Consider the following 144,179-nt stretch of genomic DNA (forward strand, 5'->3'; position numbering starts at 1 on the left):
GGTCTTGGATTATCTAGGTAGGCAAAGTATAATCACATGAGACCTTCAGAGCAGAAGAGGAAGTCAGAGGGATGCAGATAAAGGATAAATCAGGGAGATTTGAAGCATAGAAGGCCTGCATCTGCTGTTGCTGGCTTGAATATGGAGGGGACCATGTGGAAAGCATAAGGAAATGAAGTCTGCCAATAGCTAGTCATCTTGGAAAAGGACCCGAAGCCTTAGATTGAATTGCAGACCTGCTGACACTCTAATTTCAGCCTCATGATATACTGAACAGAGAACCCACCTATGGCATGCCCGACTTTTGGCCTACCAACACTGTCAAGTAACAAATGAATGTAGCCATAAGCCGCTATATTTCTAATTTGTTGTGCAGTGATAGAACTCTAACACACTGAGTCAATGTTCATTACTATTGTGGTTTTAGTTACTAAAACTACACTTCAATGTTAAGAGATTTGCCGACATAGAAAAATGATACATTTAATTAAATAAATTTAACTGTATGCTTAATTTAAAGAATTATAATAATGACACTGTATTTATGATTAGTGGAAACATAATCAATATAAGGGTGGTATGCAATTTGCATCAGTTTCTAAAGAGGTTTTGTGTTATAATAGAGAAAGCATGGGAACAGCAACCAAAGCAGCTGACTTCAAGTCCAATGTTAGCCATGTGACTGCGAGCAAATCTGTTCTGTTGTTTCCTCTGCATGTTATGCTTCTCTTATTTCGAAGGGGTGTCATACTGGCTCTTGTCTCCTCTCAAAGGGCTGTGAAATTCTAAGGAGATAACAGGTATAAATGCACTTTATAAACTATAAAACATAATGTAAATGTGATACAATTATTATTAGATTGCTCCTAAATGAAATATTAATGTTTATATTTTCTCAGTTAATTCTGAATAGTTTCCATAATTCCATAGTAATTAGGTTTCATAAGTGATGTAGCTTCCTCAAAAAGGAGAATAATGGATTGATGGATGTGTAGGTGGTTAGGTAGTTAAAGAGCTAAGTATTCAGATTTTTTTAAAAAATGGTTGTTCTAAGGAAGATTTAAAATGTATTTAGAAGGGGCTGCCTGGGTGGCTCAGTGGGTTAAGCCTCTGCCTTCAGCTCAGGTCATGATCTCAGGGTCCTGGGATTGAGTCCCACATCAGGCTCTCTGCTAGGCAGGGAGCCTGCTTCCTCCTCTCTCTCTCTCTCTCTACTTGTGATCTCTCTCTCTGTCAAATAAATAAAATCTTTTAAAAGAAAAAAAAATGTATTTATAAAATCCCTTTTTCCAAATAAATGTTTTTTGAGGGTTGATATCATTGTTCAACTCATTAAATACCACTGTGTAATTTATATACTTTTTAAAAGCAAAATTGCTCGAGCAGCAAATTCAAAGTGACAAGACTCCTTATATCATATACGTGGCATTATTAATTTTGCTGCATCTCCAGAAGATGCTAAAAATAATATGTCATTAAATTACAGATGTACACAGAGTTCTCTAAGGTCTAGGTACTCACAAGTAAAAGATGAAGGTATTAAAAAGCTCATTAATATAGATAATAGTGTGAGCAAAACAGATACTGCCTTAAGCAGTATAATTACTGGTCAATAACTCCTTATCAGTTGTCTGCTATCATCTCTTTATTTTTAGTACTTCACTTCTTATCCTTTGATCTGGTAATTCTTGTTTTACACCTCGGGCCCTTTTGTTATTTTCTGGCAAGCAAACTGACCTAGTAAAGATTCAACATAATCAATCTACATTTAAGAGTTTTCACTAAATCTTTATTAATACTGAATATGGAAGGTTCAAGATGATTTGTTTTTTTCTTTTTCAGTGATTGTCAAGATCTGACTGTGATGTGCATTGGTATATATTCTGGTTGGACTTATTGAACTTTTATCTGTGGGTTCAGAGTTTTCATCAAAGTAGGATATTCCTTGGCTATTCTGCCTTCAAACATTTTTTCTTCCCCTTTCAAACCACACGCTCTTTGTGCTTCATTCTGTTACCATGTCTTCAAGCACACTGATCTTTTCTTTTGCAGTATCTAACCTGCTGTTAATACCATCCACTGTATGGTTTGTTTGAAATATTGCTTTATACCTCTAAAAGTTCTATGGTTTAATTTTTTTTTTACAAGTTTTTGTCTCATTGCTATTTTCTAGTCCATTCCTCATTATATTCGTATTACTGTTTATAGTCCTAGGTATTTGGGGCATATATATTGCAGCTATTTTAAGATACTTGTCTGGTAATTCCCTTATTTCTGTCATTTCTGTATCCCTTTCATTTGATTCATTTTTCTGCTGCTAATAGACCATATTCTTGCATACCTAATAATTTTGTACTGGACCTGGACCCCATACCTTTTACATTGTTGTGTGATGCATTTTGTCTTATTTCACTCAAGAGGTTTGGACTTCTATGTGGCATACAGTTACTGGTCGTCAATTTGATCCTTTGAGGGTAGCGGTTATGCATGACAAAGGTGGGTTCAAAGAAGTAATCTACAGCTAATACGGCTCAACTTCTAAAGTGATACCCATACGTAAACTATTCCCAAGGCCCCATAAATTTACATGTATTTCTACTTCTGACATTGTTTTGAACTCAAGGATTTGTTTATATTGGTGTTACTCTGCCCGCACGGAATTTCACCCTTTTCACTCACAGACGGATAATAAGATAAATATTTCAGGAGACCCCTCTGAGCTGTTGACTCCTCTCCAGTATCCTTCCCAGCACAGCTGAGCCTTCTTCGTCTCCTTTAACTCTGACTTCTGGCTCTTCATCTTATTGCATTTGCTGGGCTTTCTTTGGTTTCTCTTTCCCTGGATGACAGCCGGGAAACTGCTTTCAGAAAATAACCTCCTTTAATCATCATGTTGGTTTATTTGTTTCCTTTCTCTCACGGATGACAGTCCTTTGTTGGCTGTTGTCTAATGTATGAAACTTGTTGTTGTTATATATATATGTATAGATATACCCAGGGTCATTCTCAAGGCAGTGCATTATTGGTAGAAGTGGAAATGCCCTTGAAGCTACGGGAAAAAAAAAAAAATCCTATCTCTTTTCACTGAAAGTTTCCAGAAATAATGATATATCATAGACATAAGGATATCTGGTACCTAGATCTTTATTTAAAAATACGATTAATCATCAAAATGAACCAGAATTTTAATTTTATTTTAAATATGGGACAAAGTGGGGCACCTGGGTGGCTCAGTGGGTTAAGCCTCTGCCTTTGGCTCAGGGCATGGTCACAATGTCCTGGGATTGAGCCTACTTTCCCCTCTCTCTCTGCCTGCCTCTCTGCCTTCTTGTGGTATCTCTCTCTCTCTGTCAAATGAATAAATAAAATCTTTAAAAAAATATGGGACAAAGAAAGTAAAAGGATGACCCTGGAATTTCTTGTTACATGAGAAGTAAAAAAATTGCTACAGAACTGGTAAAGGTATGTCAAATTTGTATAGGCTCCTCGACAGCTCATATGGACATTTGGTGACCACTTCAGGAGTTCTAATGAAGCACAGATGGGCCAATGTTTTAGGAGAAAGGGTCTTCCTAAAAATAAAGAGCTACGTTATAGGAATAATAGAATAAATACAGATACATCCCAACAAAAACCAAAATAATTCTTTCAGGATAAAGGATTCTTTCAGGATAAAGACAATTCACCAACAATTTAACTGTCATGTAGAAAAATTCAACACTCTTAATGAAGATAACAAAATCAAGATTCCCTACAACTCTTCATTTATAGTGTTTCATGTATAATTAAAACTTAATAGACATGTGAAGAAGCAGGAAAATGTGATCCATAATCAAAAGAGGAAACAAGTGAAGTAAAAGAATATTCAGATAGTGGATTTGTGGGATTTGGCAGACAAGGACTTCAAGATAACTACTAGACATATGTTAAATAATTTACAGCAAATGATTAATAGAATGGTGAAAAGATAGGGGATTTTAGAGAGATTGGAAATCTCTTTAAAGCATACATAAAAGTTTGGCAGATAGAACACTGCAGAGGAAAGAATCATTATATGTGAAGACCAGCAAATAGAAACTAATCTGAAGCACAAATTATCTAATATGAAACACAGACAGAAAAAAGGTTGAAAGAAATAAGCAGAGCCACAATGACCTAGGGTATAATAACAGGCAGTCTAAAATATATGCAATTGGTATCCTAGAAGGAGGAGGGAAAGTGGTGGTGGGGGGATATTAGTGCCGTCCGCAAAAAACTGTTTAAAACATCAACTCACACAGCCAAGAAGAATGAAAACCCCAAGGTGGATAAACACAGTGAAAACCATCCCAGATCACAACATAGCCCAACTACTTAATCTAAGATCTAAAGAAATATCTTAAAAGCAACAAGCTTGAAAAAAAAAAAAAAAAAAGAAGTAAAGAAAAGAAAAGAAAGAGAGAGAGCAACATGTACAATGGAGACACAATAAACAGGACAATTAATTTATCAGCAGGAATAATGGAGGACGGAAGGCAATAAAATGACATCTTAAAAGTGCTTTAAAAAACATATATTTACCTAGAATTTTACAGATAATGAAAGTGTCCTTCAAAAAGGAAGGTAAAGTAAAGACATGTTCAGATGAACAAAACTCAGAATAGTTTGCTAACTGAGCATCACTGTAACAGCCACTGTGGGAAGTAAATCATCCTGAGGAGAATTGAGTGGAAATAATTCTTGGATTATATGTAAAGAAGTATGATATTAATTCAAGGTGGATGAAAAGTTAAGGAAGCATATTGTACTCCTTAAAATAAGCACCATGAAACTAATTAAAAGAATTAATAATAAAATTCCATATAGGAGATAAAATAGGATACTAAAAACAGTGATTTTAAAGGAAAGCAGCAGGGGGGTGGAAACTGGAGATTTGCGGGCTCCCAGCTCAGTGTTTTGTTTTTTTAAGGTGAACTGGATTCTGCCAACCCCACAGCAGAAAATAGGTGAAAAGGAAGAAATAGGTGGCTTTTTACAAAAATTGAGGAAGAAGATGAAAATTGGAATGCTGGGCAGGTAGGACTTAGAGAAAGTGCAAGAACAACTGTGAAATGATAGGGTTAAAGAATAGGATTATTATTTTTTTTCATTTTCCAGAAAAAGGCTTTGTAGCATATAAAGATGGGAACCTCTGTTTAAACAGAATATTCAAGATCAGCTAGGTGAGGCAATCAACTACTGTCTTAGTTACATTGCAGAAATTGAACTTCCTAAGAGGGGGTACTTTCATTGCAATTCTAAATGGGATATTAAATGCAATTCTAATTGGGATGTCTCCTTTGGAGACACTAACCTGGGATGCCAAATTTCACTCAAATACCCTTTTTTTGTATTAGACATGGTTGAGCTTCCCAAAGGCATTATTCACCTCAGTTTCTCAGGGATCAGGTAAGAGCCTGGAAAATTAATAAGAAATGGAGCTGCAATTTATTTCTCTGAAAATCTTTTAATAAAGGTGTCCACCCAGGCCCTCACCCAGACTTTGACTTAAGGGGATGGGAGCAACTGTCGCATGACCTTCCACATTTGGCAAGTTCTTTGTGAAACTGGAAGGAACCTCGAGGCCCTCATCCAGAATATATTTAAAGAGAGCTTTTCCACTAAAAGGTTCATGGGTCACTTTTCAGGAGATGGAAATATTGGGACCCACAAACTTTCCACAGATTGGTGCTGGGGCTGGTTCAGTCCACAGGCTGCCTCTCCTGGGGGTTCACCTTCCTGAATCCCCAGTCCAGAGGAGACCCATGTTCTGTATCCCGGACCTCCCATCCCTAACCAGATGTTTTCATCACAGATAAACCTGGTTCATTCCAAACCTTCAATCCACTCAGGCTTCTCTGTCTCAGGATTGTGTTGCAGGTAAGCAAGAAGAAATGCTGGCTTGTGAAGTCTGTCCCCTCACACACTCCCATTTAACATCCATAGGATGGCTATTATCTCAGGGATTCCCAGCACATGGCATTTAGTGGCCCTTTTCCTTGTCGAATTTTGCAAATGACACTGAGCTGAAATTTCAAAATGAAAAGTAACAAAATGATTTCCTAAAAAATAAAAAGAAAATTAAAAGAAGTCAGTAGGAATAATGGAACAAAGAATACATGATGAAAAATAGAAGACAAATAGCCAGAACACAAATAGATCAAAAATTATGTCAAATATATGTGGACCAAATGTTCCAATGAAGAGTTGGAGATTGTCAAACTAGACAAATAAGCAAGACTCATGTCTATGCAGTTTCCAAGAGATTAATTTTAAACACAGGAAAATTGAAAGTAAACATAACAGAAAAGATATGCTATGTGAACACAGAGCATAAAACAGCTGGTATGACTATATTAATACCAGATAAAGGAGATTTCTGGACATGGGATATTATCAGGAATAAGAAATATTCATGATGGTAAAAGGGTCAATTTAACAAAAGGATTTAAAATATTAAACTCATACGTACCTGCTAACAGATCTCCACAAAATATGAGGTACTAACTGTCCGGAAAAAAGGGAAAGCTAGAGAAATCCATCATTATTGTTGGACATGTTGCATGATCTTATTTACATACAGTTCAAGAACATGAAATACTAAACTAATCAGAGAAAATTATCAATAATGTTTGCTTTTCATGGGGGTTTGACTGTAAAGAGCAAGAGATATTTTCTCAAAATGATAAAAATACTTATTTTCTTAACTGGGATGGTAGTTTTACAGAAGTACACATTTGCTAAACTCCTCTAGCTATATACTTAAATCTGTGTACTTTATTGTTTTTAAATTCTACCTCAACAAGACCTCAAAACAGTGCCTGGTATTCTACCTAATGCCCTTTTGCCACTCACCACATTTAATATTGGATATTCCATATATTTATATGTATTATTTTCCCTATTAGAATTAGAGTCCTGCATGAGTTATTTGTAGACTTTTGCAATTTTGCAATACTTTGCCCAATTTAGATAATCAATCAGTATCAATAGAACAAATAAAAATGAACTACAGATATCAAATCCAACATTTTCCATAGGATTAACTTGATTGTGTGTTGTCGAGAAAGGGTTGACAAAGAACTCCCCATAGGTTACATTTGGGTCACCACTTGTTTTGTATGGTCCACAAGCTGAGAATGGTTTTTACATGGTCAATGATAGGGAAAACATAAAAATAAGAAAATTTGTGTGACGAGCGAAAAATTACATAAAAATCGAACTTCAGAAACCATAAAGTTTTATTATAACACAGCAAAGTAAAAGGATCAGAAAAGATACATCATGCATGGTAAAGCTGATAGGGTTTTTCTATTATCTGAGAAAGTAGGGTTTGCAGTGAGGGTTTTTGCTGGATATGAACAAGGAGAATTCAAAAAGGTAAAAGCTGAAAGTATTGCAGGCACTGCTGAGCAAGAGCCCAGGAATCTGGAGGACAGTGAGCCTGCAGACCTTCCATAACAAAACCTACTGTAGAGTAATTGCAATAACACATATTTCTTAATCATGAGCCATGCAAATAATGAGCTGTTTCACAAGATACAAAGTGACAGATGGGGTCATGCAACAGATTTAGTAAGAGGAGTATAAATGATTATGTAGGCTATAGGAGTGGATACAATTTGGAGGCTGTGAGATAAGGAGATAACTGGTTTCTGCCTACACAGTTTCAGCAGCTTTGCAAAGATGAAATTTATAAATACTTTATAAATTAAAGAAATTAACTACAGCATCACTAACTGAAAGTACCACCTACACCACTAGCACAGTTTTCTATTAATAGTGAGTGAAGCATTAGCTGCCAAGGCCTTGGAATAAATTATTATGGAATTAGACCTTGCAGAGATGAGTTATTGCCTCTCATATGCACATTACTTGTAGCAAGAAAATACCATATTTGGAGTCAATCTCTTGTAGAGTCCAAAAGCTACACAGAGTTACAATGACATAAGAGCTAAGACTTACAACCTTATTAATGTTTTATAGAAATGAGGTGGAGAAGATAAAATGGATAATAATTTAAATGAAGATGAGATGGGTCTTTAAGACTTTTTGGTCCTTTTCTGGTCTCTCAGCTATTTCTTTCTTTCTTTCTTTCTTTTTAAATTAATATATATTGTATTATTTGCTTCAGGGCTGCAGGTCTGTGAATCATTAGTCTTACACAATTCACAGCACTCACCATAGCACATACCCTCCCCAATGTCCATAACCCAGCCACCCTATCCCTACCTCCCCACCCCCCAGTAACTCTCAGTTTGTTTTGTGAGATTGAGTTTCTTATGGTTTGTCTCCCTCCATGGTCCCATCTTGTTTCATTTTTTTCCTCCCAATCCCCCATGACCCCCTGCCCTGCCTCTCAAATTCCTCATATCAGAGAGATCATATGATAATTGTCTTTCTCTGATTGACTTATTTCTGATTAGCATAATACCCTCTATTTCTATCCATATCATTACAAATGGCAAGATTTCAGTTTTTGGATGGCTGCATAGTATTCCATTGTGTGTGTGTGTGTGTGTGTGTGTGTACCATATCTTCTTTATCCATTCATCTAGGATGGACATTTAGATTCTTTCCATGATTTGGCTACTGTGGACATTGTTGCTATAAACATTTGGGTGCATGTGCCCCTTCAGATCAGTACATTTGCATCTTTAGGGCAAATACCCAGTAGTATGATTTCAGCTATTTCTAAGTACAAGCAGGCATTCCTTGTTTTAAGAAAAACTAACTATTCTATGGTACTACTCATTAAGGAGAGAATAAATTCAGTATTCATGACATGGAAGATTGAACTTAGAAAATGCTGAGGCCCACGTTTAATTGTGGTACATCTCTGCAACATGGGTGAAAGGAAGTTTCAGATCAGGATCATCAGCCTATAATTAACATAATGATTATAACTCTTACGACAAATAACAAACCTAATGAGAATTGCTTATCAAAAAGGAGAATGTTTCAGTGGGATGGAATATCAGGGTAATTCACAGTTCATAAGGGCCTCATGTGGCCAAGCCTTATGAAAGAAACTGGAACTACCAAATGATTACTGTTAGGGCTCTCTCTCAGTTTTCATTTTGGGCTGTTTCCTTGTTCAGTTGTGCTACCGACCAACCTTCTCTTGTAGCTGAAAATGGCTGCCATTAGCTCTTAAGTTTAGAATCTTCTTTTGAAGAAGGGTGCCATAATAGAGAGTAAATGTCTACATTTCTTGCTAAGGAACTTTTTGGCCCAGTTGGTGTTAGTAAGATACCACTCCTAGTCTGAGTACAGCAGGTCCTGTGGCCCTATGACTGCATTCAGAGAAAGAGGTCTTTGTTCTAGTCTGACCAGTACTCACTAGTCAAACCAGAAAATATAGTAATAAGGCAGAAATAAATAATGTATCAGTTGTCTAAAGAATGGTCTCACCCTTAAAACAAAGATGCTTTCCTTGCCCTGGTTAAGACTTTATAGAATTGTTGAGGAGAAAAATGAAATTATGTATGTTAGTAATATTTGCAATTTGGGGGCCATCAATCCCATGAGCTTCTTCACTATATTTAAAGAATTGCTTTCTTTGTGGCTCTTGTTGGAAACTAAGCTCCTACACACACTATAGAAGCTAAATGTGCTGGATTCTCATATCCTGAGTCTCCTTAACATCTCAGGCATGAACATGGGATCCACGTGAGCTACACAGGGGCATTCACCAGGGACTGCACATGGTGCGATGTATGGTTGCCATGAGTAGGATTTTGTGTTGGGCCATGGCAGAACACCGGCAGGGTTTGATGATCCTACTTGTTACTTTGACTCACGTTTCCTTTAGTTTCAAAGCCTGGCTCTTCCAGCCTGCTAGTACTTTTTTCTCTGCTCTTAATTGAAATATATAAAAACAATAGATTTTCAATAAATTTCTTTTCTACTTAAACACAAAAGATCTAGATCTACCTGAGTTGCTTTCTCTTGCTTGCAACTTAAAACTCTCATCAATCGAGAAAGTACTCATAAAATACATCTCATTAATGCTGAATGCTTGATTTCCATGTTATTGAGAAAATAATAACAAGAAGATGAGCTTACCATGAGTCCATGTCCTTTTAAAATTGACATCTAGATGTACTTTTCAGATTTCATTGAAAAAGCACTAAGGATTTATGCATTTAATCATAAATCAGTTTCACCTCAAAAACAACAAGAACAAAAAAGCACTAAAACCAAATATTGAACTCTAATTAATTATATACATGTTGAAGTTTTTGTAGGAATATACTGATTCTGTAACTTTGAAATGCATTAAGAAATTAGATGAATCAATGGTCATGAGAGTGTGTATATGAATATGGATGAATAGATGTGATAAAACAAATATAGTACAATGCTAATTTCAACACTGATATCATGTATATATGAATTTTTACTGTGAAATTCTTTCAACTTTTCTGTATTTTTAAAGTTTTCCTAATGAAATGTTTGAAAAAATCAACAGTGAATTGACAGCTCATAATATAAAAAATTCATTCTCAATTAATATTTTGATGCATTTGAGAATCTAGGAGAATCTCTATTCCTACTATTTCCATGATAGTATTTTACATTTCTTTAAACTCACTTACCTCTGAAGTTTCTAAGTTCAATGTTTAGCAGGCTTACTGTTTATAATGGGTCATCTTAATTATTCCTTCCAAGTTTTTTACTGCCACAATGAATAATTATATGTTTGAGAAATACATATGAGCAAAATCTGAAAACGTAAATTGTCTGTGTACTCACCACTCAGAGATATTTGGTGTACATTCTTCTAGAATTTGCTTTAATAAATGCCCTTTAAAAAGTTGGAGACATTAAAGCAAATATATGGGAAGCATGTATTATCTTTGTCATATAATAGATCTGGCCAGAAACCTAGCTTCTTAAAATCCAAATTTATCATTTCCCACCTGTACCTTATCATGACAAATTTTGTTTTTATCCTTCAGATTTCTCATTGACCTATTCCATGGGTATTTTATGTTCTATTGATTTTCTCAGCTAGTACAATATTGTACATGTACTTCATAATACAATATTATTGGATTGTACTATCTCAATAGCTTAGGGACTGAGATGTTTATCAAGTACAGCCTAATAGGCACCACCATGAATGCCACAAAAATAGCATTAAAGAAATAAAACTCATTTTAAGAAATATTAAACAGATCATTTTGTCGAATGCTCAGGATAGGTAACTTCTCTGAGCCTTACTTCTTGAACCCTAACAGCTGTAAAAGAAGTCATATAACATGCTTGTACACCTCATCTAGTACATGTCAGGAGCTCAGTAAGGGTAAGCAATAATTTCTATCAGTATATTACTTTTGATCTGTATACTGTCAGCATATTGATAAGAGTAAAATATACAAAAATCATTTATACTCAAAAGAAGTTTCAATATTTTCCCACAAATATTTTTCACATTATAGACACTTTTGTTATGCTTTATTCATTGATAATGCCATCCTATCATTAACTTAAACAAGTTCTGACACTGCAAAGTCTACATTTTTTGAGCTTTGGTAAGTGAGATTTTCTTATTTAAGAATCTAAGATAATGAACCTCACCTGGTGTTTTATAGTCTTTCTTTTACTGCTATTCTGGACTAGTGACTCTGGTACTCCATTTGTGTGTAATGAGTCATTACAGAGAGAAAAGGCTTTATTCCTAAAATTATGTAATTTTTTTTTTCTTTTTGAATTAAGGGTCTTTCCCATTTGTCATGTAATAGCCATTACTAATCTGTTCAAATCATTTATAAAACTCTCACTTTACATCAGTGCTTGCTATATTTTTTCATTCACAAAGAACAAACGGTATATTAATTTTGCTGCCTTCCTTATCTAATGGAATTTCTCTTCCAACCCACCTTATGTGAGTCAACTGACATGTGGCAAGTACTAGTCTCACAGATGGATCAGTAATGACAATCACATAATTGCTGCATTTTGTAACACAGGTGCTTGGATTGGCTTTGCCTGCTGGCCAGCAATTCACAAATTTTTGGCAGACCCCCACGGTTGTAAAAAGAAGCAAAGAGAGAACACATACTCATTCGGCTGGCTCTCATCCTTCTCTGCAATGGACCCTAGAGTTGAGCCAGACTCACGGCTATCATTGCTTCTTCATCTCTGAATCACTGTCAGATTCTTAACCCCTCTCTGCAACTTGCAAAGAAACCATTTTGATTTAATTACAAATGTACAAATTAAGTAGTGAAATAATGTGTTCCTTCAGGCAATCTTTGCTACCAAAAAAAGTAGAAACTATGACACTTGAAGACAGTATATTTTCTTCCCAATCCAAAATGAAACTTTTTTTTTATAAAGATTTTATTTATTTATTTGACAAAGATCACAAGTAGGCAGAGATGCAGGCAGAGAGAGAGGAGGAAGCAAGCTCCCTGCTGAGCAGAGAGCCCAATGTGGGGCTTGATCCCAGGACCCTGAGATCATGACCTGAGCTGAAGGCAGAGGCTCAACCCACTGAGCCACTCAGGTGCCCCAAAATGAAACATTTTTACAACAAACTTAAAAAATACACTTAAAATAGATTTTCTTTAATAAAAGCCATGTATTTGCTATTAATTTTCAAGTTTAACCTTTGAGTTTCCAATCATACCTTTGACCTTCAAACTTGAAGATGTATCTAGAGAGAGTGACTATTTATATGTATGTGGGTGAGTATGAAAATAGTGTTCACTGTAAGCCATTTTTCAGCATGAGTGCATATGAAAATTTGTCTTTAGTGAGAATTTATGCTCTGGGCTGGTTTCCAGGAATCTTAATATGAGTTGGAGATAGACTCACCCTTGAGGAACTCATGGTGGAGTTGATGAGAACGTCCATGTGACACCTTTTGCTAAAACGTATGAATAAAGTGAAGTAATATTGCTGGGGGAGAGGCAGTTGGGCCTGAATGGGCCAAGGAAAGTAATAGAAAGATACTGACATACACTTAGGGCTTATAGGGTATGCAGCATTTCCTTAGGAAAGTTTGCAGATGTAGGTAGTTCGAACAAGGGAAATGGAGGAGCAGATTTGTTTTGGAAAATGGATTTCTGTATGTTGGAAATAACTTAAGATGTAGTTGGACAGAGAGTCTTAGATCAGGCATGATCTAGTGGTTTATCCTAAGGAGAATGGGGTTTACTTAAACACGGGCCATGCAAATTATAAGCATGTCCAGAATAGAACACTTGAATTACACATTCTGCTAATAAACTTGTTCCATTTCATGAGCTGTCCCATCTCACTGCACCACTGTACATTGAGTGAATCTAGCCAAAATCTTAGAGTCATTCTGAAGTCTTTCTATTCCTTCACACCCTATGTATCAAAACATTAAAAAGTTTTGATTTCACTTTCAAAGCATGTTCCATCTTCTTATCTGAACCTTCACCCTTATTTTTCACTTTCAAGCCACAGTCATCTCCTGTCAGGACTATTATAATAGCCTCCATATTGGTCTTCCTGCTTCTGTATGCTCTACCTTTCCTGGAAATCCATTTGTCACACAACAGAATGATCTTTTAAAATCTGAATCAGATCACATCATTCTTCTTATTACTCCCCTAATAGCTCCCCATGATAGAATTTAGAATAAAATGCAAAGTCCTAATGCTCTTAGGAAACCCTACATGGTTCAATTTGATCTCCTGTGACTCGTGCTCTCTTCTTAAAACTCACTATCTTTTCATCAAACACAATAAGCTTCTTTTTGCCTTGGGGTTTTAGCACTAGCCTAGAATGTTCTTTCTTAGGTATTTCTCAGCTATGTTCATTTCAGATTTAGGTATCACTGACTCAGGGGACCATTCTGACCATGCAACCTAAGTCAACCTCCAGATGTTCCTAATCAGTGCTCTTCTATGTAAAACCTTCTGAGTGTTTGGGAATGAGAATAAAGAAATTGCAACAGGATGTAAAACAATGTACTTCTTTCTTTATCAAGAAAGTTGTGTAACAAAAAAATGTCAATTAGATTTTTTTGACTAATTCCACATTCACACATAAAAGTTACCCCTCCTTTATATTTTGTGTGTAAGAGTATTACTTGCTTTGGTTCAGCAACTACAGCCAGTATGGTAGAAATTCTAAGAAGAAGTAGCTTTATCTTGATCAGAAAACAGACCCCATGGGGGTGTGCCTGGGTGGCTCAGTTGGTTAAGGAATGGACTCTTAATTTAATCGCAGGTCATGATTTCAGGGTTGTAAGATCAGATTCTGTGCTGGATGTGAAGCCTGCTTAAGATTCTCTCCTTCTGCTCTCTCTCTTTCTTAAAAAAAAAAAAAAAAAAAAAAAAAAAAAATTAATGGGCTGAAAAAGAACCTGTCTGGGCATGTATTCTGACTTTTTCCCTTTGCTACCTTCTTATTTCTTATCAGCAGAAAACAGGAGGAAGGGAGTGTATACGCATAACGCGAGTATCAAAGAAGTTCTTTCTGGGTGAGCTTATGATACCAAAATGTTGGTGCTACTTTTTCTTTATCTTGTGAGAGAAACAGGAAACTGCTTGGGGCAGACAGGTCTTCCCAACCATTTTATCTATTCTAACAGCATAGGATATAGATACATTCTGATATTGATTGAAGGAAACTGTAAGTGCCCATTTAAACATTCAATTATGGAAATTAAAAACTATAAATTGTATTTTTATTTAAGAAGTTTATTGGCTTTTTCTTTTTTCCCCTGTAAAGGAATCAGTACCTTGGTTGAGATTCTAGTGTTCTGTGCCACAGATCATGGAAGAGACATTCTGGCATGGAAATGTTAAAGTTAGTTGTTACTGGGTATTCATAGATATTGAGGAACTTTAGTAAATCTCTTGCCAAATGCAGATTTTTTTTTTTAATGACCCTATTTATTTATTTGACAGAGAGAGACACAGCGAGAGAGGGAATAGAAGCAGGGGGAGTAGGAGAGGGAGAAGCAGGCTTCCTGCCAAGCGGGGAGCCCAACGTGGACCTCAGTCCCAGGACCCTGGGATCATGACTTCAGCCTAAGGCAGCCGCTTAATGACTGAGCCACCCAGGTGCCCCCAAATGTAGAATTTTGAATAACACTACTTTCAAGGGTCCTCCAGATTAGTCTGCAGCAAAACAACGCTCTAAGTAGTTGAAGGTATTAACAGATCGGATGGGATTATTTAACATCTTCTGTTATATTGCTGAACAATGCCTGCCAAAAGCAACAGTATGGGTATTTAATTGTGATTGCATTTTCTTCCCTGACAATAATTAAAGACAGGCTAGGCTATCTTTTTAAAAGTACATGTTATTATTTGCTTTGAGTAGATAATATATGCACATGCTGCAAGGTATAAAAGGCATTCATAGGTAGAACATACAAACTAATTCTCAGTCCCACATTTTTATCACAGCCAGCTAGTTCTTTCCTCAGAGGCATTCACTGTAACATTGCCTAGATGTGTTTGCAGAGATAACCTAATGTACATACAGGCAGACATCCCATGCATATTGGCCTTAAACAGAAATCATAATTCATCTATAATATTGTGCACCTTGATTTCTTTCAATTAAAAAAATCTTGGAGGGGCACGGTGTGGCTCAGTCATTTGGATGTCTGCCTTTGGTTTGGGTAGTGATTCAGAAATCCTGGGATTGAGCCCTGCCTTGGGCTCCCTGCTCAGCAGGGAGTCTGCTTCTCTCTCTCCCTCTGCCCCTCACCCCTACTTGTGCTCTCTCTCTCAAAAAAACAAATAAAATCCTAAAAAAAAATGGAGATTTTTCCATATTCACCACATTTTCCATATTCAGTCATACACCTCTGACTGCTTCATGGTATTCCACCTTATGGATAAACCAAATTAGCTTCGATACTTTCTTGTTATTGGGTATTTAAGTTGTGTTCTTATCCATCTAATAAGAAATAATTTTTTTTAAATCTTGTAGAATTCCTAGCATATGTGTACTACTCTTCTTCTTCTCCTGAGAAATAGTGTCATTTCTCAGTTTACACACAAAGGTTGTATTTAACAAACTTCTTGAATTACATTAATTTTCTTCTTTCTTCTACTTTAGCTCTCAAGCTTAGCAAGATGATTGTGTTAGATCTCCTTTATAAATTTTTCCTACCAACCTTTGTCTTTTTTTTAAAACTCTTACTTACTTTTATTTCACTTACTTTTCAATCCTATCATGTTTTCTTTGTGTTTTCAGCTGGGATAATTCTTTTCTGTGTTGCTTCTAATACAGGCTTTATACCTGAGATTTTATTTTTTCCTCTTCTTTCCTCTGCTTTGCTAACTTATATGCTATCTTTTTCTATTATCTACACATCTGTCCTGGATTCTTGTATTGCTGCTTTGAACTATAGATCATGTCATTTTTTGCTTCATTATTAAGATTTTTTTTTAATTTAACAACAATATATTTGATCACAATTTTTATCTGCTCCATTAAATCTTTTTATTCCCTAGTGGGGTTTTTGTTGTTGTTGTTCATTTTCCCACTTTCTTCCCTCTTATTCTAACATTTTTCTGTAAATGCTGTGCTGGTTTCTTCAGTGAGTTCAATTCTGGGACCAACAATTTACAGAAATTTTATCTGAGGCAGGAGTTCTTCTTAGGACATTATATTAGAACAACATTTCCTTAATCACTGAAATAAATTACTATATTCCAAATAAATTTTGATATTTAATGATGACATTTAAAATCTCTTGGTTTAATGGGCCTCCCATGTCCATCTTGGCTTTTATCAACAAATATTTTCATAAAATATTGAAAAGCAGCAGCACTGGATGAATTTAATATGTTCGGCCAACAAGAGTTGATTTATTCTAACTCTAGGTTAGCAGCATCAAGCTTCTTGACTCTTAATTGAAAAAGACACCTCAATGAAAAATACTGGGGAGTCTTTAAATGCTACTGAACACATAAGCATATTATGTATTGTATTCTGAGAGCTATGGAGCCTATCACAAAGAAATAAAATCTTTAGTAGAAGTGCTACTCAAACTGAAAACTACAGTGTTGTGATTCAGTAAAAATAATTTTATATTCTGATCTGATGGTGTTGATATTCATTTTTTAGTAGAACAATTAATAAATATTTTGATCACCAGCTGATAATCACTATATGCACATTACTTAACTTTTCTCGATCTAAATGTCTCCTTGAGATTGTGATGAAAGGTTTTGACACACTCATCTCCCTATAGTTTTTGAGGATATATCTTTTCTATTCTTCTTCCAGCATAGGAAATTCTGCACTGGTGTCACACAGAATTCCAACATAAACCTTTACACTTTCAGGATTTTAAAAATCTTTACCACTCTAGGTCAGCACCATTTGGATTCTATCATTTAAACTAATCATGTTTCAAATACTGAAAATTGAACCAGTCAAAGAATTAACAGACCTCTGAAGGAAAATCTTGGCAGATCCCAAGCCATGGAAGGCTAAAATAATGCAAACAAAACAAACAAGTAAAATGAAAAATAAATTGGAATGGGAGATTACTAAAGCAATTTTCTGTCTATCATACCTGTTTTGGAGAATAAACTCTCTGGAATCCAGATAAATATCCCTTTTGCAGTAGGGCTCTCCACTGGAATTTCTTGGGCCCTATCAGATGTCAGATTTCCATTCTGGTAAGTTAAAGTTATATTAAATATAATATGACTCTTCTTACTTTGTCTGTGTCTGAAGGGTTAAACCAGGAATACCTACCTTTTTCTGCCAAAATTTATCTCAGCATTTATATCACATAATACTGTGTTGGCATAAACTTACGGTAAAATAATTCATCGAAAGATGTCTACATCTAAAAATAACCTGCTTTTGAAATCCTGTTAGTAAGGAAATAAGAAATTTTAGAATATTTATGAATATAAAAAAATCTGTTTTTAAAAGACTAAAGGGATTTTTTGCATTTATTAAATTATAAAAATAAATCATGAAGAAATAAAAACTATATGGGATGCAAAACAAAAGTTATAAAATTTAATGAAAATAATGGTGGTAATAAAAATAATGGATAGCTACAGAACCAAATCTGGGAGAAGGAACAAACACTGGATGAAAATGTCCTGAATCAGAGTTTATTTCTGAAGAGAGGAATCAAGAAAATGAACGTGAGTCCACAGTGGGACAAATCAGATAATCAGATTCATGTATAACATACTATGGAGGAGAGGCCAGAGTGCACAGAGTACAAATCACAAGGACATGTATCTGGTACCCAATAAAGATAGATTTCAACTAGCAGATTGAAATGCCTTTGAAAACCTAGATAAATAGTATTTAGATATACCATGGTGAAATTTTATGTGTATATATTTTTTTCCTATGGCTGCTGTAACCTGTTAACACTGATCTGATGGTTTAAACGATGGAAATGTATTCTCTTGTAGTTCAAGAAATAGAAAATTTGAGATCAGTTTGATTGTGTTGAAACCAAGGTGACAGCAAGGCCACCTTCCCTCCATAAGCTCCAGGGAAGAACTCATTCTTTGTCTCTTCTAGCTGGTGAGTGTTGGCATTTTTTGGTTTGTGGCTGAATCACTCCAGTCTCTGCCTCTGTGGCCACACTGCCTTCTCCTCTTTTTCTTTCTTTCTTTTCCTTTCTTTTCTTTTTTTTTTCTTAAGATTTTATTTATTTATTAGAGGGAGAGAGAGAGCATGCAGGGAGAGAGTGAGAGGGAAAAGCAGACTCCCTACTGAGTAGAGAGCCTGAGATCATGACCTGAGCTGAAGGCAGAGGCTTAACTGACTGAACCATCCAGGTGCCCCCCTTCTCCTTCTTTGTGTCAACTTTCCCTCTACCTCTCTCTTACAAGGATACATGTGATTGCATTTAGTGCCTTCCTGGATTGCCCATTCTCTATCCCCCTCCAGATCTTCAACTTGATTATTTTTGCAAAATTCATGCAACATAAGGCAACATTTATAAATTCCAGGGGTTATGAAGGGGATGTATTTTGGGGGGATATTACTCAGCCTGTGATTTATATGTATGTATGCATGTATGCATGTATATATAAATCTTGCAAGCATCCATGCACAAGATACAGATTACATGCATGGAAACAAAATTCTAATTGTCCTTAGACTATTATTCTGTAAAGAATGCTATGGAGTTGAGAAAAAAATTATTTGAATGGTCCTATTACAAATTCAACCAAATATTCATTTATTTGCAAAGGCAACCAAAAGATTTTCTCAGTTATAGAAAGTCTCGGTTTAGTTTTCTTGAAGAACATTTTTGTTGAATTACAGATGGATGGGAGATGACTCAAGGTTAGAAAGTTAAAAAGAGGGAAGTTTTTTATAAAAGTCTGGCAGTAAGCACTATAGCTTAACAGAGACATAAACATCAAATTATAGTCTCCATGCTGGAGTGCTGCTTGCTCGGGCCAAATTTACACGCCGTCTCTGGGTAGCCTCCTTCAGCCCTGTGACTTTGCATACCATCTGCATAGTGGAGACCACCTGATTTATATTTCTAATCTAGGCACCTCCCCTCAAGTCTCCTCTCACTTAACAATGTTTTCTCTCTTTCTTAGATACCTGATAGGCAGCTGAAAGTTAACACACCCTGAAGCAAACTCTTTTTTTTCTGTTTAGATCTGCTGAGCCTATAGCTTTCCTTGTCTCAGAGTATGAAATCCATTAAACCAATTATTTAGCCAGAAAATCTTGTATTTGTTGCTTATTCCTCCCTGTCTTCCGGCAAATCCTTTTGGCTATTGCGTAGAGCTCTAAGAACTGCGACACCTCTCATTCCTCTACAGTTCGGACAAAGCCGGAGCTATTCTCCTCTCGTGCCTCGAGTATATCAACAGTCTGGTCTGTACCCACTCTTGCCTTCTCAGAGTCTAGCCTCCAAGGAACCAGAGTGATCTTCTAAATGGAAGTATGATCATGACTATATTATTTATCTGCTCAGAGCTCTGAAAGGGCTTCCAATCTGCCCCTCTCATTACCTGACTTATTTCCTACCACCCTCTCCTTTCCTCCAGCAGCTTAGGCTTCCTGGCAGCCGTCTCAACACAGAATTTAGGAAGTCCACCCAGAGCCTTGTCATTATCCCCTCTGAATTGTTCTTCCCCCCATATTTGCGTGGCTGTGTGTCTCACCTCCTTCAGGTCTGCCTCACACATCCCCTGTTGTCCTGGCCCCACCATCAATCTCTATTTCCTTACCCAGCCGTATTTTATTCCTGGTTCTGAAATTATGCAGTTGCTATTTATTTATTGCTTCACTGTGTATTTCACACCACTTAATGTGGGCTTCATGAAAGCAGAGGGTTTTTCTGTTTTGATCATTGCTTTATCCCTCAGGCCTGAAAGTATACCTGACAGGTAATAATAATAGCTGTTAATAGTTTTGAATAAACAAATTAAATGAATAAATAGTGAGTAAAAATTTATCCCGGTATATCCTGAGACACCTTTAAAAAATATGTGTGTCATGTAATCATATATATGTTTTTTATATATGTAATATATAAATATTCATGAATATGTGCATATGAAGTTATACCAAAAGAAAAAAAGATTATCTTTGGTCAGTATGATTATAGCTTTTCTTTTTTACTCTTTCATATGTTCTAATACTTTTTTTCAATAACATACATTTTTAAAATTAGGACTTATACGATTAACATTTTTTTTTACAGATGAGTAAGATAGAAAAAGAGAGGATAATTGAGGTATGAATATGCAATCATTAAACTGTTCTGAAGATGAAAATACCTGCCTTTTTATATGGCAAAGAGTCCTCCTCTGAAGCTACCTTTAAAATTTGTTCAGTAGGAGTACCTTAAAGGGGAAAATGTCCCAAAACATTCCTCCATGGAATTTCTTTACTTGAATCCAAGCCAGACTCACTTAAATTGGGGATGATGATGGTAATGTGATAAATCAAATACTTTGCATGAGGACATTAATATATAATAATTAAAACTTTGTTCTTTCAAGAGATAGTGTAAAGGGGTTAAAGATGATTAAAAGACATCAGAGAAAAATAATATTTTTCAAGTAATTAAAAATGTATATAGAATAGTGGAATTTCATATAGCAGTACCAACCAATGATTGAGAAGCTTTGGTGTTCTGGAATTTGATGCATTCCTTGGTAGCCTTCAATCTACTCTAAAGTAAATAAATTTTTGCCTCTGCAACTGACTGCAATACCAGGTAAACACAGAGAAGACATGATATCCATTCTCTGCCTTTGAAAGCTTCAGAAATCTTGAAGAGGGAATGGTGTCCTATTTGAATTCTAACTTAATATTTTGCACATGACTTCAAAGGGACAACTCCAAGGGAGATTATTAAAATTTTATCTTTCATGGTTATGTGAAAATGTTAATTCACTTAACCAAAGAGAATATTATACACACATTTAGTTTAAAATTGAAATGCCACAGCAGATGTTAGCATTTGAGTTTTTCACTCACTTATTACCTTGCACAAAGATAGTAACTTCAAAATTAGCATATTACAATATTGTAAAACAAAGATAACACATTTCAGCTAAAGAAAACCAAGGAAATTTCTTTAAGAACAGTGGGAGAAGAAGACTGCTTTTGGACTAAAAATGGTGCTTTGTGCCTGGGACAATAGACTGAAGGCTCATTTCTGTTGATGGTAAAAAACAAAAGCTAAACTAAATTTTGTTCCTCTCAAAACTCGTATCTTTCTGGCAACACTTTAAAAAAAATAATATGAGATTACAATACAAAATTACATGTAGTGCCTTTAAAGGAGTCCTTGTAAGGGAAGATTCCTGAAGTTTATGTTATATTAGCTTCATGATATGTCTTTCTTATGAAAATGTTGTTTGTTATCTGTTTCCAAAAGCCTATGAGTGTAATGGAAATTTGCATTACAGATGTGAATGTAATCTTTATATCACTAGTGACTTCTAAACCACAGCACAAAGATCTTTAGTTATTCTTTTACTTTCATGAAGGAAAAGAAAAGAGGAAAGGAGAGAAGAAAAAAAAAAGGAAAAGAAAAGAAATCCTATATGCAAAATAGGAGAATCCATTTGTTCATGGCCATCCTAAGAGAAAAACAGTATGACCATGAAAACTTAAATTTGATGTAAAAGGAAAGAAAAATAACAGAAAATTAAGAAATATGCCAAAAACTTGACATTAACACAGGAATGCAAATTATTATCTGCCTAAGGTCTAGAGGAGAAAATCACCAAAAAGTAGGTGTTCAACACCTCATGAAATCAAGTTTTGTTACCCTCTTCATTAGGTTGTCAGGGGTATCAGTCTTTCTGAAGGATATCAGCTATAAGAAAATATTTGCATTTTCCTGATGTGGTCATAGAAAATTAGTAGAAATGTGAGTGTGCCCCAGGCACTTAAAAAAAAAAAAGTGTTGGATTTTGGTTTAGACTATTAAAGAAAAAAAGGTACTGGACAAAATATAACAGGCAAGCAAGACCTTATTCAAGACTACTGCAATAGTGGAGAGAGATTAAACTCTGTTGAAACAAATGGAAAAGGATTGTTAAGTGCTGAGGTGAGCTGGCAGAAAAGTACCGGGGGACATTTGAGGAGGGTGGACCCATGGGAGGCATTAAGCACACTGAATTATTCTTGAGTTTGCAAATGTTTTTATCTGTGGTTGGGGCATCTGTGTTTGGCACTTGGCTCTCACTGAAGTTGGAGAGACTGGGAAATGGAGGCACTATGTCTTTTACTGCTGAATTTTAAAGTACTAATTTCCCGGTCCTTCAAAAAGGCATTTCCTAAGAAGCAAAACTGGCAAGAGGCAGGGCAATTTGCATTATTTCAAAAGGGCAGAGAATGAATTTACAACTGTAAGATTTTTCATGTAAATGCTCTAAGAAACAGGAGGTCAGAGGCCTGCAGTCAGGAAGAAATTTGTCTAGAGTTTAGTCAAGGCAAGGGGAACATTAAGTACATCTTGCTCCAAACAGTGACTTTGAATTTATATTTCAAGTTAGATGAGATATAGAAGTCACATTCCTCTGGTCACCACTACCCACATTTGCTAAAATTGGGAGTGGTGATTTTAGATGGGGATGATATACCGATGATGATAGATAGACAGACGATAGAGATCATTTTCTTGGCATATTTATTTTCAAGGATTTTAGAATGCTTAACATTATTAAATACATTTTCATAGTTTATTCTCCAGAGATATTGTTAATAAGTTTTTTTTTTTCTTCTTCTTCTCCCTAACCTGTTAAAAGAAATCAAAATAATTAGAATGGGAGGTCTCATTTCAGAAAAACAAGGTAATACAGTAATTGCCTCCAGCAAAAAGCTTCTGCTGATTCTTCTGAGATGAAAAACAACTCTTAGTACTCACCTGCTTAGTTTAATAATCATTAAGTAATCAATCCTGACAACATTTCTTTATGAGTCTGGCAAGAACGAAAACTTACTTGCATTTTTGAGAGTTCAGAAGACCATCAAAACACTTCTTACATGAGAAGTACACTAGAAAATGAGAATCAAAGTTTTGATTCCTTATCTTGAATCTAAATTACTGTCATTAGTTATTGTTAAATGAGCCAATTTGGGTTACCTCAGTGCAAACAATTATCTTCTATAATAACCACTATTATACATACCACTATAAAATATTATAAGTATTTTATTTACTCATGTTATTTTTCAAACATAGCTCTCCCCACATCCTACATTTTTTTTTGGTAAAATTGATATCTGGTGCAGAGGAAGAAAATATGCACCCCAAATGTTTTCCATACATTCAGTAATCTCTGTTACAGTTCCTTGTTTAGAGAAAAACTATTCGTTTCTCAGATATCAGTAAGAGGTACATTTCTTTGTCACATAAAATTGCAAGCTTTATAGTTATCTGTTTCTCAGTACTAAAAGAATATGAATATCTTCCCTGTTCTTTAAATTAACCATCTGGAATGGGCCATTGGTTCCCAGCTATTGCTGTATATTGCGACTGGTCAGGAATCATTACCAGGGACACCTGGCTGGTATAGTCCATTGGAAGTCCAACTCCTGGTTTTAGCTCAGGTCTTGATCTCAGGGTCATGAGATTGAGGCTCTATACTCAGCTCAGTCTGCTTGGGTTTCTCTCTCCCTCTCCTTCTTACCCTTGCCATGTGTGCTCTCTCTCCCTCTCTAAAATAAATAAGTAATTCTTGAAAGAAGGAAGGAAGGAAGGAAAGAAAGAAAGAAAAAGAAAGAAAGAAAGAGAAAGAAAGAGAGAGAGGGAAAGGGAACGAATCTGTGGGGGGAAAAAAAAAGAGAGAGAGAAAAGAAAAGAAAAAGAAATACTGGTGCCTAGCTCCCACCCTCATATTGTGATTTGATTGGTATTGGGTGGGACATGGATATCATGGATATTGGGATTTTTTTTTTTAATAACTTCTGAGGTGAATCTAATACATAATGGAATTTGAGAATTACTGACCTAGGACCTATGATTGTTCTTTTTCTCTGGAGAAAGCATTGTCTTTAAATCTGTCAAGACAAACAGTGCTACCATAGAAAAATAAATCAGTGTATTTCAACCCAATAAAATCAGGATCACCTGAGAAACTAAAAAATATTGATGTCTAGACTCTACTCTCACATTCTAGTCCACCTGGTCTGGTGTGTGCAGGTCATAGTTATTGCCAGGGATTCTAATGTGTAGCTGAGGATGAAGGTTGAAAATCACTGAATTAAGTATGCTATATATCAGTATAAAATTATTTAATAAATTCTATCTATCTATCTATCCATCTATCTATCTGCAATTTCTTTTCTCATGATTTCTTCTGCCTTAAAACTCTCAAGTACCCAGATAGATCACTTGGATAAATTCAGTTCTAGGTGGAGGCTTTCTCCTTCTCCTGCTGCTCCATCTTGTCATCCATTTTTCTTTTTTCATGCTTCCTCAGGGCTCCCTCGAGATTCTCACTTCAATTTTGCTCCTATGTAATGGAACTCAACCGTGCTGTATCTTCTCATTTATCCACTCAATCAACAAGCACCAGATAGAATACGGTGTCATTGTGCATACAGTTCATAGCTGGGAATCCACACACAGATGAATCTCATAATTATCAAGACATTGGCAGTTAATTGCCTTGGAAATTCAGATTTTTTTCACCTTTCAGGATAATCATAAAGGATTAAACTAAGCTATGAAAATGAGCTAAGCCTAGAGAAAAACCAGACTTTTTTGGTGAGATGAATGAATTTTGTGTTGTGTGTGTATGGCTACCTGTGTTACAATTCACCTCTAAAATCACTATGCCACTTCTTAATGTCTTATTGTCTCATCAACTGGTAGCTCTAATAGTGAGATTTTAGACTGAGGATAACACAGAACGAGGTAAGCTGAACTCATGGAAGCTAGGGCCTAAGGAAGGAATTTACGTCTTTCTTTCCCTTTCTTTCTCACTCTCTTTCTTTCTTTCCCTCTCTTTCTTTCTTTCCTTCCTTCTTTCCTCCCTCCCTCCCTTCCTTCATTTTCTTTTCTTTTTTTCAGGAAAATTGAAATTTTAGATGTTCTTCACATTTGGATATAGTATTAGACTTCCAGCTTGACTATATAAAGCGTTTACCTTTTCTGTCCCCTATAACCTGTAATGCCTTTCCTGCATTTTGACTGACAACATACCTCACTCAATAGTTGGTCTGTTATGTGCCTTTTCAATCAATTTATAAGTAAAACATTTTCTAGTTACAGCAGGTTTTGTCAATGACATGGCAAAGTGACTGTTGTGTTTTATCAAAATTGGGCTTAATACAATCTATATTATGTTATATGATTTAGTAATATTTTAATAATTATATATTGATACCTAATAATATATACTTATAAAATATAGATTATATTTCACTTCAATGTCTCATGCATGATTAGATGACCATCATATGACCATCATGCACTTTCCTTTTCTAATACTGATCTTCCATGACTTGCCATGAGTGGGGTTACACCCCAGTAAACCCATTGTAAGTTGAAAATATTATAGGTCAAAAATGCATTTAATTAAAGCACTTAGTTTACTGAACTTCATTGTCTAGCCTAGCCTATCTGAAATGTGCTCAGAACACTTACATTAGCTTACAGTTGGGTATAATTGTCGAACAGAAAGTCCACTTTATAATAAAGTATTAGATGTCTCATGTAATTTATTGAATATGGTACTGAAAGTGAAAGAATGGCTGTAAGGGTACACAATGGCTATAAATGGGTAGGTTGTTTATCCTCATGATTGCAGAGCTGATTGGGAGCTGTGGGTCACTGTCACTGCCCAGCATCATAAGAGCATCATACCACATAGCACTAGCCTGGGAAAAGATCAAAATTTAAAACCTGAGGTATGGTTTCTACTAAATTCCTATTGCTTTCACGTTATTGTAAAGTCGAAAAAATCCTAAATCGAACCATTGTAAGTCAGGGATTGTCTATACTCCAAATCCCTATTATTCCCCTGTCTTGGGCCTATTTAATGAATTCTTCAATATGAACATCTGCTGGACATGAATAGAGTAGTCCTGTATGTATAAGTGTATGTATTTATGCATGTACCTGAGTGTGTATATTTTCAAATCTGGTGTTTACTTTATTCTTCAATAATCTGAAGTTTCCACCAAGATTGAATTGATAAATCGCACTGCAGGTTTACACTGACATTAAGTACATTTAGTTAAAAAATATATATGTCTTATTTTCCTTACCATCTTAATTTTAAAACAAACAATTTGTAAAGAGAACACCTTTGTTGCAATCAGTAAGGTTACAGACACAACAGGAAATTTTACTAGCTGTTGAGTTTGTCATCCTTCTTCAGCAATGTCAGAGAGGCTCCATTTATTTGGATATTCTGCTAAAAATGACACAGCTGTAATTATGTTAAGATTTACCCATGAAAATTAAATTCCGATTGGCCAGAAATTACTTACCTTGCCTTCATGCTGATAATATTTAGCAGCTAATTTATTTGAAAAATAAAACAAGTTATAATGGTATTTTTTTTGAAGGTATGTGACTTGTTACCTTAATCCTTCTGCATAGTACATGGATACCAAACCGCAAATGATAATCAATTTTCAATAAACCCTATAATGCAAAGTTTTATGGAGAGTGCCACATTGATAGAAATAATGCTTTCGCTTAAATAATTGATCAAGCTAAGTGTTGTGATACTGGTTGGACTAATTCCATTTGTTCTATTGCAATTTTAGACATAATTTTCCCTCATACTTTCAAGAGACGTCCCTTAAATTTTTACCAGAATTAGGTGATGGCCTCTGTGGCTTTGTGTATGTATGCTAATATCTCCCTATACTCTGCTTTCTGGGAAGGGTTTTATGCCATTTTAGGTGTTAATGCTTCTGTAGTGCTAGTATCTCAGACAACTAAAAGTTTTTTCATCAATGAGCCTGCTGAAAGGCAAATCTCCAAGTGTTTTGAGATACTTATTTCCATCACTTTATGCACAGATTTCTCCCTTGGCTTGGGGTCCCTGAATTAAAATCCTGCACTGAAACTGCCTTTTAAATGGAAATCATAGTAAGAGAATCTGTATAGACTCTGTTATACAGTGTTTCCTTGAAAAGACTTAACCTATCTTCATGCAATGGTGCTAGACACAGTGGATTCATAGTAATTTACTTACAGAACAAACGCAGAGGGTTTTATGTGCTGGCTGACAGTTCTTGTTGCATTTGGATATGAGCTTCAGAGGAAGTCAAGTGTTGTCACAGTAAAATTTAAGTACAAACCAACTGGTTGTCCAAGGTGGGACAAAGTGATCCATGGGATCTTTTCCAAGGACGAGAACCTGTCATTTAAGTCAGGTTACAGGTGTTCTATAAACATAATTATGTTTTCCTAATTGTTGGTCTCATCAAGAGTGTCTTTAAAGGGTCTTTAATGCTGTTGAAGAGGCATCATCCTGTTGTTTTATATTTCAGAGGGTTATACATCAAACAGAGGCTCAAATGAATTGAGAAAACACAATGGATCTTGGAAGAATGGCACTGAAACAAAGATGGTGGTATAGAATGGAATGTCTGCTCATTTGCCTATCATTTGGTTTTTGTTTGTTTGTTTGTTTTTGTTTTTGTTTGTTTTTCCATTCATCATAGGCTGAGGGAAGAACTCTAAAGCAAAGATTTCCATTTACACAGCACTGAAGTGGATTGGTTTGTATAATAAATTCTCTCTCTAATCAGCCAAAGCTGATAAAATGGCCTGAAACTTTGAGTGAGCACGACAGACCATCCTGGATCTAACTATGAACATCCTTATGACCAATGAACAATGGGACATGCTTTAACCAATGGTGTACAGACCTATATATTAAATACTTTGTCCTATCTTTAGTGCTGGATTTCAATACTTAATTAACATAATCAACATTCATTGCCCTTTTCTGAAACTTAAAATCTCTGACTTCTTCCTGTTAATGAACTACCTGTTTAATTTATTCAACAGATGTGTTTGGCTACCATGCCTATTAGTAAATGCAGCTTTGTAATTTTTTTAAATTATAAAAATAATATCATTTATCTGAAGAAAGTATAAAATTTCTTCCCTGGAATTAAATAATTTCTCTATTATAATCCTAATATTTCTGTGTCTAAGGCAAGAATTCCCCACCCCAGATCGTATATGAGTTCTGACTTTAGACTTCTGCTCATCTGCATGTTTTATTTTTCAGTTACAGGAAGAGTAATTTATAGATGTATACCTTTGGGAGAGACTTTGGGAGTGGGGAGGTGAGGAAGGGCCAGAGTTGAAAGAATGAAGAATAGAATAGAATTTGAGGACTCAGAGCATACATATTTAAAAAAATAAAAACAGAAATAATTATATTCATTTATGTTTTGTCTCTTGGGAGCAACATTTTGTTTTAGTCATTAGGTGTTTCAAAGTGACCAAGCCTTTTACTTTAAGGTTCTCTCTTGCCTTCAAATAAAAAAAAAAAGGGAACCAATTATTTTCTATGCTTGTTTTAATATCCCATGTTGACATTAAATTCATAAATTCTTAAGGGAAATAGTATTGTAAATTAATCTCCAATGTTTCAAGACCTAGAGCCTTTTAAAAAGATACCTTTTTATGAGTGGTAATGAAAATATACAACTAAGAATAGAATACAGGTATTTTCAAGGAAAAAAAATCTATAAAGTTACTCAGGAAAGAGAGTTTGAAGATGCAAATCATTTTAATGTGCATATAATTAATTGTCAAACTTTATATTGTAAAATTTAATTAAACGTGTTCTAGGCATTTGGGTTTTGAAATGCTAGGTACAATACTAAGTGAAAGATGAGAAGAATCGATATTATCCTTCTGGCATTTTTGTTTCAGCTGTTTAATAGCTTTCTTACTAGGTATGTAAGAGAGCTACTGATATTTTTAACTTGATCTACAGGAAAACGAACATTCTATAAAGGGTAAATCTATTAATTAGAGACCTGCACAGCTTTCTTTCTTGCTAGTATAATCGTTAAATTGATTTTTCCAGTCCATCATGTAATTGTTCCAGCGATAGAATCCTGCTCTCCATTCTCGTTCTGCTTCATCAATGTTTCCTGTAAAACATGGAATAAGTTGTATTAATCTAAATTTAAATCTGTTTACATTAATTGAAAATAATTTTGATAATATGCCATTTTCTCCAAGTACACTGCACAATAATTTTTAATATTTCATTATTTATTATCAGCTTCTTTTGCTACCTAGAAAGCTTTTAATAAAATTTTATACATTATATGAAAATGCAAATTATATGTATGTATAAATTGCATATAGCATAAAAATATGAAAATGAATTGATATATCACATCTAATTATATTATATAACATATATTTACTTTCATTTCTAAGAAGATATATCGATATTATTATCTTGAACTCCAATGCATAACAGAAATCCCATTAAATGCATCTCATTTACATATATAATTATATAGCAGACTTATTTCTGATGAAAATATTTGTATATATTTATTAATGCCTAGGGGTTAACTCTGTAACTGACACTTCATGTAGATTTTACTCTCACTCTGTATCATATATTTTAATTCCAAACAATGCATAGTCATTGAAAGCAGTTTATGGAAGCTAGTACATGAAAGCAGTTTATTAATTGCTTTGCAAATTAGAAAGATGACTAAGACAATCTTTGCTTTCCAGTAGTTTGCAAAGTGTATGTATGTGTCAGAGTAGGAGAGTGTTTATGCCAGAAATATGTGAAGCAGTTAACCAAAAACGGTCTATGTACTAAATCCATTAGTATTTTACACATTTGTACTTCTCTTACTTCTTAAACTTTTAGGATGCTGTGCTCTAGTCACTGAATTAAAAAACAAGATCTTACAGGATTTCAGCTATTCTGAAAATAAAGACTTGATAATTTTTAAATATATTCTTTACAGTTAGGCATTTTTAAAATTAATTACAACTCTGTAAGATATTAATTTGGAGAAGACAGTTCATGTGATCTCACTACATTATACATGAAAATGTGTCTTTATTTATACTAGTAACGATGGAGCACATTAGTGATTTATTTTTGTATATATGAAAATCAAAATATTTAAAACATTTATACAGCTATTAAAATATCCCCTGTAATTTAGGATATATGTAAGTTTGAAGTGTTCATACTGCTTGGACTTTGTATAAATATTTGGGAATATATACAAAAATGTCCCATTTACAAAATGGCTTTTAGAAGGTCAATGACTGTAATTATTTTGTAAATAATAGAACTTTTCTAAAAAAACATTAGATGTGAAAGACATTAAATATCACATCAAATGATCTACTCATTTGGTATTTTTTATAATTAAATGCTTTTTTAAATGTTATGCCAAATAAGGCTCTAAAGTTCAGAAAGAACAAACTTTTTGGTATAACAAATAAGTGATAGTAATCTACCACTTACTCCATGAATTTTAATACTCAGAGAAAAGGTCTTAGATTCGATTTTCTTTTCTTGTGCATAGAATACCAAATTAATTGACTCATATAAATGTAAATATATTTCCTTGTGTATCATAATCTAACACTATACAATTTAGTGAATTGAAATACTTTGCTTTTTAGTGTACAAATGCTTTGTAGACCTGAGCACTTTATTTAATAATACTGAACACTGATTGAAACAATAAAACATGAAACATTTGATTATTTTCTAATACAATTCACAACTGAATACACCACAGTGAAAAGATAATAAAAATTTTGAGTCCCATGACAAAAATCAAAACCAAACTTGGGTTTTTTCCTTCCCTCTACTTCTCTTCCTCCAAACTGGAATACTACTTAAGTGACTATAGATTTATTATCTGTGAGACGTACATCTATTTGTTTTGTAGTTAACAAGGTACTACACTGTGAAAGAAGGGACATTATATAGTCTATGGTGGGACATGGGTTAAATTCCATCCTGATCACTTACTATATTAGTGACATAGAAAAAAATTCGTAACTTTTAAAACTAGGTTTCCAATGGTAAATGGGGTGGGTGATCACTATTTTGCAGTGACACTATGAAGGATAAATTGGCTGGTATGTACATTATGAAATTGAGCTCTATACACCTATTGGGAGCTCCACTAATGAATTTATTGCCCTCTTGCAAAAATTTATTCTTAACTTTGCTCCTTATTGAATCCATCTACAGCTAGATCAATACCAGTAGTTCATAAAAATACTGACACAACTTTTTCAGGACTTTTGTGATCCTTGATTTGTCCATATTGTTGGCTTATTTGGAAAAAAGAAAAAGTCAAGCTTTCTCCCCAACAGAAAGAATAATACTAATTAGGCTACTTTTTGTCTTGTCAATGAAAAAAGAGTGAGAGCAGTATTTCACCAGAACAGAGTCTATGTAATCAAGTCTGAGACATTGAGAAAGAATACAGGAGAGGTGAGTCAACTCAAAATTATTCACGGAGGTAAAGTTAGAAGAAAAAATTAATTGGATTTTGAATTGTGCTAATCATTATAATAAAAAATAATTCAAGTACTCTGAGATTTCACTGAAAATCTCTTTTGCTCCCATTACTTGCTTATTTTCCCATTTGTTACCCAATTAATAAAGTTACTGAGGAATATATAATTCTTGATGTTGCAGATCAGAAATGCATTAGTTGTCCTGTTATGATCCTGAGTGTGGGATGAGAGTGAACCACGACTGCTACTGCAGAATGAACCGCTCTAAACTCAGGCGAGGTTTGGTGAACACTGCATACAGGCATACACATTCCATGGGACTTCACTGTATTGTGCTTTGCAAATACTGCATTTTTTTTTCAAAGATTTTATTTATTTACTTGACAGACAGAGATCACAACCAGGCAGAGAGGCAGGCAGAGAGAGAGGAAGGGAAGCAGGGTCCCTGCTGAGCAGAAAGCCCAATGAGGGGTGGGGCTCGATCCCAGGACCCTGGGGTCATGACCTGAGCCGAAGGCAGAGGCTTAACCCACTGAGCCACCCAGGTATCCCAAATACTGCATTTTTAATAAATTGAAAGTTGGTGGCCACCCTGCATCGAGTAGGTCCTATCCACACAATTTTTCTGACAGCCTTTGCTTACGTTATGTCTCTGTGTCACATTTTGGTAATTCTTGCAATATTTCAATCTTTTCATTGTTATCATATTTGAATTGCTGCAACCTCATGTAAAACTTTAAAGGATGAGGAGTTGCTTCCTTTGGATGAACAAAGAAAGTGGTTTCTTGAGGTGGAATCTACTCCTTGTGAAGATGCTGTGAAGACTATTGATATGACAACAGAGAATTTAGAATATTACATAAATTCTGTTGATAACACAGCAGTGGGCTTTAAAAGGATTGACCCCAGTTTTGAAGAAGTTCTACTGTGGGTCAAATGCTATGAAACAGTATTGCAGGCTATAGCAAAATCATTTGTGAAAGGAAGAGTCACTGGATGTGCGAACTTCGTTATTGTCTTATTTGAAGAAATTGCCACAGCCACCTCAGCCTTCAGCAACCATTAGCCCTGATCAGTAGGAGCCATGAACATCCAGGCAAGACCCTCCACCACTAAGAATATTATGACTCACTGAAAGCTCAGATGATGGTTAGCGTTTTAGCAATAAAATATCTTTAAATTAAGTGTGTTCCTTATTTTTTTAGGCATAATACTGCTACATACATAATGGACTACAGCATCATGTAAATATAACTTTTTTTTTTTTAGTGAAACATAGTAAATAAAACTTTTGTATAGATTGGGCAAGTAAAAAATTAATTGACTCACTATATTGCAATATTTGCTTTATTGTGGTGGTCTGGAACCAAGCTGCAATATCTTTGATGTATGCTTGTTTTTAAAATGAAACAAATGAAAAACCACTGGATCTAATATTTTTCTGTATTGGGAGGAGTTGAAGGTCAAAGTGGTTTTTTCCTTTAAGTTAATTTATTCTTTCACTTTTAGTGAGAAATACTGATACCTTATTGACATTGAATGGGTCATTTCACTATTTCTTTTTCTTTCTTTTTCAAACAATTGTGAAATATTGTGCAGTTACATTTTCTAGTGAAAATTTTGAATTTGATAACATTTAAAACAAATATTGCACATTTTATTTCTTGCCGGTTCACACCCTAATAGCACAGGCATATGCTGAAGTATAGTCTGAACTTTAAGTGCTAGAATTCCCGTGTTTAAACAAGTCTTAAGGATCATTTTATTTGAGAACATTTATTGCTTAAATGTAAACTACTTCTCAAGTGGTACTTATAAATCTCATTGGGTTTCCATCTTGAGTGAGGTAAACATTCCCACCTTTAAGAAACCCAGTCAATAGTTTTCCTCTGAAATTTTCCTTTACATATAGAACTGCTTTTTTAAAAATGTAGTATTTCCATAGGAACTTCAACCCAGGTCATGTGAATAACCCCAATTCTCAAAATATCCGATACTGAAATGTGTGAGGTTTTACGCCTTGAAATACACAAAATATGCTAAGAACATGTGTTCTTAATCTTTTTAATCACCCTACATTATTCATTTGTAAAATCTAAAAAAAAAAATATAACTTCAAACTGGTTCCGTTTATTTATCATTATTATTTGTAATAAAGATTTTATTTATTTATTTGTGAGAGATAGAGAGAGACAGAGGCAGAGGGTGAGGCAGACTCCCCACTGAGCTGGGATCCTGATGTGGATCTTGATCCCAGGACCCTAGGGTCATGACCTGAGCCTAAGATAGGCACTTAAACCAGCTGAGCCACTCAAGTGCCCAAACTGGTTCTGTTTAAATGTAAAACATTTTTTATTATTAATGAGGATGTGGTGATGTTACAACAATTCTATCATGCATTTACTTTACAGTTTATAAAATATATTTAATATAAACTTTTTGGGGTGAATTATCTAAAAAAATGCTGAAGGCTAAAATTATGTTTTTAAGGTACTTTGGAACAATTCCAGAGCACAGTATTAATCCAGAGAAAGGCCTACTATTTCCGTACAGCTCAGTGTTGCTCAAACTAGAAAGGAGTTCGGCACTGCCTAGAAGGAGTGGCAGCTAGCCAAAAACTTGGGAGCTTGTTTGTTCAGCCCGCTTTATGGCGGCTGAGTATATAGAGATAGGGATTTTGAAGTACATCTTCAAAAATTGCTGATACTTAAATTTTAATCTACCTGCAAATAAATTGCAACAGACCACAGCAGCTCAAACAAGAACAAGTAGTTTGGCTTGTAATAAATTGGTCATTTAAAATCCTCCCCACCCCTTTTCATTGCCCCTCAGTTATGACCTTCTCATTTAAAGATATTTTAAGTAAAGATTAAAAACATGTATTCTGGGTTATGTTAAATGGTACCTCTTTTGGTTTCTTGGCAGATTAAGCAGGTTACATCATTGTTATTCACACCCAGAGAACACAAGGACAGCACTGTAGCTTTGCCAAGGGATGCAGAAGCCCATCTCTGGATATATATTATGTCACAGAACATTTGGTAATACACAGAGCACTGGTATATCAGAAACATCTCCCAAACAGATGGAGTACATAATTATAATTTTGGTGAGTAATGTCTGATAATTAAAAAGCATATTAAACAATCAAATACAGCTCTGAGATGCCCATGTTTGCCTGAAACTAACCCCCAAACTCTCTAAACAGGAAACTACAACATCTACTCTATTGTAATATCTAACATGGCCCCCAAATTACAGAGTATTATGATGAACAGAGTGGTAAAGTCTAAGGAAACTGGGCAGCAACATGTCTGATGGCTGAAAGTCAATTACTTTTACTTGAAAAGTCAAGGCCTGAGGAGTCACATGGGTTAGAAACAGCTGGGCATTTTAAAACTGGCAAGTGAATGAGATATGTATGTCATTTTCCTCACAGAAGAGGCGATCACTCAAGCTGATCCTTCAAGTTAATTTAAATATTTTCTTACTAATGAATTTTGAAATAACACTATAATCAGAACCAATTTTCCTAGATTTCCTTATATAAGCTTACGGAATCCCTTCCTTAAGATTAGTTAACTAAATTACTGTTTATTGTATTGTGTAATATATGTGTGTGTTCATAATAAATGTCTCAAAGCTCAGAATATTTAGAAATATTTGGATTGTGTTTTTAAATATTTAAATTCTGGAGGGTTCCCCCCCCTTAGAAATCAAGAGTTCTATTTATCAATAAATTTGTTTTTACTTCTCTTTGAGTATAAATTATATTCATTCTATATTTTTTAAATTATATTTTTAGTTCTATACATTGCTTAATTTTTGTTTATTTATTCGTTTTTCATTAATTAATTCCACAAAGATGAGCTGAATAGAAAGTAGTGCCCTATTTTAGTTCCACTATTAGGTTTTATGTTCCTCTAGGGGAAAATCTCTACCTCAGTTTTCTTTATTTTACTACTAAAGTGCTGGTCATATAGTAAGCCCTTAAATATATCTAAACTTGCTAGAAGAAAGTTGTGAAAAAATCAAGTAGTTGTAAATTCACAGATTAACACCATCACTGTGCCTTGGATACTCTACCTTTTCTCCCTTTTACATAATTAACCAATTATTTGATGAAATACTAAAAAAACACACACCTGTCATTTCCAAGACTTTGGGGAAATATAGTGTCCAGAATCGGCATTGTTGCGCACGTAGTTTAGTGTATACCCTTGGTGACTCTCCATTCAAGGTTAAATATTTCTGGTCAGTGTTTTTGAAGGCAGGCCATCTTGTGCTATTGTTCTGGGTTCCATCGGGATATCTAAAAAATTAAAGAGAGATATTATAGTTCTACTGAAATCATTGTTAGAGAGAAAGAATAATGTTCTCAAAAACCAACAACAGCTTTACAAAAGTCAGAAAAAAAATGTGGATTTGTTTTGATGATGTCAAGTAAAAATGAACTGGGTGGAATGTTTTCAGCAACTTGAAGCACTAAATTAAAAGTGTAAGACTTAAAATTTAAAGAATAACTTTTACATGCATTTCTGCTTAACAAACAGGGAGAAAAAAATATTTTCTATTTCAAGAATGCTAATGTTTTCTTCACACTTAAACATGCTTGAAGGGGCAGTGTTCCTTTTGTCTCCTTTTCTTCCTTTACCTCAGACCCAATCTTCTCTACTAATATCTTGCATCCATGTCATTCTATTTGCCCTTGTCATTACTGCCTGAGTTTGTGACTGATTACATGTCCTATTATGTAAGTAACTTCATTACTATAGGAAACTCCTTTCCATCTCACTTTTAAGTTGATCTACATTCTTATAGATATGCTCACTGATGAAAAATGCTTCAATAATTCCCCAATGGGTTCAGATAAACTTAACACACATAGTGACATTCATATTTTCAAGCTTACTCTCAGATAGTCTTTGCGAGAGTCAACCAACAGGAATTAGGGACAGTTACTTAGAAATTCCCTTCTCTATTTCACTCCTTTGACTTTGCCCCAGCTATCAAGCTTGGGATTGTTTCATTTCCCAGGGGCATGGACTAGGTCAATTCAGATTCTCTTTCTCATATTCTCTTTTTGTGCTGATATTCCCCGTATCTTTTACTGTGATTTTTACATCAAAAACACTTGATTCTATTTTTTTAGAAATGTGTAGTTTGGGGTTTGTTTATACCTCTGTAGCACTCAATAATATGGTGTTACCTAGGTCACACAAACACAAACTCAAAGAGTAAACATTTTGCAAGTGGCTCCAAGTAGTTAGTCATTGCCAATTCTACTGATTTACCTTTAATTTATTTTTATGATTATGAGCTAAACACTGCTCTAAGATCTGGAAATACAAATAAACATGGGAAACATAGTTTTCCCCCTGAAAATTTACAAGGAAGAACATTCATGAAAACAAAGAACCAATATATGGTAGTCTAAAGCAAACATAAACAAAGGGACACAAATTGTCAGAAGAGGGAATAATTACTAAGTTTGAAAAGAAATTACCTGAAGGAAAGAGCTTTAAGCTGAAGTAAGGAGAGTAAATAAGGAACTGAACGAGAAAGAGACTTTGGGAAAGATAGAGAAAGGGAAGAGAATTACATCGTTCCAATTAATGAGTGTTCATCTTAGGTCAAAACACAATGAAAAAACAAGTTTTCTTGGAATATAGGATAGAGGAGATCCTCTTAGAGTTACAGCTTTAGGATATTAGTGTTATCACCTTAAGATCTGACAGCCTAGGAAAGTGGTTTAGACTGTAACTGTAGGCTTTTACTATACTTGAGGGATTTTTGACTAAATGGCTTATTTTGAACATAACATTTTAGAAATACTGACTGGGAGGTTATCCAGAATCACCAAGAAAGTTAAAAAGTAGTTACATGTACTTCTATCATAAACAGAAGACTGAAGAGATAAGGATAAGTAATTCATTTCTCTCTCTCCTAGATTCATTCTACCTTAAGTAAAATCATGTAAGAAAAACTCCAGTTGAACTTTTCTAAAAGTCCAGCACACAAATTCCTTCTTTATTCAAATATCTTTGTAGATTGGTAACAGATAGAAAGTTGGTAGTAGTGATAGCAGATATAAGATTTCTTTTGGCCACAAGCCTGTAAACCCAGTAGATTTGGAAGGAGAAATAGGCATTCATTGAGCACAGTTATCTAGAACAAATTTTGCCATCAAGAACTTGTATCATATAAGAACCACAAATTCATATTTCATCATAGAAGCAGACGTGAATTCAGGAGCTTTGGAGGTAAGTAGCTTCTTGATGGACTAGTTGATTTTATGTAGGAATTAGATGATTAAAAAATTATTAATAACCAAGTTATTCAAGCTAAACCAATATCATAAGAGGATTGAAACCTCCTGCTTTAGGGTATTATTTGAGAGAGGTCATGAAGAAAATTTCTCCAGATCACAGATGGCACGCTTGTCTAGGTGAATTATGTAGTCTTTTACCTTTCTTTTAAAAGCTTTAGAAACTAACAAGTACAGCTGCTGGAGGCTGGATATTAAACCAGGAGAACCATTGGTCTGATTCGGTACAGCAATTCTTATGTTTCTAAATTGCCCACTTCCCTTCTAATTCCACTCTAATTAACTTATGGCACCATTTTAACTGCTCATTCTTTTCTGGCTTCTGCAAATGGTGACTTGAACAAAGCTGACTCGTGCTCGAGTTCAAGAGAAAACCACTACTGGCACTGCCCCTGTTCATTTGACAAACTTTGTTCTATGAAATATCTCATGACATTCCAAAATGCAATTCAGAGATAATAAAATTCCTTTCCCTATGGATGCAGATATCGTTTTCAAAAAGTGATTGAAATAGCTATGGAAGTGATGGAACATTTTACTGTGTAATTTGAAGAAATCTTCAAAGACTTTAAAACTTAACAAGAGATATAATTCTCTTTCTATCTGTATCAATTAAAGACTGTGAAATGCAACACATTTTCCAGATACATAATTCTGAAACACTATATAATTTTAATTTCAAAATTATAAGGTATATTTAAACATCTTGGCTCTGTTATTTATCAAAAGTATTTCCTGTTCTTCTCACAAAATAAAGAGTTTGAAGTTGTAATACCTAAAATTTTCCATCAAATAGAAAAATCTCTGCTCTATTTTTATTATGATATTTTTGTTCTACATTGTGGTATACAAAAGTGGTCTAAAGATCATCCATTATACTTTTCCTCTTATGTAAGTTTGAAAAGTTTTGACATAGCTTATTTAACCAAAAGGCAGAGTATTTTCCTCACATCTTTATTTCAGGAAATTAACTGCTTGTCATTGATATTTGAGCATAGATTTGATATCTTATTTTATGAATAGATTTATAAAAAAGACATTAATTGACTCAGGATGCCTTATATGAAGTAGTACACATTCAGTTCCATGTGTCAAGTTTTCTTGGGATTAAAAACCCCAGGATTCCCATCAATCCTACCATAAGAATAAGATTTTTTTGATAGGAATTCAGAGACAGTGATGTCTACGAAGGTATACAATGATTTTAAATTGAATATATTTCAGTGTACCTTACAATCTAATAAAATAAAGCCATAATTTGTAGTTGAAAATTGAAAGGCCAGATGAAATATTCTATCATCCTGAGAGGGCTAAGGGAATACAGATTATATCGGATAATTTCTTAAATATACAAATATTCATAGATTCCTATTCTATGTCAGGTCACACTTAAATAAAACTATATTTTAATTTAAGGAATAGAGGGGCTGTAAGGGAATCTGAATTTGTCAAAACAAAATTCGTCTATTCATTCAACAATTATTAATTGAGTGCATACTATGTCAGGCTTATTTAAGTCACAGAAAATCAACAAAGATAAAAAAATAGGAATTCTTGACCATTGCAGTTTTCTTTCTTTGAAGAAGGTAGACAATAAATAAGACAAATAAGGAAAATATATAATATGTTAGTAAGAGTTGCTAGAGATGGGACAGTGGTTAAGGAATGTGTAATCATGAATTTCATTGGCCTTTGCCCATAAATCTTTGGAATTTTGCACTGTACCTAATTGTTTATGCTAACAAGATGACTCATGGTGGGCACCTGATGGCTTTTACTAAAGGTATGATTCAGGGTGAGCCTGCTCACACTGATAATCTCAGGGAAGGAACGGCCATACCAGAAAGACAACCATGGGATTAGAAGGGTGGGACTTTGAGTCAGGTGGTATCAACATGACCTCCTGGGAGGGGAGGAGGCTGAAGATTGAGTTCGAACACAATGGCTAATAAATTAATTGATTATGCCTATGTAATAAAACTACAATAACACTCTGGACCTCAAGCTCAGGTGAGCTTCCCTAGGCTAGCAATACTCCATGTATTGCCACAATTAATGCCCTGAAGGTAATGCATCTCTGAGGTTACAGAAGCTTTACCTTTGGAATCCTGTGAGTACCAGATCTTGTTTATGTATCTCTTCTTTGGATTTTTTTTTTTTTAAGATTTTATTTATTTATTTTTGTGAGAGAGACTGAGAGAAAGAGAGAGAGAGAACACAAGTGTGGGGAGGGCATTAGGGAGAAGCAGTTTCCCTGATGAGGAAGGAGCCTGATGTGGGACTCGATCCCAGAACCCTGGGATCACAACTTGAGCCAAAGGCAGATGTTTAACCACCTGAGCCACCCAGGTACCCAGACAGGTTCTTTTTTTTTCTTTTTAAATTTTATTTTTCCAGTGTTCCAAGATTCATTGTTTATGCACCACACCAGGTGCTTCCTCGTTAATACCCACCACCAGGCTCACCCATCCCCCCACTCCCTCCCCTCCAAAACCCTCAGTTTGTTTCTCAGAGTCCACAGTCTCTCATGGTTCTAATATATCCTTCTATTATACAAGAATTCTAATTGTATTTATAGAACCCTCCTGAGTTCTGTGAATCATTCTAGGACATGATTAAATCTGAGAAAGTCCTTAGGGATCTCAAATTTGTAGCCAGCTAGTCTGAAGTGAGGTAGCCCTGGTAACCTTGAATCTGCAACTGGTATCAGAAATCTTGAGCCAACTTCAGGGCACCTGTGTGGCTTAGTCAGTTCAGCATCCAGCTCTTGGTTTTGGCTGAGGTCATGATCTCAGGGTTCTGAGATCAAGCTCTACATCGGGCTTCACACTCAGTGTGGAGTCTGCTTGTCTCTCTTCCTTTGCTCCTCCTCCTGCTCTCTCCCTTTCCCACTTTCTCTCTCTCTCATGAATAAATAAAATCTTAAAAAAAAAAAAAAAAAAAAGGAATCTTGAGCCAACTTTGAAGTCTGAAAGCCTGAGTGCTTAACTTTGATTTTGGTTACCTCTGGGTAGGGAAACTCTGCAATATTTGAATGGAAAAAACAAACAAACACACAAAACACTTTTAAGTGGAGACTTGAAGGAGGAGAGCAATGAGCTAAACAGTGTTTTGGAGGAAGAGCATTTCAACAGAAGGAATAGACAGCAAAGGCTACAAGAGAGATGGGCATCTGGAGTTTTCCTTGAAAAGTGAGTGAGAGAGTGTGGCTAGAGTGGAGCTAGCCAGGGAGGGGATAGTCTGAGGCAAGGTTGGAGCGGTGAGAGATGCCACATTATTTAGTGACCTGTAGGTCACTGTATGATTTTTATGTCTACTCTCAGTAAGAGAAGAAGTAATTGGAGGGTTTGCACAAAGAAAGGATAAGACCTCACTTAATATTTTTCAAAAGATCATCTGGCTGGAATTCTGGGAATAGTCTACAGATACTATGGGAATAATTTAGGTGAGAGATGATGGTTGTTTGAACCAGGGACGTAGTGGTATAAATAGAAAGAAATGGTCAGATCTTGAATGTATTTTGAAGGTAGGCAGTGCCCTAGCAATTAGCCAATGGAATAGAAATAGAGAGAAGGCAAGGATGACACTAAGGATTCTGGCCTGAGAAATTGGAAGGATGAATGGAGTTGCCATTACTGAGACAGAAACTGCTGCAAGAGCATGTTTGAAGCAAAATATTGAGAATTCAGTTCTTCACATATGAAATTTGAGATCCAAATACAGATTGGAAGAAGTTAGTAGTTAACCATTATTTTCCTGAGGGAATCTCTGCCTTCCAAATGGATTCATAAGCTTTCTAATGCAGTATTCCACAGGAATACCAAAATTGTGACTCAATTTCCAAATTTCAATACAGAAATGACATTTAAAAATACACACATTGCAATAAATTAATTCATAGGATACACAGTAACTGTATCTTCCCAGATTGTAGCTCTTTGTTCTATGCTCATCCTACCATCTCTTCAGACAGGTCTGCCTTGATGACTCCATTAAAATAGCCAGTCTTGATTTCCTCATATTTACATTTTTTTAAGTTTTTATTTAAATTCCAATTAGTTAAAATACAGGGTAATATTAATTTCAAGGATACAATATAGTGATTCAACACTTGCATTCATCACCTGGTGCTCATCATAGCAAGTGCACTCCTTAATACCCATCATCTATTTCACCCATCCCCCCACCCATCTTACCTCTGGTAGCCAACAGTTTGTTCTCTAGAGTTAAGAGTCTATTTCTTGGTTTGCCACCCTCTCTCTCTTTTCCCCCCTTTGTTTATAAGTTTGTTTCTTAAATCCCACATATGAATGAAATCATGTGGTATTTGCCTTGCTCTGACTTATTTTACTTAGCATAATAATTTCTAGCTCCATTCATGTTGCTGTTAATGGTGAGATTTAATTATTTTTTATGGCTGAGTAATATTAAAAATTGACTTTAACTGTAAATTTTTCTCTTTCCTCATTACTGAGTGCTATGACTTGAAGGATTGTGTGCTCCCCAATAAGGTGATGATATTAGGAGCCAGAAACTTTGGGAGACACTTTAGCCATAAGGGCAGGCCATCATGAATGAGATTGGTGCCTTTATCAAAGAGACTTTAAAGGGATCCTTTGTCCCTTCTAGCATGTGAAGACACAGTGAGAAGGAGCTATCAGTTAGGAAGAGGGTCCTCACCAGAAGCTGATCATGCTATAGTCCACAGAATTGTGAGCAATGAATTTCTGTTGTTTATAAAGTACCACATCTGTAGTATTTTGTTATATCAGCCAGAACAAACTAAGACAGAGCATAAGCTCCATGCAAACCATCATCTGGTTGCTTTGTTTACAACCTGAAATTGTGCCTGACTTATAGTATTTAGGCAAGAAATATGAATAGAAAAATAAAAAACATTACAAATGATAGTTCAAGTTATCTAATTTTCCTTTAACTATAGTAAATATTCACATTTAAAAACTACCACTGCATGGAGAATTATATTTCAAAGATGACCTTTTCTCCAATTTTGGTAAAATTAGTATTTGGAGCCAAATAATATGAAATTCTTCTTCAAATAAATTTTTAATAAACCTGTGCCTTACATGTAAATTATTTTTTACCATAATAGTTTAACATTTAAATAAAATAATAGATAAGAGAGCATAAACTTATGCTTAGGAGATTGACATATAAAAAGGAAGATGTGCAGATTTACTATTCTTAGAAGAAAATTAGTAACCAATTGAGCAAAATTGAGCAAAAAATAAAATAAAAAGGAGATACTTATTTAGTATCATGATTAGTAGGGATAACAGCAGTGAAAATTTCACAAGTTTCTTCTATTATTTTGACATATTTATATAAAGAAGAGACAAAGCAATTTTCATATAGTAAACAAATTTTCTCTATATTTAAATATGATGATGAACATGAATTCATAATACAATCTGTCTCAGAAAAATATGAAGACACAGGTAAAGTAGTGATGCTAGTAAATAGCAAAGAATAAATAAAATACTATTTTTTTGAAGATCATGGTCACTGCTTCATTTCATATACAGGAAACTCCTTAGGATAAACATAGACATCAAATACATTTTGAAGTAGTTTTGGATTCCCTCTAGAGGAATTTTCTGTGACTAATATATTTATAAATTTGACAAAGTACCATCGCTGGTTTCATTTAATTAAGTGCGTAAAATCTGTTCAATCTTTAAAACCTACCCAAAGATAGCTTTAATTAAATTAATTAATTGTACATTTATTCTTAATTATATGACCAATGAAATGGCCACTGAATTCTAATCAAGCAACTTAGTTATTAATTCATGAATGCATTCCCAATAATGCAATCATACTGGCTCTATTTTAACCTATAAGACTATATCTTAGGTTGATTGATTCGTTTTATAAAATGGGAAGAAATCAGAGAGGGAGACAAACTATGAGATACTCTGGATTCCGGGAAACAAACTGAAGGTTACGGGGCAGGGGGGTAGGGGGGAGTGAGGTAACTGGGTGATGGGTATTATGGAGGGCACATGTGTGGTGAGCACTGGGTGTTATATGCAACTAATGAATTATTGAACAATACATCAAAAATTAATGATGTACAATATGCTGGTTAACTGAACATAATAAAAAAATAAACAAAAGAAAAATATCTATAGTAAAATGCCATAAATACTACAGTAGAAAATAAAACTTATACTGAAGTTTATGGTTTCCTAGAAGCTTCTAAGATTAATCTTTAAAGACAAATGGAATCATTTAAATAATTTTCCTTTGCAGACATAGACGCATAAACACATAATCATGCTTATTTCTATGTATCTGAATCCCAACATTGTGTGTGTGTGTGTGTGTGTGTTTGTGTGTGTGTGTATTCTGCAACTTGAATAATAGGGGGTACCAAAACAATTGAACAAATATCACTCACATACAAATTAATTTATATCATCCTATTGAAACTCACTATAAAAGTGCCAAATTGTATATGTAATAACTATATTTTGAGCTTTAGAGCAAATCACATATTACTCACTTTTGCATATTCAGCATCTATCATAAGCCTGCACAGAAAGTATATGCTCAATAAATGCTTGCTAAAATAACTAAATGAACAGCCTTCAGAATTTTGGAAACACTTTGGATTAATTCAGTATCAGTTATAGAATACTAATTTTCACAGTGTTAGAAGAATTAACTTTATTCTCCTGTGTTAAGATGACAAAAAATTCTTGTAAATAATACTCTTCTCAGATTGAAAACTTAAAAACTTATTGATTCTTCAAGTGCCTAATGTAATAATGCATTTGATGTCAAAGTCCTACATCAGCTGAGGGGGAGTTACAATATGCATGAGTTTCTCCTAAGCCTTGTTCAAAGACTGAAATTCAGCTCTTTTCCAAGGGCCATTCAGCCCCTCATCTAGACTCACTGTAGTTTTTTTAAAAGGTTTTTATGATTGTATTGTTTTCCCTCTGTAGACAATAAGGGCAAAAATATTAGTTACTAAAGCAATATGCAGCGTATAATAATGTAGTTGTGCATAGACAGTTTTTTAAAGAGGATTATTTGCAAATTAAATTATATTTAATGCAAATATCTAAATCTAGTTCACTTTTGTTATTTGCTTCCTTCCATCTCCTGACATTTCCATTGTAAACCATCGAGATGAGAGAAGTAATTATTGAAGAACAATTCCCTAGATTCATTGCTTTGTTAAGTTTCTTCCTTACTTCAACAGGTTTGTTTTTCTAGGCAGGAATCTGGGTACCCAGAGGGATACTGTATTAGTACACCACAGAAGTTGTTAGTAATTTAGAAATGCTCTAACAATGACTTCTTGCATCTCAATCTGTTGTGTGGGTAGAGTCCATGGTCAAGTTGGTTATTAAATTTTTATTATTTCATGATTCCTAAGTAGTGGATTGGGATATATTCTCAACCTCACAAAGAAATAGGAATACAGACCTTTATGAGAGAAAGAGAGACCAGAAGAAAGGGAAGAGACAGGAAGGGAAGGGAAGAAAAGAGAAGAATCTTAAAGAAAATATGTAAACTGTAGGATCCTGTGACCCGATCTACTCAAAAGGCAAAAACATATCAATGGGCTCAACCTCCAATGGAAGAAAAAAGGGAGAAAGATTTATTTTCACTCAGCATTAATAAAAAGGAACAGATTATATTTCGGTTAAATAAATACCATTAGGGAAATGAGGTATGCTTAGTTGCAGGTCATCTTCTAACTTTGAGGATAATTAGAAACTGTTGTAACTGAAGGTATGCAGAAGATGGGCTGAGGTTTCAGCACTGGCAATAAGCAAAGACCAGTTATGACCTAATACAGCTAGATATGTGCTATGAAAGTGGATGCCTGGCCAGTAGGAAAGAAACATCCAGTCTAAAGCATGATCCTAAAAAGTCAAGCTGCTGAATATTGCATGTAAAGGGAGACTTCTTCAGTGCTCCCTGGAGTCAGGGACCTTGTCTAAACTTTTTTTTTAAAATAGCCCCTAACAAAGAACCTGGCACTGGTTATCAATGCTGTTGAAATCAATCATATTTAAGAAGAAAGAGTGGGAGGACATAAAAAATGCCTCAAACATGTCTCAAACTCAAACATGTTTCTCCTTTTAATCCAAAATCCTCCACATTTTCACCTTTGCTGGCATGTAGTATTCTTTTCCTAAATTTATAAGTAGGAAGAAGATGCCCACTTTAAAACACATCTTCTGCTTTGTAAGAGCTTTTACATCTCAATTAGTATTTCAAAGTGGCTATTAGACTTAACCTACTCTCTTAAATACTTCACCGAAATAGTTGGATAGAGTCATGCAAATGAATTGGTTCCCGATGCCCAGTTGCCATTTATTGGGTTGCGCTGCTCATCTTCAGGTTTTATCAGCTGAAAGGGCAAAAGGTTGCTAAACAGAAGATCTCTAAGATCTTCACTATCCGGTCAAAGTATGGTGTGATGGATGAACAAAGATTTCATGGGCTGGAAGGTTATTCTCTCTTCCGTCCTCTGCATTGTTTGGACAGAAGGAATTGCTTAATTACCTGGAGAGTTAAAGAGGAATACCAGGCAATGTCTAGCTTCCTCCAGCTCTCCAGCTGGAGGAACTGGGCTGAATCTTAGACTGAATTATTTGTTTACTTAGCATTTTTTTAAAGTTTTTATTTAAATTCCAGTTCGTTAAGGTACAGGTAATATTCATTTCAGATGTACAATACAGTGATTCAACACTTGCCTACATTACCTGATGCTCATTACAGCAAGTGTTCTCCTTAATCTGTATCACCTGTTTACTCATCCTCCAGCCCTCTTCCCCTCTAATAGCCATCAGTTTGTTCTCTGTGATTAGGAGTCTGTTTCTTGGTTTACCTCCCTCTCTCTCTCTCTTTTTCCCCTTTGTTTCTTAAATTCCATATATGAGTTAATCATATGTTATTTGTCTTTCTCAGTCTGCCTTATTCCTTAGCATAACAATTTCTAGCTCCACTCATGTTGTTGCAAATGACAGGAGGTCATTTTTTCCTTGTGGCTGAGTAATATTCCATTATATGGATACACTGCCTCTTCTTTATCCATTCATTGGTCGGTGGACATTTGAGCTCTTTCCATAATTTGGCTGTTGTTGATCATGCTGCTATAAACATCAGGGTGCATGTGCCCCTTTGAATCACTATTTTTTATAACCTTTGGGTAAATACCTATTAGTGGAATTGCTGGGTCATAGGGTAGTTCTCTTTTTAATTTTTTGAGGAACGTCTATACTGTTTTGTAGAGTTGCTGCACCAGTTTGCATTCCCACCAACAACGTATGATGGTTTCCTTTTCTCTGCATCCTCACCAACAACTGTTGTTTAGTGTGTTGTTGATTTTCACCATTCCGACAGGAGTGAGGTGATATCTCATGGTAGTTTTGATTTGTATTTCCCTGATAATCAGTGATATTGAATATCTTTTCACATATCTGTTAGCCATCTGTTCATGTCTTCTGCCCATTTTTAATTGGATTATTCATGTTTGAGTGTTGAGTTTTATAAGTTCCTTGTATATTTTGGATAGTAACCCTTTATCAGATACATCATTTGCAAATATCTTCTCCCATTCCGTACATTGCCTTTTAGTTTTGTTGTTTCCTCCACTGTGCAGAAGTTTAGAGAGAAGAAGAAATGTTTTCTTCCTCCCTTCCTCCCCTCTTTCCTTCTTTTCGTTCTTCTTTTCTCTTTTATTAGCTTGGCAAGTGCACCCAGATATCTTGCCTAATTTCCAAGTGTCAAAATGCACTATATTTGTACCTATTTTTGTTTTCTAGTGACACTAGGGCAACCACTATCATTTGGATAATTCACATGATTTCCCAGAGAGGCTATAGTCCAAGGGTCTGTAGAAAGTTCAAAGGCACTTTCACATAATGGCACTAGAGCACATATTTTAATAAAGGGTGGACTTAGCATTAATTATGGATAGAAAATAATCTCAAATTTAAAGCAAATTGGCTTCTCTTTTGAGTGTTCCAAGTTCTACCAGTTTGCTCTTCTTCGTGTTGGTTTGCTCTAGTCTCTGCCATAAAGTTAATGGTAGCAATCCCATAGTTTCAGGAATAAGCCTAGGAAATGCCAAGAAAAAGTCCTGAAAACTTTGTTTTGTAGTAGCATATATAAGTCTTAAAATAGCTTGATTTTAAGGGAACACTTAAACAATAGAAGGGACTTGGGAAATCAAATGCTCTAAGAAAATTATACAAAATCGTAATTATTGCAATTTTTTTTCCTTAATGGGTAGTTTGAGCATATCAAATAATTCTTCTTGAATTCAAAGTTATTTTCTTTATATCACTATTCACTGGAGGTCCCTATATTTGAGTAATCACCTCCATTAGAGTGAAAAGCTCCATGAGAGCAGAGAACATGACTGTTCATTCCCATAGCCTAATATAGTCAGTGCTCAGTAAAGCTACTTGGTAAAGATTTTACTTACCAGAACTTGCTTAAGTAAGTAAACCATTACATTGATTATATTGGAACTTAGTGTAATTTTTGTAACAGATATATAAATATAATTTTTTTGATGTGCAATGAAAGAATTTAGCTAATATGATGAATACATTGCAAAATAAAATTAAAAATTATATATATGTGTGATTTTAGTTACATATTTATGGAGCATTGTTTCTAGGGAAAATTAAAAGAAACAAATGTGCTACATTAAGGTACATAGACAGCAATTAATATTATTTTTGGAGAAAACTGTCAGTACAACAAATAATTTAACTGTGTTTTATTGCAATATGCCTATATACAGAGCTTCAAATGATGCTTAATGAATTTTCCAAAGTAAGCACCCAAGCATATTGAATTTCTAATCATTAAAATTGTTATGTATACAAAATAATATTCTTTCATTTTAATTAAAGGTGAAAACCTTTGATCTAAATTATAGTAAATCTATCAGATATAACTGATAACTTATCAGAGATAACAGTAAATATCTATTTGCCACCTACTATATAAAATATGATGTTATTTTTTAATAGTTTTCTATTAACTATTTGACTAATAATTAGTAAATTCAAAATTATTCTATCCATTTTTTGTCATTATTTAAAACTTTCATGATGCCCCATTCAGCCTTCAACTATTTCTCATTAACATATTATATTTTATTATTTATTAGTGTAGAGTTGGACTGTGTTATAATCAATGATTCTCTATTTTTAAATTAACTGTTTTTGGGGTATTTTTTCTAACTTTTCTATTACTTAAATAATTTTGAATTTTTTACTCAACGATAAATAAAGGTCTCTTGAAATACTGTTGTCTAATATACTATGCAGTGTTTTATTTTCTCTAAAATGAATAGAGGACTTTCTACAATGGGATGTGCCTTACATTCTGGAGAAGGTCATTTTAACCCCTGACAACTCTATTACTACTAACTCTACTTCATAGAACAGACCTATATTTAGCCTCTACTAGAATTCCAGGCACTGAGGTTGTTTTTTATTCTTTCTCAAAGAGAAATATGTTTTTTTTCTTTTTTTAATACTAAGTTAAAAATGGTCTCTGAATGAATTTTACCCAAAGGTTCTCTGCTTTGTGCCCACATAGAATATATCTAAACTCTCTTTTATGACACATTTTTGTTTTACTTGAAGCCACATACACTGACCCACTCAACGAACACCTTTTTTATATGTCCTCCAGACTAAATGTAACCTCTTCACTTGTGAGACAATAAGGTTATTCTTAATTGTAGATGTATCCCATGATAGTGTTTTACTGATTTTTTTTAATCCACAATAAAATATCAACCTAATTTTATTTTCAAGAAGCTGATTATTATTTATTTTGAATTTGTTTGCCAATTTTTGCCAGGAACTCCTTTCTGGATAGTGGATATAGCATTGAGTAGGACTGAGAAGTCTGTGATCACAAAGATCAGTGAATAGGACTGAGAAGTTCTGTGATCACAGAGATCCATTTTAATCTGTGGAGATAGACAATACATAAACAAAGTAATAGATATTAAAAATTCAGATAGTAATATTGCCTATGAAGAAAGACAAGGAATACAACCAAACATCTTTGAAAAAAACATGTACTAATTTAGAAGTGGCTATTTATTGAGTCATAGAAAAGAGTCTGAGGTGAGCTGAAGGATATTGAAAGCAAACCTTGCTTTATGTATTGCTTCTTGGCTATAGTTTCCTGGTTTTTCCTTATGAAAGGAAATGTGGGAAGGATGAACAGAGTGCACTGTGCAGTTCTCATAGATGTTAAATACAGCTCAGGCAATTCCTTCCAGACTTTTCCCTAGTGATGATGATGAATGTAATTTCTGAATGACTTGCAAATTGCAGCCAAGTCAGTCACAGGATTTTACTTCGTATATTCAAAGCAGATATGCCTTAATAAAAGCTAAAAAGATAATTATTTTCTACTGGCTAGTATGATTTAATAACTTGTGAATATAAAGGAAGTGTTCCTTGGACACTTTTTCATGAATTTTATGCAAAAATATTTGAGGTAATGCTGAAGAATTAAAAATATTTTTTCTATTAAATTGTATGCTTTTTTTTGATAAAAGCTACAGAAATAATTATCTTGCTATAATCAAATATATTTTTAACATTTTATGTCCACACATAAATATGAAATAAATATGTTGTGAAATATATAAAATTAATAAATATACATTTGAAATTAGAAATCCTAAAATGTCCTTAATCTGAGAGGTGGGATAAAAGTTTATTTTCTACATAGAAATAGTAGCTATATAAGGAAGATAAGGAGTATTCCTGCCAACAACACATTTATCTCACAGTTTAAAGTTTTCTAAATTGCTATTTCAGGTACCATAATTTAGAAACAATTTTGGTATCAAGAAATGAGGCAGAAAAAGTGTTTATGAAAAATGTTATTGGCTATGTGACCTTGGGCAATTTGCCTAAACTCTCCAATCATCAATTTATTTGTAAAATAAGGCTATTAATGCATTTTATATAGATTAGTTGTAAAGAATGCATGAAATATCTATGCAGAATGCTTAGAGTCATACCAGGGTCTTGATAAAATATTTAATAAATTCAAGGGTGATGACGAAATGGATACAAATAGCAACAGTGAAGATAACAGCACCGTTCTACAACACCAAAACCATTCTGGCTGCTTCTTTTAGGTTTTCCGCAGTAGAATACCTATGACTGTATGACTCACTGGACAAGTTTTTCCAATAAAGATGGGAGGTAGGTTTATTAGGGAAATAGAGACCCAGAGGAATGAATCACTGTGGAAACTATATGGTAAACATGAACTTCAGAATCAACTGTATCTTCCTCTAATGTCCATGTTCATGTTCTTTCTGATCCATTATAGTTAGCTGGAAGTTCAACAACAAAACAAGGTTATTTTTTGTTGGAGGGGAGCGAAAAGCCAAGAAATCCATAGTTCAGTGTGTGTTTAGATTTTCAACTTTTAATGTGATTTATTTTTAATATTTTTAAAATTAAAAAGTAATGAAAATGAAATAATGTTTCATCTTTCAAATATACGTGTAATTAAAAAAAAATCTTCATCCCAACTTTTTATTAAAGAACACATTCCTTCAGATGTGCATTTACCAGTAATTTATCTTATTTGCACATTGATGAGAATGTTATCCATGACAGCACTTTTTTTTTAAAGATTTATTTATTTATTTGAGAGAGACAGACAGTGAGAGCAAGCTTGGAGGTGGGGAGCGGAATGGACAAAGACTCGCCAGCCGACTCTTCTAAGCGTGGAGCCTGGCACGGGCTCAGTCTCAGGACCCTGAGATCATGACCTCACCCTAAATCAGGAGTTGGATGCTTAATTGACTGAGCCAGCTAGGCACCCCCCATGACATTGTTTTTAATTTAAATACATATTTTTTTTGCTATCTATCTTTTGCTACTATCATCATTTTCTATTATATTAACCTGCATTTTGTCTGTGTAACTTGAAAAAAAATATTTTAGGTGTGTTTGTTTCCTATGCTATAAAGCAGTGATTCTTAATGGGAAGAGAAATAAGAGAGGAGAAAACGGTAGTGATAAGGAGACACATCTATTTAGAGGTTGTTCAAACTTATTTGCAGAGCTTTTTAAAATTGCGCATGCTCACTTAGAGATTTTGATCAAGGTGTATGTCCTCTTCCCTATCTTTACAGTCACAGTCATTGTGATCCAATATTCCAGAGGCCAGTAAGACCTCGTTATTCAATTGTTTGCAATAAATTAAAAATCAAACTGCTATTTGGTTCTGGGTTTGCAAGGGATAACTTTGACTCAAATTTTCTTTCTGCTTCTATCCACTCCCTTGACAAACATATTCATTCTCAGTTTTAACTATGCTGGTACATGATGAACTCACAAGTCTCCACATTCTTTCATCCACAACACCTTGCTGGGCTCTAACCAGGAAATCCCTGCCACTGCATATACACCTACATTTATCATTCTGCTTTTCTTTCAGCATTATGAAACCACACCACATTTAACCTCCCCAATGGCACCCTCTGTGTTCTCAGATTCAGTTAATGTCCCCAACAAGCGCCTATTATCACATAACACTCCGAGGGGCCGCCAAATGTGTGGTTTGAAATGACAAACTTCGAAACCAGAGTCTGCTTCTAAAAACGGCTTGAATTTGCATGATGTTATTCAACTTCTCAGAGCCTGTTTATCCATACATTTTTAATAAGTGATCTCAAGAGGAGCACAAGGTTGGCTGGAGCATAGTAAGCAGAAAGAGAATCTTAATAGAGATGGCCATAGAACATGTCGCATAGGCCCTTTTAGATAATGATAAGAAATTTAGATTTTATTCTAGATAAAAGAAGAAATCACTAGAGAGCTATTATCTAGGCAGTGATGCGATCTGGCTAACATTTTGAAAAGATAACTGCAACTATAAAGAAGGAGAATAAACTATAAAGCGACAACGGAGGAACCAGAGAGACTGGCTATTGTAGTAAACCAGAATAGGTACGTCAGTGGTAGAGAACAGGCTTGTATCTGAAACAGTGAGACCTAAATTATATTAGGATCTATTTTGAAGATTGAACTGATAGAATTCACTGATGTAGAATGAAGAAAGTAAAAATTAAAGATAGGAAAGATTTTGAACAACTTACACATGACGTTTTTGAACAACTTACACATATCAGAGACATTTATAGACCTGCAAATGGAATTAATGAACAAATATATAGTGTTTAAAATCATCAAAATAGAAGAGCTTACTTAGAGGAGGGTATAGAAAAGGAAAAGGGAAGAGATCTGGAGAGATTTAGTGCTAGGGAAGTTGAGAAGAATCCATTCAATTACTTCTTATTGAACAATTGCTCATTGACTATGGCATCTATTATGTGCCCAAAAATGTTACAGGTACTGGATATACTGTTCTGAACAAAATAACAAAAACCTCTATTTTTCTGGATCTTATATATTGGTGGGAGAGCAAGATGATGAATAAAATCAATCTGCTAGATAATACACATGAAGAGGACAAAAGTATAGAGAAGGAAAACGTTAAATGCATAGCAAATTGAGAACGTGTTAAGACAATCAGAAAAGGCTCCCATAACTTTTGTACAACCTAAGAAAATGAAGGACATATTTATGAAAATATCTGGAGAAGGAGGCAAAAAGAGATCAGTGGGGAAGACCTCTGCGGATGTTCAGAGGATAAATATATCGAAGGAGACCCATCCGTTCAAGAAACAGCAAGGAGACAGCAAGGTATGGAATGGAGATGCCATGCTGAGAAGAGATGAAGGTGGAGTGAACATAAGAAAACAAACACCAGGCAGAAAGTTAGAGGAAAAAATACATGTGAGAGATGATGGTGGTCTGAGCCAAAGGCATAGCAGTAAAACAGTCAAGAGTCCTAAACTCCTTCCATTTATTTGTTCTATGCTGTAGTACAGACATTACATTCTTCAACTAAGCAGTTTAGTATGCCTCTCCCTCTCCCTGAAATGGACATATTCTCACTTAGCTAAAACAACACTGCCATACCTAATAAATTTAACAATAATTTCTTAGTATCACTGAATTCCCAGGCTCTATTTATGACTATTTTAGGTTTAAAGATATGCAATGAGCATTAACCATTGTAAGCAACATATACTCTTCAAGAGAAGTCTGGCTTGGTTCTATTCCTAAAGGTCAAGTTGACAGAATTTACCAACAAACAGGATGTAGGGAAGGATAAAAAGGGAGACAGCAACACTGATCCTGAAAGTTGGGGCTTAGGCAAAGGAAAGAATGGAGTTGTTCTTAATTGAGATGAGAAAGTCTGTGAGGAGAATATTACAAGAAAATTATGGCTATTTAGTTTATGATATTACTAAATATCCAAACAGATACAGATATAAGGTCCAGGAGTTCAAGGGAGAGGTCTGGGCTGCAGATACAACTTTGGAAGAAGTCATTGGTATATTGGTGGTAGTTAAAGTGATGAAATTGAATAAGATCTCCTATGGGATGAAAATATACAGAAAAGAAAACACATCCAAAGACTAAGTTTGGGAATGCTACAACATGCATTGGGGAGAGGAGAAGAAACAACAAAGGGGATGAAAGTAGGTTTGGAAAGGTTAGACAAAACCTGGCCGTGGCTGGGTTCATAGAACCTGACTAGAGAAGATGCTTCCAGGAGGTGAGAATGTAGGAAGGTCAAACAATAGTGACATGTTAAGCAAGAAGATTGAGAAATGATTATATAATTTTCTGACTATTATGAGACCATCAATTTGAGGTGACTGGGCTAATGGAATAATTTAAATTTACAATGAGAGAAGAAAAGTAGGCAACTGGTAGAGAAAACTCATTTAGATAGTTTTGTTGTCAAAGAGAATAGGAAAATGAGAAAGTAGTTATTGAACAATGTGAAGTCTTTTTTTTTTTAAGATGATAGATATATATTAATAAAATAATGGGAATGATATATAGAGAAATAAATGATAAAAGAGAGAAGGAAAATAATCTTAAGAGCTAGTTCTTGCATTGTCATCAGTGGATGGGCTCTATAGAATCCTACTCACAGTAGGGATAGGAGACAGAATGTTAACTACAGAAGGAGGAAGGTAAGGTACATAGGCATGAATTCTGATAGGTTGATTGATTTGGTGAGCTAACCAAGTCTGTGTGTGTGTGCGTGTGCGTGTGTGTGTGTGTGTGTGTGTGTGTAAAATGCAAGTTTATAACTGAAATTATGATGGGAAGCAGAATTTTTAAGCTTTGAAGAGTGAGAAAATATAAATATTCTCTAGAAAAGCTGGAGAAATAAATTGGCTAGTGACATTTAATACCAGGCAATATTAAAGATCTTGAGTTTCAATTCCTGAATTTATTAGCACAGTGTGTGTGTGTGTGTGTGTGTGTGTGTGTGTGTTGACATTAAACTGTTTGGTTGCAATTGTATATTTAGACATAAATAATACTGTGATTCCTGCAGGTGAGAAATATTGAAAAGACTCTAAGCATTGGATGGATTATTGTTATGAACACTGAAATATTTAAAGATGGCTATGTGATTTATAGTGGAGAGAGGACAAGTGTGCTAGATGCTGGAAATCTCTAGTGAATGAGTAGGATTCACTAGGATTTAAGCAGATAATACAGCAAGAATGGGGAGTGGGTAGCAGAGTCTGACAGTGTTTCACAGAATTTGCTTCAGAGTTGAATTATTCTGAGGGAAGTGGGAGGAATGATGCTTTGGAAATGGTGATGAACACTCAGGTAGATATTTCTACAACACTGTGGTACATGAATACTGGAATAAAGACAGAAATCACCTGAATGGACTGAAGGTAAAATGGAATCTTCAGGATCAGTTAGATATCAGTTAATACCAAAGAATGAAGGAAATGTTTAAAAACTGAAACTGCAATGAATTTTGTTGCCGACTGGGAATCCCAGAAGGGACAGTAGGAGGGCTTTGGAACTTAGAAAAAGGAGAAATTTGATTAACTCATATTTCAGTATAGCTTCTTAAAGACACACAAATACATTTCCAAAGGGATTTTAAACACAAGATTATTTCATAGCGGTATAAGAGGTTTTATTACCTATTTTGAATAATCAACTTAATGGTTGCATATATATATATATATATATATATAGGCAGAAGAAGAGACATTTTTCTCTTCATGTGATTCCAGAAAATCTAAGATACAGCACAGATGAATGACACCAATGACCTAGATCATTAAATAGAAAGGTCATTTTTTGGTGCTTATTTTGCTAATTTTTTACCTTTCTTTTTAAGAAATTTACTTCCACTGCCTTTAGAAACACCACAGATTTCTTATTTTTCTTTTTTTCCTTCTAATTTTCTAGCCACTCCTTCCTACTCTGAATTTTAGGTTCCTTTTCCTTTTTGTCCTTCTTAACATTGGTCATTGTTTAGCATTATAGGCCTGCTAGATTCTCATTGTACATAAAATATCTTAGTAATCACACCCAATTTCGTTAATTAAATTACCATTTATAAGCAAGTACCTACCAACTTATTCCCTTGAGTGTTTCATAGGCACTAACCCAATGTATGAAGGACTGAAAACAATTTAACCCTGTCATCCACATGTACCTAACTCAGGAAGTGACCCTGGCTAGTCAAGTCAAAAAACTGGGTAACATTCACTGATTTTCCCCTTCTTCTCTAATATCCTTTATATCTATCTAAGACTTACATCCACTGAAGCTCTCAAGTCCAGCATCTGGCTGATCTTTTCATTCTCAAAAGAACCCTTCTATTCTAGGCTTATGATTGCTGCCCTGAACAATTAAAACCCATCTCCAAATCATATTCCCCGTCACCTTTCTTGCTCACATCTAGGCCATCCTTTTCCCTGTAGACAGGATGATCTTACTAAAATGCTAATTTAATAGTATTCTACCCAGACTTAAACAAAGAAGCAACAAAACAAAATGTTTCTACATGACACCCTTCTGATATAATCCCAAACTAGTAGGATTGACACATTTATGAACTGGTTTCTGCATGTCTCTCCAGACCCATGTCTTCCCACACCTGCTTGCCTTCTTTATTTTCTCTTGTTCTCTCTATCACCTTTGGGTCCTTGCAAATACTATTTCATCTTCCCAAAGGACTATTTCCTTGAGAAAGGTTTCCATAATACTCTAGGACTGACTCGAGGTTCTTCTAAGTTGTATTCCACAGAGGTCTATTTTTCATTCATGGTGTAGTCTTTTTCACTGTGCATGGTAAATTGCTATTTGCTGCTCTCTTTCAGCAGTAAGTGGTACCTCCTGGATGGTAGGACTGCATTTTTTTCTACCATGTATTTCTACTGATTCCACTGCATTTAGCATGGTGCCTGGCTCATAATTAGTGCTCAATAGTTTTTTTCAATGAATAAAATTATAAAGTATTATAGAGATGTGGGGTAAAATTTAATATAAAATATTTGATTTTTTTAAAAAATATTTTATTTATTTATTTATTTGTCAGAGAGAGAGAGAGAGAAGGCACAAGCAGGCAGAGTGGCAGGCAGAGGGAGAAGCAGGCTCCCTACTTAGCAAGGAGCCGGATGCAGGACTCGATCCCAGGATTCTGGGATCATGACATAAGCTGAAGGCAGCGGCTTAACCAACTGAGTCACCCAGGCATCCCTAAAATATTTGATTTTTTATAATCATAACTTTTTGTTCATAATATTGCATGAAGCAGAAAGGCACTAGAACCAGATGTCCAAATAATGATATAATCATATCATAACAATAATGATTATGTAGTTTATTTTAATCTGCCTGAATAATAGTCAAAATGGATGAAATATTGTTCTGATTGTTTTAATGACCAAACTGGGTTCTTTCCATGGCTATGTTGATTGAGTATGCAAAACAAAAAATTAGAGAAGAGCGTAACTAGAACACTGTAACCTTATAGAAACAACTATCATTTTATGTGGGCTATTAGGGAAGGTGGATGGATAACATTAAGCCCATATAAGTGAAAATAGGTACAAAAAGTAACTAAACCAATTTCTGTGTGATTTCAAATAAAAAACTTTGAATTTTTTTTTCAACTTTTAGGTTAAGACCACACTGTTGCCAAATTTGAATATCCATGGCCCTCTTGTGCTGCACACTAACTACAACTTAAATGCAGGGCATTTTTCAAGTTTGTTGCTGTTGTTGCTGTTATTGTTATAAAATAAGAACATAGGACGAATTAGTAGATTTTAAAGATTTTTTTTTGACATTCAAAATGCTTTAAAATATTGCTCCCCTATATCTGAAACTAATAATACACTATATGTTAATTAATTGAATTTAAATAAAATAAAATAATATAAATAAATATCTTACTTCCCATTATTTATGTATCTATATAATCATACATGCATAATTTTTTAGACCCAATGCTCATATTTGGCATAAGTTTAACAAGGATATATAAGGCCAATATTTGTTGGGTATATTATAATCCAAGCACAGCATAATTTCATATTTCAGTATCTTCCAAAGTAAAGCACATAATATGTTAATATTAATACAAGTTCTCTAAGAAAAGTGACATCATTTTTATGATGATCAAACATAATAGTAAAAGTTGACTTTAAGCATGTCTAGTAGAGCATGGCCCTTAGTTAAATTTTTCAAACTGCTAAGATTTAAAAACAAAGAGTGGGGGTGTCTGCGTGGCTCAGTTGCTTAAGCATCTGCCTTTGGCTCAGGTCATGATCCCAGGGTCCTGAGATCAAGCCTCACATCAGGCTCTCTGCTCAGTGGGGAGTTTGCTTCTCCTTCCCCCTGCTCTTGCTCTCTTTCTTTCTCTCTTTCTCCCTTCCTCTCAAATAAATAAATAAAATCTTTAAAATAAAAAGTAGCTACTTTTAGTTACTAAGCTAAGTATTCTTTTATCATAATTTATTGAAAAATGCCCATATCTGGTATTTTAAAGAAGTCGGTTGAGTTTTTTACATTCCACAGGTGGTACCTATATTTATGATTATCAATATTATTAAAAATTATTGTTCTTATTTATCCTTACTGTAAGATAGCCATTGTATTAGGTGATTATGAAGGGGCTCCTGGGTGGCTCAGTTGGTTAAGCAACTGCCTTCAGCTTAGGTCATGATCCCAGTGTCCTGGGATCGAGCCCCATGTCGGGCTCCGTGCTCTGCAGGAAGCATGCTTCTACCTCTCCCTCTGCCTGCTACTGTGCCTGCTTGTGCTCTCTCTCTCTCTCTCTCCCTGTCAAATAAATAAATAAAATTTTTAAAAAAACTCTATATTCACATCAATTATAGAAATTGATATTTATTTTGGAGACAAAAATAGTAAGTTTCAGGCAGGCTACATTCTTGCATACTGAATTTTTAAAAATAAATCCTTGATAAGAACAGTTTAATTATCTATAGTTACACTCAATATAAGTTAAGGGTAATATTTTTCTGTTCAAGTTGTGATTTTCTAGCAGCTGATTCCAATTCACAGAGCCAATGTTTACAGAAGTTTTCCATATTGTCCCTCCTGAGAAGACTATGCCCCCACTCAAAAATCTTAATATATTTAGTGCAGATTCCTAGTACTTATACTTCCTTCATTTGTGTGCTAATGTTGTATTTTGAAGGATTCCCCCTATACTTTATATAACTTTCTCGCTTTATAACATTTATTTCCATTTTCTCCTTGGGTGTGTTATTTTGTTGGCAATTTTTCAGTCTTGAGGCTAGGCTGTGCCAGTGGGACAAAGACCACTAGCCACTGGGAGTAGAGGTGCATGGTGTCATCAGCTCTGCCTGGGTGGCCATTCAAAGAATCAAGTTCCTTTACTTAAAATTAACAGTAGGTTGTTAGGTATTGGTTTCTTTAACAGTATTTGAAGTGAGCTGTTATTCTTTTTATCTCTTTTAAAAAGTTTTGTTCTTTAGTATACCATTAAAAGAACTGGTGTGGAGCTCTTATCTCAAAGGACAGACTGTGGCAAGATCAGAAGATAAAAGTAAGGGGAAACTTTTGGAAGAATAGAAACATCTAACTCAGGGTTAATGCATTAAAATATGCAGTGAGTGAGTACCCCTTTTTTTGAAAAACAAAAATTTTACTTAAGAGTCGAAAGTTAAATTGACATTTATTTCATAGAGATGATAAAATAAAGCTACACAACTGATAACTAAAATACACACCATAAATCATTATTTAATTTTTTTTTGTTTGTTTTTGCAGCAATGTTAAATGTTAATTAATAGAATATAGCAACTCAGGAAGTGAAACGATCTTGCTCTAAAGTGGAAGATCCAAACTGCAAATAATCTAAAGTTGAGAAATTTAGACCTCCATTTAATATGCAGCTACAATCCTCACAGAAAAGGTGAAATGAGAAATGACTCTGCATACGCAAGTGGAGGTCTAATTCTTTTAACTAAATTTTTATCTGATACCGAAGGACAACAATCTGAAACAAAAGTGAAGACATATCTACCTATATATTCATGAACAGATGCCCCACTTTGTGCAAACATGCCTAACAGAGTTTAAGCGTGTGGGGTGCAGAGAGCAAAATGGAATCTCTCCTGTCAGGCAGGAGCCTGTGTCAAGCAATGACACAAGAAGTTAAAGGTACAGCAGTTAAAAGATATCACCAGGACCAACATTAGCTGACACCCCAAAACTGATGAGGAACAGAACCAGAGGAGGTCTGCAGGGGCCCACGATTGATTAAATCCCTTTAAAAATGGGAAGATTTTGGTGACAAACTGTCTGACTCTTCAGACCTACCTCCCTATGTCTGACCACTTAAAAAAGGCAACTCCCACAAAAGGCTTTGCTCCATTGATCCCCGAACAGAGCTGTGGTCCTTCACGGCTTGAACAAGAAGTGGTAGGTGTCCAGAGCTGACTCTGACAGAGACCGATTCCTTATCTCAACTGCACGCCCACAGACTGAATTTGTCTTTGGTTTGTTAACTTCCTGCACCTTTCCATTACCTTGCTGGTTGTGTGGTTTGTCTTGCGTCCTGCTCTGTGTGCTGTGTAAAAAGCCAAGTTTTATCACATGGTGAAATGTCATTGAATTTGCAACCCTGAACCTACCTTATAATTGTGATTAACATGGCTTTATGATTGAACAAAGCTGGCACCCGAACACTGATGAGGAGCAGAACCAGAGGAGGTCTGCAGGGGCCCAAGATGGATTAAATTCCTTTAAAAATGGGAGGAAAGACACAACTTGTGCGTGAACCTTAGCATGCTCGTGACACAGGGTGATTCAATAATGTGGCATAAGTGAAAAAATAATAAAATAATTTAATTGACATGAGAGAAGTTTTTGCATAAACGGACAGTGGTAATGTTTTAGGAATAACTGAATTCTCTGCACCTACCAAAAACAAAACAAAAACCCTCAACTAGCTAAAGAAATTAATTTGATTTGCTCTTCAAAAATTCCCTTTTTGGATTTCTGTTTTAAGCATTAAGATTTTAATTTGTAAATTTGAAATAAAGACAATTGAATCTGATAAATTGGACATTATTTCCTCAGCAAGATGGGAGGGTACATGGATGGCCATTGTTTTACCTTACTTTTCCTTTTTTTTTTTTTTTTTTTAAGATTTTATCTATTTATTTATTTATTTAAAGATTTTATTCATTTATTTGACAGAGATCACAAGTAGGCAGAGAGGCAGGCAGAGAGAGAGAGAGGGAAACTGGCTCCCCATCAAGCAGAGAGCCTGACGAGGGACCTGATCCCAGGACCCCGAGACCACGGCCTGAGCTGAAGGCAGTGGCCCAATCCACTGAGCCACCCAGGTGCCCCTAAAGATTTTATTTATTTATTTGTGAGAGAGTGAGAGCGAGCGAGAGAGAAAGAGCGAACACACAGAGGGAGAGGGAGAAGCCTACTGAGTAGAGCCTGACTTGGGACTTGATCCCAGGACCTAAAAGGCTTATACTTAACTGACTGAGCCACCCAGGTGCCCTTGTTTTACCTTCCTAGTGCATGGAGTTCCAGTTTCAGCCTGGAATTATGAGTAAGTACTGACCAAAATGGGGATTAGAAAATAATAGTTAAAATAGTAAAATCTATAATGACAAGATGGTTAAGTGATCTAGTGGAAAGAAATGGGCTTTGGTGTCAGAATATCTTCTGTAAGTTTCTCATTTCAAATCATGTCCAGCCATTTGACTTTGCCCAACTTAACTCACCTTACCTCTTCATTTAATTAGTAGAGATAATAACATCTTGGCAAATTTGTTATAGAAAGTAAGTGTGTTAATATGTGAAAGCACTGAGTCAGGAGCTAGAAACCTGATAAAATTTTCTCTTTTCTTTTCATTTATTTCCGTTCTTCTCCTTCTCATTCATTCTCTATTGATGTTTTTTTAATGTAGATTGGTTCAAGAGTTCAGAGTATTTTCAGGCTGCCTCCTGAAGTCTCTGTGAATACTGACTTTCAAGAACAGATAAGTGACCATCTCAATTTATCAGGAACAAACAGAAATTTATATAAATAATTTTGGTCTTTATCCATTTTTTACACTTTGGTACCACATCTGAAATATACAATTTTAGAATAGTTAAACAGTTTGAGAAGAAAAAAAAAATACTATTATATCTTCATCCAAAGATTTCTTAGATATGAATCTGTAAGTGGATAAAATTTGGATCTCATAAGTCCTTTACTTTTTTGTTGTTGTATTACAAATCTTAAAATACAAACATATTTATCACCATTTATATTTTATGTTTAAGTTTTAGTTATTAATTTGCTCTTGTTGACATGATAATCTAGTTTTACTTATTTCATATGCTAGATATAGGAAAACCATAAAACTACTATAGTTCCAAATAAACAACATGTTCAAATTTTAAACTGGTTTGGATAGGCATTTCTAATTTTGTGGATTATAATATCTTTATTTCCTTATAATTTATTCCTTGCATTATGTTCATAACTCAACTAACCTAGAGGACCAGAGAAATAAAAAGAAAATTAAACATTTTACATAAATGTTTCCATATGTATTTATTTACTAGTTATTTGCACTGTCTTTAATGTGGTATCTTCCCATGATGAAAAATGTTTAACTGAAATTTCATAGAAAGAAACATAGTACTGTGAATAGGCATGCACTCTAAGTGTTAGATGGTATGTCTTCTTAAACAAGGATGTGTACTCTAGTCATGAACAGACTATGCTGGAAAGCATTGAAGATTTGCATTAGTTCCTCCAGATTTTGTTTAAACCCCCTTTCTCTGTCATCTATCATTTCAAGTTATTGAACATGTTCAGATGCCCTTCATAATGTCATGAGATTGTCACAATTCTCTAATTGCTAGAAAATCTTTACTTTCATGCTCAGCTTCAGTGAGGGTCCTCTGCATATATTTTTGTAAGGGTTTTGGTTCAAAACTTTTTATTTTTAATCAGGACAAAAAATGATAGAAAGAGAAGCTACTGTGAATTAAACAATACAAACTGAAAAATTATGATCAATCAGTGCTCTATAGCATGTTGATAAATAAGAGAAAGATACTTTGTAGGTAGACTCTTTTTAATGTTGAAATAATTTTTATATTCTTTTACGTATTGAATTATCAAATATTTGTGTTGATTGTTTTACTACAATCATCTTTTATCTCTTCTGGTTTTCTTCCTTATTATTAAGTAAATAATTTTCCGTTCCTGATCACTAAAGATCAAAGATCAATTCTGATTTTTCCATCTTATTTTCCATTTGTAGATATCTGATTATATCAAGAATAGGTTCACAATAAGAACTTAAATATGTATACCAATATTTCGTAAAGTCAACACTGCTTTACAAAATAAAGATAATTGATCTTTAACTTAATCACATTGAAAAGCTGGTTGAGAGCATATTCTATTTAAACCATAATTGATCTGCCATTTAGATTCACTTATTTATTTACACAAAATCTTTCCCTAGTCCAGAAAATTAAGAAGAAAAGAAAGTTAAAACACAGTGTTGAAATAAATTTCCAAGCCCCAAATAGGAGTTGTTTCTGCTTGGGGTACTAGGTCAGCAAAACAAACTCGGATAATTTTTGTGCCCATGTAAGTACTCCACTTGACGGTTTGAAACATCCAGTCAGCTGATCCCCAAATTCCAAGCTAACTCTTTGCTCTATACTTATTTCTTTCGTTTCTTGATCTTTCTAAATAAAGTCGGATACGCAAACCCAGTCAGGAAAGTCCCATCTCCTTGTCATTGCTTCTAAATTTATAGAAAACTTGTTCTTGCTCAAACATCCCTGGGGAAGAATGCTCCACTGTTTGATAGCACTATATACTCCCCAATCCATGGACTGTTTTCCCTTCAATAAAGGACATCAAACTTGTCACTAAATTGTTTCATTTTTGTCATTTGACAATAAATATACATTTGTAAGTTTTAAGCTAATTTTCTGTAAATGTCTTAACATAAGGAAGACCAATTGTAAAGATGATGTTCAATTTAATGTTTAAAAGTAATAATTCTTCTCACTGTTACATTATTTATTCATTATATATAAATGATCTCTATTATCCTAATAGTAGAAAAGAAACATAATTCAATAGAGAAGGTATAAAACAATCAACATGCCTCCATGTAATAATTTCAGTAGAGATCAAAAGGCCAATCTTAATTTATACATAGTCTATTATAAGCCTAAGTAATAGAATATCTGAATCCAAATTTGATGGAGATGACAAGATTAGGACTTGTACTTCCTTGAATTTTAATCATTTTTATAATTGTTAGGTTTCTTTGACTTCTATAATGTTTACTTTGTAATAAAACCCTTTATATAATTACAAGGTCTGAATAATTTATTTCTAATAACTCAAATTTATAAGTAAGCAGAGCATTGTAAATTGTTATTTTTAGTAACAAATAATTTGAAAATGAAATCTGAGATTGCCAAGTCCAGTGTTATAAATAGAATAGAATTAGTTTGAAAATCCTACAAATAATGTGGGGTTTTGTTTGTTTGTGTCATTTCCCCCTCATTCTTTATTTCAGGGTTCATTAATATGATTCAAAAGTCTTCAAAAAAAGTTTTCATAAATAAAATGAATTATTTTATGAAACATTCATTTCCCAGAGGTTATCTTTTCTTAGGTGGAAAAGGAGAGTAAAAGATTAAAAAATAAACAATAAAACAAACTCAAGATGCATATTCAGAGCTTTGGAGATTTAGACTGAGGGAAAAGAAAACCTTATTTCTGTTGTAATGTTACTATTTTGATCAACTTTTGCCCTTTTGATGTTAATCTTTGCTCACCTCAGCTCAGGACACTTAAATCCTAAACTTGGCAAACTGAGCCCTGTCTAGCCCTAGAACTAATCTTGAGGAATACATCCAGGACTTAAGAAATGGAAGGTGTTCCTTAAGAGCCCTATTCTCCAGGCCCTGCTGGCCTGATACAATTGTGAGGGCCAGTTCTCATTACAATGTTCTGTATTTCCTTCTGTTTTTCCTGCTGACTTCATGGACCCTTTACGGAACTTTTCTCAGCTTTTGCCAAATCCTGCTCAAACTCAGAACACTTTCTGTAGGCCCTCTGACTTGCAGTTAGAGTTACCAGATTTAGCAAGAATGAAACAGACAACAACAAACAGAACTCCCAGTTAAATATGAATTTGTTGCTTAGCTCAACAACACACAATTTAATTCTTTTAATATAGTATGCCCTGTGCAAATTTATGGGGGATACTTAACACTAAGAAAAATCATTTGTTGTTTAGCTGAAATTCACATTTAACTAAGTATCTTGTACTTTATCTGGCAATGCTACCTGTAGCATGTGTCTGGAAATATGTCAGCTACTTTGCATAAAATTTGTTTTGAATTTACATGCCAGCCCAGAAGATAGGTATTAGCATCCCCTTATTAAAGATGAGGAAACTAAGGACAAAAAGGATTCAATTATTTGTTCTTTCCCTTTCCCAGTGGCACACACAAATTCTAATAGAGAGGGAGCGAAGTATAGGGAAGAGAGAAGTATCTGCGTTCTCCCATCAGACCACAGGATTCAAATTGGGGATCTTGGGTTTTCATTAATACCTGTAGGAATCTGGGGCAGCTTGAGCTCTGTAAGCTTCAGTGCCCTATCACACCATCTGTTGATGACCACCATACTTCCTTAGAGAGTTGCATAATAGAAGTGAAGTCCTGAGCAGACCACCAGCACATGTTAACAGGTGATATATTTTCATTGATGCTATTAATACAAACAATAGTCTAGGCTTAAAATTGTTAATCCAAAGGCTTCTCAGTACTTTCTTAAGTAGATTCTGACCACACAGTAAGGCCAAATTATTATTACTTACAGGTCACTTGCAAAGAGTGTTGCTTAAGGCCTCATTTATTTTAATTATAACCACATTCATCTTATGTTAACAAATTAATTTTCCTGACAAGCATTGCACAATATTTCCTTGAGTGTGAAAGGATACCTAGAAGGCACTCCACAGCATGTTATTTGATCTCTGGGTCAATATTGCATTATCATTGGCACTAGCTGAATAGGAAAAGGATGGGACTTCAAGTTGGGAAGAAATAGGGACCCCATCTAGGCTCTGAGGTTATTTCAGGGGTACAGACACTGAGACAGAACAAAAATAAAGACAAGGAAGCAAAACCAGATGCCCTGTCTCAACTGTGAGGGCTCAAATATTTTTCTAATAATTACATTGTAACTACAGAAAATAGAAAACAACCACAAAAAAATGACCAGGCCTTAAAGAAGTTAACTATAAAGATTAACCAGACCTAGCAAAACCTATCTATAGATCATAGATGTCACAGAAAACAGAAAGACTCTCACACAATGATAAGCATCATGTCTAGTTCCAGATCCCTGACCCATCGGTAAGTTCCTGATAAAATTCTAATGAAAGTTCAGAGATAAAAACCTTAGGTGGCACCCCGGTCAACCCCTCTCACTCCTGAGAGCATTTCCTTTATCCTTGCTTAATAAAACTCTCTGCTCTGCTCACTCTCCTTTGTTCTTGAGATTCACGCTTGGACTCCGTGAGACAAGAACCTTGCTTCCCTGCTTCATAGCTAGGGTATCAGAGGTTACGTTCCCCCTAGTTGCTTGTCTTGCTGTTCCTGTGACTTCTTAGACTGTTGCAAAGTTGCTTGTTTTCTGCCTCAGCTCTCAAAAAACTACTGCTTCTGATTTGTCTCTCGTTTTAAAAAACAAATGAATAATTCTTTTAGAATTTGGGCACATTACAAAGCCAAAAGATTCCAAATGATGAAATACCACCTTCTCAGTGGAATAAATATCAAAGAAATATCTCAGGATAGCCTTTTTTTTTTTTTGATGTTCTGATTATTTGGGTGGTGGTTTTATTTTCCCTTTGATTCCCTACTCTTGATTCCCTTAATTTGTGCTCTGCAACATCCAAGTTACCGACAGCCTGACTTCTAACTAAGTAGTGTGCATTATATGGAGATGCATTGTTTTCTAAAACAGAAAATAAGTAAATAAATACAATTAAGTAGATGGTTATGATGTTGACACAAAACCAAAATAGTCACATTAATCACTCACTGTATTAGTCCCATCAGCACATAGACATGTTGCAATATCTCCCATCAAAAAAGCAAAAACAAGGGCGTCTGTGTGGCTCAGTCAGTTAAGCATCTGCCTTTGGCTCAGGACATGATCCCAAGGTCCTGGGATCGAGCCCCACCCACGTTGGGCTCTCTGCTCCTCGGGGAACCTGCTTCTCCCTTTTGCTCCACTGCTCCCCCTGCTTGTCCATGCACACTTTCTCTCTCTGTCAAATAAATAAATAAATAAATAAAATCTTGTGGGGGGGGGGAAGAAAAGCAAGAACAACTGTGAAAAAATTGGCATCACTAGAGAGAGCCACTTTAAAATAAAGCCTGAGCAGCCACTGCAGAGAAACTGCCTTATGTGCTTTCGTTTGCTCTGGGCCAAACCTTTGTATTTGCTAAAAAAGCAAGTGTTTTAAGCAATTGTTTCAGAAATCAGTGGAAAAACAGATATCCTGGTCACAAGACTGAGACCTGTGGACTTTCTGAAGATAAAATCTGCAATCCACTAATGTATAACCCAGAGTAATCTGCAACTTAACACCTGCAGAAACAGTGCTAACAACCACAGAAAAACTTTGTCTTTCCTTCAACTGATGTAATTACCTCATAAAACTTCCCTGGTTTCACCTGTAAGTGAAACACTATTTGGGTCTCTCCCTGATTCTGTGCTCCCCGAATTGCAATTCTTTGATCCCAAATAAATACTCATTTGCCTCTCAACCTGGCTCTTTAATTTTAAGTTGACACAATCAAAAAGGCTCCTGCCCTCTTTTCCCTGCCTCCCAGATTTGATCTCCCTACTTGACTTCAAAGTAAGCCTCTTGGAAAACTTGATTCAAACTGAAATTTCTTGTTCCTCTTCTCCTTTTCTCTTTGGAATCTCCATTAAAGTTTTAGTTCCCAACCATTCCATCAAAAATCCTATGTCTTTTCTGCCAATAATCTCCACATTTCCAAACCCAAAGACCTTTGTGTACAGTTTCATGTAGTTTTCATTATATCCATTCATTATATTTAATACTTTCATTACCCCTTCCTTGATATGTTTTGAAATGAAATTACCCCATCCTTGAAAGGTTTTCTTCATTTGCTCTTGGGGAGATAACTTGTTCTCCTAGTTGCCTTTCTAACTCATTGGTTACTCATTCTCTCTGCTGGTTGCTCTTTTTCCTTCTGACCTCTAGGCTAGGAGTGCTCAGGCATCTGCTGGGTCCACAACCTCTATCAATCTCGTGGCTTTAAATACCATCCTCATGCCCTTAGATACCAAATTTATATCTCTAACCCCAACCTTTCCCCTGAGTTCTAGACAACAGTGTCAGAATTGTTATTTTATTGCTCCAAGTATCTATAAAATAGACACCTTAAACCTACAACGTTTGAAATAGCACTTTGGGTTACAAAATCCCAACCATCTCCTCCCATAGGCAACCCTATCTCAGAAAATGGCACTTCTTGTGGCTCAGACCAAAAATTTTGGGACATCTTTGTCATCACTTACTTTTTCACATCCTACACCCAGTCTGTTAGCAAATCCTATGAGATCTTTCTTCAAAGTAGAGGTATACCTTGTTTTATGGCACTTCTCTTTGTTGCCCTTTACAAATATTGCATTTTTTACAATTGAAGGTTTGCAGCAACCCTGCCTCCAGCGAAGCTATTTGCATATATATATATATATATATATATATATATATATTTTTTTTTTTTTTTTCCCAACAGCATTTGCTCATTCTGTGTCATTGTGTCACATTTTGGTAATTCTCACTACATGGCAATTTTTTTCATTATTTTTATTATATTTGTTATGGCTATCCATGGTCAGTGACCTTTGATGTTACTATTGTAACTGTTTTTGGTCACCACAAAGATTGTCCATTTAAGACCGAGAACTTAATCAACAGATGCATGTATTCTGTCTACCAAACATTGCTTACCCTCTCTTCAGCCCTGCATATGACCCAACCATACAAAAAGTTTTAACTTGTGATTAACAAGTACTCTATAAAGAATGTAGATTTTCATATCAAGGACTTTTACAAAATGTCTAATTTTCATACCTCCAGAAACATTATGAAATCAGTACAAGCATGATTGGAATTACGGCTTTTAAATAAGCAAGGAATTCTAACACTTGTAACGCCATTGGGTTATTTTGTTGGTTTGTAATGGTTTACCAGATAAAATATATTTTGGTAGCTAATATTTTAACTCTAGTTATAAAAGCAAATTTTATTTTGGTAGCAATCCTTAGAGACTGATACACCAAAAATAATGTAATTTGTATAAGATAAAGACACAATTGCTTTTATACAACAGAGGTCTGTAGACAAGTTAATACAAACATTTCATTTACAATAAATCTACAGATTATCCTACCAGGTTAATAGCATCTATCATGCTAATAGGAAGGAGTCTAGGTAAAATATTAACATATAAATAAAAATCAGGTGGAGTTATGCTTTTTAGTGCTTGGATCTTGAGTGTTATTGATTAGGAGGAAAACTGAAGCAAGATTAATTTCTTAGAACTCATAAATCTAAAAAAAAAAAAAAGAACTCATAAATCTGACCAAACATATTTTAGTTATATCTAATTGTGAAACAGTCAGAGAAATCATATTTTATACAGTAAAATATTTAAATTCACATTTTGGCTACTGCATTTTGTTACTTAGTGAAATATGACTTATTACTTCATACCTTACAGGTCTTCTGAAGTATTGCATTTATATGTCACTGAAATAATGACTTTGATTTTTAAAATAATAATTCATTAATTCTAATGACAGACTGAACTTTAGATTTATAAGTGCACTGAATGCTATATTTTTTCCCAAATACAGAAAACATTTCGAAAACCATATAGAACAAATCACATTGTTATTTCCAAGTAAATAACTCCTGTCAATGTGATTTTTCATGTTTTAATGAGCCCCCTTATACTATAAAATCATTAGTTCTCCCCTACTTCACTGTGATAAAGTATTTCAAAACACTTAGTCAAATGTATTTTAGTTTTATAGCTGTCTTCATAGATGCAACCCTTGGCAGGGATCTGGTATTTTCTTCTTAGACCACTGTCACTGATGGTAAAATTTGCAGCCCTCTGAAATGGTTTTGCAAGTGATCCTATGTACACATTAAACTGTCCCATAATGTAATTCCTCCTTTTCAAATAAGTTACACTAATGCATGTATATATATTTTTTAAAATTTTTATTTATTTATTTGACAGAGAGAGACACGGCAAGAGAAGGAACACAAGCAGGGGGAGTGGGGGAGGGAAAAGCAGGCTTCTTGCTTCGCAGGGAGCCTGATATGGGGCTTGATCCCAGGACTCTGGGATCATGACCTGAGCTAAAGGCAGAGGCTTAACGACTGAGCCACCCAGGCTCCCTGCATGCATATTTTTTTTAACCTACAAAAAATCTGTTAAATTTAAGGTACTTTACACTGCAGCTACTATTCATTTTTTATTCCTTACAGAATAATTTCAGATCTAATTCCTCGGGAGGGGGGCAGAATTTGAAGTGATAGAACACTGATGCTCTCATGATAGCAATAAAATAAATCCAAGGGGATTGGAACTCTGACCCTTTTGCAAAGTCATCAAAATATTTCATTTAGGTTAATTATGATAATGTACCACAAATAATTATAGAATCAGAGGGTAAGGATTTTTTTTCTTCACTCTGGAAACCACATGAACTATTATCTGTCAGAAAATCTAATTATAAGCCTGATAATAATTGCACTAGATGGCCAGATGACAGCCTTTCACAAACTTAAACTTGTCTCTACATCTCATGATGTCTAATTTTAGTCTGTTCTCTGCCCTTACCCTTGTAACATTAACCAGGGAGGTATCAGCATGCTAACATGTTAAAATTATTAGTTTGCAACCAAATGTATTTCCTAGGACTGTTTAATGACTGCTTTCAATAGATCATGGTGAAGGCAGCCTGGTGAATGGATAATACAAGGAAATGAAAGTTAATAGTCTAGAGTCATAGTTAATCTTTTTTCTGTCACCTATTAGCTCCAATTCACTTTTCTTCTATGGACCACACACTTCTCATCTGAAATGTTAGATAATGTCATCATTCTGGCATTTTTTCATTCTAATAATAGAACCCACACACTTCATCCTTGCCAGTGTAATGGTATCATTCATGTTAACACAATCTTTACCTGCTATCCTTTTGCTATATTTAAGGCAACTCTTATTGAGAAATGTGTTGTAATGAAGTCCCAGAATATTTATTTTGTTAGGTTAAAACATACAACAAAAATAATTTCAAGTGTAATTTGAAAATTAATTTCTTGGTGAAGAGATTTGTGCAAACTTTACATAATGAATAAGGACACATACTAATTCCTACAGAGATTTAGAATGAAAAAGCACTGGTTTTCTACTTATACTTTCTTTTACTTTCCTCAGTTTTTCTATTATCTTTTCAAAATATAAAATGATTGCAGGAGGGGGAAAAATAAGAACACACAAAGAAAATACACTCACTTAAAAAATAAGTGGGGTTGGGGTGCCTGGGTGGCTCTTTGGGTTAAAGCCTTTGCCTTCAGCTTGGGTCATGATCTCAGGGTCCTGGGATTGAGTCCCACATTGGGCTCTCTGCTCAGTGGGGAGCCTGCTTCCTCCTCTCTCTCTCTCTCTGCCTGCCTCTCTGCCTACTTGTGATCTCTGTCTGCCAAATAAATAATTTAAATATTAAAATAAATAAATAAATAAGTGGGGTTGAAATAATTGTTCTTTCAATGACTTTATTTCATGTGTCATATGTAAGTAAACAAGATAGAATCACACCTATTAAACACTAATATTATTAAATCTACTTTGTATTATAAATATTACAAAATACATTATTATTGCATGTGTTACTACTAGTATAGTGAAGTTACAACAATGTCTTTGAAGCGCCCAACCCTTAATGCATGTGTGTATATGAAGATATATATATCCCAAATATTTTAAATTGGAAACAAAGTTCACTGCATTAGAAGTCTGACAAATCTCTAAATTATAATCGTTATAATTACAATTTAGTATATTGAAGCATGCCTATTTTTAAATTGTCTCAATTATTTAAAAAAAAAAAATCTCGTGCACTAAGAAATTATGGCTTAGCGTTTAATTTAATCACACCTACTTCCCAGTACAGTAATCAGGAACTGTTCTTAATTTTTTTTAATGGGTCAGTGAATCATGGGACTGAAAGTTTAGTAGTATATTTTTGTTTCCTTTTATTAAATTGTTCCATCTGTGATAAGGTTTTTTCCAGTATAAAGGAATAAATAAGAAATAAATAAAATACATAAGAGTAGCAGCAGATACGCTATAATCAAGTTACAAATGCTTTGTTAAGGAATTTTTTTGGTGTCATGATATCAAAATAGGACAAAAGTATGCCATAACATCTATGTCTGGCAAAAAAAAATATGTCAGAAAACATTAACCACTTCAGAGAGATTCTGAATAAATGGATTATTACCAAAAGACAGAAACCAGTTAGCTGCTTCAACTTTTAGTTTATCTTTATTTGTTTGAGAACTTCATTAATTAATTCTCGTGGAGCTGGAAAGTAAACAACTGTACATTTCGGGGGAGAAGGCAAGTTTGATCTTAGATAAGAATAGATAAAAGTAGTTTGTGCCTGGTAGGGGGAAAATATGGTTTTTTTTTGTTTGTTTTTTGTTTTTGTTTTTGTTTTTTTTTAATTGGAAGGGTGAATGCAATTCTCTGTAAATGATAAGGTAGCATTTACATATGTCAGTAAGGGAGGTCAATTTATATCCCCATTTTATAGATAAGGAAAAATATAGGGAGTTTGAAGTAAGTTGCCTAAGGTGATATAAACATAAGATCTGTAGAAAGATGAACACTGGATACATAAGGGCTGTCACATACAATTGGGATGACTGTGTAACTTAGCAGTGAATGGCTCCCCTTGAAGTTGTACACTGGGGGAGCTCTGAATATAGCACCTGGAGAGGATATAGTAAACAAAAGATTATCTGACACAGTGGGAAGCAACAGGAGGGGTCCTGGAATAATGATCCTCCACTATCTTACATTATGCTACTAATTATATTTTGGCTATTTACTTTCTTTAGCTGCTGTGTTCTCTCTGATAAATCAAGTTTGATTTCACCAATTTCCTGTATAATTGGGATAGTGCTGAATGGATGTCATTAAGTTCTGCTTAATTTAATTTCTTGCCCATCAGGTTATTGCTTAGGGGCGCCTGGGTGGCTCAGTTGGTTAAACATCTTCATCTGCCTTTGGCTCAGGTAATGATCCCAGGGTCCTGGGATCTAGCCCCACATCAGGCTCCCTGCTGAGCAGAGAGTCTGCTTCTCCCTCTCCCTCTGACCCTCCTTCCCCCTTGTTAGTTTTCTTCCTCTTACTCTCTCTTTCTATAAAAAATAAAGTTATTGCTTGGATGAATGATTGATGGATATATATGTGAATTGATATTTCAACATATAATAGTATAGAGTATTGGGTGTAATGCACAATGGACCTGTGTACTATTTGGGTAAGGTTTTAAATTCATTTTCAAAGATGTGATTGAGGGAAAAGTAGGAGCAACCAAAGTACATCTAGGTGGTAATTACAATTAGCAAAGGTTTACATGATATTGTGGCTTCTATTTTGTAAGGAATTTAAAGCACTACAATAGAGATACCACATCTGAATACACTTTAGTGCTATCACAGAATAATGTTTTCTCATTTTTCCCAAGAAGTCAAACTAAAAAGGCTTTTATATGTCTTGAAAATTGATAAGATATTCTAAAGTAACTGCAAAAAAAGAGTTTCATGTAACCGAATGAGAAATACAAAGGTTAAGATTCCTTTAAAATACAAATGGGGGAAGTTTGGACTTTTGTGTTCACCCACGATGGAGTGATTTAAACTGGATTAACTTTCTCACCATAAACAATGATAACACTGGACAAAAACAACAAAAATGAAAACAAAAACAAGGCGATGAGTTTCAGGGACTGGATAACAGGCAGCACAAGTCTGTGTTCCTTGAAAGCAGGGAACTCCAGTGTGAACCCCGCCGTGTTTACTGCAGTTAATCACATGAGAATTTCTTGTCCAAGATGCAGGGAGTGTGAGCCTAAGCAGTTGAGTATCTTCACTGAGGTCAAGGGACAGAAATAAGAGTTCCTGGATACAGAATCTGCAATCTGTGGAGCCTGACTCCAAAAGGAAGGAGTGAGGCTAAAATTCTCTGCAGGGATTTCCTGCAGATTTTTGGCTGAGGCCTGGGCTAATTATGTACAGGGTGAGAGTCTAAGACGCAAGAGAGAGAAGAGGCTGCGGAGCTTGGAGCAGAAGAGAGATGGGAAAAGTTGGAGAGCGAGTACCTATCAAAATGTTGTCAACACTTCATTTACATCACATTAGGACCTCTTTAATACTCAGCTGGAGGCAAAGCTAAACCTTACAAGGAAGGAATCCAGGGAGACCTAGTCTACCCCATCCTAACAGATCCTGAAACCAAGTACCTCCAACAACCTAAGACAGACTTTTGAGTTTAAGTCTGACTTTTGAGTTTAATTCCTACCAAGTTGGAGGATCTATAAAATATCTTGGACCTCCCCTGGATCCACTCCAACATAATATAAAACCATGTCTATTACACATTTGATACAAACTTTAGTGTTTACACAACTTTTAATCGAATCACCTGGTAAAAAAGGAAAACATTCTTCAGTGCAAGCATACTTCTTCTGAGAGGGATAAAATAATATAGTTTTTGCTGCATATAATCCATGGAGGCCACTATAAATTTGAAAATTATTAAGCATGCAAAGAAATAGAAAAATAGAAACTGAACCCATGAACCAGATATTGGCTGAGCAAACAAAACCTTAAAACTGTTTTAAATAAGTTCAAGAACTTAAAAAATAATATATTTTTAAACAGGAGACAGGGAGGGACTCTTCACAAAGAAATGAAATTGTTTAAAAAAAAAAAGGAAATTTTTACCTGAAAACTAAAACAAAATAAAAAACTCATGGGATGGGATCAGCTACAAACTGGAGAAGGTTGGAATGGTCAGTGAGCTTGTGGAGAAATCAATAAAAAATACTTAATTTGAATAACAGAAGCAAAACTGAAGAAAAGGGAATAGAAATTTAGTACCCTGTGAAATATTAAACCACCTAGTACATGTATAGTTGGAGTTTTAAAGGAGATGAGAAGGAGAAGGAGGCAGAAAGAATATTTGATGAAATGCTGACCCAAAATACTACAAACGTGACATTAAAATCAACAAGAAGAGTCTTGGTGAAATCCAGACCCCCAAAAAAAAAAAAAATTATACTTGGAAACATCATGGACAAACTATTGAAAACCCAAGATAAAGAGAAAATTTTAAAATCAACCCAGATGCGTGGAAAAAAAAAAAAGACATTGCATAAAGGGGGAAAATATATGAATAAAATCTCACTTCACATCAGAACTAGAGATACAAGAAGATAATGGAAAAGAAAAAAATATCAGCTCAGTACTCTATATTCTTTTTTTTTTTTTTAAGATTTTATTTATTTTATTTATTTATTTGACAGACAGAGATCACAAGTAGGCAGAGAGGCAGGCAGAGAGAGAGGAGGAAGCAGGCTCCCCACTGATCAGAGAGCCAATGTGGGGCTCGGTCCCAGGACTCTGAGATTATGACCTGAGCCGAAGGCAGAGGCTTCAACCCACTGAGCCACCCAGGCGCCCCAGTACTCTATATTCTTAAAAAATATCCTTCAATGGAGGTAAAATAAAGTCATTTTCAGATAAAAGAAAGCTAATGAATTTGTAGCTAGTCAACCTACACAAATAAAATCCATCTTAAGTCAGCGTGAAGGGAATGATACCAGATGAAAACTAGCAAACACAGGTAAGAATAAAGAACATTAGAAATGGCAATTCTGTGGGTAAATATAAAATACCATTTTTCTTTTCTTTTATAAATTTACCTAAATATAACTGATGGTTTGAAGCAAATAATTTTTTAAGAGAGATTTTATATTATGCATTGCCTAAACATATAACAGCAAGGCGAGGAACACTGAGAATACGTGAAATAGTGTTAGTTTTTTGCATTTGTGAAGTAGTTAGGGTGATGTAGAAAATGGGAAATGTGAATTGTGAAGAAAGTGGGAAATGTCAGTTACAAAATGCAGAATGTTTCAGTTTAACTGTAAGTTGACTTTCACAAGTTAAAGAAATAATTGCTAGCCCTAAAGCAAGCATGAGAAAAAATATTAAAGGCAAATTAAAATGTCTATATAAAAATAAAATCGAATAAAAACGATTTTCAATTAATGCAAAAAAAAGCTGCAAAGGAGCAACAGGAAAACTGAACTTAAGAAAAGGAAGATGACATACTTAAAATCATATTGATAAACACATTAAATGTCAAATGGATTAATCATACCACCTCAACTGTAAGGAAGATTTCTTTAGAAATATAAGTGGGATAAAAGGATAGAACAAAATGTGAAACATAGTATGGAAAACTTGACATGTTTATCTTGATATTAGACAAAGCCAACTTCAGGATGAAAAGAAACACTTTGTGATGATAGAATGGTAAATTAGTCAGGACTACATAATCCTAAATATGCACAGAAATTAATAACACAGATTTATACTAAAAGAAATTAGCAGAGCTAAATGGGGAAATGAGTAACACCACAATGACAGCTGAAGATGTGAATACCTCTTAGTATTTGAAACAAGTAGGCAAAAATATTAGGGAGAATATAAGAAGACCTGAGCAACCGTGAACTAACTGATTTACAGAACACACCATACCAAGTAATGGAAGAGCACATAAACTATCACCCATCCAGATCGTAAGGGTCATAAAGCATTTTTAAAAAAAATATATTTCAAAGGGGAAGATCTTACAGAGTATTGTCTATTACTAGAATGGAACTAACCTAGAAATCAATAACAAAATATCTAGAAATTATCCAAATACTTGGGAGTTAAATAACAAGTCTACTAAATGACCCATTGGCAAAATAAAAAATCACCAAAATTATTTTGAATTTAATTTTTTTAAAGGTAGGCTCCACGCTGGCCCAGCATGGAGCCCAACAAGGGACTTGAATTAATGACCCCGAGGTCAAGACCTGAGCTAAGACCAAGAGTCAGACACTCAACCGAGCCACCCAGGCACCCCTTATTTTGAATTTGATTATAACAAAAATATAATTTATACTAGACATTATTTAAGAAGGAGAATTTATTAAAGCACTTTATGAACCATGAACTTGAAAACTCATTTTTCTGAATAATTATTACTGCTCCTAGTTCTACTTTTTTACTTTCTTAATGTGTTATTTTTGGGATATGAAGAAATAGGAATGTGCAGTTTCTCCATCTTGGGATAACTAACATTTGCAATGAATAATTCTTTGTTGTGGGGGGTATTCTGTGCTTTGCAGGAAGTGTAGCGACATCCTTGGGCTCCTTAGTAGCAACTCCTCTTCCCAGATGTGGCACTCAAACACAGATCCGGACATTACTGAATGTTTCTAGAAGTGGGAAGGTGAGGAGGGGCCAGGAGATTAACCTCCCTGCACTGAAAACTACAGAACTAGAACTTTTGTGGTCACTTTTGTAGTCAGATAGATGGGGATGGATTTACAAACTGTACATTTACCAACTTTTTTTCTATTGGAGTTTTCTTAACCATTCTAAGCTTCTGTATTTATTCCTAGGTATACTTTAAAGGAAGATAATGTATACCAGGAGATTAACATTGTGTTTGCCAATAAGTGAACCCTTAACACATATGAAGTATTATTATTTCTGTTTTGCTGTGCAAATATGGACTGTAAAGAAACTCCTCAACGAAAATGACATTTTGTGATAGCCAAACTACTTTAAAAAGTCTACTTTAATCTTTATGGTTTATAATCTCATTTAAATGAATTTATCATTATAACTAAAATGTGTCAGCCTTCACGTACTCCCATGAAATTATGCTAATCATGGAAGTAGATTAGGATTCAACAATCTATTCCATTAAGCATCGAAGATTCTCTCTTTGAACTGTTGCTGTGTGTCAAGATACTCACCACATCTGATTCTCAGTATTCTCCATTGTGACATAAGAAAGTATAAATTCCTTGATGATTTCAACATGCAAAATAAAGTTCTTTAAAAATTACAGGCATCAATAATTTTAAGAACTATATCTCTTAAATACTCTCTAGAATTGTAAGAAAGAATTTAAAACATAATAAAATGATTTAATATGGATATAGCCTTTAGGGCGAGAACAGAATGAGACAGAAATAACTCTAATGCTTCTCTAGAAATGATGATCCCTCTTCAGCAGAAAATGACGTGGAGAAGTCATAAGATATTGCACAACTACAATTAATAGCCCACATGTCTTGAACATATGTATGTTTTTTACTCATTCTAGCCTTAACCTGTTTTTGTTCAATGATTTGACAACCAAATATTTGATAAATATGTCACATACCCACACCAGTACTTTAATGAGTTTCAAGTAAAACCAGTTTCTCTTTTCAGAAGCGAGTTCAGCCTAGTTTGGGAGGCTCAGCATACAATGAAAAAGCTCACCAAGACAAGTTACAGTCAGTGACTTCTGTTGAGAGTGAAAAACAGGTCTGAAGCAATTACAGCTCTAAGAATTAAAGATACTCTAGGTGAAACTTGTGGGTGCTCAGGACCTTAAAAATAGAGTAGGACTTATGTCATTAAAAAGGAGAGGGGTAGCTGTTCTAAATAGAGTGCAGAACAAGAACAAGGCTGGAAGGTCTATTAAGCTTGAAATCTTTGGCATTCATGAGATAACTGGCCTACCAAGAAACCAGGTATTGTTGGAGATGATGAGCTGCAGTAAGATTACAGATGTCTTTTAATGACAGAGAGAAGAATTTTTGCTTTAGACACAGTGGATAGCATTAGAAATTTTTGAGAAGAATTATACCACACAAGAACTTTGTAGAAGATATATTTAGTGACATGAAATAATGAATTTCAGATGGAGGTTGGAAGAGAAAACTAGAACACAGTAGCATCACTATCAGCATTCTTTCCAATTATAAAAGATAATATGACAGCTTGGATTAATGCATCTATTAATTTGTGAGTTTCTGCAAGTACTCACAGTATTTTAAAAATAGATGCTCAAATTTCTATTTCTTTTGTTTTTCTCTCTGATACGAATTATCCCAATGTATAAAATTCTTTTGGGGGTTACAAAAAAACCCTTATTTTTTATACACATACATTTGTATATTTAAGAGACACAAATAAGAAAATATATTTGAACAGATTATTTTCTTCTGACTCTTGGGGACATAATATCAGAATATTTATAACATATAAGGAAAAAATATGTTCTTCTATCATACTTCTCACTAGCTAATGTCAACTATATGGTTGCTCAAGCCAAAAGCAATTTAGCTAAACCTGAAGACCCTTGTAGCTGCTCCTGTCCAACACAGGTCACCTGAAAGCTCTGAATAAACCTATTAGGGGAAAAATTGATAAAATGCCAAATTCTGCGTTTGTATTTGAAGTAATCTGAGGGCCAACCCCAACACTGTTTTGCCCTTTGATTTTCATGAATGGCAATGTGTTTTTCCACCTAGCAGTTACCACTACTTTTGCTTATGAGCATGAGGAGAAGATACATTCCTACACTTCCCTAAACCTCGAAACACTATAAACTTTGAGGTTAAAAAGTATGGTCACGATAACTTTAGCTTTCAAGGTAAACATCTATTTGCATATAAACTTTGGCTAATATTACTACAGTCCTTTGCAGTATTTTAGAAATGAAATCAGAAAATATTTTTCATAAAAGTTCTTCGTGATTTCTTTTAAGCACCCTGATATAAGAAATTGAAATTCATTATATAATAAAAACTAAAGGTAGCTTATGGTCCAAAAAGAGTAAATAATTTAAACTTTTATGTGCTTTTAATGACACCTATACCAGACAACAAGCAAAGCTAAGCAAAAACCAAAAAAATCAAACAAGAACAATCACAAAAATCAGCACTTACCCATATTTTGCAAAATTTGCCCAGTATTTCATTATGGATCTACTCAAAATTTCCTCAGCTTTTGTGTAATTAGCTCTTCTTTCCAGAGGTAAACCAAAGACAAATTCGATTTCGTACCCATGCATCACTCCCATCCATTCTGGCCAAGGAAGTTGGGAGGATCGGTGTTCAAAATAGTAGAAAAAGGCATTATTTCCCAATTCTGAGAACTTCTTGGTGAACTCCAAGGCAGGGCATATGATATTATAATCCCCAAGAACATCATCCAATGCGTCACGGTATTTTTCAGCTCTCTGATCATCTAACAAGTCCACATAATAAAAAAGGATTGATTCCCTTCCAAATTCACTCACTCCTGGAAAATACATCTTTAAACCTTCTTGAAAGTCTTTTCTAGTTATGATACTGTCATTATCTTTGCTGAAACCTGGAGCACCATATACTAAAAATGCTGTCCCTTCATTTTTATTAACACCCACCAAGATCTGGGCTTTTTTGAACTGTCCAAGTTGGAGTAGTGTGTCTGGCATGTCAGTGAGAAAATCACCATCCACAATTGGACCAAAGTTTACAGACAAAAGTGGATCAGAGGGGACAACCAAGACTTCATTCAGTAGAACTTCCTGGGGATCTTTGTTTCTAAGGCATTTGATTATCTCTGTCTCATTTTCTCTAGAGCAACCAATATATTTAGCTAAGGTCAACGTTCTGTTCCTGGCTTCATCAGGAGACATTACTGCCCAAGGGGCATTAGAGGATCCACTTTGCAGAATGGCTCTGGTAAACAATGGCTGACTTCTAGGAGAAAGTAAATGAAGGCTAACTGAACTTGCTCCTGCACTTTCTCCAAAGAGAGTTACACTCTTAGGATTTCCACCAAAGGCTGCTATATTTTTTTGGACCCACTGAAGTGCCAACTGTTGATCAAACAAGCCCATGTTCCCTGGTACCTCGGGATTTCCTGGTAAAGCTAAGAATCCTAGGGCACCCACCCTATAGTTCATTGAAACTACAATAACTCTTTCAACCTGAGCTAGAAATTTGCCATCATAAACAGGCAAAGATGATGTTCCGGTTTGAAAACCACCACCATAGATCCAGATCATTACAGTCGCATTTTTTGGTTTAGGTGTTGGAACCCACACATTCAGATATAAACAGTCTTCACTGAGATACGTGTTTGGGTTCCACATCTCTGATCCAGGGAAACCTGGGAAACTCTGATCTGTGTTCTGATAGCAAGAATTTGCATACTTTGTGGCATTCCAAGTATCAGACCACTTGGTCAAGAACTGTGGCTTTTTGAATCGAAGTCTACCAAGAGGCGGCTGTGCATAGGGAATTCCAAGAAAGGCTGTTACCGTGCCACCGAGAACCGACAAGTTGATCCCTCTGACTTTTCCATTCTTGGTGGTAATTATGATGTCTTCTTCTGTGTGTGACTTCCCAATAAGCACCCAGAACAGAAGAAACCGCAAGAGAAATCGGATGCTTATGATTGTATGCTTGCTCTGCATATTGATTTCTGAAAGAGAGGTAATTAGGAAGTTTTAAAAGCTTCATGCATCGAGTATTATATTTTATTTATGATAATTAACTGAAATACAGTAGTTCTTATTAATCCTGCCAATTATGAAAACTAATAAATCTGCTACTACTATAAAGATTTTGTTAAACAGACACACGCACACACACACACACACACAGAAAATGCTTGGAGATATTTCAGTTTTCAGTTTAGAACAGGAATAAGTGGAATGGAAAATTACAAATTATTTCACTTTGGGAAGATTCATTATCAAGTTTCTGTAAGGAAGACTTAGTATTTTAAAGAGGAAATTTGTCCTGGGTATATATACTTTTTTAATCCTACACAGACGCACCAAAAGTGGCATTAAGTGGTAGTCAACTCATGAAGATATCATCTCTACCTCAGTAAGAGGAGAAAATATAAGCTCATGTGTTCTCCGAAATGTGTACAGTTCTATTCATGGTCAGCTGACTCTTGACAGACTGTGAAGTAGATTGAGAACATTTAAGGGTCCTTAGACTTCTGTTACTAGCTTTTTCTTTTTCCATGGTCCCTCCTGTGGTTCTTTTTGCCTCCTGGTTTATTCCTCTACACAATCCAGAAGAGAATTTGGACAATCTATTCACTGACTATTAAGTAACAAAAATACAACTGTTGTCATCAATTTTAAAAATTGTGAATACTAACAAATCTGCTGCCACTGTAAAGAACTACGAGAAGAACTGGGAGAGATAACTGTGGATATATACCAGACAATTTCCCTGAAAGTGAGTAATGAAGAAAGCCTTCTCTAGCTGAATTACAATGTTAATGGAGAGAACCAGCAGCTGATAATACAATGTTTGAGCAGATACTTCGAAAGAATTTTAAATGCAGGGATTACTCAATGCACATCTGTTATTTGTTAATTGATCAAAGTATATGCAACCGGCGAGGTTACATGTGTTAACATGGTCAGATTACTTGCATTTTGATAGTGGACAAAATAAGTGAGATTAAGAGGACTAATGCTGAGGAATTACTGGAAAGAGGAGAAAAAGAAAAAGGAATCTTTGAGACTTACGAAATCAAAACTATTTGACATTTTATTAAATAATATTTATTGATGACATGAAAAGATTGCTTATGGAAAGCAAAGTTTTGTTAAAAATTCATAATGTGGAGCACCTGGGTGGCTCAGTGAGTTGGTTTCAGTTCAGGTCATGATCTCATGGGTCATGAGATCTAGCTGCATAGGGCTCTAAGCTCAGTAGGGAGTCTGCTTCTCTCTCTCACCCTTCTTCTACTCCTGCCCCCCACTCGTGCTCTGCATGCTCTCTCTTCCTCAAATAAATAAATTTATCTTTAAAAAAATTCATATTGCACACCAGAATTTCTTTAAAATTAATAAAACCTAAAAATCAGATTCTGAAACTTCACATGACAAAGAGGAACACAAAAATGTAATGCCCATATCATTTAAAAAAAATAACATCTTTGTATAACTGAAAGAAAACCTGATTAAAACAGTCAAATACAAACACTGATTCTCATCCACACAATAATAACAAACATCCATAAATGTACAAAAGATTTTTCTGTATTATTTTTTGATACTGTAATTTTAAATACAGTCTATGTGTCTAAGGTGCCTAAGAAGCTAGTGCTATGAGCATTGAAAATCTGTATTAGTTTTTTTCTTTTTTTAATTTAGATTGTCTCAGAAGGTAGAGAGAATAAAGTATTATTCTGAAAATTCTTTCAGGGTTAGGATTCTCACATTTTAAATCAACCTCATTCACTACTGCTAATAGTACAGTTATTGATCAACAAGTATTTTTTGAGTCTCCCTAAAAGATCTGGATAACATGATCAATTGTACAGTATTTTGTTTAGTGTATTTATGGGTATTTCTATCGCTATCTATATATCTATATATCTACATCTAATTCTATCAGTGTCCATATATGTATTTATATATATGTGTGTGTGTGTATACACAAGCATATATGTCTATATATAATAAGTATAAAAATAATAAGACTTTAAGAAATCAAATTGTGACATTATTTTATGTTATCAGTTTTGATACAATTGAATCTGTGTTAAGACTATTAAATATATTATTGAACTATATAATATTTTAATACTATTTCTAGACTATTATGATATTTATGATTTCTATACTATTGTGATAGGATATAATATTTATAATATAATATTTATTATACTATTCTGATTATGATATAATATATAATCATATTATATCATATCATAATTCCATGATAATGTAACAATAATGTAATGGTTCTTATAGACTTAACACTTATTAATGAAATTTTGTATTTCTGACAATTTAGGAGTTTTAGAGGCATAGCTATCACAGTCTTATTTTTTTTCCTTCTGATAATTTCCAAGCCCTTTCAAATAGATGGAGGTGACATTTGGAGAACAAAATGCTGCAACGGATTTTTTTGTTTCTTTTTAAAAACCTGCTTTGGAAAGAAAATAGGAATTAAAACACAAAGCAGGTTTATTCTAAGCTGCATTTCAACAGATTAATTGCAGGATCTCTGGTTGTATTCATTTCTCCCTATGGCCCAGCTCAAGCAATGTTCTTCTGAATCTAAAGTAAAGATCATCTGTTTTTGTGTGTGTGTGTTTGTGGTTTTATATAAATATCATTTTACCTTTATAAAACAAACACCTAATGTTAATAACTTCTGGTCTCTGTTAATTTTCAAATGTTTGTTGTACGGTTTAATAATTTTATTGCTCAGTAAGTATAATACTACCAAAACATTTTGTTTTTGTACATATTTAATAAATGTAATAATTTTCTTTGAACATTTTAAAACATATCTACTATAAGACATAAAAGGCTATAATCTCATTCATATGTCACCTAGCTTGATTTTCTTGTATGTTTTTATTTATATTTGTGCTGAATAGATGATGTTGTATAGTATGATTTATGTGAATAATAATCTTGCTTTCTCAACTATCATCTCACAAATAATGTAATTAATAACATTAAAAAAAACATGGTAATCAAGTGTTCACTGAAAGAATGGTAATATAATTTCAGCTCACCATCATGTTACTTGTTGGAGCATTAATATACCATACTATAAAGTCTAGACTTTAATATGAAAGTACGCATGTGCTCACCTACACATTATTAGTGTAGGGTAATATTTTTATAGTTAGCTGCAGTACTGATTTAAATAAGCATTATGTTGTTCTTTTCATAATCTGGTATTCTCTATTCTAACAGGTTGCTCTGTATTTTTTGTATATGTTACCACAGTATTAAATAATCAAAAGATGAATCACTAAGAAAATGTGATTAGTCTATATATCTAAATCTTTACTAATAATTAAAACATTAAGTAAAACTTTTTTTTTCAATAAATTTTGGTGCAAGTTGGTTGATGTCACATTAGATAAACAACTTAAACTCTGAGAATACATAGTACATGATAAAGAATGGGAAATTTTTCATACAAACTACCACTGAGTATCTGAAATAGATCACTTAACTTACTGCTACAGTTTCTGGAAGAAAGGCAAAGAGTCTTTGTTTGGAATTGCAAGAGAAAGTGAATGATGGACATGGGAAGAAAGAAATACCTGAAAGATAATGAAGACTATAGTATTCCAAACTTGTCAAGTGGTCTGGGATATCAAAACCTCCTGGTGATTTTTGGGAAATATTTTAACTTTTAACAATATAACATTGAAAATAAAAAAGGCAAAAAATTACTTTTTTTCATTTTTTATTTAATTTTGAAAGTAGTATAAATTTTAAGAAATATATGTTATGCCGTAAGATATGGCTGTAATGAAATGATTGGAAGAAAGAGCTATTTAACTTGCCATATATTTGCCATAGTTGATTATCAGCCACATTTTCAAAATGACTGGCCACCCAAGGACTTCTTAAAAGATGGTAAATTTTCTCTGAGTGTAATTTTCCTGTTTTTTTAAAAAAGTTATAATATGTATTTCTATATAAAAAAAAACCTTCATAAAATAGTGGGACAAAAGCCATCTAGATAATGTGATCTAGAACAAGCGCCTCTGAAATGTATTTGGTCAAATTAAACAGCTAAGCCTTTATACCAAACCTAAAAAGCTTGTTTTGTTGCAGGCTATCTGAAGTGGGGAATTAAGGAAGTCTGTTTATAAATAGACTATACCACAGGGATCCCTCAGATACCCACTAGTCACTAAAAGAATGTGTACAGATAGAAGACACTATATTAGGTATGAGAAACGTAAGATCTCTATCTGTCCTTAATCAGGACGAACATTCATAAACTTTTCATCAGGCGAATATTTCAAACGTTTAATATTAGAGAGATATCTTGGATCGTCTTTGAAAGTTGAATCTGGTGTTAGGTTGACATCTATTCAATTATAATTCTCTAACGTCCTTCAGTTTTTATAAGAATGAGCAGATTTTTGTCATAAAGCATTAATATGAATACAACATAAAATTTAAATGTGTTATTAATAATTGTCAAAAAAGACTCAAAGCAGAAACTAAATTGATAAACAAGATGTGACTTGTTAAGATACTATTATTAACTCATATTTTAAAAACTGGAATAGATGTGGAATAGATCTCAAATATTTTCTTACAGTTAAAGAGGCAGGACATTAAAAGCAAACAACAATAAAACAACAACAAATCAGGAAAACAAAACAACTTAGCAAATCCAATGAGCAATTTTATTTGTCATTCAAAGGTGATGTTATTTCAAATTCACAGAGAAGTCTAAAGATTTTCATTTAAAGTATAGAGCAACTCTTTAAAAACACATGCTCATCCTTAAACAAGTAACTATTTACATAAATGAAATATAATCATACTTATCATAATTATGAGATAGTTTAGATTATGCAAGCCATTATACAGACTAGTAACTCCTAGTTGAGTCTATTATTTTGTAATATGTTCATAAAAATTTGGCAGGTCTACTTTTGAAATAAAAAAATTATAAATAGAAATCATGAACAATGAAATAATTCTGCATTTCAGTTTACATTTAATCATTCATGCATTTTATACTCAATGCTTAATCCTCTGATTAAACAAGAACTGATACCATCAAAGTAAAGGTAGATTTACAAGACTAAAAAATCTGTATTTGCTCATTGTTTCTATAATAGTAGAAATAATAGCAAATTTACAATATTTTGCTACAATTTAAATGCACTATTTATTAAAAAAGAGGACAATTAGAACCAAGGGGGAAAAGTTTGTAAATCAAGTTAGGAAACAGAATTTTCCTTTAGATATAAAAAAAAACTTGACTTTATTCTTTGCCAATTGATAGTTTCAGATGACAAAATGTTGATTAAGAAAAGTACCCTGTCAAACCAGACAATAAGAGAACTATTCATTTCATTTCACTTAAAAAAAAAAAAAAAAAGGAAGAAAAAAGAAAATAAAGTAAGACAAGTCAAAGACCACTTTTGTTACTCTTTTCAGGAGAGAGAGAGATTCACTGAATTGTGCATTTAAGGGTAAAATACAGCATAAAAATGTTTTCCCTTAGGGAGCGCACTAAGAACATATACCACAGTGATTCCACAAGTGCTAACGGTCCTTTACACAAAGTTGAATAAATTCATTATTTCCTCAGCAGTTAAAATGGACTCAGTTTGCGTTCCCTGAATAATCGGCAGATCTTATGCATGTGTCTGCTTGCTTGCTTCCTCTGTCCCATTTGCAATAACTGTTTTCCACAGAGCACCAAAGGGGCACAGCAAACAAGTGAAGAGATAACAATCCTCCTACAGAATGAGCTTCACAGTTAAGTTGTTGCATCTCTACAGGAACATGTAAATTCAGAGCAGCTTACCTGACTCACTGCAACAAAGATGATAAAGTTTGCAAGGAGTGGAAATCATGTAATACTTCAGGGAAAAGCAGTATGCAGCTGCTGCTCCAGCCTGTAAATTGGACTGCACTGACATTACAATCAACTGTTACTGACAAAGCTCGCGAGAGTTGGCAGCCGCAACTTGATCTAGAGGCAGCCAATCTTTACTTTCTGACATCTGTTCAGAGGCTAATGGTATGAATGCAATAGTGATTCATTTACAAAAGTATTACCAGATTCATGCTTTACGATTGCAGCCGTTCGTTTCAGAGTGAAGAAAAAAAAAAAAAAAAAAAAAAAAAAAAAAAGATACAGAAGCTTCTTTAACTAACAGAAGCTGAAAGTGAACAGAAAATGCATGTGTTTTCCTTTTTAAATACCACCAGAACTTTTAAGGTCTTTTCCCTTTTTTATAGAATATACATTGGGGGGGTGGGTGCTCATTTTAAGATTTAAAGATGTACACATGGTTCTAAAGAAATTTAGTACTGAAATTCTTTGTACCTTCAACCTGTGCCTTTCATGTAGTTATAAAGGAGTGCAAAAGAGAAAACTGGAAACAAAATAATTACTCTGTAGATAAAGCTATGCAAATCAAAAGATTAGTTACATTAATTGAATGAATGTCTCTGTTATGTATATCTTTCCAAGCCCTGTATCCCAATACTTATTTAAGTTTTATAAATCTCAGCATTGGTAATTTTCTGTCAGGGGTCCTGCAGGCAGTCAAGTGTGATGAGAAGCCACAACTTTCTGGTCAAGAAAAAAAAAACAATGAACAATTCTCAAACTCTTAAAAAGATACATCTGTCATCAGGAAGAATGTGAATTCTCAGGGATGTAGTTTTAAATTTCAGGCTTACCTTCCTTGAAATATATATTTGGGAAAATGAAAAAGAAAAACTTTTAATGCTTGATTTCTCAACACAGTTACATTCTTTATCTCTTGCAAATGATAGCTTTCACTTTTAAATCTCTCACTTTTTGGCTCACTATGGACTAATTAGTAGGCATGTAATTGTAGGCAAACCTGTTTTTGTTTTTAATACTGTGCTAAAATTTCAAACATGCAAGTATAAGAACTGTCATTTGTTATTGATACTATCTTGTGCCAATCATTATAGTTGACAGTTACATAAATTATTTTACTTTATTCCAAAAATATATGTTAAATATCATTAACTATGCTATGCAGATGAAGGAGCTAAGGCTTATAAAGATAAGATACTTGTTGTATATTTCACCACTAGTAGTTGTTGGAGTCAAAATTTTAATTTAGATCTGTCTGATGTCATTTCATGTCAATTGTTTACAAGTTAATAGCCACTTTGGTCTTAAAAATATCTTTTCTGCAAAAATTGCTACTCAGGAGGTATTTATGAGATTAAAAAACCTCCCAATCACAATGATTTGTAATGCCTTTAGAATATAGTTCATATAGACAACCTAGTCACATGAAAGTTATAAAATATATGGTTTACCTAAAGTAGGAAGGGCTTTTTAAAAGGTGTATAATGACAATTAAGCAATGCTTTATAAATTGATGGGATTTCTGTTAAAATGTAGTCATTCTGGCCTACAGCCATACCACCCTGAACACACCTGATCTCGTCTAAAATGTAGTCATTCTGGGGCACCTGGATGGCGCAATTGGTTGAGCATCTGACTTGGTTTTCAGCTCAGGTCTTGGTCTCAGGGTCGTGAGTTGGAACCCCACCTGGGGTTCCACACTCATTGGTGTGGAGTCTTCTTGAGATTCTCTCTCCCTCTGTCTCTGCCCCTCCTGCTTGTGCTCTCTCTCTCTAAAATAAGCAAATATTAAAAAAAAAAAAATGGTGAAAGAGAGTTAATTGGTTTAGTAAGTGTGATTTTGTATGCAATTGTCAAAATTTTCTCCAACACAGCTCTGCTGCACTGTTTTCCGTGCTGGAGTGGCTTATTCTCACATCTGGCAGTTGTCAAGGGATGTTTTTGGTTGTGAATTTCCGCAGAACATTTTCCATTTTCCTCATACCGACTCCCCACCGTGTAAAATATATCATGTATATACACATATTTCCTTTTCATCATTAAATAGGAAGCTAAACAATAAAATAATATTTTATAAGCAGATTTTTTTTAAAGATTTTATTTATTTGACAGAGAAGGAGGGAGAGAGAGAGAGACTACGCACATGAGCAGGGGAAGAGGGAGAGGGAGAAGTAGGCTCTCCACTGAGCAAGGAGTCCAATGTCCAACTCGATTCCAGGACCTAACCCTGGGATCAGGACCTGAGCCAAAGGCAGCCACTTAACCGACTGAGCCACCCAGGCACCCCAGCAGATTTTTATTTTTAACACATGTTTGAATTGGCCGACTAGCAGTATCAACTGACTACACAACCTGGCTGTTTTTCCTCAACTCAGCATTTTTGCTTCAGTGGGCCACCTTTATCTACGACTGCCCCTTCAGTTGGATTTCTGATTTCTCAACTATGCCACATTACCTGATGCATTATTTCAGTGCATTTTTTTCCTCCTGTTTTATTTGAGGGTCTCTTTCTTTGTGGCTCAACATACAACAGCTGTTTTACTTCTGTGAGATCAACATTTTTTTTTTTTTTTTTTTTTTTTTTACACATATATCCAGCGGATCATGTGGGTCGAATGCCGTGAGAGTCTTGTTTCAGGGTTAGGGAATTGTTATTCTGCTACTTGACACCGTGGATGATGAAGATCATGTTGCTGTCAGGTATACCTCGAAAGTGACATTGCTAAAATACCATAAGACTCTTGACAAGCATTAACATTGCTCAGATTTTGCAAGCATATATGCTGAAGCTCCAGCAAGACAGCCATTATGGTCTTGACTCTGCTCATTTGTAGTTAGCCTATCAGGCTGGCTTTTGGCTTCTAAGCTTTTATTGTAACTTAGTTACCATGGCCTGTTTCTTTCTAGATAGCAGCATTCAAGGAGATTTGAAAGAGTGGGAAATACTAATCCCATATTATACATTAGTCTTCCTTAGGCATATATTGATGTCATAAGATACCCTAATCTTTTATTAATCCTCTGTATGTTGTTGTCATTTTTTTTTGACAAGAATAATACCTTCTCTAAAGAAAATATGGATTACAAAAAGTGTATTTCTACATTTTACGTATCACAGAGATAAAAAAGATCATTTGCTGTATTTCATTCTAGCCTTCTAAAAATGTATGCATACAACTATAGAGTTATATATAGCAATAGTCAAATAGGTATCATAAATTTGTTTCCTGCTTTTTATTTCATTTCATCATATTAATTTTTATTAAGTACTTTAAAGACTGAGTGATGTATTATAGTGAGCATACCATAATTTATTGCACCATTTATTATTTTAATGATAATAGTTTTAAATAAAAACTGTTATTTGCAAACACTGTGCTAAGCAGCTTAAATACATTAACTCATTTAAAACTCAAAACCACATTTTTTTTAAGATTTTATTTATTTATTTGACAGAGAGAGATCACAAGTAGCCAAAGAGGCAGGCAGAAAGAGAGAGAGGAGGAAGCAGACCTCCTGCTGAGCAGAGAGCCAGATGGGGGAGTTGATCCCAGGACCCTGAGATCATGACCTGAGCTGAAGACAGAGGCTTAACCCACTGAGCCACCCAGGCACCTTTTAAATAAGTATAATTATTATCCTTATCTTACAGTGGAGGAAATTTAGCCACAGAGGGTTTAAGTAACTTGCCAAAAATCATACAGGTAATAAAAGTATTTTCTAATATATTTTTTTGTAAACACTATTACAACTGGCATTTTTGTGCATGTATACTGAGGAATAACTTCTGCTTATTTTCTTAGTTTATTTTCCTAGATGTGGAATAACTGAATATGACTCATACAAAGTAGTTGTTTTTGTTTGTTTTTGTTTGTTTGTTTGTGTTTTTTTTTTCCAGTCTTCTGAGATCCTCCATGGACTGTTTCCAACAGTTTGGGCAAAAAGGGGAACTCTGAATCAGAATAAATCTGATAAAGTCTCTGGAACTAAGAGACTATATATTCACACCTGGATGTGATGGGTGTTTAAATGTGGATTTCTGGACAGATTTTAGAAGTAGGCTTAGCACTGCAAACAATAAAATTATTTAAGAGTCGGTGGCAACAGTTGGGGCACCTGGGTGGCTCAGTCATTAAGCGTCTGCCTTCAGCTCAGGTCATGATCCCAGGGTCCTGGGATGGAGCCCCACATCTGACTCCCTGCTTGGCGGGAACCCTGCTTCTCCTTCTCCCATTACCCTCCTCGCCCCCCTCCCCCCCCTTGTGTTCCCTCTCTCGCTGTCTCTCTCTCTGTCAAAAAAATAAATAAATCTTTAAAAAAAAAAAAAAAAGAGTTGATGGCAACTCATATGGAAGTGCCCACAGGTGATGAGAGATGCAACAAAGGTCTTTGGGAGTTAAGGAAGACTGAAAGATAGGGAGTCTGAAGTAGCCCTGTGCTATTTAAGGGACATACAGGGATTTTGTGTAAAGGAGTTCTGGAGAGAGGTTTATATGCAACCAACAGTCTGGTTAGGATCTTGAACCCTAGACTCGAAGAAGATAATTAAAATCAAGAAAAATTCATGGTTTCTAAGGTTATGTGGTACCAAACTGATTTTTATGGAAATTGCAAGGGCAGGAGATTCAAAATAAGGAAAGACACTTTGAAACTAAATCACAGAGTGCCTGAGCAAGGAAAGGAAAACTCATTGTTTTAAGCACAAAGAAAGAGAGAAAAGGAACAGCAACCTTCTTTGTTTAGAATCTGATTTATTGAATTGGCTTCAATTTACTCTTGCCCAACATTTGGTTAATCCTAGAGTTCTACTTTCAGAAAAACTGTACAGTAACATGCCACAGAATGAACCAAGGGCTCTTTAAACATCCTGATTCCTAAAAAATGCTGGACTTTGGCTTTAGTACATCTTCGATGGGATCTTCTAAACTAGCCTCCTACAAACCATAAGAGACACAAACCGAGGGTTTGCTGGAGGGGAGATGCCTGGGTTGGGGTGGGTAACTGGGTGATGGGCAGGCATTAAAGAGTGGACTTGATGTGATGAGCACGGGTTTGTATGCAACTGATGAATCACTAAATTCTACTTCTGAAACTAATAATACAGTATATGTTAACTACATTGAATTTAAATAAAGAATTTTAAAAAAATAATTAAATAAACTAGCTTCCTATATGGGGCTGATTGAGCAAGTTCACAGATCCCACTCTAGGAGGCAGAGTTTCAGGCTTGGGGTCCTCAAGAAATTGTTACCCCCTATCATATGTATCCTTATCTTTTCCCTCTTAGCGACTCATGTGCCATTACACCTCTAAATTTAAGCTAATTTGGAAACAATGTTAAATATAGTATTTTGTAGTAGGCTTTCATATAACTGATGCTATCAAATATTTCTCTTCAACTTAATTTCACTGCCTGTATTTTAATCGTTTCTAAGGTTGTACTATTATTTTATTAATTCATTTTTGTTGTAAAAGTGGATTGCTTTAAATTTATCAGGGAAATAGTAATATAAAAATGAACATAACAATTATAAATATTTTTATACATTTCTTATTTTTCATGGGATAATTACTTAAATCAGAATTGTTCAAAAGTAATGTACACTTTATGACTAAGTTTGTTTGACCAGCTACCTCCACAAAATATTATCAATTTGTATTTCCACGGCAATTTAACACATGTTTCTTTTCTAATGCTCAGAAGAAAATTGATTATTATTTTCCCATTTCACATGATAAATAGTATTAGTACGTTTAATTCAGTTGTTTACTGATATGATTGACTATGTATTTTCTTTTCTTAAAAATTTATTTATTTTAGATTGAGAGAGAGAGATTGGGGAGAACGGTAGAGGGAGAGGGAGACAGAACTTTGAGCCAAGTCCCTGCTCAGCGTGGAGCCTGACACAGGGCTCAGTCCCAGGACTCTGAAATCATGACCTGAGCTGAAACCAGGAGACGGATGCTCAACTGACTGAGACACTCAGGTGCCACACAACTATATATTGTCATGTGTTTATTAGTTTTCTGAAATGTAATTGTTACTTAGATATAATTTCAAATATATGGAAAAGTTTCAAAACTGTGTAAAGAACTCTCAGAGACCTTTACCCAGATTCCCATGTTACTATTTTAACCCATTTTCAATGTCATTCTCTTTCTTCATATGTATGTATAGAATAATATATGTATATAGACACATATGTGTCTATAATTTTTTTCTGAATTATTTCAGTATTATTTGCAGTCTTCATAATCCTTTATTCCTAAATACTCCTGTAAGATCTATGGAAATCTACCTGCCCTCTGGCAGTAGATGTGAGTCCGATCAGCAATCTGACAAATAGAATACCAACTAAATAACTCTGCTATTGAGGGACAATTTTAACTTTAAAAAGGGCCACCAGTAAATGGAGAATGAGTAATATGCTAGAAACAAAAATTTCACAAACCTTGATGAACATACTGAGTCAGGCAAAAATTTACAATTGATGTCAAAATTGTCAGATATATGACTGATGAAGAACTGGGGATATTTGATATTCCTAAGAACCCACACAGAATACATTCAGAAAATTCATAATTTAAGCAGGGGGGTCAAATTTAGACTCATGGATGGTGGGATCAGTTGAATACTGGGCATAGCACAATACCTAGTCTACCTAAAAAATTTTAAGTTGCATGTTTTATCATCAAGCTTTAAGATATGACTTATACTTAATATGAAATGAAGAAAATAAATTAAAAAATAAAATATATCACAATAAAGTAACCAGCAACTCCCAAAAGTGGGACGCTTGGGCCTGGCCATTTCTTTTTCTTTTTTCTTTCCTTTTTTTTTTTTTTTTTAATTAAAAAAAAATTTTTTTTTTCAGTGTTCCAAGACTCATTGTTTATGTACCACACCCAGTGCTCCATGTAGGGCCTGGTCATTTCAACAAAACTAAAGAAAGATTCAGTTACGAAGACTGGGTAGCACATAAGGGACGTAATCATTTGCAGTGAGTGCATGGTGAAGACTAGCAATGGGTTCACGAATATTAGAAAGGATATTTTGGGGGTCAGTTTTGAAAATCTGAATAATTATTGGTGTTACATTAGATGAGTATAATTGTGGTGAAAATTCTTGATTAAAAGAAGTGGGTCACAGAACACTATGAAAATATGATGCCACTGTGGTTTATGCACATAACACACACACACACAAAGATTTGAAAGGATAAGCATTAAGATATTAACAGTGGTTGTTGCTGTACAGTGAGTATATATAGTACTTACTTCTAAATGTTTGCTGCGCTCTGTTTTCTAGTTTTCTGTAATGCAAAACTATTGTTCCTATAATCCTATAATCATTATTTGTATATGACTAGACAGAAAGTCAAATCTAAATAACAGTTAAAAAATTCCACCTTGGGACACCTGGGTGGCTCTGTCGGTTAAGCCATTGCCACGGCTCAGGTCATGATCCCAGGGTTCTGGGATTGAGTCCTGCATCAGGCTCCTTGCTCAGCAGGGAGCCTGCTTCTCTCTCTGCCTCTACCTGCCACTCTGCCTGCTTGTGCTCTCTCTCTCTCTCTCTCTATGACAAATAAATAAATAAAATCTTAAAAAAAAAAAAAAAATCCCACCCTGAACTTTTCTAATGAGATTTTAGCTTGTGTTAATGGGTTCAGAGAATTGGAAAGAGGAAAAACTACCCATTTGATAGTATTAAAATAATACAAACTTCATGGCAAAATAAGTTAAAGACAACAAAAAGAAAAAAAAAAAGAAGTTGCAGTTTGAACAAGCAGATCTGGTAGATTTTAGGATGGGTAAGGTGAAAGAGCTAATAGGAGGGGTTTGGTTTGGGGAGCTGTCTTAAAGAGTATACATGTTGTGGAGTTGTGTGTCTAAGAAAGACTTTTGGAAGGGATGATGTTTGCAGTGAGGTATAAATCTCTCCTGAGAATCCTTGAGTTTTTTAGTACAGACTAATATTGTTTTTCAATGATTCTGCAACAAATGTGTGTGTGAGTGTTGTTACACAATGATTCTGGAGCAAATGTGTACATGAGTGTGCGTGTGTGTGTGTGTGTGTGTGTGTATAAGTAGTAGAGAAACACTGGCCGCAAAATATGCAGAGTGAGGCCTGAGATGGAAAAGACAGAGATTCATGGTCTACAAAATAAAACAGTTATGTTACTATATTTCTGAGGTGGGAAATTGTAACCTTTTGCTTTCTTCATTTCCATAATTTGAAAATGTTTCCAATTTGCATGTAACATGTTTAAATAAAAAATAAGCTTCATAGAAATTAATTGTAATCATTATAAGAGCACATTTTGGAATCATTCAGTGACTTCTGAGATAAGAGTTAAAAAAGAGCTACTGCTGACACCTTCCCTGGCAGAATCTTGCCTTCATTCCCAGGATCATCCCTCCTCAGCTCTCCCCACCGCCGCTTAGAAGTCTGTTGTATCTTCTTTTTTTTCCCTTCATCTGTTTTGCAGTATTTCCAGATACTTCCGTCTACTTTTTAGAAACAAAAACAAAAACAAAACAAAACTTTATGTTTATCACCTCAGGATGACTTTTCAAATACCAGCACTTAAATCTCATTTTTGGAGAGAGTAGGGAGAAAGAGAGGCAAAAGCCACAATGTAGACAACTGAGATTCACGTTTGTTGTGCAACCAGAGTACAGATGGGATGCCAAGATAGCCTGACATTTAGCAAAGTGCCGGATCGCTGGGACATTATTGCAGTTACTAAATATAATCAGACAAATAATAATTAAACTTACCATGTCCTAGTACCATCTGGATCTTAATATTGTTTTTCAGTCTGTTCATATCTGATGATCACATTCACAGAATAATTTGACCACATAAAGAAATTTTATTCAGAGTATATTCTTAAATATGGAGAAGCTTATTTTGGCCATGAAAGACTTAAAATAATTTGCTGCTTCCAAGCAATGGTTCTACCTTTGATTTCTTCTCTAAACCCATCAGGTGGCACTTTAGTTCTTCTCTGTGCAATCATTTCTCTGATGTCAAATGTCTGGCTCTGTTTAAATAATCCACATGACATAAAACATAAATTAGTGCTGCTAACCCCAAGAAACACAATATGAAAGGCAACCTATTTCTAACCTTACAAAGTATTCTGCCATAAACAGATTAAAGATACCTAACTTATTTTTATTCAGTAATTATTAAACTTAAGGACGTAAAAGTTTATGTAAATCTGTATCACTAGGCATAGAAAAGGTTCAAAGAGCCCTCAGTGGAGACTATGTGCTTCTGTTTTATCTATTTTGTTCGATTTTGGGGAAAATCACATGAAATGATGCATGGAGAGTGTGTAATAAATTATCATATTGTTACATAGCTATATTTTATAGTTTATAAATGTACATAACCAGAAAATATTTTTATTTTTATTGCTAATCATACTCCGTTTCCCAAAGCACAATAAAATTGTACTGCCAATAATGATTAGAGCCACTCTTCACACTTGGTCTTACAAAAGTGAGAAATGCCCTGCTTCTGTTATAATACCTGTCGGTGAAGGATTTCTGGAAGTAGCAATGTCCACATACAGGAGAAAACACAACCACAATTAAGGGCAGTTACCACGATCTTGAGGAGGGGTGGCCATATCACAAGAATATATTACTTTTGGAGCAAGGATGTGAAAATTGAAGGATGGGTACTTAGTCTCTTTCTTTTTCTCTTCCCTTTGATATCACTCAAATAAACAGTCATTTTGAAGTGAATATTGTAGTCATTGATTACTTCAGTTAAAACATCTGAACAGGACAACGTAAGTGGTTAGAGGAAAAAAGAGAGGGCATGCTTTTAGAGTAAATACCTTACCATAGTTTCCTTCCTTCCTTCCTTCCTTCCTTCCTTCCTTCCTTCCTTCCTTCCTTCCTTCCTTTCTTCCTTCCTTTCTGTTATTTGTTTGCTTGTTTATTTTGGCAGTTTGCAAGTCATTTTTTTCAGAATTTTGTGTTTTGGCTCCTGAATCAATAAATACTATACAAAACAATGTAAAAATGGCTACCATTTTCCCTCCCCTGATTCCCCCACCTGGGGACAATCCCCTGGGCCATTTAACTCAGGGATTCTCCAGATTTGGTCCAGCAAATGAGGTTGAGTGACACTATGGCCCCTTGAATCCTCAGAAGTGTTCAGCTGGGGTGGGGGAGAGCCTCAGGAATCTGGAGGTTGACTGGGTTATGAAGATGGATTAACGTTTTTAGGAGAAGAGAGGATGCCTGGAGCAAGAGAATGCCCCAAAGAAAAGGGGGCCTAAAGTGTTCAAGGTTCCTTCTTTTGCCTCAAAAAGTGACATTTATTCAAAGAAAAAAATAATGACAAGATGTCCATCCCTTGGCTCCCTTCCTTCCCCCCTCCTGCTCCTCTTCAGCCTCCCAGACTGAAACCTGGGTGGGGCTAGGTAGCAGAACATCCCCTCAGATGAAGTCAGTAACACTGAGGGGCATCTCCTCAGTGGAGGCGTTGTAGAAGGTCTCAGTGTCTTGAAGAGTACTCTTGTCTTCCTCTGTCACCATGGTGATAGCCACACGCTTATGGCCAAATCGTCCACCACGGCCGATTCTGTGGATATGGTTTTCCCTGTTGGTTGGAAGGTCATAGTTGATGACTAAAGATACCTGTTGCTCATCAATGCCTCTGGCCTAGGTCGGGGGAGAGGACACGTCAGCATGAGAGCAAGGAAGGGACACAATCAATCCAGAATGTACTGGAGTGAGTGTAGGCAGCCAAAGGAAGGCAAAGGAAACAAACATGCCCTCTCCCCCAGCAACCTCAGGCATGTCAGATTTTTTCCCAAGTTGCTACTTTCCTGAAGAGGGGCATGGTCAGGCCACCTGGAGAGGGAATCAGCTTGGATTTACATAGTTTCTTAAGCTAATCTTCTTGTGGCACCCTCTTGTATTTGAGTTAATAAAATGGACATAATTTTATCTTTGTATTCTGAGCACCTTGCAAATTCCTTGGCATACAGTAAATAGCATATAAAAATTTGGTAGTTGTTTGAATGTACAAATGAATGTATAAAACATATACAACAATTTACTCAAAACTGTTTAAATGTACAGTGTGCCTATTTCTCTAAGAATTTCATTGTTAGAAAGAGAAACTACATTTTTTTTTTTTTAATAACAAATGTTTCCTAGCACGGAGGATACCTTTAAAACCTTCAACTGTTCCTGGTGGTTATCTACTACAGGAATTTGTCAGTATCTTTCCTGAGGTGTTTTATGAACACCTTCTATTCCAGCTGGATACATTCAATGCAGCAATTTATTTGAAGGTCAGTTGGGTGTCTTTTGTCTAAGGAGTGCAATAGGATATTTGGAAGATCAAATTCAACATGTTCAGGAACTAGTCAGGTATATTCCTGAGGAGGTAGGAATGCCGATTATGGTATTATGAAACATAATTGCAAAGAGAAACTTCGTGGAATGTGTAGGTACAATGTAATTATCACTGAAATCCACACCTTACTATTATTGCTTTGTGGAAGATTTGTGTAAAATTTCACTATCCCGAACTTAACAATAGTTGATTATTTGTGATGTTCTGAAAACAAGCCATTAGTAGTATTTTGAAAACATTTTGATAAGAACTGATGTTTTTACTTGAATGTTACAATATTTAATGGAACCCCATTTCCATGAATTGCAGACTTCTGTTACATTACAGGAGTGTCTGGTACACTTCTGGTATATGCCTGTTTTCCCTGCTTGCTGCTTTTTACTTTCAGATGTTTAAAAACAAATAATATAGGCCCCTACTGATAGATAAAAAAGAGTCAATGAGAAATAGTAAACATAACTAAGTGGTAAGAACGTAGAATAGTAATAAGAACTTAGAACTAAGTAATAAGAACTTTGAGTTTTCAGTACCATTTTTTTATGTAGTGATCTAGATGTTAATAAGTTTTAAATATTCAGTCCCAAGTAAAGAACAGTATCCTTTCTTAGAGATTACTCTATATACAAAGCAAGATCTTCAAAATCTCATTGGAATGATTACTTTTCATCGTATTTTCTGCAATGCATTGCCAAGTCATTTCTTCACTTGGTAGGATAAGCCTGGCATACCAAGGATTTATTGACTGCATAGTCTGGACAGTGACATTGTGATGAACACAAACCTTGCTTCTTGCCACTCACACTTCACTTACTGTGTTGCAGCTGTGCTTAGCAACAAAATGCCAGATGGCACAGAGACATCAATTGATTAGTACTCAAGAACAATGTCACCTACCAGAACGGACTACAGACAAATCAACAAAGACAATGCTATGTTTGCAGGCCTGAATGGAGAAGCTCTTTAAGTAGATTTATGGCTGCATTTTTTCAATGTGTGATGTCTGGAATTTTTTGTTTGTAGGCTAAAGCTACAGTCTAAATTATATAACCATGCATGTTTTCCTGGAACTTTTTTTTTTTTTAGTGCTTAATCCTCTTGTCTACACATCTAGAAGGATAATATAACCTAGTAAAGTTCTTCATTGTCACGACTGCAAGTCCCAAATTATTCAAAGTCTTCTTCAAACACATTCTTACTCACCTTTTTGTGATGATCAGTTAACAATGTAAACTGAGAAGAGACAATAAAAGTATTGCCTGAAAAATTCTGGAGTTCACAAACTTTTCAGCATGAGTTATTTGTCCACAAATATTGTCTTTTATAAGTAAGCCTTATTTTTATGGAGGCATTTATTATATTTGGCATCATTTTATAAAACATATCTTGAATTGTTTCCACTCAAACTTTGGCTATTAGCTATATCTGATGGCCTTAGAGTGGATGCCAATATTTGAAAAACACATGTCAGTTTTCTCACCTTAGCTTTAATAAAAAAGCCATATTGACTTTTCAAAAAAATATTCCTGGGAAACTTCTTGATTATTGCAGCTTCTTAAACTTATTTTAAGAGATATTAGTAAGATAGTGAAAATTCTACTTCAACAAATACAATTAATTGCTGTTTTTTTAAAATGCATGGATTGCCTGTAACTTTTTTTTTTTTTTTTTTTTTTTTTTTTTTGTGCATTTACTTAAGTGCAAATATAATACCACTTTGGGCATAGAATTGATCTATTTATCTGAGATGTTACCAAAATGCCTCACTTGTAGCCAGGGAAAGATTTACTTGGAAGTTCTAAGAAGATTATTGGGAAAAAGCCATGAATCCTGACTCTTTCTGTGTTTTAACTCTGAAGATAAGATTTTATTATCTGTAACTGAGCTCTGCTCTCTTAGATATATATTCCTGCTGATGGTGTTGACAGATGAGTGGACCTTACATTGGCTTATTAAGTATAATTTGATCTCTTTTGGTTTAAAGAAGTTGCTTTCCTTTAAATATTCTGTCTATAAATAGTTTAAGCATACTATCAGGGCTATTTCCCCATTCAAAAGGTCTCTTCAGACCCTGACTTTCTGTTTTGATACCTTAGTTCAAAGCGAAGCTTTCTATTCTCAGCAGAAAGCATTGTCTGTACACACATCCCTGCCTGACCTGGCCCTGACAGTCACTCTTGAACTGATGGCTGCTCAGGTCCACCTGGTTTAGCCTGGTTTTTGGCCATCAGGCTGATGATTCTCACTGACGATGACTGCTCAGCTCTCCACAGCCTCCCATCTCAAAGTTTCGAATTCTGCTGCTCCCTATTCCGACTTTGGGCACCTTGCTGGTCAGGAGTTCTCAGAGTTACCTCATGTGCGCATGCCCAGAGAGTGACTAAAGTGTTCTGTAGCTCTTGCCTGCTTCAAGAAAGCTCCGAGTTAGATCACTGTGGCACCATCTCCAGCTTTCCTTCTTCCTACGAATTGTGGAGCTGGTGCTTTTATTTTTCTGTGGCTAAAATGTGCCCCAGGTTCCAGGTCTTCGCTTTCAGCTTGCTCTGTGTCTTATCTTGTGTCTATTTTATCTTTTCCTCACCCTCCCCTCCCCAAGTGGGGACTTTGGTCCCTTATCCGAGACCTGCTCAATATCTTAGCAAGCTTTCTCTTCTATATACTTGTATTCCTGTTACTGTTACACACATTTATTTTTCTTTCTGAGTCACAGTAAAGCTGTCCTGGTATCATTTATATACTATGTTCTCTCTACACTTTGGTTTTGGCAAAAAGCTATGCTCAGACCTCTAAATTTTATATTGATATTTGGAAAGGAGGTCTTAAAATGTAGACAAAAATTAACACCAAAGTCGACTATCTTCTGGTAGATTAAAAAAAATCTAATTTGAAACTCAAAATTAACCAATAAATACTTTATTTAGGCTGAATTTAAATTTCCTCTGATACAATGCATTATCAGTGAATATGGAAAATTATTTGGAATAGAATTCTACTGCTTTATCTGCAAAAATATTACCTCAATTGCATCCTATCCCAGTAAAACACTATTTCCTTAAAAAAGACAATCTTATGCCATTTTGTACTAGAAGTTGAAAGCTAAGTATTGCCCAACTTGACTTTTCTATCACTTGCCATTTCTCCATCTGAACACTAGAGGACATTAGTCTTACCCTAGAACAGTGATTATCAGTGATTTTGAATTTGCATCAGAATCACCTGCAAGGCTTGGTGAAGAAAATTCCTGGGACCTAGTCTCAAAGTTTCTGATTCAGTAGGTCTGCAGTGGGCCCAATAATATTCATTTCCTTCACTAGTAGCCATGCCAGCAGCATAGGGAAATCTTTCCTTAAGCAGTTATGCATCATTTTACTGATTCAAGAAGAATGCAGGTGTCCTCACATCCTAAATAACGACAAGACTCTTCTCTGACTTCCCAAGACATCTCGAGAGTGATTTAGTGTCCACCTTACCAGCAGCACATTTTCGTTTTGGCCTGGTTATAGAGGCAAATCTTTTCCTACAAAATCCAACTTCTTTGGTCCAGAGAATAAATTTTCTGTAGATCAAAACACCTAGGGATTGAGCTGTGAAAATTTGTATTCTGTAACTGAAAAGAGGTTCCATATTTTGAAAGTTCAAATTCCAAGAATAAAGTTTAAAGGGTGTTTTCTATGTCTTTCCTTTTCCTTTCTTTTTTCCCCCTTTTTTTCTTTTTAAGATTTTCTTTATTTATTTGACAGAGAGAGAGAGAGAGAGAGAGAAGTCAAGGAGGGGGAGTAGCAGGCAGAGGGAGAAAGAGAAGCAGATTCTAGCTGAATGGAGAGCCCACACAGGGCTTGATCCCAGGGCCCTGGGAGAATCAGATGCTTAACCAGTTGACCCACCCAATCTCCCCTTCTCCCTTCTTTTCCCTTCCTTTCCTTTCCCTTCCATTCCTTCCCCTCCCCTTCTTTTCCTTCCCCTCCCCTTCTCTCCTCTCCCCTTCTCTCCCCTCTCCTTCCCTCCCTTCCTTTCTCCTCACATCCCTTTCCTTTCTTTTCCCTTTTTTCCCTTTGTCATTTCTTCCTCTGCTTCCCCACCCCATAACCTGATTCTTCCTTAGCATGATATCTTATTTCCCCCCAAGGGTCATGACCTTGGGTTCAAATGACTAGGCTTCTATTTCCGCCCCCAGAAACTAGTAATGCCTCTGTAGTGCCAGTATAAATCCCTGTAAGTAACAGGTCTGGAATGTCTTCATCTCTATTGTCCAGTGGTAGCTAAGGTCTTTCCCTTTGTATCATTCTAATTTCATAAACCCGCTAGTGTTATTCAAAAGACTTTCAAGAAGTCTGGAAGTAAATATTGAAACATGGTGTTGGTCAATTGGATGGAGCTCTGAAAAATAGCGCAGCATAAGTGAGAATCACTTCCCTGAGATGATTCATGAGCAACCTGCGGGAAGTTGGTTAGAAGTATAACCTACATGACTCTTCAGTCCAGCATACATGAAGCATGTGCTCGAGTGGGAAATGATATGCTTCAAGCATTTGGTGTGAATCCCATGTAGCTCTATCATGGTGGTGTGACCCATGCTGGCCAGCTTAGGATGCTATATTTGCCTCTCTGTACATGGCCTCCATTAAGTCTCATTTTATAACAGTGTCACCTAAACCCCATTCTGTGCCAGATAAGTTACATTTTCCTGGAGCCAAGTCATAAATCTTCTTCTCTTGGCTCTTCAATTCTTGTTGTGACAGAAGCTTATATTCTGCTACGTTAAGTGCCTTCACTTTTGCTTCTCAAGAATATTCTATTCTCTTAACAAAGGCCAGCCTTTATAAATCAAAAGATTTGACTTTAAAATGAACTCTCAAAAGCCTACAATGGAGGATATTTCTCTTTCTTCTATTCCTGCCATAATAAATCTTCTCAAGGCAGTGTGCATGGCTCAGGTATGGTCTGGACCTTCTTTAACTAAGGCAACATGACCTTAGGTGTAGGAAGCAGCAACCTTGATTCATTGCTATAATTCAAGATAAGGAATAACTAAAGCATAAAAATTAACATAAATGCAAAGAGCAGTAGTCAGTAAATAATGCTTCAAAACAGATGTGTGCTGCAATTTCACAAGAGGATACCTCTTAGTTGTAAGAACATGATAATCTAGGACGCAGTTTCCTTCTGTGATAGACATAGGGTCCTATCGATCATTCTAGGCTCAGTGCTTAGCACAGCGATTTTAATATTATAAATTTCAATTTTTCAAAAATTGAATAAAATAATGGAAGAGGTAGATGTATATGCTAGCATCCTGGGATCTCTAATTTTTTTACATTTGTGGAAAATGATAATAATCTCAGGTATTGGGGTATTCATTTATGGTAGAGTTTCTCAAAGTTCTGGAATTTCAGATTCTTCTATATATCTAAAAATAATTGAAGAGATCAAGTAGCTTTTTATGTGAGTTATATCTATTAATATTTATAGCATTAGAATTTAAAATAGAGAAATGTTTAAAATGTATATTATTCAAAATAGTAATAAACCCATTGCATGTTGTTTGAATACATTTTTTATTTTTTATTTTTTAAAGATTTATTTATTTATTTATTTGACAGACAGAGATCACAAGTAGGCAGAGAGGCAGGCAGAGAGAGGAGGAAGCAGGCTCCAGAAAGCCTGATGTGGGGCTCAATCCCAGGACCCTGGGATCATGACCCGAGCTGAAGGCTGAGGCTTTAACCCATTGAACCACCCAGGCGCTCCTTGAATACATTTTTAAACAAAATAACTCTACTTTGTAGATTGTAAAACAATTTGGTCAGAAGAGTAGTAATAACTTTCTTTTTGTTTTTTTTAAGATTTTATTTATTTATTTGACAGAGAGAGAGATCACAAGTAGGCAGAGAGGCAGGCAGAGAGAGAGCGGAAGAAGCAGACTCCCTGCTGAGCAGAGAGCCAGATGTGGGGCTCGATCCCAGGACTCTGAGATCATGACCTGAACCAAAGGCAGCGGCTTAATCCACTGAGCCACCCAGGCGCCCCTAGTAATAACTTTCTTGAAAAATCTTTCTAATGTCTGTTTTAATAGAAGACAGTAGGATTCTCACATCTGCTTCCACATTCAACCTGTTAGGACATCACATGCCATGTAGCTCTGGAAAACTCCACTGTACATTCATGAGACAGTGTGATAAAGGTAAATGAAGTCTCAGTGTTATGAAAGTAGTTCAATATTATGGAACACCTGAAAAACTCTCCCAGAAACCTGGGGATCCCCAGACCACATTTTGAAAATGTTGACCAGGTTATTACTTGATAGTTTTCTTGTTTCGTTGTAACCCCTAAACACAATACCTCGACAAAAGAAAAATAAGCGAAAGTAATGAGTGAAAGAGAGGAAAATGTAGAAAAATACAGTAAACTCAAGGAATTAAAAAGTAGCTCCTACATTTTTCTATTGACTCAGTAAAAGATTATTATAGTCTTCTTATTTGGAAAATGACAACTTATCATCCACATAAAAGAGATCAAAATATTGTGGAATTTGTAAGTTCCAGTTTTAACACTGATTATAGCCATTTGTCTCAAGGAAAGTCCCCGATAAGATTTAAATATATTTTTTTAAAGGAACGTAGATGTTTTTGTACATCAATCAAATTTGTACATTGTTCAAGCAACTCTCAAGTGTACCTAGGTTAAAAGTGTCATGAATTTAGTCTAGAAATATACAACTGAAAGACAGGTGGCACCTAATTTAGCTTGTGATTCATCACCATTGGTTTCCAGATGTAAAACTCAATAATGATTCCCAATGTGATAAATATGTGGACATATGAGGATTTCTCATGTATAATTTAGAAATATCAAGTTGAAAATGAAGTTAAAATAATTAGTAATATTTGTTCATGTTCCTTATGGTTCCATATCTGCTCTACTGAATTTTTAGAAAGCGTTTTTGTATGTACATGTGGTATGTACATGAGAGACACACACAGAAAGAAAGGTACTGAGACAGTAAATATAAGTAAATTAGGGCCTAGAATATGCTAGGATCCATGTGTTTTTTCTTGGTGTATAACTCAGAGGAAGTCAGGATTTGTGTTTGGAGTTGACACTCAGGTACTAGAATATTAGAGACTTAAATATTTCAGTAGTAAAGGGCCAAGAAATAGATTGTTATGATCCATGTTTCTGCCAGTTATTTGTATTCATATTATGTCAAGTGATTTATCTACCTTCCTTGGGAATCATCACTCAACATTCCAAGTCACTAGTTCCCTATTAATATCATCTTAAAGTCCTTTACAACTCAAGTTGAGTGCCTCTATGCCTTTGGAATAAAAGATTTTTTCCAGAGTGGTCCAGTTAAGCTGCTATTCTGTGACCTGTATTTCAAGGAGAATTAACATAGCATCATAATTCATATATCTTCATGTCAACATTTTATTCTTTACTCGAAACAATATTTTCTCCCTATAACAAATTGAAGTTTTTCTCCTGACAGCCTGGAGAGCACTACGGTAGAAAATTAAAACCGTGTCGAGATCTGGAAAGCTAACTTTGCAGACTCCTTTAAACCGGAGTATTTTCAACTCTTTTTATTAGAATGGATAAATTCGAAATTGATCTTTGTTATCAAAAATTTCTGCTAGAAATGTTGTGCCTGAAAGGTTGGGACCACTAAACATATTTACTTTCTAAGGAGCACTGCACCCTTAAAGAAAAGCAGCATCACTAAACGTTACTAAAAGAAACCTCACCATATAAATGTCTTTCACAACAGAAGGCTCTGTCATTATCTGAATGTACAAGTGGCATGTGATCATGAACATCTCATTAAAAGCATCTGTGCTAAGTTTCCAGATTCATGCCATGATTTCTACATATTGGATAATTTATCATAGTGCCATCTGTTTAAAAAACATAGTTGCCAACATGGATGGATTATCAAGAAAATAAATTATTTTGTGTCTTTATGTAAATGCTCTTGATGGTATATGCATGTGAAGTCTGTATAGATCATTAGCTTTTAAAGGCCAAATAACATTGCAAAGATGGAATAACCATTAAAAATAAACATAATTTCAATCAAAGCAATAACTCTTAACTAAAATGATAACCAAGTGTTATTTGTTCTGGTCAGTTCATGAAAAAAAAAAACACAGTATAAAAAGTTTAAAAAATTGATAATATTTTGGGAAAAATCTCTGTGTATCTAGAAGTTTTTTCTCTCTCTTGCCATTTGTACTGGTAATATACGGACAAAACTTATTTCCTTAGAAACAGGGTATACACACGTTATCATTTAATTTGTATGTAATTATAACTTTTACTCCTAAGCACACTGTGAAAATAGAATGCGGCTCATCTGAGATCTCATATCTCACAATTCTTTGAGACTATGACCTTAAACTGTGGTTCATAGGAAGTCTGGCCGTAAGAAATTTTGAAGTCACGTAGACTGGTTCTTTTATTTTATGGATGGGGAACTTATTATTCAGAGTGATTAAGTATTCATTATGACAGAGACAGTTGTATTAGTCTGGGTTTTCCAGAGAAACAGAAACACAGAGAAAATTTCTATTAAGATTTTAAGAAATTGACTCACATAATTGTAAAGGTGAAAATCTAAAACCACCAGGGTAGGCCAGCATGTTGGAGATCCAGGGCAGAACTGCAAACTGAATCCCAAGGCAATGCACTGACAGAATTCCTTCTTGCTTAAGAATGCTCAGTCTTTGTTCCTTTAAGTCCTTCAACTGATTGGATGAGGCTCACCCATATTATAAAGTAGTCTGCTGTACTCAAAATTTAATTATTTAAATGTAATCTATTCAAAAATAGTCCTTTACAAAATATTCAGAATAATGTTTGACCAAATATCTAGGCATCATCACTGAACCCACTTGACACATAAAAATTGAATTTTTATGGTTAATGTGTACACTAATATGTTAATGTATACATTAACCATGACATTAATGTACATGCTCCACCTTCAATACTTTATTAATAATGATTGGAGAACTCATTGGGTTTTTATATATTTTCTTCCACAAGTATTTGTTACACAATACCCTCCCTTTAAGAACTCAGTATGAAATTGCCATTACAAAGTATATTTTTGAAAAATGTCTTCAGTACATGACTTCTCCACTAACTGGACTAAGATGCCTCCTTAAGTTAAATAACCAGTTTTAGGGTGTTATGTAAGTACTAGATAACAATTTTGTCTAGAAGTTTTTACACTGTTTATAAAATCTGTATGTGATCTTTACTCTAGATCTATTGTGAAAGGAAAGAGACATTAGTTTGTTAGAGTAAGAATAATAGTAAAACATTTGCACCATAATTCACAAATGTTAAGAGGAACCTTCTCAAATAGACTAGGTGACAACATATTTAATTAAAGGTACATTTCAGCCCTTAATAGACCATTCTTTCATATTTCTGTGTCTATTTCTGGCATTCTTTCTCTGTTTTTCAACTGGGGACTATCCTTCAAACCAAAATTTAACCATTTCTTGCTCTTCTTTTCTGTTGGTTCCCTTTCTCTATGTTCCCAGGTTGCAATCCTGCCAATCTCCTGTGACATCATTTACTAGTTTAGGCAGATTATTATTTCCTCAACAAATATATTTTTTAAAGATCCTATTTATTTATTTGACAGAGAGAGAAAGAGAGAGAGAGTGAGGCTGAGCCCAAGCAGGGGGAGTGGCAGACAGAAAGAGAAGCAGTCTCCCCAGTTAATAGGGAGCCAGATGAGGGACTTGATCCCAGGACCCTGAGATCATGACCTGAGGCAAGGCAGACACTTAAATGACAGCCACCCAGGCATCCCTCCTCAACAGATATTTTAACGCACTTAGGTCTCTACTAAAAGTATTTATATTGTCAAAGTACTAAGTAAAAAAATGTATGGAACTATGAAAGACAACTTTTCAATCATTTAGGACTGGCCTTGGGGAATTTATTAACTTAAATAGATAGAATTCAACCTCCTAATGAGCGTAAGTATAGATTTCACTGTGACAGCTATATTTGTTAATGTCTCTTCCTTCTTTATTAAGAAAGTAATGTTTATCCAATGTTATGTTTTAAAACACAATATCAAAGTATCCTTCAAATATCTCTCAGAATAGTTGAGCATGTGATGTTTGATTACAACAATTGTATTAAGAGCTGAATGAAATATATTTGGGATATATAATGTCTACTATTCTAGGTATAAAATACTTGATGAAAAGTATTGTGTCTCATTCACCTTTTTCTAAGTGACACCTGTCATCTACTATAATTGACAGTACTGAACAATTGTTATTTTAAAAACACTAAATAAAGCAGATATACTACAATGAATGCTATTAAGAAGACTGGATTTTGAATTTCTACCAAGGCTAACCATAATAGAATTACAAATTTATTTTTCTATATCCTCAGTGCTTTTTAAACTCTCATTTTGCCACTAACAAATATTTATACATCACCAAATTTAGAGGCCCCATGCTATCTTTGTTTCTTCCCTTTAAAAAGATCCTGATTTAAATATCACTCATTAGCAAGTGTTTAATAATATAAGTGTATTCATCACCAAAGATTTTTAAAGAATATATCTAACATAGAAATAACAACTCCAGCAACACAATGTAAATTTGTATAAATTGTGAAGGCTATATTTGACGTGTAGGTACCTCTTATTTTGAAAATTATGAGACTAAAGTATTAATACCTTATATGTGGACAGACTTGCATATTTTAGTAAACATATTCACTTATGCTCTCAAATGTCATCCCCCTCCAAAAATCTGCGAGACATTTAGGGCTCTTAGTGTTAACTGTATAAAGAAAATCTAATTGCCAAAGTTTTCAAGAAGGATTACCAAAGTCATATCTTCTAGTTTAGGAATTAGCAGCGGCCCAATCCTAGTATGGCAAAATGTGGCTGGGAAAGTAGGGAAAATGACTTTCTTTGGTAAAAACTACAGACGACTGTTGACATGATGACATCCTTTAGTGTTTTACTATGGGCAAACGAGCAGGGTTTGAAAATTCAGTGTACTCAGTATTGCTATGTAGCAAATTACCACAAACATAGAGGCTTAGAACAAAACAAATTTGTCATCTTAAAATTTCTGTGGGTCAGGAGTCTGGGTCCGGCTTAGCTACCTTATTTGCTTAAAAGTTATAAACTATTTGCTTATAATGGTATAATAACTAAATATCACGGTCTCATAAGGCAGCAGCGAAGGTCAGCTGGAGACGCACTCTTATCTGGAGGCTTGACTGGGGAAGAATCTGTTTTCAAACAAACTTAGGTTTTTGGCTAAATGTTGGAGGTCGTCCTGCTAGAGGCTGTTGTAGTTCCTAGAGTTTGCCACAATTCCTAGTCATGCTGACTTTTCCAACATGCTGTTTAACTACCTCAAGCCAACAAGGATAGTCTAGAGCAAGTGTCCTCACAAGATGGAGTTTTATTTAATGTAACATACCCACAGGAGTGACATCCATCATCTATCTTTGCCAGCTTCTGTTGTTTAAAAGCAAATCACTGGTCCCATCCACACTCAGAAGGAGAGTTTTCTGCAAAAGCACAGGCAACAGTTGGCTGGGAGCATAGTGTGGGAGTGAGGGACCTCGGAGGATGTCAGCTGGATTCAGTTGTGGTAGGTTTTCTCAGTCCCAGATGAAAACAGCTGAAGTAAAATCTTCTCTCAAGTCTTATACCACTAGCAAATGATGACGCTAAGACTTAAAAATAAATCTTTCTTATTCCCGGAATGAAAACCTTAGTATGGTGGAAAGTTTATATCTGGCTCTTTTTCTTGGCTCTGGGACTTCTATTCCACATTTCAGCGTCATAAGCCAGTTTCGCCCTGGCTCCAACCCCACCCCAGCTTCATCCTTGGCCTCCACTCAGTATGCACTGCACCTTGCTGGTGGATGATGTGTTTCAGATGCCTGCATTCCACACCTGCTTCTGAGATTTAACATACAGAGAGGCAAGCCATGGGAAATAGGCCCCTAGGATACTGTCTGGGAAGAGAGACCTCAAGCAGAAAATAAAATAACTCAATAGAGAGCAGAGGAAAATTGAAGAACAGAAAAAATATGATTAAAATGAAAAAAGAAAAAAAGCATCTCCTCCTTATGTTCTGCACGTTATATCTGGGATTTTTAAAATTGCAGACATGGCTATAAGTACAAAATTGTAGGTGGCAAATGAGTACCCTGAGGGCTGCATATTTTAAAACTATAAAAATGAAACAGGCTGCTCTTTATTTCTCCCCCTTTGTGCCGAGGAGAGGTGACCCTGGATGTGATGTAAGGATCCGGATTCAGTGCAAGAAGTCCGACTAAAGTTCAAACCAGTCATTGACGTGAAGGGGCAAGAAGCTGAGGTATAGGCCTGAAGTAATGGGAAGACTTATCACACAGGATCCTGCAGGCTGTAATGGGAAGACTTATCACACAGGATCCTGCAGGCTGTGTTTGGGTTTTTACCCCGAGTGAAATGAGAAGCCATTGGAAAATTTCGACAAGCCGCAAGAAGCCTAGAGACTTCATCAGCCATGTTGTACCTACAAGCAGGCTTCCATGTCCTCCCACACTGCAGATACCCGTATCCACTCCTTTCCACCTCCAAGTAGTAATAATCCTATCAGATATACAGAAGTCTTCTGACCTTGTCTTCGCCCAGCAGCAGATACTCACGTGTGTCCTTGAAAATGGTTTGGAAAATAATATACAAGGATTGACAAAGACCTTTTAAATCAAACATTATTGGATGAATTGCTTTATAATTTCATTAATTTTTCATGTTGGTATTTGGCATTATAATAACATTTTAAAAGTCTAAGTCTGCAAAGAACACTTTTGATGGATTTGCACATCACCAAAATCTAATGATAGTGATCTGTGTTGCATACGGTCCAAGACTGAACCCAGCCATGCCTACAATTCATATCCGGATTTCACATGTTTCCTGCTTATGTATTTTATCTCCTTCTGAAACTGGGAAGGACCCTCTTCTGCACTCCTGGTTTCAATGTTTCCTGAACATCTATTTCTTCTTCTTCTACCACTTACTTTTACTCACACACATAGAGACAACTGTCCGGTTGCTGGGTAAAAGGTAGGATTATGAATTTTTTGGTTTGACCTTTCTATCAAAAGATATAGGCACTGAGAATTTTATCTCCTCTGCCATCTCCATTTCAAACCAGTGTAAGACAGACAGACAACCTAATCAGGGTGTTTGCTCTATAGATTTCACCCTTTCCCAGCCGACTGAGGTCGGTCCTTTTGACTCTCATTTAAACTGTATACACAAAGGTAGCCTTGAAAAGCTAACATTTTGGCTTTTTTTCGGTCTTTTTCTCAGTGTTAGGAATGTTGGGGGTGGTCAGGGGTGTTTATTAGGTCTCTTAAAACCCCAGATACTCTTCACAGATTAAAATCTGACATTGGTCTCAAGATACAAAATATTTGGAACCATGATAACTAAAAGAGGATATCCTTGAGAAGCCATGGTTTTCCATTGTTTGCAGCTATGCGCTGCAATTTTCCTTGTAAATCTCATTTTGCAATGGTAATATGCTGCTAATAGGTGAGAATATTGCCACAGAGTCTAGGCTTCAATTGTTCATCTCTTTTGATTGAGTTAGAAGAAGTAGGCATATAATTTATGTCACACAAAAAAATGACCAGTGTAAAACTCTATCTTAAAATGCAAACAGAAGACATGAACATGGATCACTCTCTTTTTAACCGATGAAAATTTATATATGGGGAATACATGCAAAGATCCTACTTGTGTAGTTCAGTGAATTTTTACCAATGCACAAATCCATAAAGCCAGTACCTCAAATGAGATACAGAACATTTCCATTACTTCAGGAACTTTGAGGTAACTTTTACACTATACAATTTTTTTTTACATTATCTTTTTTTTTTTTTTTAAGGGGGATAGGGTATACACAAAAGTGGGAAAAGCTTATTTAGAAAATATGAGACTATTCAGGGTTAAGTATAGTTCAAAAAGCATTCTTCCTCACAAATCACTTGGGGGGACACTATATATCTTACCTCTGCCTGTAGAATGTCACTTATGAGACTGTGTTGTGCAAATGGATGCTTTGAATGAAAAAAAAAATGGGTGAAAAATGTAGAACATTTATTGAAATAATAAGCTCCCCCAAAACAATATGGCACTTACTTCGGTATTTCTAAAGTGGTATCTCCTGTTGAAACATTACTCTTGGATACAAATAAACTCTTTGTCTGTTGTTCTGAAGGCACAAGTTTTCCTGTGGGATCTTTAGCCTTGTTGGTAGACCAAACTGCAGGATAGCTAAGTGACAGAGTGTTTCTCCATCTTATCAGCTGTGTGTGGCACAACAAGTGAGTACAGAGCTATCTGTGTGGGTGGTTCCTCTCTGTAGAACTTCTATTGCTCTTGGAATATTTCTCCCCTCTCCCTGCTTTACTGAGAAATAATTGACATTAAGATTGTATAAGTAAGAGGTATACAAGGTGATGATTTGATACCAGTATATATTGTAAAATGTTTACCACAGAATTAGTTAAGACATTTTTATCATCTCACATAGCTACCATTTGTGAGTGTGTGTGTGTATATGTGAATGATCAGGACATTTAAGATGTATTCTTTTAGCAACTTTCATGTATATGATATAGTATTGTTAACGAGAACAAACATACTGTACTTGAGATCCCTAGAACTTACTCATCTTATAATTGGAAGTTTGTACCCTCTGACAACCCTCTCCTCATTCTCACAACCTCCAGTCTCTGGCAACCATTCTGTTTTCTCTTTCTGTGAGTTTGTCTTTTTAGATTCCACATATAAGTGATATTATACAGTATTTGACTTTCTCTGAGTTATTTCACTCAGCATAATGTGTGTTTTCATCAAAAGGAAGGAAATATAAATTCACTCTTGAAGATTAACAAATTACTCTTTCTAGACATTTCAGCTGAATTTTTCCAGCCAGACATATTTTGATATTTTTTGCTCCCCTAAAATGGCTTAGCAAGCTGCAATGTTTACAAAAATGCAAATTGCTTTCATAAAATAGCTCTAAAGATTTTATATGTTAAGAAAATGATCAACCAAGAAACAAAATAAAACTCAACTCAAACAAAATTTAAATGAAAAAATACTATCAAAAGAAATAGTAAGCATTAAGGGAAGCTGCTTCTAAGTATCTTTAATATAAAGTGTTATTCTATGCCTGTTAGGTGATGATGATCATGACGATAGCAGAACTTAGTGGTTCCTTCCCAGTGCCAGACTCTGAGCTAAATGTTTTGCATGAATCACCTCATTGCATCCTCACCTAGAAATAGGCACCATTATTATTACTGGTTTGTGGTTAAATAAACTGAGACTTAGCTGTATTAAATTAAGTAATGCCTGAGGTGGCTTAACTGAAAAGTGGCAGATCCAGTAATCCGAACTAAACAAGTTCCAAAGACCTTGAACTCAACTCTCATAACAATGTTTCTCCAGATATAAGCCATGAACCATTTGCATCAGTGTTAATGAAAAATGCAAGGTCTTTGACCTCACACAAACTATTGTATGTATATGCTCAAAGTGAATAATTGAAATTGGCCAAGTTCACAGTAATTCTTAAAACATAATTTCAGTGTATATGCCTTCATAGTAGCCAACATATCTGCAAAGACAAAGAATGAATAATAAGAACAATTTTATCTATTACATCAGTTTTTGGAATGGGATAGAAACAATCTGTGTCTACTTTCATTATCTATGAAAATTGCCTAAATATGATGGCATTAGGAGATGTAACTTGTTTTTACTAAATATGGAATTCTTCTTAATGTATTATAATCCAATGGTTCTCAAATATCTGCCTGACCTTCCACACACCTAAGTAATAAAATGTGCTGTTAGTAAGAGTGGCTGACTGAAGCAGGGAGATGAAATAGCGCGTCTATATAAAAAAGAATACTGTTGGTGGGGGGCCTAGTTAATTAAAATGATCTCCCTAGATCATTCTGATACAACCCCTAGTTTAGCTGAGAGTCCTTAATGTAATTTTTGTCAACCACTACTACTGCTCATTTCAATAATGTGCTATTTTGAATCTTCGTTAAAAAAATGACGGAATGTATGACTGACAATATTCATAAAAGTATTTATTTGTAAATCAAAAGTCATATATGTAGTAACTGAACCATGAGATATTCAGAAATGAGCCAAGAAGAGAGTCCATTTTATTTTGCTTCATTAAAGGAGGATCGAAACTTATTTGCTATTCAATGATGGGGCAAGTGTGTTGTTTCAACACAAACTTATAGTTAATAAATTTTACTGTGTGAATTAAAATATTTACACGAAAAAGAGACTTATCAAATATTGCCCATGCTGACATAGCATATTCTATTTGATATGAACATATAATTTACAGAAAAGTTTGATTATTCCAGAAATCATATTGCACTCCATCACTACAAGTTCTAAATATTTTCATGTTGAAAAATTAATGACCAATTCTGGATTGGTCTGACAGATATTCCCAAATTACACTATTTGAGTTATTTATTCTGAATAAAACCATAATGCCAAATGTTGCTACAAAGTATAGAGGAAAGTGTCATATCAATTAAGACGAAGTCAGTAATGATCCATATGTTAAAAAGCTGTAATTGTCAAGACTGAATAATAACTTAGGAACTTAAGCTTTATATATTTATATATAATTTATATATATTTATATATATATTTATTTATATATAATTTATATATATATTTATATATATATATTCATGAATATATCAGTGACATATTAATTCTTCACCTCTTTTTGGATCTATAGAGAAGAGTGATATAAAAGAAAAAAAATACTACTACTTTTTTGTCACCAAATTTCAAGCATTTTTTTTTGAATTAAGAAAAAAAAAAAAAACCCTTATTACAAATGGATGTCCCTTATACCTGTCTCTATAATCATAGTTCTACATTTCCACAGAGATAGAGGTTTCATCACAAGAGAGTGTTGGAAATCATCATTTTCTTTGTATCTTTTACACAGAGCATTATCTCTTGAAATCTTGTCTGTATTGCAGCTGGCTGTGAGCATCTTTTATCAGCCCTACTGAACTATAAGCTCTTTGAAGGTAGAGTCATAGTGTTATCTTTGTTTCCACGTTTGTTGCATAGAGACTTGACAGTGGTAGATTCTGAGTAAAAAATGTGCTTTCCTGTATTTGTTCTTCACAGGAATGACCTGAGCGGAGAGGTTATGAAAACAAGTATTCCATTTCTGTGAGGTAAACCATGGGAGAGCCAGGACCTGTGGTTTCTACAAGCCGTTATCACAGAATGCGTCTATTTATAGTTGTCCTAAACACTCGTCTCAACAACACAAACACTTAGAAAAAAATTTCTCATGTGGATATGACTGCATTAAGGTTTTCCACGTTTTTCTCTCTGATACGTTGTGAGAATTACTTAATACGTTATTCACCACCTGCTCTATGCCTGGCACAGAAGGGAGAAGAAAACGTAAGCCTGTTCCCTGCAGCTCTCAAGAACTTCCTGAGTGTCTCAGAACTGTAGCAATCAGAATTCAGCCTTAGTTTACCCAGGGAGGAGCACTGCAGTGTAGAGTGTGGTGGGAGAGAGGTAGAGTCTAGACGTCATCTGAATGCCCCATTAGAGCAGTGCTTAGATACTGCTGAAACGTAGTACGTTGTTTCAAAATATGTTTCCAGCAGAAGACTGTGGGTCATGCATTTACTGTGAAGTCAGCTCTCTTCTTCTTGAACATTTCAAACAGAGTCTGAATGGGTTTTTATTTTTATGAAGGATCTTACAGTAGAGATTTTATGATAGAGCATTAGAGTTGATGTTCTGGGTTATGTGGTATGGGAAGGGGGAAGAAGCTGAAATGGTAAATCTTCCAGTGTCTCACCTGACCATGTTTCTATGTGTCTGGAAAATGTTGCTGAACCAAAGTCAGAAGATCTGAGCAGGGTTCATATCTCTAAACTGAGGTCAGAGACAAAGGTTATGGAAGTACAAAGATGGATTCAGTAAAATCCTAAGTTAAATACATATTCTCAAATAGTATTAATTTATCTCTATTACTGCACTTTTCAAACCCAAATTAGACTAACGTTTTATATATTAGTGATCTCAAATTATACTTCCATTCTTTGGAAATAATTGGTAACACATAAATAATATCTTCCCATATTCATTGAAAATTGTGAATCAAAGTATACATTATATTTCTGTTAGCATTAATACGTTGACTATTACACCCCAACACCTAGACCTTTCAGCAAAATAAAATTTTCTTTCTTTTACTAAAAGAGAGCTGTGAAGGAAAATATAATAAAACAAACTGATTTTTAATTCCAAACTATAGACTCCTTTTGCATTTAGCTAATCTACTTAACAATACAGAGTGTGATCTTAAATAGCTGTTCAAGAATGTGAACCTAAGAGCCTTATATAATATGTTACAAATAAATTTTATTAACTTTTATCTGCAGAGATGGGAATGTGGCTTGATATAATTGAACAAATGTGTTCAATGAGTGCTGGAACAATAAAGAAGGAGTCTGTCTTAACATACGATGTTTCCAGAGAAAAAAAGAACAGGAATTATTTTCTTTCATTAAGAGAAAATGAAGTGAGAGAATTTTCTAGTGCTGGTCCTTAAGCAGGAGCTCACCTCATTTGTACCAGTAATCTTCTGTATTAGTTATCACATATATTCTCTCTGAATACAGGAAAAGATGAACATACTATGGAAACTTGAAATAAAATTATCAGTGCTAAAAAAGTTTTCCATATACCTTAATTATAATTCATCCTTTCTGCTCCCATGTCCTATTTAATTTATTCAGCACTTTGTTCTTTTTTATTCAACACTTTAATACTTTTTGCTTTTTATTGAAATAAACCATTTTAATATTAGTACCTAAATATAATAATTGATATAGTTTTAAAAGTCAGACTAAGAGTCTATCTTATCTTCCCTTATCTTTCCTTCATAACCTATTTTGGGCTCACAAAAGACCTCATAATTATTAACAGTAATTCAGTGATTTCCCAATAGTTGGCTAGTGTAGGAAGAAGTGCAGGAGGTAGAGAAAATAATGCTCTCGTGCATTGAATATTGTCATTATCTGAAATGATCCTCAATTTTCAAAGAATTAAGAATTAAATAGTTACTAATAAAAAGAAATTGGATGTAATCTTCTCCTTGTTCAGAGGCAGAACCTGAGAATCAACTAAACAGAACTTCCTGATTCTGTTAATCTTGCATTAATCAGTAAGATTGCCTTAGAGAGAAATTACTATGACTCTAGTGGTGAGTCAGACAATTTTACCAATAAAGATTCAGTCACTCTTTGAACTATTTTAAAGTATTTGCATTGCGGATGTACTTATGCATTCCAGTGTTTTACCAATGTATACCCAGTTTGCTAAAGTGAAGAAAATGTGTTCAAGCTTTTAGTCACATCAAAAAAGGGAGATTTAAAATTTAGGTGATAGAATTAACTAATAACTGGCATAGACATTTCACTAAATCTAAATTTTGAAAAAAAAAAATTATCTCCTTCGGGTGCCTGGGTGGCTCAGTAGGTTAAAGCCTCTGCCTTCAGCTCAGTTCATGATCCCAGGGTTCTGGGATCAAGCCCCGCATTGGGCTCTCTGCTCACTGGGGAGCCCCCTTCCCTTCCTCTCTCTCTGCCTGCCTCTCTGCCTACTTGTGATCTCTCTCTCTCTCTGTCAAAAAATAAATAAATTCTTTAAAAAAATTATCTCCTGTAGTAAAGTGGTAGAATATAAATATACTAAATCAAAGCAGAGTTCTGTTGAGTCATCTTAAAAAGGATGGTGGCACTATGGTATGGCTGACCAGATTAAGCTTTAATAAGGAATCTTTAATAGAGAATGAAGTGGAAGGTGGTTACTGAAGGAAAAACAAGATATCACCAAAACTGAATTAATTAATTAATACACATACTCTATGGTCAAAGGGCTGTGCTAAATTTTAAGAATAGAGAAGTAAATCCTATCCTCAGGGTCATAAAATTGAATGAATACACCAAAATCAAATAAATAAACATATTATAAACAAATGTGTTTATAAAATAATCACATACATATAATACGTGTATATAATATACATTCATATATTCAAATACTTTTCCATATGTGTGTATGTACATATGTCTGTATATACAGGGATATCTTGGGGATATTGCAGTTCAGTTCCAGACCACTGTTATAAAGCAAATATTGTAATAAAATGAATCAAATGAAACTTTCTGGTTTCCCAGTGCATATAAAAGTGATGTTTACAGTATACTGTAGTCTGCTAAGGGTGCAATAACATTATGATAAAAGAACAATGTACACATCCTAATTTAAAAATGTTTTATTGCTTAAAAATATTAGCTATCCTCTGAAATTTTAGTGAGTTGAATCATAATCTTTTGCTGATAGAAGATCTTGCCTTGATGCTGATGGTTACTGGCTGATCAGGTGGTTGCTAAAGGCTGGGGTGGCTGTGAGAATTTCTTAAAATAACAATAAAGTTTGCCACATCCATTAACTCTTCCTTTCATGAATGATCTTTCTGTAGCACGGAAAGCTATTTGATAGCATTGTACCCACAGTAGAACTGCTTTTAAAATTGGAGTAAATCCTGTCAAGCCCTGTCACTGCTCTAGCAACTAAATTTATTTAATATTCTTAATAGTTATCATTTTCACAATTTTCATAGCATCTTTACCAACAGTAAATCCATCTCAAAAAAACACATTCTTTTTTTTTTTTTAAGATTTTATTTATTTGACAGAGAAAGATCACAAGTAGGCAGAGAGGCAGGCATAGAGAGAGAGAGAGAGAGAGAGAAGCAGGCTCCCCGCTGAGCAGAGAGCCTGATGTGGGGCTTGATCCCAGGACCCTGAGATCACGACCTGAGCCAAAGGCAGCAGCTTAACCCACTGAGCCACCCAGGTGCCCCTCAAAAAACCACATTCTATATTCATTCATAAGAAGTAACTTTCCATCCATTAAATTTTTTCATGCGATTGTGGTATTCAGTCACATCTTCAGGCTTCACTTCTAATTCTAGCTCTCTTGCTATCTTCACCAGAACTACAGTCACTTCCTCCACTGAAGTCTTGAACCCCTCAAGTTTCCCATGAAGGTTGGAATCAACTTCTCTCAAACTCTTGTTCATGTTGATATTTTGACGTCTTCTCATGAATCATGAATGTCCTCAATCACATCTAGAATGCAAGTACTTTCCAGAAGGTTTGTAATTGACTTTGTACAGATTATCAGATTCCATCAGAGGAATCTTTATCTATGTTAGGGCTATGGCGGCCATAGCCCTACAAAATGTATTTTTTTAAATATTTTATTTATATATTATTTGAGAGAGAGAGAGAGAAAATAAGAGAGAGAGAGAGAGAGAGAGAGAGAGCATGAGAGGAGAGAGGTCAGCAGGAGAAGCAGACTCCCTGATCAAGCAGGGAGCCTGATGTGGGACTTGATCCCAGGACCCCAGGATCATGACCTGACCCGAAGCCAGTTACTTAATCAACTGAGCCACCCTGGCTCCCACAAAATGTATGTCTCAATAAGACTTGAAAATCAAAGTTATTTCTTGGTCCACAAGATATTGTGTTAGCAGGTGTGAAAACTACATTAATCTTATTATACATCTCCAACAGAGCTCTTGGGAGACCAGGTCCATTGTCAATAAGCAGTCATATTTTGAAAGAAATCTTTATTTTGAGCAGTTGTTTTTCCATTTATAAAGTACAGGCAGAGTAGATTTAGCATAATTCTTAAGGACCATAGGATTTTCAAAATGGTCAATGATCATTAGCTTCAACTTAAAATCAACTCCACTAGCTTCTAATAAGAGGGTCAGTCTGTCATGTGAAGCCTTGAAGTCAGGCATTGACTTCGTAGATGAAAGTCCTAGATGGTATCATCTTCCAATATAAGGTTGTTTGGTCTACACTGAAAATCTGTGGTTGAGCGTAGCCACTCTCATTAATTATCTGATCTTCTTGATAAGTTGTTACAGCTTCTACATCAGCACCTGGGTCTTCACTTTGAAGTTTTTTGTTATGGAGATGGCTTCTTTCCTTCCACCTCATCAGCCAACCTCTGCCAGTTTCCACCTCCTCTTCTGCAGCTTCCTCACCTGCTTCAGCCTTCACAGGTTGAAAAAAGTTAGGGCCTTGCTCTGGGTCAGTCTTTGGCTTAAGGGAATGTCCTGGCTGGTTGGATCCTCTATCCAGACCACTCAGACTTTCTCCATCCTAGCAATAAGGCTGTTTCACTTTCTTATCATTTGTATGTTCACTGGAATAACATTTAATTTCCTTCAAGAACTTTTCCTTTGCACTCACAGCTTGACTAACTGCTTGGTGCAAGGGCCTAGCTTTCAGCCTATTTCAGCTTTCAACATGATTTCTTCGCTAAGCTTAGCCATTCCTAGCTTTTGATTTAAAGTGGGAGACACTGAGACTCTTCCTTTTATTTGAATACTTAGAGGCCATTGTAGGGTTCTTAATTGCCCTAATTTCACTCATGTTATGTATCAGGGAATAAGGAGGTTTGAGCAGAGGGAGAGAGATAGGGAAATAGAACACACACAACATTCCTTGATTAAGTTCACTGTCTAATATCAGCCTGTTTTGTGGTGCCCCTAAGCAATTCCAATAGTAACATCTAAGATCACTGATGACAGATCTCCACAACAAATATAATAATAAGAAGAAATTTTGATGTATTGTGAGAATTACCAAAATGGGACATAGAGACATGAAGTGGACAAATTCTTTTGGAAAAATGGTGCTGAATGCAGGGTTGCCACAAACCTTCACATTGTAAAAAACACAGTATCTGTGAAGTTCAATATAGCAAAACACAATGAAGTGTTGTATGCCTGTACTATAAGGCAAAGTAGTCAAGTTAACAGATAACAGAATGTTCTACTTTAGATCAGGCGGTCAGGGAACATAGCTCTTGGGAGTTAATATTCATGTTAACACCTGAGGGGCATGCAAAAACTAGCTAAAGGAAAAGGGGGAGTGCTTCAGGCAAAGGAACAGTAAGTTCAAAAGCCTCGAAGTGAGATAGAGATTTATCTGTTGGATAAAAGGAAAGCAGGTCAGTATGACTAGAACCTAACAAGGGAGCAACCACTGAAAGATAATTTTGTGCTTTTTGTGAAAGCGATTTTATCCTTCCAATTATTTGGGAGCACAAACAGTGTTGGCTCTTCTTTCATATTCCATATAAGCTACAAGTAATTCTTGGTAAGAGACGCCTCTAAATATTTCCCATTTCTGCATGCTTTTACCCTACATGTTCCAGCTCTCATTATCTTTCACATGGATTCTTGCAAGAGCTTCTCAGTTATCCCCTCATTTCACACTTGTTCTGCTTCTATTTTCAATGCGGCAGCCATTTCTCTGACTGTATCTCTACCTCTGCTGTCCCTTGTCTTTGCTCACACAGCTAGCTCCAATCACACTGAAAAGCCATAAATGTACACTAAGTTTTCCCAGCTTTAGCTTCTCAGGTCTCTTTTATGAAGTTACTTAAAGTTTTTGACAACATACATGTAAATATTTACTATCATGGTTCCTAAGTTCTAATTAAATATTAGCAGCTATAAACATTATTATTGCTGATTGAAAATTGGCTAGTCAAGAGAAACAAAACATGCCATTCACAAAAACTTACTTTTCTTGTTCTATTTCCAGTAGTTGCCATAAGTTATCACAATACCATTTAAATTTAAACAGCGCATTTTCTTTTGTAAGGCACCTAGTCCAAGAAGTTATTACTTTTGTATTAATTTTTGTAGTAAATCTGGAATGAGTAGACAAACAATACTTGTTTTAAAAAGGTTGTTTTTTTTTTTTTTTTTTTTTTTTTTTTTACTGTTTTTGTTTATTTGAAGCAGGGTAAGTACAGAGAGACAGTGACAGGGAGAAGCTGACTCCCCACTGAGTAGAGAGCCCAGTGTAGGGCTAGATTCCAGGACCCTGAGATCATGACCTGAGCCAAAGGCAGAGGCTTAACTAACTGAGCCACCCAGGCACCTCAAGCAATACTTTCTTTCTTCTTTTTTTTTTTTTTTTAATTGAAATATAGCTGACACACAATGTCTCATTAGTTTCTGGTATACAACACTGTGATTCAGTAACTCCAAAGGTTATTCTATGCTGACCATAAGTGTGGCTACCATCTTTCACCAAACACCATTCCAATACCATTTACTATAATCTCTAGGCTCTACCTTTTACCCCATGACTTATTCATTCCATAACTGGAAGTCTACTCCTCTTCTCCCCTTTCGCCCATCCCCTCAGCCCCTACCCTCTGGTAACCATCAGGTAGACGAATATCACTGAGACTCACTTTTGGGATGTTAGTGACTGAAAAGTTACAAAATAGCATCCCTCAAGGAAAGCTGCACTATAACTCATGGGCACACAGACTTCACATGGTATGTGGCTCCTGTATATTATAGAATGAGTGAAAATAACATGAGTTAGCCTCCACAAACACTGAAGCTGAAGGGTATAATCAAGAGGATATTGCAACAAATGTATGGCCTTCCTTTATTACTCATTTGCAGTTTTTCACTTTCCATTTCTCAGTCTTGCATCAAGTATGTGAAAGGAAGTAAAAAGGGGACTTAAAGAAAACAACTAACTCCAGAGTAACTCTCCATATGTTATTTTCAGACTATTTGTTACTCTTTAGATTTTTTTAATAGTATTTTTATTTTTACTACTAAAGTGGATAGAAGATACTTCATGATAAGGACCAATCATGCCTAAAAAAATAATGCTCTGTGTGCAGTAGTGAGAAGGCTATCGATTTCATTCTCTGCAGTACTTATTACTTACTTGAAAGAAGCATTATGGGGCTTTATTGCCCCATCTGGTTCATTTTAAAGCTGGAGAACTATTTCCAGTCTCTACGCATTTAAAAAAATGGGCATCTCATATGCTCTATATTCTAATTAATCAATTATTTATGAAATGATAGCACAAAGGGAAATATGCATAACAAGGTTCTTAAACCCCTTTCAGGAAAAATTTCCTGCCAACAAAGAATTTAACTGTGTGCATAATATTATGAAATATGCTTTTCTGTACTGGTATTTAGCACTACGAGAGGAAAGGTACATTCCTGATAAATAATAATAGAAACACGTTATCATTTAAAACTCTTCATAATAAGAAATTCTTAATGGGTGGTTCATGTGAATTTATGCTCCTTTTCTGGCAAAAAATGTAATTTGCTAGACAAAATATAAGCTTCATTATATATGAATGTAAAATATGTCTATTGTAAAGCAGATTATTTTTCTCCAATGTGTTTCACAAAATTTACCACAGCAAAAGTACAATTCTTAGTTTATCCTAGAGTCTGTTTCTCCTTTTTAAATAAGACATATTTAAGCATTAAATTAAATAGGTATCTTCACTGTTCAGGAAACTATGATCATTTATTTTCTAGTGACATGGAAGGCAACATATAATGGGACCTTATAGAACATTAGTAGAATATAAAAATACAGAGCAAGAATAGTCAATGGCCTTATTATATCATCATGTTACATGACTTTCTATGAAGTTACACATATTGTCACTAATTTAAAAGAAATATGACCATCAAACAACGTGCAATTAGGGATAGATTTCTTTATTCTATAGGAAAATGCATACAATTCATATCTTCTAATAACATAGATAATTTTAAGTTAAATTCCTTTATAAAAATTTTTTAAAGATTTTATTTATTTGAGAGAGAAAGAAAGAGAGCATGAGTTGGGGTGGGGAGCAGAGGGAGAGGGAGAAGCAGGCTCCTACTTGAGCAGGGAGCCTGACACAGGGCTTGATCCCAGGACCCCAGAATCATGATCTGAGCCATCCAAACTCCCCTTAAGTTAAAATTCTTAATGAAGCACTAACTGATTACATATTTTAGCTTGGAAGTCAGTGAGAATATACATATTTGTTCAATTTGAAGCATTATAAATAAACCATAGAATCTGTTTTCATTTATATACACATATAAATGCATATTTCAATTATTTACCTATAAACATGTATATATTTAACATGTACACACATGCATGTGTTTATTATATATGTTATATATATATATGAAAAATGGTGACAAAATATTCAAGAATGAAGTTTGTGATACTCATCATCTACCTTACGCTGAAGAAAAAGCAGAATTGGCAGAAATGAATTTTGTCATTTTCTCACTCATTAATGGGATTGACGGCAATACTTTCAATCTTACTCAATTGACAAAATAATTAAAACCTCGGTATCTGGGCCCCAAGCTATATGGTAGTGGGTTTAATACAGTGTAATATCTGGTCCTAGACATCAAAGCTCTCGTAACTAGGTTCTAGAAACAAAGCATAAATGTACATATAGTGTATCTAGAACCAGGTTCTAGAAACAAAGCATAAATGTACATATAGTGAACTGAAAGTCACATACGTGCCAGCCAAGCCAGTAACTGTTGACCAGCCATGACTCATAAAGAGACTTGCTATGAAAGCAGAATTCAAATGGAAGCTCCAAGTACAATCTGGGCCACTTCTTTCTCTTCCTCCATATATTGACCTGGAGATGTGGAGACGAGGACAGGCTCTGAGAAGCAGAACTGAAAGATAAACAGAAATGCCAGGAGATACACATGTAGGTCAAAAGCACAAGGAGGTAAGGCAAGTGATTTGTAAACAGAAGCTAAGATCAAGCAAAAGCCATCAAGTGCAGTATAGGTTTGCAGACTAAAAGGTGAAGAGTTAATAGTAGCTCCAGAAAGGGTGTAAGCTGAGACAAAAAGAACTGACTCAATTTTAATGATAAAGCAGAACACTTCCCACTATTGTGGAGAGGCTTGAAATACATTCAGGAGTCCTTGAGACAGTTTAAGTTCAAGCTGTGGGGGCTGGGATCCATGTTCCTGGATACCAAGGCATGAGCTAAAGTTGGGTGGCTGACATACCTGTTCTCTCTCTCTTTTTTTTTTTTTAAATTTTTTATTAATTTATCTATTTTTAATTTTTTATAAACATATAATATATTTTTATCCCCAGGGGTACAGGTCTGTGAATCTCCAGGTTTACACATTTCACAGCACTCACCAGAGCACATACCCTCCTCAATGTCCATAAGCCCACCCCCACTCCCAACCCCCCTCCCCACAGCAACCCTCAGATTGTTTTGTGAAATTAAGAGTCACTTATGGTTCGTCTCCCTCCCACTCCCATCTGGTTTCATTTGTTCCTCTCCTACCCCCTTAGTCCCCCATGTTGCATCTCCACATGATAGTTGTCTTTCTCCGATTGACTTATGTCGCTAAGCATGATACCCTCTAGTTCCATCCACGTCGTCGCAAATGGCAAGATTTCATTTCTTTTGATGGCTGCATAGTATTCCATTGTGTATATATACCACTTCTTCTTTATCCATTCATCTGTTGAGGGACATCTAGGTTCTTTCCATAGTTTGGCTATTGTAGACACTGCTGCTATAAACATTCGGGTGCACGTGCCCCTTTGGATCACTACGTTTGTATCTTTAGGGTAAATACCCAGTAGTGCAATTGCTGGGTCATAGGGTAGTTCTATTTTCAATATTTTGAGGAACCTCCATGCTGTTTTCCAGAGTGGTTGCACCAGCTTGCATTCCCACCAACAGTGTAGGAGGGTTCCCCTTTCTCTGCATCCTGGCCAGCATCTGTCATTTCCTGACTTGTTAATTTTAGCCATTCTGACTGGTGTGAGGTGATATCTCATTGTGGTTTTGATTTGTATTTCCCTGATGTTGAGTGATATGGAGCACTTTTTCATGTGTCTGTTGGCCATCTGGATGTCTTCTTTGCAGAAATGTCTGTTCATGTCTTCTGCCCATTTCTTGATTGGATTATTTATTCTTTGGGTGTTGAGTTTGCTAAGTTCTTTATAGATTTTGGACACTAGCCCTTTATCTGATATGTCGTTTGCAAATATCTTCTCCCATTCTGTCAGTTGTCTTTTGGTTTTGTTAACTGTTTCCTTTGCTGTGCAAAAGCTTTTGATCTTGATGAAATCCCAGTAGTTCATTTTTGCCCTTGCTTCCCTTGCTTTTGGTGACATACCTGTTCTTTTTATTCCGTGTGCATCTTTACAGTGATTGTGGTTACCTCAGGTATTATTTTCCTATTGCTATTGCAACAAATTACCACAAACAGAGCAGCTTAAAACAATACAAATTTATGTCTTATAGTCTAGAGGACAAAAGTCCTAAGTGGATCTTGCTGTTTGAAAATCCAGGTGTGAAGGGCACCTGGGTGGCTTAGTTAGTTGGGTGTCTGCCTTTAAGTTGGGCCATGATCCCAGGGTCCTGGGATCAAGCCCCATGTTGGGCTCCCTGCTCTGCTGGAAGCCTGCCTCTGCCTCTCCCACTCCCTCTGCTTGTGTTCCCTGTCTTGCTGTGTCTCTCTCTGTCAAACAAATAAATAAATAAATCTTAAAAAAAAAAAAAAGAAAGAAAAGAAAGAAAAAGAAAAAGAAAAAAGAAAACCCAGATTAGAAGAGCAGCATTCCTTCAGAAAGAAAGACTCTAGGGGAGTCTACATTCCCTTGCCTTTTCTAGCTTCTTGTCTTTTCATCTCTTTCTTCTTTCTCTTCTTTTTTTTAATTGAAGGATAAGTGACATATAACATCCTCTTAGTTTTAGATGTGCATTGCAGTGTTTTAATATTTTTACATATTACAAGATGATTCCTATGATGTCTAATTATCATCTAGCCCCATACAAAGTTATTACAATATTATTATCTATATTTCCTGTGCTGTACATTACATCCTCATGACTTATTTATTCTATAATTGGAAATTTGACCTCTTCATACACTTCTCCAATTTTGCCTGCCCCCCAGCCTCTCCTTCCTCTAGTCACCAACAGTTTCCCATACTTATGAGTCTGTCTCTGTTTTGTTTTGTTTGTTCATTTGCTCTGTTTCTTTAGATCCCACATATATATGAAATCAAACAGTATTTGTATTTCTCTGTAAGGCTTAGAGTAAAACTTTCTGGATCCATCCATACTTTCACAAAAGGCAAGATTTCATTCCTTTTTATGGTTAAATGATGTTCCAGTATATGTGTGTGTGTATGTATGTGTGTGTGTGTATATATATATGTATATACATATATATATATATAACTTAACCATGTGAGATATATATATAGATATATATATAGATATATCTATCTATATCTAGATATCTATATCTATATATATATCTATCTATATCTAGATATATAGATATCTAGATATAGATAGATATATATCTATATATATATATATCACATCTTTTTTAGCCATTTGTTTATCAAAGGACACTTAGGTTGCTTCCATATCTCGGATATTGTAAATAATGCTGCAATAAAATAGGTGTACATATATCTCTTCAAATTGGTGTTTTTATTCTCTTCATAAAAATACCTGAAGTGGAATTGCTGGATCCTATACATATCTCTTATAATTTATACTTTGGCATAAATATACATTTATATCTGTCATTCTTACATATGAAAATGAGTAATATTGCTAATAATCAAGGTAAAAACTAAAGTTTCAAAAAAGAAGAGAACTGTGGCACTTCTATTCAGAAGGCTTTATGTTTTTTCTTTGCTTGGTACTGACAGTTTCATTTTTACATATAGCTTAAATCAGAGTTTGCTCTACTGCTACTAGATTTGTGTACCATATTCTCACAGAAAAGAGAGATAGAGGAAGGAAGGAAGGGATGGAGGGAGGGAGAGAGAGAGAGAAAGGGAGGAAGGGAGGGAGGGAGGGATGAAGAGAGGGAGGGAGGGAAGCAGGAAGGGAGAGTTCAGTTTCATTTATGAAGCCCTGTTTTGAAAACGTTCTTGTTCTGCTAATGCAGAAGTGATATATGTTCACGCCAACCATAGCCACCTAACCTCTAATATAAGAAAATAATAAGTGGGGCACCTGGGTGGGTCAGTCAGTTAAGTGTCCACCTTCAGCTCATATCATGATCCCAGGGTCCTGGCATCTAGCCCCACATGGGGCTCTCTGGCCAGCGGGGAGCCTGCTTTTCTCCCTCTCTTTCTGCTGCTCTCCCTGTTTGTGCTCTCTTGCTTTCACACTCTTTCTATCAAATAAATAAATAAAACCTTTTAAAAAGAGAGAAAATAACAGTGACTATCTGAAAACAAGATCTATCTTGGATACTATTGTCTTTGAAACTAGACAGTAGATGATAAGGCACTCGCTGTAAAAAATGGTGGGGAGCAATTCAAAGAATGATTTTCCATGTGCCAGATACTTGACATAATTTAATTTCATAACAATAGTACATTCTCATGTGAGGATACCAAGATTCAGAGAGGTTAAATGTTTGTGGTCATATAGCTAGAAATTGGTGGTTGTTGTGTGGAGGATAAGCCATGGTATTTTCATTCTTGCTACCCCATCTCTGAAACTCTATATTACATAGCATTGCTGCTCTGAAACTTAGAAGTTGAAATCTCATGTTCTTCAATGTCCAGCCACCCCAGTGCCAATATTTTATAAATATTAGTGCAGCTGGGATAGGAAACTGACTCTTATTTTTCTTGTGATAATATAAAGGTTCTTTTATAACACTGTTTTTTTATTTGACTTAATTTGATTTAGTCTGATCTGATTCAAGAACAGGTAAAGCACACTTCTTAGTAGTTAAATACTTTAAGTAGTTGCCTTGATGCACGCCATTTAGTGGTTTTGATCGACCTGGTTATGATGTTACATTTAAAATATAAACGTAAACACCCAATAAGGCCTCATGGTATCGAAAAAAGGTAAGAATCTAAAAGGCAACAATAGTTCTCTGCACCCCAAACAGAAACAATAACAAAGAAAACAAAAACAAACAAAAATGAAACCATATCAGTCAGATTGTTGGTGTGTGTAAATGGTTCTCAAAACTGTATGCACATTTGAATGAGCTAGGGTATTTTTTTTTTTTTGGACCCTTCTATCATGAAATTCTGATTTAATTGGTCTGTTGTGAAGATGGAAGATTTACATTTTTTAAATATCACTTTGTATTTTTATCTATTAGGGATGCTGCTTTAAGAACCTTATTATAAACAGTAATGTTTCTCTCTGCTTGGCAGTAATACCATACTTATTGCTGTTACAGTAAGTTATTAAGTTAAGAAAAGATTCTTCAAAGGATAATAGATATGCTAGACCTTTCAGAACATGAGAAGTTCTTACTGTATGCCAAAATAAAGCTCTGGGACCACATGATAAAAACACAAACTTGGTTATTTTCTATGACGGCTAGAGAAACCAATGCCATTTAAATCATGTTATCTTTTCATTCCGTGAATATCTATTTTTAAATTTTGCTTTGTTTTTCGGTGGTGGCAATGGATGAAAATACTTTCAGATTACCAGTTTCCAAATGGGCAACAGTGGAAACATTATTTCTATTTGGCCATTTGATAAAAGGTGAGATGCCAGAGGGAAGAAATAGAACAAGGAATTTTGCCTTTATTATGAGGATTTACAATTATAGCAGGGTCATGTCTGGGTTGTGTTTTCTAAGATGGCTTTATATTTTTATGTGCTCCTTCCAGGCTTTCAGAACATTGTTACTCATCCTGTTAAACAGACAAAGGGAAAGCCAGAAAGTATATAATTGTTCTTGGACTGGTTTCTTCTAAAGAGTGTCACTTGGGTTTTTGTTTTATAATTTAAATGTTAGCATTACTATTGTAACAATATTTGTATAGGCCTGTAGAGAAATACTTAAAATACTGTAGCATGTGTAGGTTCCCCCCACAAGCCAGCGTTTCCAAATCTGTGGCTTTATTTAGGAATTGACTAGTTCTTGTGGTTAATACCCTTAGATGAGTGATGTATGCCTGAACAAATTGTTGTTCAAGTTCAAAACTACCACCCGCCGCCTCAGAAAATAAAGTAAGAAAATGGTTTCTTTAAATTGAAGCTGGAAAGCAAATGTTTTTACTGATAATGCTGGGTAAATAAGGGTGGAGAGTTTTGAGCCCTCTCCTGACGAACTAAATCAGGAAAAAATAAAAGGAGTAAATCTTGTGAGTCATATGTGAAGTTAATAGAGATCCATCTGTACTTTTTTTTGGTTTTGACCTTTTTCACATAAAATAGGAACTAGAAAGCTACTATTTAAAAAAGAAAGAATTTGCTGTTCTACAGAATGGAAACAGTATTTTAAAGCATACTTGAGTTGAAACATCTCAAGACTGTCCTCTTCTGAGGACTGGGCTCTTAGGAATAAAAATGGTCAAATCAGTAGGTGAGTTCCCTGACCCCCTTGTCCTTTAATCCCATCATTATGGGAAAACATCAGTCTTCAGATGGAATTCAACCAACTACACTATGTCCTGGCTTTGAAACAATCTCACAGGAGGGCAGACTGGCACTATCTGTTCTCAATGTTTTTGGCAATTTTACGTTGATATCTCACTATAAGCTCACATGCCCATCCTTAATAATTATTTCAATTTTCCCCCATCATTTTTTTTTTTTATTTATTTATTTGACAGACAGAGATCACAAGTAGGCAGAGAGGCAGGCAGAGAGAGAGGAAGGGAAGCAGGCTCCCTGCTGAGCAGAGAGCCCAATGCGGGGCTCGATCCCAGGACCCTGAGATCATGACTTGAGCCAAAGGAAGAGGCTTTAACCCACTGAGCCACCCAGGAGCCCCTCCCCTAACATTCTTAAATTGAGATTAACTTCATCTCATTCAACTATTTCCAAAACTGACTTTGCTATGGAGCCATCCTCATTTTCCCCACCTATTTTAATAGAAAAGTATGGTTTACACTCAGAGCCACCCTTATACCTGTGTTCTAACTTCCATCTTCACTGCTATCACATAAAAGACCTGGTATAATAAATGCTGATGTGTGTGTTGACTGACCCAAAGTCCTCTTTGGCAGAGAATGCTGGTTCTTTACAGTTAATACAAAGAATCAAACTATATTAGGGTATTGGTAAGAAGTGATGATTTTATCAACAATTTTTTTTAACCAACAATTTTTATGGGAATTTAAGGAGAGCTTTATGTCAAACACTGAGTAGAACTTCATTTGAAGGTCTAATTTAAAACACTTATTATCTATTCCTCGGCCTCTTTAGATTTTTGCCAGCATCATGTCCCTATTCTCTCCTTTGTACAAAAAGAGCCCAGCCGTTCTGGTCCTACTTTTCCCACTCCCAGGTGTTCCCTATTAGATCTCAATCTTTCTCTTTTATTTCATGCAAGTAAAATGAGCTAAGTTAGATTTCTTTTAAATACATACTTGCTTCATCCCTTCACAGCTATGCAGAAAACAACCATATTGACCATAACAATCTGTAGTCAATAGATTAAGAATTCTCTACTATGAATTTTCTTCATACCAGAAACCACTGTCCTTAGGATGAATGGGATATTACAAATAACCCCAAGATTGTTCAGCTACAAAATTATTCATTTTCAATTCTACACTGAAGTCTTTTTTTTCATTTGTTCTATCCCAACCACACTTAAACATGCTTTGACAGCTTCTACACGAAGAGCTAAAACAAAGTCACACATTTGAACCCATACCCACATGTATGTATCCAGTCCACAGGCTCAATTACTGCCCGTCAACAGATGGTTCCCTAATTCCATTCTCTATGTGCTTAAAGGACATCTCATATAACCTCGAACTCAGAATGTCCAAAATCAGGTTTATCAATTAATTTTTCTCACAAATGTGCCCCTTCTCCAGGTTTCTCTATCTCAAAAAATACTTGTAATTACTCAATCTTGGAAATAGTTTTGATTCTTTTTTCTGTGCCCCATTGTGTTTAACAATCACCAAATCCACTCGAACAATTCCACCTCTTCAAGGTCTCTTAAACCATATCCTGTTTTAGCATACTGCTGCAAGCATGAGTTACCACATCTTTGCTCCTACCCCTGCAATAATCTTCTATCAGTTTCCCCGCACCCACTCTCCCTGATCCAAAACATTATTTTCGAATTAAAATTCAGTTGTGTTAGTTCTGCTTTAAAATTTCCAATGAATTTCCACTGCTCTTCTTGTAGAATCTGAAACACTTAATGGAGCTTATAAGGGTCTCCACACGAAGCCTTAACTTCCTTCTCAGAGCCATGTCACTAGACTCTACACTGAGATATTCTAGACTCATTTACAGTGCCTCAAAAAAGACACATTCTCAGGTGAGTCCAGTGCTTTGCCTATGCCATATTCTCTGTTTAGCTTGAGCCAATCCACCCAATTCTGTAGTTTCCCTTTAATACTGCCTATTTTTCCTTATGATCTCAGCATAATGCCATTTTACCAGAAAGTTTTCCCTAACCTCACAGACTAGGTTAAAACCCCCTGATATATCACAGTGCTTCTGTTGGCACATTACCCATGCAGTTATTCCGTCTAGATTATCTACTCCATGAGGATAGCTACTCTCTCTGTCTTATTCTTGACTGCATTCCAGTGCCTAAGATAATATGTGATTTACAGAATTAATTTTATAGTTAATTGGCCATAGGGTCTAAACACATAGATTATTAATTATATAGATAGACATATGTCTATATATGTATACTTTTTACAGATTGGATCCCTTCAGTGGTATTTTAAGGCATGCACCTATTTAGTGAAAATCAGAGACACAAATCATCTGAGGCAACTCAGGAATTGAGGGGAATGCAGGGTTGATGCACTGAGTTTACTGAAACTTTGTGCCATGCATCGTATTATGCATTGAAAATAGAAAACAACACATCAAACATATCATATATTGTCATTGGCCACATTATGTATTATAATGTGGTGGTGATTGGTATTTTGCGGTCTTCACTTATGTTTTCAGACTATGGCCATACTGTAGAATGAACATTTTGAACTGAAAATGGTAGACTTGCTTATAGTCTTCACCTGAACAAACACTGGTTCACTGCTTTTTTTCACCCTAATAAACTTTCAGGACTAAGTGCTGGGAAGACTGGCCTCCTTGGACAAATAGATCAGTGAGTAATAAAGACAGAAAGGTAAGGATTTGACAAGTTGCTTTTGGAATAAAAGAGGAGTATCAGAGGCATTTTGGCTTCCAGATATGATCTTAGAAAGAAGTATTAAAAAGTATATGGAGAAGAAAGCCTTTTTAGAGGTCACATTTATCGTTCCTTTTTTTTTTTTTTTTTTTTTTCCCTGAGACATACTGAGAAGAGATTTTGTTTCAGCCAGGGATTCATTTGCAGTGTTCATTAAATGCAATATATATATACAATATATATATGCATATATATATATTGTATATATATACATATATATGTATATATATATTGTATATATACATATATATATATACTATATATATATATATATATATTTGTAACTTGCTCCTCATCCTGAACTTTGTAACAAAGGAAGAAGAGGAAAGAATATACAGTCATTTCAGAGACTGAAGAAGCCATAATAATTGCTCTTCCCAAGATAGTGATAGTCACTACAGGGGAAAAAAAAAAACACACACACACACATACATATATATGTGTGTGTGTGTGTGTGTGTGTGTGTGTGTATGATTACAATTGAAAGCTTAGTTTAAGTAGAAAGGAGGGAAATATTGGCACTGTTTTATATGCCGTTAAGTTCCAGTATAAATACTCCTTACATCCTTTAATGGCACTGCTGGTCATTGTCATCTGGCACAAATGCAAATATCTATGATATGAGAGATATTTCAGTGTTGGAGAGCTTCTCCAGGGCAAGTCACAAATGTCAGAGAGGCCCCAGACATACACTGTTAACTGGGTCCCACCTGAGTACGCACCTGCCAAATTTGCTTCAGAGATCCTAATCCTTTGGAGTTGGGGAGGTCAAAACAGAGAAGTACTTCACATAGAAGCACTAGACTATATAGCCGTAATGAGGAGTAGGTTTCAGGTACCATATGTTCAAGTTATTTTCTGAAAAGCATTTCCTATGGCAGTTATTGATTGGATCATTTCCTTGAAGCCCAAATACTGAATCCTATCATAACCTTAGAGATACAGTGGCTCTAAGAAGAGTCAGCTTCTGCTATGTCCAAACAAAGGGTTTATGTAGAGAATACTAGACATAGGGGCACCTGAGTGGCTCAGTGGGTTAAAGACTCTGCCTTCAGCTCAGGTCATGATCCCAGGTTCCTGGGATCGAGCCCCGTATCTGGCTCTCTGCTTCCGCAGGGAGCTTGCTTCCTCCTCCCTCTCTCTGCCTACCTGCAATCTCTCTCTGTCAAATAAATAAATAAAATCCTAAAATTAAAAAAAAAAAAAGAATGCTAAACATAGTTAGGACGTGGTCCATCTTTTACGAAGTACTGTCCAAGGACTTCAGGCAGTTCGTAGGTACTGAATCACTAGAGGTCATTCCCATCTAGATTTTATGGATAGAAGATGTCAGAAAGTGAAAGCGTAACAAAGAAAAATGACACTATTCCTGCTCCTCTCCTAGGTTTCCACCAAATGACCATCCCCAAAGTCCCCAATCCAGACAACTTTTTTTTTTCCAGGATACTCTGAGAAAGAGAGGTCACAGAAGGCTTTTTCATATCTTGAATGTGCTCAGAGAAAGTGACATAAAATAGCGCTGCAAGATGTTTGACTCTGTAGGGAAACATTATGCTCTTTGAAATCAATAATTTGTGTGCACACAGATAACATACTGATGTACTGTGTATTCTCTGAGCTCCACGGTCCTGTGCCTTCTCATCATGGAAGTGCATTAAAAAAAAAAAAAAAAAGGCAAAATAGTTCTATGGCTGTGAGTAGATTATGGTAGTCTGAATAGGCCCGTTATTAATTAATTTGTCACAATATATCCTGAATTCAGAGTACCCTAGGGTGTTTATGAGGGAGCAGCTGATTTTCAGCATAGGATTTGAAGAACAGATAGAATTTAATACTTACTGCTAATGAGAATAAAGAAAAATGCCTTTGTTGTCTCAAAGGGTTTTATTATTTTGACAGGATGCTCAAAGGCAGTGCTTCCCAGTCTTCTTCCTAGCACGATATGCCTAGAGATAACACTGCTACAGGGACACAAGAATCATTGAGAGGAATGCTGCCAGCAAGAAGATTGCCAGGACAGGTAACCCCAGAAGCCACAAGCCCAACACTCAATAGTGATGAGAAGAAATTTATCAGCACTTAAAAGAAAATAAAATGAATCCCTCTTTATTGGGGTTGACAAACAAAAAGCTGAACATACTTAATGCATATGATTCGATGAGTTTGATAATAAGTATACATTGCGAAACCATCACTACAATCAAGGCCATAAGTTTATCCATCACCTTCAAACACTGCCTCCTGCCATCTTTATTTTATTTTTTTAATTAATTTTCTCCTTTTTTGTGGAAAGAGCACCTAACAGCTACTCTCTTAGCAAATTTGTAAATATGGGATGAGGCATTGTCAGCTATAGGCTATGTTATAGAATAGGTTGCCAGAAGGTATTCATCTGGCACCTTGAAACTTTGTACTCTTTGACCAACACCTCCCTACCTTCCCTTCCTCACATTCCCTAGTAACCACTATTCTACTTTCTGGTTCTATGAGTCTATTTTAGATTTCTCATAAAAATGGGATCATGAGGTATTTGTCCTTGATAATCTGGCTTATTTCCCTCAGGTGATGTCCTCTAGCATGTAACCCTTCCCTTACACCAACCTGCTCTAACCTAGACTGGGGACCTCCTGCCCCAGCTATTTCAAGGAACTTGTTACTTTATCTTAACAGACAAGTTTGTCAGGATCATGATCTTGCTGGAAGGAGAGCTCAAGTATGTTTTCAAGTTTATCATGGCATATTGGCTTGTAATATTTCCTGTTGTGATAATTTTCTTGAATCAGTCGTTTTTCCAGCTTCACTCAATAGATTATCTACAACTCTCTTGTGTTTGTCTTGGTTCAACTTGCAAGGATGTGATTCCAACTTAATCGCTCTTTTTAAGGATCCAGCTTTTGGTTTATTTAATTTTCTTTAGTTTGTTTCTTGTTCATTGGTACATTGATTTCTAGAGTTACCTTTATTGTTTCATTTCTTGTTTCTTTTGGTAGACTCTGGCCTCTTTATTTTATTGATGTATTGATTGCTCTTGGCTTCTTTAAAATGAATTTTTTTCAGTTGAAAGTCTTGCTCATTTAAGAAAATTTATTGTTATTGTGGAATAATCTACATATAGTAAATTGCCCTTCTTTATGTAAAATTCTGTAAGTTTTGATAAACACATATACTTGAGTTAACCACAATCTTCACAATATAGAAAGTTCCATCACTCCTCAATTTCTCATGTGCCTCTTTGTAGTTGACCATTGCCCTATTCCCTATTTTTAATCACTGATGTGCTTTCTGTCTCTATTGTTTTGTCTTTTCCATAATGTAATATAAATGGAATCATACAGTGTATAAACTTTGGATATAGCTTCTTTCAACTTGGCATAATGAAATTATAGCATATATATGTTACTTCATGTATCAGTATTTATTTCTCTTTATTGCAGAATATTCTATTGCATGGATATGCCACAATCTGTTTATACAAGTAAGGGATTTTGTATGTCTCCCCAAGTAAGATACTGGTATTTTATCAGTTTTTGCTTAACAAACCATAAAAATCATTTAGTACAGGTTTTTGTACCAGTATGAGCTTTCATTTCACATGAATAAACCCTTGTAGTGAGATTGTTGAGTGTATGTTAAGCATATGTTTACTTTCATTTTATTTTTTAAAAGATTTATTTATTTATTTATTTTAGAGAGAGGCAGACAGAAAGAGAGCAGTAGGGAAGGGCAGAAGGAGAGGGAGAGAGAATTCCAAACAGACTCCACACTAGTGTGGAGCACTTGGAGAGTCTGGATCCCACGATCCTGAGATCACAGCCTGAACCAAAACCAAGAGTCAGATTGGGCCACCTAGCTATCCCATATATGTTTACTTTTAAAAGAAACTGTCAAGCTGCCATTCAAAGCCTAGAATATTTTGTTATTAGCAATGCATGAGAGTTCCAGGTATACCCTTGTCAGCACTCCATATTGTCAGATATTTTGTTTCTATTTTTACAACTATTCCAATAGGTGAGCAGTGGTATCTTATTACAGTGGTAGTTAATATCACTGAAGTTAAATAGTTTTTTTTAATTTTTTAATATTGAGAGACATAATAGCATATCATTTGTTGGACCAGAGGAAAGTCCACAGTTGGTTCTATAGACAAAAATGGGGCACACACAGTTGTAATGTCTTTAAATAGAAGAATAAATTTTAGTTCATGAGTAAAACTTTTGGCTTTTAGTTAATAGCTTTAGACCTTCTTGGAGAAAAGTTTGTAAATGTGATAAAGGACGTAGAAGATTATCTACAGAGACATAATTCATGTTCTTAGAAGTAATGACAGGATAACATAAATAAGTTCAATTCTTTTCAAATTTGTCTATAAATTCAACACAATTATAATCAGAATTCAACATCCCCCCCCCAGAAACCTGATAAATTCATTCTAAAATTTATGGAGGAAGAAATGTACAAGAATTTTTAGCTCAACATTAAGATGTAGAATAAAAAATGTTATTTGACCTAGCATAAGACAGGCTACAAAAACGCAGTAATAGAATAGTAGCAGAAAGAGAAAAGAGAACTTGGAAACATTTTATTTACAAGGTATTAGTAAATAATGAAGGCAGCACAAATCAATGGAGGAAGAGGTAAATTCTTAGGCAGACAGTGTATAAAGTTAAGTTAATGCATCTAGATGGCCAACAGACACATGAAAAGATGCTCAACATCACTCATCATCAGAGAAATGCAAATCAAACCATAATGAGATACCACTCACACCTGTCAGAATGGCTGAAATCAAAAACGCAAGAAACAACCAGTGTTGGTGAGGATATGGAGAAAAAGGTACACTTCATGTACTATTGGTGGGAATGCAAACTGGTCAGCCACTGTGGAAAATATTATAAAGTTTCCTCAAAAAGTTAAAAATAGATCTATCCAGTAATTGCACTACTAAGTATTTATCCCAAATGTGTAAAAACGCTAATTCAAAGGGATACATACATCTCTATGTTTATAGCAGCATTATTTATAATAGGCAAGTTGTGGAAGCAACTCAAGTGTCCATCAGTAGATGAATGGATACAGAAGATGTAATATATAAGTGTATATATATATATATATATATATATATATATATATATATATATATGAGAATATTATTCAGCCATAAAAAATAATGAAATCTTGCCATTTGCAATGATATGGATGGAACTAGAAACTATAATGTTAAGTAAAATAAGTCAGAAAAAGATAAATACTATAAGATCTCACTCCTTTGTGGAAATTTAAGAAACAAAACAAATATGCAAAGGAAATAAAAGAAAAAGAAACCAAGAAAGAGTCTCTAAACTATAGAGAACAAACTGATGGTTACCAGAAGGGAAGTGAGTGGGGGTTGGGTGAAATAGGTAATGGGGATTAAAGATGTCACTTATGATGAGAGTTCAGTAATGTATGGAATTGTTGAATCACTATATTGTACACCTGAAACTAATATCACACTGTATGTTAATCATGCTGGAATTAAAAAAAAAAAAAGTTCTCAAAACAAAAAACAAAAAACAAAAACAAAAACCAAAACCAAACAGAGCAAATAGATCCTAAAGCCATGTACAAAAGCGAAATCTACCTGGATTATAAACCTAAATTTGAAAGATTAAGCAAACACTTATAGTGGAAACTATAGGAAAATATCTTGAAGAATCTAGAAGCAAGAAAAAACTGTAATTTTTTTAAAAAGCACAAAACCGAAAGAAAGTATTATGAATCTGATTATGTTATCTCCATTCAGTGGGGGGGTCACATAGAAAAAGTTAATGTACCACTGAAAGAATGTAAGAACTTAGTATAATGGCACAAACAAAAACGGAATATTTAGCAGATAGAAGGAGTTTCTCTGAATTAACAAGGAAATGCGTAATTCCAAGCCAAAAAAATGGGTTATGAATAGGTCATTCCCAAACCAGGAAATCTCAAATCTAGGAAGCCTATAAAGAGAGACTAAAAATAATTAATACTTGGGGGCGCCTGGGTGGCTCAGTTGGTTAAGCAACTGCCTTTGGCTCAAGTCATGATCCTGGAGCCTGGGATCAAGTCCCACATTGGGCTCTCTGCTCAGTAGGGAGTCTGCTTCTCCCTCTGACTTCTTCCCTCTTATGCTCTCTCCCTCTCACTCTATCTCTCTCAAATAAATAAATAAGATCTTTAAAAAATAATATTTGGGAAAATGCATACTAAAGCAATAATAATAAAACCGTAAGGCTATATTACTGGCAAAAAATGTAGTTAGGTAATGCCAAAATTGTCAATGTGAGAATATATGGAAACTTCTAGGGAAGCCATATGAGAAAGCAAACTGGTACCATTTGGTGAAATTAAATAATTCATATAACTCAGCAAATCTCCTGGAAACATAGTCTATTAGTAAATATAAACTATATATATATTTTTTTCCCCAATGCTCCCTATGATGTCGGGCAGCTAGAGTCAAACTGGGACTGCTACTCTGGGGAAGTGAATTGGTATTTTGTAGGTCTGTATGGAGACACAGAAAGATTGTATTTTAAAAAGATTGTGTGATTATAATTAATAAGAGGAAAATAAATCCAGAGAAATGTGACATGCCCAAGATCAAAGAGCTGGTAGCAGTAGGAACCAGAAGCTAAGCCTTTCAGCTTCCTTTTCTTGATCTTTTCCTAATGCTGTGTGGCTTCCCATGATAGGCAGCTTCAAACCAATTAAATCAAATTCATGTGGGCCTTTACCTCTCATATATATAGCACCATGACCCAGGAATAGCCATTTAAGTGGGGTTTCTTTCTCATGTACCCTAGGCCAGCAATCTATTTCTCCCCCATTTCTGCCCCTTTCCCTTCAAAATCCCCACTTCTCTCTTTGCTCTGGTACAAGAGAACAGTGGAATTGATGTTGCAAATTTGGAAGATCATGCTGAGGAAATAGATTAAAATAAATCCACAATTTTGTTTAACATGATGAATTCAGGAATTTTTCATTGTTGTGTCACTCCTGTCTCTTTTCACTTTGTCTGCCTGCCTTTTCAGTTCTCTCTTGTGTCCCCTCTCTCCCTATCTGTCTCTCTCTTTCTCTTTTTTCTGTTTTTTCGTCTCTGAGATCACGCTCTTAACTCTTGAGAGGAAGGTCAAGTAAAGCAGAGTTAATATTATTATATACTACAATATCTGTTATTAATGCCTGTGCAAATATTTTGTAACTTCGATAACTATGTAGCTATATGTCCCTAAGGGAGGAGAAGAAATAAAGGAGTAACTCCTGGGAATTTGCTTTTAAAGATTTAATTTATTTATGTAAGAAAGAAAGAATGAAAGAGAGAGCATGGGCAAGGGGGACAGTAAGAGGGAGAAGCAGACTCCCTGCTCAGCAGGGAGTCCCATGTGGGGCTCGATGCTGGGACTCCAGGATCATGATCTGAGCTGAAGGCAGTTGTTCAACCAACTGACCCATCCAGGCACTCCTCAGGGGAAATTTTTAATGTGAGCTTCACTTTGACCTTTTTGATTACAGGATCTTCATTCTAGCTGGCTTAGAGAACACATCTCTCAGGGAACAGAATCACATTCATTTTGCAAAATGAATAAAGGGGGTATGAGGTCATGATTTAATATGGTGATTAATTAATTACATGAGTTAATAACTGCAAAGTACTTCGAACTACATCTGATGCATAGTGCTTTATAACTGTTATTATTATTATCATTATAAGTGTTATTATCCTTAATATTACCAGAGGAGTCACAGCATAGATTTGTCCTTGTACTATAAGAGCAAAGACACGTTTTCTGCCTCAGTACTAGAGATCATAAAGTCTGCTTCACTGGTTGAAACATAGATGATATTAGGGGATGATTAAAAAAAAAAATTCTAGGATGGAAAACAAGAGATGGAGGCTGGAGATAAGCTTATGGGGACAAGAACATTCAATAGACAAAGTACCAAGGACTCCCAATTCTTTCTACCTACAATATGTTTGCCACAAATTCCTTCAGAGATCATCTTGGGAGGAAAGCAGCAAAGAGCAAGGCTATTTGAGAGAAACATTTTTTCCTGGAGAGTAAACATTAACTGAAAGGACTATGTAGTAAAGAGCCTTCCTGCTGTTATTCCTTTACTCCCATGTTGCATTTGTAATTTTCTTCTGAGCATCGCCATGCATTCTTCCTGCAATAAGTCACCTCATTTGGCAATGCATTTTCTCACACTCTCAATCCATATGGATGACCTGATGGGAGAAAGTCTATATCACACTTCTGACAAATCAATACATCTCTTTCCCCTAAGGGAATAAAGATTAGCTGTACACCTATGATGTAAACCAGTCTGATATGAGAGTGATATTAATTCAAGAACAGGATGATAATATTGTTCCTAGAAAAGAAATTGCATTTGTAATTTGCTTTGTATTTATTGAATGTGAGTGTATCCGGAATTTAGGGGCTTCATCAAACTGCACATATGGTTTCATTTCTGTGGTCCCACTTCTTAATTATATGTAAATGTTTTAGCTAGAACTATCATCCTACTTGGCAGCACTAATAGCAGATGATAGTTTTTGTCTGATAGAATGCAATGCAAAAGACTTAGTTTACCTGACAGCTATTCTTTCTAATGAACACAACAGTTCCAAGGATGATTCTGAAGCAGTGCATTCGAACTCACAAAATCCTTTCATTTGGAACTTATTTTATCTACTTTTATTTTAGTAGTTATATATGCCTAAGAGTAATATACCCTTCTAGATCATAAGACATGATCATGTGCTGTACTTTATATCCCATGTTGTGGGTTAAAATTAATTTTCCTTCCCAGATATTTAATAGATTGTAGGATCTTTGTTTTCCACTGGCATTTTCCCCACTTACTGCATTGAAAACATTAGTTGCCTTGGATATAAATGTCAAATGGACAGTGTTTGGGAAATTCAAATGATCATTGAAATAAATTTCTAGGCCCAAGATAGAGCCTCTCTTGCTTGGGGAACCACATCAGTGAACCAACACTTAGATAACTTTCATGTTCATGTTAATGCTTCACGTGACCAGGAACAGAAACAATATATCTAGTCAGCCAATCTCCAATAGATAAGAATCTGTAATCATTTCTTTGTTCTAATATGAAGTCAGATACGCAAACCCATCCATCAACTTAACCTAAATACTCATTCCTT

The 144,179-nt window shown here is 35.1% G+C and overlaps 1 protein-coding gene and 1 non-coding gene across 2 annotated transcripts; both read right to left on the reverse strand.

Moving 5' to 3' along the window:
* Window positions 1–28,666: 28,666 nt before the first annotated feature.
* On the reverse strand, window positions 28,667–88,440 carry BCHE (butyrylcholinesterase). The gene is made up of 4 exons (XM_032836085.1): window positions 88,326–88,440; window positions 80,943–82,467; window positions 36,097–36,263; window positions 28,667–29,580 (listed from the first exon to the last, which is right to left on the reverse strand). The coding sequence occupies exons 1-4, from the start codon at window positions 88,438–88,440 to the stop codon at window positions 29,456–29,458; spliced, it is 1,932 nt and encodes a 643-aa protein (XP_032691976.1). The 3' UTR covers window positions 28,667–29,455.
* A 10,697-nt stretch (window positions 88,441–99,137) lies between these two features.
* Window positions 99,138–99,280, reverse strand: LOC116854362. Its single transcript, XR_004380144.1, has one exon. It is a non-coding gene; the product is annotated as a small nucleolar RNA SNORA67 (small nucleolar RNA).
* Between the last annotated feature and the right edge of the window lie 44,899 nt (window positions 99,281–144,179).

The sequence above is a fragment of the Lontra canadensis genome, unplaced genomic scaffold, assembly GCF_010015895.1.
Source record: "Lontra canadensis isolate GAN:19392208 unplaced genomic scaffold, GSC_riverotter_1.0 scaffold90, whole genome shotgun sequence".
Classification (NCBI taxonomy): domain Eukaryota; kingdom Metazoa; phylum Chordata; class Mammalia; order Carnivora; family Mustelidae; genus Lontra; species Lontra canadensis.

What these genes read in the sequence shown, in the direction of transcription:
- BCHE (XM_032836085.1), bottom strand. Translation starts at nt 88,440, where the DNA reads ATGTCAGTGCAGTCCAATTTACAGGCTGGAGCAGCAGCTGCATACTGC. An exon ending in TCTTTGTTGCAGTGAGTCAG is followed by an intron (nt 82,468 to 88,325) that starts GTAAGCTGCTCT and finishes CCTCTCTTTCAG; the next exon opens with AAATCAATATGCAGAGCAAG. An exon ending in GCAAATTTTGCAAAATATGG is followed by an intron (nt 36,264 to 80,942) that starts GTAAGTGCTGAT and finishes TTAATTTTTTAG; the next exon opens with ATATCCCGATGGAACCCAGA.